Here is a 123,464-nt window from a genome sequence, read left to right on the forward strand (position 1 = left end):
AATTTATGTGCTATAAACTTGCTTGCTTTAAAAGAAATTTGAGTGATGATTAAATGAAAAAAAAAGTGTTTTTATTTACATTTTTTATGATTTGGAAGGACGAGTATGCTTTGCCTACGTACCCGTAAGGGATCAAAACCTCGTAGTTCGGGGTAGAAATTGACGTTTGATTGGTTTTGTGTTTTTTATTGGTTTTAAAAAAAAGGTTTTAAAATAAAAGCCAAGTGGCAAATAAGAATTTGTTTGTGTTTTTTAATTTAAATGAAAATAGAATCGAAGTAGAATTAAATTGATTGATGTTAGATTCAAGAAAATAAAATAAAAAGACGATCACTTGATTTAGGATCAAGGTTTGTTTATGAAAATATTTTTTGTTTTTTTGTTTTTTGCATGTTTTTTGTTGTTTTCAAATAATTGGAATAAAATTAAACTATCGGAGCAGAAAAAATAAAAGTGTATGGACCTTATGGTGGCGGTGGACCACCACAAGGACCATTTACCTAAACTATCAAGCATAAAAGTAAACATACACCCAGTCACGCACACATGCACCTAAGCAATTACAAAAAACAGATTAATACATTCTAGGGTTTGCGGTAAAAATAAATAAATTACATTAAGGCCTATTTTACATTCTAAATTATGTGCGAAAAATAAATATGCATGAATCATATATACATTCTAATATCTGCGAAAAATAAATATGCATGAATCATTTCCAACAAGCCTATATATACATCCTAAATTCCATATGATAAGAAATAAACGATACAAAATAAACATTCATGCAATAAATAAATGAATTTTAAATATGCAATGTAACCCCCTATTTCTATTAAAGCGATAAAACACACGAATAAAACGTGTATTCAAGAAATAGGCGCTACGTCTTCAACAAAATTCCAACAACATGCATATATTAAAATTCTCAACAGTCGCAGCGGATATAAATCATACATCACCAAAGTTTACATGTCATAAGATTAACATAAATTCACAAATAAAATCTCCAAGACCCGACATATGGGTAAAATCTCCACAACATAAGCAAATCCAGAAATCAAAAGACTGACACCTAACCAGAGCCTAGACCTAAGACTCAAAAGAACAGATAACGGAGAATAGCTCCCGCTATCCAAGCAATCACCAAGCAACTCACCGAAAGCAAACTACTCCTGCACTCCGTCTACCCATTCATACAAACAGGTAGGCGGTCAAAACCACTGGGGGTAAGCTTCACATCAATCATAATCAATATAAACAGTTTGACATAAATGAATCAAATCAAGTCTCAAATAATTTACATGAGCAATTACCTTCCATATACACATTCACACGACCATTCCAAATGTTACAAGTATGTACTCATCAAACACACTTATCACCAACAATCATCGTTCACATGCAACAATTAAGACATCATGCCAAAATGATATGCGCCTATACTTGACACGTATATGAATGTAGTACCATATCATCAACCATTAGATGCCAACAGAACATCTTATGTAAGAGTACACCTCCTCTTACAATCCAACTATGTAAAAGTACACCTCCTTTTACATTTCTCATATGACTCAATGTGATTATGATGCATGGACATACAACAACGGCCCAATAATGCAAAACTTTCAACATAAACATCCGCCAACGACAATGTAAAAGTACACCTCCATTTACATTAACTAGTTCATCAACAATTGCATTATCCAGTATTTACGTCCACACAATCAACAAATCACAATTCAAATAAGAGACCTCATCATGTTATCAACAAACATCAACACCAAATACCATATATACATTAATCAACATCAACTATACAATATAGCTCAACAATCTCATACACTTCCTCACAAACCAAGTAAAGTGGAAAAATAAAACACCTTATGATAAACATCATATTCAACACCTAACGATCATTCACATATCTTCATTTAATCATATAAAACTGTTCACTAAAGATTTAAAAGGTAATCGGCTTTGAAGAACCATTTTCGACAAATTTTGTCTCAAGTGGAAAAACGGCCAACATTGATATTTTTCCAAAGCAAAATAACTTGTTCAAGTTGGAAAACTTACAATTCAATCTTAATCAATCATGTAGTCATGAGCTTAAGCCACTTACAAACTATTAGACATTAGTTCAAAGAATAGCTTAAGTTCGTATGAGAAAACCCAAGTTCACATTTTCCACATTCCCACCCGAAATTCGAGTTTGACATGATTAAGACATTTAACCAACTTTACAAGTCTTGTCTAAGTCTATAGGAACTGTAGACTCAACTTGTAATCCTATTTAGTTCACGAAAGTTCATTTCGACAAAATCCAATAATTCCCTAAATTTCAAGTTTCAACCCAAAACGGAAAATCCCAAATTTGAATGAGTAAAACATGTTCCAGTAGGTTTAGGAGTTCAAACAGATGTTAAACAAGTTGAAAGAAGCATTTTACAAAGCTCGGATTGGCCCCCTAAGACCCGGAACAAAAATCAAAAGTTGCTGAAACTGGGCAGGTTCGCTTAAGCGACCACCTGGTTTGCTTAAGCGAACAAGTTCCAGTAGCTAACAGTAAGGTTCGCTTACAGTTCGCTCACCAGTTCGCTTAAGCGACCGAGTTCCAGAACCTACTATGATGGTTCGCTTACGCGTTCTCTTACCGTTCGTTTAAGCGAACAATCATAGTTCTGCAGAAAAAAATATTACGGGTTTCAACCTTTTTTCACCCAAAATTCCTAATTTTGATCTCCCAATGCCCAAATGTCTTTCCAGAGTTTGTTTACAGGTCAATACAACTAAAAGGGTTCACAAGAACACAACAAACATGAAAACAATTGCTATTTGAACATAATTCACCAATCAACCTATTTTTACGAAACCCACAACAACAACTCATTTCTCATCATAAAATCATGATTCATGAACACCCAAGTGTTTTATCTTGGTTTTTCGGGTGTCAAACATTGATTAAGTTTGAACCTTTTTAACCTTTGATATTTCATTTTTTCTTGGGAAGGGAAAAATAAGAAAAAACCCTTGAGAATCGAGGTTCGGGAGTTGTTTTCGTTATGGGAAGGTGTTAGCCACCCATAACGACTATAGTATCCTATAGGAACCGTCTTTACTTTCTACACCTAACGCTTTACTTTTATATGCTATTTATTGAAAATGTTATTCATACCTAAAGGTTTTGCTAGGTTTAGAATTGGAGGGAGAAGAATGTGTTTGGATTTTTGTTTTATTGGACTTGGAGAAGGTTTGACTTCTTGCCTACATACCCTTTGAAGGGATCAAACTCCATGTAGTTCTCTTCCAAAAAAGGTGTTTTTGTTTTTGTTGGTTGATTTTAAGTTTGAAAATGGAATTTTGAAGAATTGAGATGAGAGGCCTAAAGGGCATGAGATTTTAGAAAAACGTGAGGTTGAATTAGTGATTTTGAAAAAAATGTCTAAGTATAGTTAAGATTCATTGAGGTTTTTTCTTAAGAAAGTGAAAAGAAAATAGGGGAGTTTTGACTCCCATTTATTATGAAAAAGTTTTCAAGTGAAGTTATTCATGTTTATTTGGAAAATGGATTTTTCTAAGTTTCAAGATTCCTAAACATACATCTAAAGCATACAAACCCTAAACATACATCTAAAGCATGCATACCCTAAACATACATCTAAAGTATCCATGTGAGGTGTGTGCTTGTGTCGGTGAGTGTCGGTGTACATGTTTAGAGTCCATTGTCCATTTACATCATTGGCCTAAATACACACTACTACCCTTGTGAGAACTTAATCTCACAAAAATGAATTAAAGCAAAAATAAAGTGCAAGAAAATAAAGTGAAGAAAGAGAGGTTGAGGATGATGCTTATGATGTATGAAACATGAAACAAAAGGGTTAGTAGCACATGATAATATCAAGAAATAAAAGCAAGTAAAATTACCATAACAAAAGTAAGAAAGTTACCACAAAAACACATAGCAAAATAATGCAAAATATAGCTAAAATCACACCACAAAGTGCAAAGGTCACATGACCTATAATTCTCATGATTCAACACATTTCCAAGACATGAATTCAGATTTTAAAATGAGAATCAAAGTATCATGGTAAACTTTGCATTTTAAAGTGAACTTAGACATATTTACATCATTTATTCGCAAACAAAACTTGCAAAGCAAGCAACTAAGCATCGCACGCACACACATATAGTAACAACATGTTTAATCAGTAGCAAAATCTTCACAAACTCATATATCATGAACCACAAACATTTATCAAGAATTGGAATTGAAATCATGCAATTTTCATAGGTTTTTTAACATAAAATCAAGAAATAAAGAAAGAAAATATATCAATATTTTTTATCAAGTTTTTCAGTACAAAATCAACACAAAAACATCACAAACATATCAAGAAATATCTATAAATTTTTATAGAATTTTCTAAAACATATTAGGCATGGCAGGGGTGTAAAAAACAAGATACAGTGTAGAAAATAGCAAGAAATTCAAGTAAAAGCGTAAACTGCACCAAACAAAGGCCCAAGCCCAAAGTCCAGGTAATCCGGATCAAAGGTGAGGTTCAGGAGCCGTCAGATTGATCCATATGGATCAAAGCAAGATCTGACGGCTGAGATAGGAAGAGAACGGACCGGATCTGAACCGGACCGGTCTAAGCGTCTATAAAAGACTAGAGACGCCGGTCCAATTCATTTCCTTCCTCTCTTTCTCTCTCTAACCTCACTCTCTCTCACTCTAACTCGCCGGCTTCTCTCTTCTTCTCACCGGTTTCTGGAAGAAACTGGCCGGAGAAGATGAAGATCGGCCGGAATCTTCATGATTCCGTCGGAAACTTCATCCTAACCGTCGTGTTCTCCAGATTCCGGCGAGGTCCTAATCCTCGCCGATTCACTCAATTCAAACCCTAATCTAACCTATTTTTCATGCTGATTTCAAATATGAGTCCAGATTTCGCAAGTAAACGGTGAATCTTTGTAGATCTACATACCGAAGCTTCGGTTTCAAAGTTTTTCAAAGTTTTTTGAAGAAAAAGGTTTAAGAGAACAATCTACCTTGATTCACCGTTTAAACTCTCATATAAACCTTCGATGAAGTTTTGAAATGAAAACGAAGAAGTTTTGAGTGTTTTACCTGAGTTTAATCGGAGATTCAAGTGAAGATTTCTTCGAAAAACTTCACAATTGCTTCGTATTCTTCTGGTAAGTGTTGAACCGAAAATAAATCGGTGATTTCTCTTCTTCTTCACCGGTTCAATCCCACTTTGATTCCTCTTCTTCTCTCACTCGAACTCTGTGATCGTATGAATTCGTCACTTCGGTGACGAATTTGTGCTGGAATTGCAGTGATTTTGGTTCGATGATGAAGATTCAAGTTTGAATCTCTGAGAACTTCATGAAATTTGCTTCAATTTGATTCAATTTGTGGTTCTGGAAAAGTTAGGGTTTGAGATTGTTCTTCATGTTCTTGAGTTTTTCTGAGTTTTTGATCTAACTGAATGGAGCGAGAAAATTCTGATTCTGTTTGTGATGTGGCGTTTTTGGAATGGTGTGATTCTGAAAAAATCTGACACTGGTGATGAGTTGGCTTGTATTTATAGGCCAAGTGTGACATCTGAACCAATGAGCTTGTGACATGTGTCCTGGAACTTATTTGGCTCGGCCTTGCCGCATTTTTGGACTTAGGGACCTTTGTGCAATTTTCTGGAATTTTGGGATTGACCTGCAATTATTCTAATAACAAGACCAAACTGCAAAGACAATAAAGGACTAAAAGGCAAAATTAAAAACTTTAAAGGACTAAAATGTAAAATGACTAAAAAATAAAACTAAAATTAAAAATGAATTAAAATTGGTAATTGGAAAAAACTTAAAGTGAAACAAAATAAAAAACACAAAAAGGACTAAAATGAACCAACTACAAAATGAGGTACTTTAAAGTAACCTCTCTGCCAAAATTTTGAGTGAAATGACCAAAATGCCCCTAGGGACTAAATTGACCCAAAATGACTCAAATGCAATTTTTGAAAGGTTTTTTAACATGGAATTAAAGCAAGGATTTATACAAACTAATTGAAAAGACTCAGAGACAATTTTCAAAGATTAAAAGGATTTTTAACACAGGAAATGACTAAAATGCCCTTTTCAATGATTTTTGCAAATAAGGTTCAAATAAAATGCAGAGAAATATGCAATTGATCAGAGACAAATTCAAATGACTTGAGGTGCAAGAAAAACCTTTGTATGGTTTCAAATGCAGGGAAATACAGACAAAATCACAATTGAAAAGATTTTCAAACACACACAGTAGAAATATGCAAATACAGCAGAGTAGAATATTCAGAGTAAACAGTAACAAATATGCAATCTCCCAAAGGTCAAAGACACATATCAGAGATAGAAAACATTTTGAGAAAATATTTTTAGGTCCAAAATTAGGGTATAACAGCTGCCCCTATTTAAGTTTCTTTGTCCGGAGAGTCACAAGACGAAGTCTTTGTTTGACGAGACGAAGATACTTAAATATCAGACATGACGTTATTTTTGGACATAAAAATATGCTTTCACATTTTTAAACACTATGAATGCCATGCAGCATTTTGATTATGAATGCAAGACAATCAAACCGGAATCTACAGGCTGTGTCACACCACCAAGGGATTTATAGACATCAAGGTAGAAAGAACGGGCAACAAATAGACAGGTACAAGTTGTTCTTTGGATCGAACTTGCTACTTGACCGGGAATACAAACAAAAGACAGGTAGATACAAGCTGTTCTTTGGATCGAACTTGCTACTTGATCAAAAGCACAAACAGATGGACAGGTACAAGCTGTTCTTTGGATCGAACTTGCTACTCGACCAGAAACATAGGGAAAAAGGCAGATACAAGCTGTTCTTTGGATCGAACTTGCTACTTGATCAATAACATAACATGCAGGCAGGTGCAAATTGTTCTTTGGATCGAACTTGTTGTTTGACCGATAACAAAACATAAGCCGGGTACAAACTGCTCTTTGGATCCAACTTGTCGTTTGACCGGAAACATAGGCATATAAGCAGGTATAAGCTGTTCTTTGGATCGAACTAGCCACTTGACCAATAACAAAACATATAGCAAGATACATTGGAGGTTTGATTCAACAAGATACGAATTGAGGGTAAATCGACATCGACTTGATTTGAAGATAGACATGTCCATTATCGTTGGCCCAGAAGCAAACTGAGAGTGGATTAACATTGACGGAGACATTGAATGAAATTGGAAAGATGACGTTGAAAGAGAGATTGAAAATTGAGACCAATAGAGACACAAACATGGAATTGAATTGAAAGTTTTAACAGAGACATAGACACAGACATAGACATCAACATAGACATTGAATTGAGAATTGAGATTGAATTGTATTGGAAGTTGAGATGGAATTGAGTTGAATTGTGATTGGAAATGCAACATGTATGTATGGTATAACAATTTTACAAATGCATGAGCACATAGAATTCATGATTATGCATGTATGGATGCTTGAAATGCATGATTGGTTTACAATTTGGCCGGGTAATTTCACAGAGACAGACAAAACATTGGAAGATTGGGCACGCAGTGGCTCGTGCTACAACATATACACATAGAAATCCTCTTTGGAGAGACAGTTGTTGAGAGACGTATCGAAACCATGGCCGAGGGCAATATATCACATCACATATACAAAACTTGTAGAAGAGGGAACCTTGGAAGATTCTTTGATACAGATCGCCGTTGCTAGGCGTGTCAGTGCTGGGTAGACATTGGATGTTCGCATCTATGGTCAATGCTTTTATATCATTTTTCATTCTTTCATTTTTCAATCCCATTTTTGCCTGAACCGCCCTTTCGGGTTTTCGATCCACCGGGAATAAATTCTTTTCATTGCCCCATTTTTGCCTGAATTGCCTTCATAGGTTGTCAATCAGCGGGGTGCTCATTTTTGCCTAAGCCGCCCTTTCCAGTTTTCGACTTAGCGAGCTTTTCATTTTCATCTTTTCATTTTTCATTTTTCATTTTTCATTCTGTTTTCTCATTCTTGCCATTGACCACAGATCATCCTGGGGAACAACCTGCTCGTAACATGTATTGAAATAGACATTGATATACATTTATTCATGCATGTTTCACTGGAATGTACCCTATTGCTCAGGTTTGCTTTCAAAATAGACAGAAAAAGGTTTTTCAATTTTTAAAAATGTTTGTTTCAGACATTGGCATTATCAAATAGAAAGAAAGTATTTGGTATATAGCATTGAAAATAGAAGGAAAGTAGAATTTCAAACAAAAGCACAGGCTCAAATTGATGTAGAGGAGTGAAAGTCAGCCATAGCCATAACTCCACGGATCTACAAAGCTTGGAAAATGGTAATTCTATTGGTTGGTGATACATTGAGCACGGCGACCACTACATTTCATAGAAATTTTGAATTTACTGGTATAGAAGCTTCTGATGAAGACATTCGTTGACAGTTGCAGGTGCCCAAACGGGTGATGGTGATTTGCCGGATATAGTTACTTGTCTTTTCCTTTTCAATCTCATTTTTGCATGAACCGCCCTTTCGGGTTTTTGGTTCATCGAGACGCTCATTTTTGCCTAAGTTGCGTACAATCTCAGCGAGCTTTTTCATATTCATTTTTTTTTTGTCCCTAACTTTTGCCTGGATCGCCCTTTCGGGTTTTCGATCCATCGGGAAGCGCATTTTTGCCTAGGCCACCCTTTCGGGTTTTCGACCTACCACGCTGTTCTTTTCATTTTTTTTTAGACAAAGTATTTCTTGACTATATCGGCATTGACAGGATTCGGAAGTTCGACACCATCCATGTGTGTAAGAATGAAAGCACCACCAGAGAAAGCCTTCTTGACAACATAAGGACCTTCATAGTTAGGTGTCCACTTGCCCCTTGGGTCGGGTTGCTGACTTATCCTCCTTTTCAATACAAGTTCGCCTTCCTTGAATTCCCGAGGTCGGACCTTCTTGTCAAAAGCACTCTTCATTCGTACTTGATACAACTGTCCATGAGCCATAGCATCCATGCGTTTTTCTTCAATAAAATTCAGCTGATCATACCGACTTTGACACCATTCGGCCTCAGTTAATTTTGCTTCCATGATCACCTTTTGATCTTTATACACAATACCATATTCAGACAACAGCATCTGCCAGCGCGCAATCTTTCCCATAACAGCAGGCTTTTCAAAGATGTACTTAATTGGATCCATTCGGGATATCAACCAAGTTGTATGATTCACCATATAATGACGCTGGCGTTTGGCAGCCCAAACTAGAGCGCAACATGTCCTTTCTAGCATTGTATATCGAGTCTCACATTCGGTGAATTTCTTGCTCAGATAGTAGATAGCATGTTCTTTCTTTCCAGTCTCGCCTTGTTGACCGAGAACACATCCCATGGATTCATCTAATACTGACAAGTACATAATCAAAGGCCTTCCTTCCACTGGCGGGACAAGGATAGGAGGTTCTAACAGGTATTCTTTAATGCTATCAAAAGCTTCCTGGCATTCATCATTCCATACAACAGGCTGATTCTTTCTGATCAGTTTGAAAATTGGTCCACAAGTAGCAGTCATGTGAGATATGAATCAAGATATATAATTTACGCGTCCGAGGAAACCTCTGACCTGCTTTTCAGTTTGAGGAGCCGGCATCTCTCTGATGGCCCGAACTTTGTCAGGATCCACTTCGATGCCTCTTTGGCTGACAATGAAGCCTAACAGCTTTCCAGATCATACACCGAATGTACATTTGTTGGGATTCAACCGCAGTTTGTACTTTCTCAATCTTTCAATCATCTTTTTCAAGTATACAACATGCTGCTCTTCGTCACATGATTTCACAATCATATCATCTACATATACTTCAATCTCTTTGTGAATCATATCATGAAACAGAGTAGTCATACCCCTTTGATAGGTAGCACCTGCATTTATCAAGCCGAAAGGCATTACCTTATAACAGAATGTTCCCCATGGAGTGATGAAGGACGTCTTTTCTCTATCTTTAGGCGACATCCGTATCTGATTATAGCCCGAAAAACCATCCATAAAGGAGAACACTTTGGATTGAGCAGTACTGTCAACGAGTACATCAATATGAGGCAATGGGAAGTTATCTTTTGGACTGGCTTTATTCAAATCTCTGTAATCAACACACATCCGAACTTTCCCATCTTTCTTTGGCACTGGTACAATGTTGGCGATCCACTCAGGATATTCAGCTGTCACGAGGAAACCTGCGTCAATTTGCTTTTGCACCTCAGCCTTGATCTGAAGAGTCATGTCTGGATGAGACCTTCTCAATTTCTGCTTGACAGGAGGGCATTCAGGTCTTTTCGGTATCCGATGCTCCACATTCTTGGGATCTAGACCTGGCATGTCTTCATAGGACCATGCAAAAACATCTGGATAATCACGGAGAAGCTGAGTAATCTTCAAGCCCTGAAATGACGTCCCTTCAGTGGACCCTGCTTCAACACAAGAGAAAGATGACACTTGGCTAACCAGATACGCTTCTTCACCATGTACAGTGACAAGCTTACCATTTCTCACAAACTTGAGCTTTTGATGCAGCGTGGAAGTTACTGCCCCAGCGTCGTGAATCCACGGTCTTCCGAGGAGGCAACTGTAAGAGGCGTTGATGTCCATGATTTGGAAAGTGACTTGGAAAGTCTCCGGTCCAATGGTAATTGGCAGATCTACTTCTCCAAGAACATCCTTACAAGATTCGTCAAAAGCCTTAACCAAATAGCTGCTTCCCCTTAGAGAAATTCCATGATGACTCAACTGTCTCAGTGTAGACTCAGGCATTACATTTAAGGATGATCTGGTGTCCACCAACACATTGGATATCATGTCATACTTACAGTACACTGAGATGTGCACAGCTAAGTTGTGGTATTTCCCTGCTTCGGGGAGTTCATCGTCACCAAACCACAAGTTATTACAAGCAGTAATGTTACCCACTATTCCATCGAACTGATCCACGGAGACTTCATGATCAACATCGGCTTGTTCCAGCACTTTCATCAGCACTTTCCTGTGAGCTTTTGAGCTCAGAAGCAAAGTCAAGATGGATATTTTTGATGGAGTTTGCAGCAGCTGGTCTACAATCTTATAATCGCTCTTTTTAATGAGCCTCAAAATCTCGTCCAGATTGGACTCTTCAATAGACTGGCCCGATGGGCTGGCGTTCTTGTCAACAGGAGGAGCAACTGGTGGAGTTACTGTGGCAGCAGGTGTAACAACCTTCTTCTGGAACAAGGGTGGACGGACCCTTCCACTTCTCAGAGTTGTAGTTTCTTCAGCAATGTTACTAACTGCAACTATGGATACCAGAGGCACTTCTACCCCATTCTCAATCATAGTCGCATCATACTTGTAAGGGATTGCCTTAGTAGAGGCATAAGATACCGGGCCAGGTAGCCTGAACACCAAGGGTTCGACTTTCCTTGTCTGAGGTACACTTTTGGCAGGGAAATCATGAAACACTGGAACAATCACACAAACTTCACTGGCAACCAAGTCCTTGTTGTCCATTAGACTCTGTATATCACCCTGCACTGTATAATAGCCCATGGGATTCTGAAGACACCCTGAACAGGAAGCATGATCGTGATTAAACAAGGAAGCTTGGCAAAGCTTGACATGTAGTGGCACCAAAGGAGTAGCAACATTACGGACATCTAAAGCGGGGACTTCTCGAAGAACCCGAGATGTTTCAATCTTATCAAGAGTACAGACTCCCTCAAAAGCCTCGATTATGTTAACAGCTGCATGGTTTGGAAGTGGGTTGTCAAGAACGTGTGGGACACTATTTTCAAAAGTCAACTGTCCTCTGTCTATTAGATCCTTTACAACATACTTCAGAGCATAGCACCCTTCAACATCGTGGCTTTGGGCGCCTTGATGGAATTCACATTTGAGATCATATCGGAACTTGGGAGGCAATGGTGTAGGCGGAGCCTTGCCTGGTCTGGTGACGCAATGTCCTTTAGCAAGTAGAGTTGGGAGCAGATCAGCATACCGCATTGGTATTGGTGGAAAATAAAGGCTAGGCCGAGGGCCCTGTTGTGGCGGTTGTTGCTGTTGAGCAGGAGGCTGTTGTTGTACCTGCTGGGCAATGGCATTTACGGGCACTGGTGGTTGACCCGGTGGCAGAGGATATTGCTGGTAGAACGGTGGGAAGAAAGGATGTTGAGAGTACTGCATATATTGGTAGGGTAGAGGTAACTGAGCAGCATTAATAGGAGCGACAGCAGCTGTAGATTGGTTACCGGATACCATCCCTACTTCGGATTCCTTCTTCTTATGGTGGCCATTACCATACTTCTTTGGCGCACTAGCTGAGGACTCACCTTTTTCAAGAATAATGATGCCTTCTCTAACAGTATCCTCTAGACGAGTTCCCATAGTAACCATGTCGGAGAAATTATTTGGTGCAAAGACTATCATTCTTTCAACATATTCCTTCTTCAAAGTTTTCAGGAATGTCTGTGTCAGTTCTTCCTCATCAAACCGAGGAGAAATACGGGCAGCTGCCCCTCTCCATCTCTGAGCATATTCACGGAAAGTTTCGCCCGCCTTCTGAGATAAAGACTTAAGAGAATCCCTATTCGGCTTCAAACGGGTGTTAAACTCATAATGATTTTCAAAAGCAACAGCAAGTTCCTCAAAAGTATGGATATTGTCTTTACTCTAACAAGTGTACCAGTCTGCCGCATCTTCTGTCAGGATGTCCTGGAAGCAGTGCATCATTAGTGCATCATTATCTGCGTAGTTGGCCATCTTCCGGACGTACCGAATGACATGGCTATGTGGACAAGAAGATCCATTGTATTTGTCAAAATCTGGTACTTTGAACTTCTTAGGAACCTCAAACTGGGATACCAGGCATAGATCATGAGCCTTAGCAGAAACACCATTCCCACAACTAGCTTTGACCTCACGGAGCTCTCCAGCTAGCTCTCTCAACTGCTCTCTCATAGCCTCCACTACAGGGTCCTGTCCGCGTGGAGTTTCAACATCGATTACCTGAGGCACAGTGCGTACAACAGGATTGGTAACAACGGTAGTTACTTGAGGCATAAAGGTGTTTGCAGAAGCAAAAGTTGTTGCAGGAATCTGTCCTGGATTGGCAATACCAGAAATACCGGCTGCAGTACTAGGAGCATAGAATGCTGAGAGTCAATAAGGGCGCCCATTGGGCATAACAAACCGAGCATCAGAAGCTACTGTGGACAATGGGATGGGTGGGATCATTTCAGTAGTAGCTGGAACAGACGTGGCCGGTTGTTCTTGGGCATCCAGCAAGGTAGACATAGTGTCATGAGCCTTGGCCAAGTCTTCTTTCATAGCAGTCAATTCGGCGCGGAGCTGAGTATTCTCTTCTTCGAAATTAGCCATGTGTCTCCTTTTATATAATCTGGTTTGATGAGTTCTGGTTGGTTGGTAAACCTTACGAGCACGAGCCACCTTTCAGACTGCGGCAGAAGAACCAGGAGGTAATGAGCATAAGGGGAGTCTTGTTTTTTGGTGACCAATGTATGATGCATATGATGCATGATATGTACATATGCATATGAAAAAAGACTCTTTTTGTGTTATCGAAGGGTTTTTAGACAAATTAGGACTTTTGTAAACATTACTACACAACAATTAACATAAATGGGAAACAAACAACCAACATATAGTTTTACAGGACGATTCCCTTTGAAATGTCAAGCCAAGGGATAGACTTTAAAATGTAAAACACATAAACAACAACTGGAAACACCGACAAGAAAATAGGAATCCTCAAGCATATGAAGTAGAAGAATCATCCTCAGACTCAGACTCAGACTCGTAGCTGCAATATCGGGCATAGAAGTCACGGGCCCCCCTAGCCCTCTTGGAATTCCTCATAAGCAACTTATCTTTTTCTTCAATTTCTTTTCTAGCCTTAGCCAACTCCCTCTTCAACGTCAAAACCTCATGAGTCTTCTGCTCATCTTTTCCATCCAAAGTCATGATCAGATTCTCAGCCTCATAGTATCTAGTCTTCCACTGATGCTTCTCTCGGCTCTCCATAGCTAGATGCTCTTGATACATCTCCTGAGTAGGCAGAGGTAGAGGCAATGGCATGGTTGGAATAGATGCGGACACATATCTCATGGCGGGGTAAGGCATGCCAATCTTCTCAGCCTTGTTTATTGCCCATTGAGTATAGGCCTCATGAGCAATACCGGATCTCACACCCATATGCTTCACATCTTTCTTCGGAATCTTGGACCAAGCCTCTATGAAGTCTTCTCTTATTCCTGTAGGAGCATTAGAGTAATGGAAGAAATAAGGAGATGTAGCAAGATAGATGGGCTTCTCTTTCATCGGGAAACCAAATTGTCGCAAGGCGAGCTCCGGGTTATAGTTGATTCCACCACGGGTACCAAGAAGAGGTACATTAAGAAACTTTCCACCACCGAAGATAATTTCTTTGACCCTAGAGGCGGGAGTGAGCCAAACCACTTCGTTAGGGGTGAGAGCCATAATCCGCTGTGAAATAGTCCAATTCTCTGGATTATCATGGAAAGACTTCGGAAGGTGCGAAATAAACCACCTATATAGGAGAGGTACACAGCAAAGAATGTATCCACGACCCTTGCCAGATCGATCGTGGATAGCATGGTATGTGTCAGCCAGCAAAGTAGGAACCAGATTGTTGGAGCGGAAGATCATAATAGCATTCATATCCACGAAGTCATCAAGATTTGGAAAAAGGATAAGCCCATAGATGAGTAGTGCAAGAATAGCCTCAAGAGTGTCCTGACAAGTAGTTTTGAGATTGGCTTTCTCAAGTAGATATTTCGAAGTGAACCCTCAGATGTGAACCTTAGTGACAAGATTCTTGGAGACATCAGAGGTCTTGAGATAGAGATCACGGGCAATAACCAAAGGAATAGGAGGATGCTCAAGACCCGTGAAAGGTGTCCCTTCGGCTATGGGTAAACCTGTCAAGGAAGAATAAGCCTCAAGAGTAGGTACCAACTGAAAGTCAGGAAAAGTGAAGCACCGATACTCCCAATCATAGAATTGCACTAGAGTATGCACAAGCTTCTCCTCCACATTAGTCCGGAGAAGAGTAAGTAAGTCCCCGTAACGATGTCGGAAACCTGTCGGATCCTCGATCTTGAGTGCCAAGTCTCTCAAGCTAGCCAAATCAACCTTCATGAACTTGTAGGACTTAGTCTTCCTCATTCCTACAATGTTTACAAATTCAATTTGTCTAAGCCCTTCGATAAATGCATGAAAAAGGTTTATGCATGTATGCATGTATGCATGATCACATTCAAGTACGGAGAGAACATGGTGGGTTAAGATTTAAAGTCAAGGAGTCATGGGTGGACACGGTGTCCGGTGATACTAGGGCTTTGGGTAATAGTAACCGGGTTCTAAAAAGTTCCCAAGTCGCAACCTCTCCCATGTATACCATGGTGCCACGAGACAAACACTCGCTCCATGTTTATTCGCAAAAAGGTCTAACTTGAGTGTAGTATCGCGTGACGACTAAAGCTCGAGACAAACACTCGGTTTAGCCTCCGCACTACATACTAGAAAATGGCCATGGATGGGTTCAGTTATCTACGGTCCATAGCGTCATAGAACAATTGGAAGCAAAGTGCCTAAATGCGACAAACACGCGCCGACAACATCACCCCCAAAATGCCTCAGCTATGTGGGATTGATCGCATAACCCAATACACGAGGCAACCCTCGGATTGAATTGTCGATTATATCCCCCCTAATCCTAAGTTCACTCAGCCCGGGTGTAGGACTTTAATATTCTCACCCCCACACGTTTGCAAGAATTTAAACATTTATTCACATAAGAAAGCAAATAAAAGAAGCAAGTAAAAACAAAAGCGCAAGCGTGAAAATAAAGACTAGGCGTAACTCTCAAAGATCCCCAGTGAAGTCGCCAGCTGTTTTATCTTGGTTTTTCGGGTGTCAAACATTGATTAAGTTTGAACCTTTTTAACCTTTGATATCTCATTTTTTCTTGGGAAGGGAAAAATAAGAAAAAACCCTTGAGAATCGAGGTTCGGGTGTTGTTTTCGTTATGGGAAGGTGTTAGGCACCCATAACGACTATAGTATCCTATAGGAACCGTCTTTACTTTCTACACCTAACGCTTTACTTTTATATGCTATTTATTGAAAACGTTATTCATACCTAAAGGTTTTGCTAGGTTAAGAATTGGAGGGAGAAGAATGTGTTTGGATTTTTGTTTTATTGGACTTGGAGAAGTTTTGACTTCTTGCCTACATACCCTTTTAAGGGATCAAACTCCATGTAGTTCTCTTCCAAAAAAGGTGTTTTTGTTTTTGTTGGTTGATTTTAAGTTTGAAAATGGAATTTTGAAGAATTGAGATGAGAGGCCTCAAGGGCATGAGATTTTAGAAAAACGTGAGGTTGAATTAGTGATTTTGAAAAAAAATGTCTAAGTATAGTTAAGATTCATTGAGGTTTTTTCTTAAGAAAGTGAAAAGAAAATAGGGGAGTTTTGACTCCCATTTATTATGAAAAAGTTTTCAAGTGAAGTTATTCATGTTTATTTGGAAAATGGATTTTTCTAAGTTTCAAGATTCCTAAACATACATCTAAAGCATACAAACCCTAAACATACATCTAAAGCATGCATACCCTAAACATACATCTAAAGTATCCATGTGAGGTGTGTGCTTGTGTCGGTGAGTGTCGGTGTACATGTTTAGAGTCCATTGTCCGTTTACATCATTGGCCTAAATACACACTACTACCCTTGTGAGAACTTAATCTCACAAAAATGAATTAAAGCAAAAATAAAGTGCAAGAAAATAAAGTGAAGAAAGAGAGGTTGAGGATGATGCTTATGATGTATGAAACATGAAACAAAAGGGTTAGTAGCACATGATAATATCAAGAAATAAAAGCAAGTAAAATTACCATAACAAAAGTAAGAAAGTTACCACAAAAACACATAGCAAAATAATGCAAAATATAGCTAAAATCACACCACAAAGTGCAAAGGTCACATGACCTATAATTCTCATGATTCAACACATTTCCAAGACATGAATTCAGATTTTAAAATGAGAATCAAAGTATCATGGTAAACTTTGCATTTTAAAGTGAACTTAGACATATTTACATCATTTATTCGTAAACAAAACTTGCAAAGCAAGCAACTAAGCATCGCACACACACACATATAGTAACAACATGTTTAATCAGTAGCAAAATCTTCACAAACACATATATCATGAACCACAAACATTTATCAAGAATTGGAATTGAAATCATGCAATTTTCATAGGTTTTTTAACATTAAATCAAGAAATAAAGCAAGAAAATATATCAATATTTTTTATCAAGTTTTTCAGTACAAAATCAACACAAAAACATCACAAACATATCAAGAAATCTCTATAAATTTTTATAGAATTTTCTAAAACATATTAGGCATGGCAGGGGTGTAAAAAACAAGATACAGTGTAGAAAATAGCAAGAAAATCAAGTAAAAGGGTAAACTGCACCAAACAAAGGCCCAAGCCCAAAGTCCAGGTAATCCGGATCAAAGGTGAGGTTCAGGAGCCGTCAGATTGATCCATATGGATCAAAGCAAGATCTGACGGCTGAGATAGGAAGAGAATGGACCGGATCTGAACCGGACCGGTCTAAGCGTCTATAAAAGACTAGAGACGCCGGTCCAATTCATTTCCTTCCTTTCTTTCTCTCTCTAACCTCACTCTCTCTCACTCTAACTCACCGGCTTCTCTCTTCTTCTCACTGGTTTCTGGAAGAAACTGGCCGGAGAAGATGAAGATCGGCCGGAATCTTCATGATTCCGTCGGAAACTTCATCCTAACCGTCGCATTCTCCAGATTCCGGCGAGGTCCTAATCCTCGCCGATTCACTCAAACCAAACCCTAATCTAACCTATTTTTCATGCTGATTTCAAATATGAGTCCAGATTTCGCAAATAAACGGTGAATCTTCGTAGATCTACATACCGAAGCTTCGGTTTCAAAGTTTTTCAAAGTTTTTTGAAGAAAAAGGTTTAAGAGAACAATCTACCTTGATTCACCGTTTAAACTCTCATATAAACCTTCGATGAAGTTTTGAAATGAAAACGAAGAAGTTTTGAGTGTTTTACCTGAGTTTAATTGGAGATTCAAGTGAAGATTTCTTCGAAAAACTTCACAATTGCTTCGTATTCTTCTGGTAAGTGTTGAACCGAAAATAAATCGGTGATTTCTCTTCTTCTTCACCGGTTCAATTCCACTTTAATTCCTCTTCTTCTCTCACTCGAACTCTGTGATCGTATGAATTCGTCACTTCGGTGACGAATTTGTGCTGGAATTGCAGTGATTTTGGTTCGATGATGAAGATAAGTTTGAATCTCTGAGAACTTCATGAAATTTGCTTCAATTTGATTCAATTTGTGGTTCTGGAAAAGTTAGGGTTTGAGATTGTTCTTCATGTTCTTGAGTTTTTCTGAGTTTTTGATCTAACTGAATGAAGCGAGAAAATTCTGATTCTGTTTGTGATGTGGCGTTTTTGGAATGGTGTGATTCTGAAAAAATCTGACACTGGTGATGAGTTGGCTTGTATTTATAGGCCAAGTGTGACATCTGAACCAATGAGCTTGTGACATGTGTCCTGGAACTTATTTGGCTCGTCCTTGCTGCATTTTTGGACTTAGGGACCTTTGTGCAATTTTCTGGAATTTTGGGATTGACCTGCAATTATTCTAATAACAAGGACCAAACTGCAAAGACAATAAAGGACTAAAAGGCAAAATTAAAAACTTTAAAGGACTAAAATGCAAAATGACTAAAAAATAAAACTAAAATTAAAAATGAATTAAAATTGGTAATTGGGAAAAACTTAAAGTGAAACAAAATAAAAAACACAAAAAGGACTAAAATGAACCAACTACAAAATGAGGTACTTTAAAGTAACCTCTCTGCCAAAATTTTGAGTGAAATGACCAAAATGCCCATAGGGACTAAATTGACCCAAAATGACTCAAATGCAATTTTTGAAAGGTTTTTTAACATGGAATTAAAGCAAGGATTTATACAAACTAATTGAAAAGACTCAGAGACAATTTTCAAAGATTAAAAGGAGTTTTAACACAGGAAATGACTAAAATACCCTTTTCAATGATTTTTGCAAATAAGGTTCAAATAAAATGCAGAGAAATATGCAATTGATCAGAGACAAATTCAAATGACTTGAAGTGCAAGAAAAACCTTTGTATGGTTTCAAATGCAGGGAAATACAGACAAAATCACAATTGAAAAGATTTTCAAACACAGACAGTAGAAATATGCAAATACAGCAGAGTAGAATATTCAGAGTAAACAGTAACAAATATGCAATCTCCGAAAGGTCAAAGACACATATCGGAGATAGAAAAAATTTTGAGAAAATATTTTTAGGTCCAAAATTAGGGTATAACACCAAGCTATGAATCACCAACAACAATATCAACCAGCAACAACAGCATCAATTAAACATGATTCACATCTCAATTCAACAACAACATAGCACACAAACATATCATCATAGTTAGAACATGCAATTTCACCAACAACAATTCAATTATCACATGCATACAAACATATCATCATAGTTAGAGCACGAATCTTAACAATTATGAACAATTATTCACTTACTCAATTAAGCACTTATTCATACAACAATGAAAAATTACACTAAATGATTATGATTGAATTCTAACCGCCTTACCTTAAATCTTCACAAACCCAAGCTAAGACTTCACTTTAGCTCCAAATCCTTGAGATTCTACTCTCCTCTTGCTTCCCAAAGTCTTCTCTCTTCAAACCCTCTCTCAAGCTTCTTCTCTTTCCACCTCTCTAAATGTTTTTATGAAATGAGGAAAATGATATGATGTGACCTAATTCCTCAAAGGCTAAAGGTTAAATAGTTCTCTTCTAATTGGGCTCAACCTATAATGCCTTAATGAGCTTAACCCATTTGCTAAACCAATTCAAAATGTTTCCACTCACTTAACGGCAAAATATTAATAACGGTCACATACCGGTTATAAAATAAATTACTACAACCCCCCAGTAACTTAGTAAAATAATAATAATTCTCACTAAGCACTAAAAATAATCCTCATCAAAATTACTAAATTACCCCTACTCACAAAATGACCAAAATACCCCTGAGTCCAAAATGACTAAAATACCCTTATAACACCGAATTCTAATAATACCAACCAAAAATACACACAGAGGCAATTGATCACATATGAGCACATATAAAAACAATTAAATTAAATCTAGCGAAAATCGGGTTGTCACAACTCTCCCCCACTAAAAAGAATTTTCGCCCTCGAAAATTACCTGAAGGAAACAACTCCGGATATGGAACCTTCATCCTACTCTCCGATTCCCAAGTGGCACTCTCACCAGTCTGTCCAACCCAAATCACTTTACCCAAAATGATCTCCTTGCCACACAAACGCTTCACCTCCCGATCCTCAATTCTAACTGGCCAAGTCTCAACGGTCAAATTAGCTCTTACTTCCAAATCATCTACTTGAATCACATGAGACGCATCATACACATACTTCCGCAACTGAGACACATGAAACACATCATGAAGATTCGACAAAGACGGTGGTAACGCAATCCGATACGCTACAACCCCAACCTTCTCAACAATCTCAAACGGTCCAACAAAACGAGAAGTCAACTTCCGACACTTCAAAGCACGACCAACACCGGTTACAAGATTTACTCTTAAAAACACATGATCACCAACCTGAAACTCAATGTCCTTCCTCCTCTTATCATGATAACTCTTCTGCCTACTCTGAGACGCTTTCATCTTCTCTTGAATCATCTTAACCTTTTCTGTAGTCTCTTGTACAACTTCCAGTCCTAACAAAACAATTTCACCTGACTCATACCAACATAACAGAGTTCTACACCTTCGACCATACAAAGCCTCAAACGGCGCCATTCCGATACTAGAATGAAAATTGTTGTTGTAAGTAAACTCAATCAACGGTAGACATTTGACCCAACTGACACCTTGTTCCAAAACACAAGCCCTCAACAAATCTTCCAAACTCTGAATAGTCCTCTCCGTCTGTCCATCAGTCTGTGGATGATAAGCAGAACTCAACCTCAACTTAGTTCCCAAAGCATCTTGCAAGCTCTACCAAAACTTAGAAGTAAACCTCGGATCCCGATCCGACACAACACTAGAAGAAATACCATGCAATCTAACAATCTACTCAATGTAGATCTCAGCCAACTTCGCCATAGATATACCTGTCTTGATAGGAACAAAATGTGCCGACTTCGTCAACTAATCAATAATCACCCAGAACGAATCAAAACCCTTAACAGTCTTCGGCAACGCTCCAAAAAAATCCATAGAAATGCTATCCCACTTCCACTCTGGCACAAACAATGGTTGCATCAAACCAAATGATTTCTGGTGTTCAATCTTAGACTTCTGACAAACCAAACAAGCATAAACAAATTCTGCGATCTCCTTCTTCATTCCAGGCCACCAAACTAACCTCTCCAAATCATGATACATCTTAGTCGCTCCTGGATGAATACTCAGACTACTTCTGTGACCTTCTTCCAATGTTAAGAAATCAATGATTTGAGATGTTGAAGACATTGATGGTGGAACAATGATGCGAATGGAAGTGTTTCAAGATATATTTTGGATATGGAATTTCATGAGGAGCCCGAAAGTTGAAATGTATTAAGATTTAGATGGATTATTGAAAAGAGTCTAAGAGTTTACGTGAGGAAGAAAGACTTGTTTGGGACATCACATGGTTATTGAATGAAAGTATAAAGAGTTCCTGTGAGGATAAATTTGATCCGATGAAGAAAACATTTTTAGTTAAGGTATGTTGCTACAAGATAGGTGTTGATATCGAGATTTAAGGCGCTAAGGCATGATGTGAGTATTGGTAATCTTGGACGCATATTTGACGTACATATTGTTAAGCATTGAGTAAGACATTAGTTGTAACATTTTGATCCATTGAAGATGGTGTTTGTTTAAACTTGTCAACAAGTTTTGAATTTTTAATAGGATTCTTATGTGATGAGATTAAGATCAGTACAGTTGCATGACTGGAGTAAGTCAAAAAGGTATGAATATTATTAAGGGATAAAAAAACTCTCAATACAGGCGGCAACTTCGTTGTTCTTATATAAACTTTCTGCTCGGAGTAGCAGTGAACGTTCAGGGTTTTGTTTTGTCTTGGTGAATGTTATACAGTAGATAACCATTTGAGAGGTTTGTGTAGTTTTGAGGCCTCTATTGAGAGGAAATCGAATGGGTGAGGAAGCCTGAAGAAAATTCAAGAGAGAATTTTCGTTACGAGAGGTGATTAAAATGATAGATATGGAAGGTTAAGAGAGTATAGCGCTTGAAATGAGGATCTTCACCATTGTATGAGGGTTGATAATGCAATTTTGTGAATATTAGGAGGTTTTTCTTCGTCGGCAAGAAGCAAGATGACTTGAGAAAATGATGGAAATTGATGTTGATGTGGAGTGGTTAGATTCCTTGTGCCTCTGGATAGACCTGAGTGCAGGTTGCAAGGAACACTGTTACAGTTTGGTGAAGATGGTCTACGCCATTGTTATACCCTAATTTTGGACCTAAAAATACTTGCTCAAAATGTTTTTCATCTCTGATATGGTCTTTGACCTTTTAAAAGATTGCCATCTTGCTATTGTTTTACACTGATACTTTACCCTGCTTTATCTTCCAATTTTGCTTTAAAAATCTTTTCAACTGTGTATTTGTCTATGTTTTCTTGCATTTAAAGCCATCCAAAAGGTTTTTCTTGCATATCAAGTCATTTGAGATTGTCTCTGGTCAATTGCACATTTCTCTGCATTTTATTTCAATGTTATTTGCAAAAATCATGAAAAAGGGTATTTTAGTCATTTCCTGCACTCAAACTCATTTTAGTCCTTGAAAATTGTCTCTGAGTCTTTTCAATTTGCTTGTATAAACTCTTGCTTCAATTCCATGTTAAAATCCATTTCAAAAAATTGCATTTGAGACATTTTGAGTCAGTTTAGTCCCTAGGGGCATTTTGGTCATTTCACATGAAATTTTGACAGAGAGAGGTTACTTTAAAGTACCTCATTTGGTAATTGGTTCATTTTAGTCCTTTTTGTTGATTTTAATTGTTTCACTTTATGTTATTTTCAATTTACCAATTTTAACCAATTTAATTTTTAATTTGCATTTTAGTCCTTCAAAGTTTTAAAATTGCATTTTAGTCCAGTTTGTTAAATTGCAGTCCAGTCCTTGCATTTTTCCTTTTTGCAGAAAAGTCCCAAAAGTCAAAGCAGTTAGAGATCAGTCAAAGTTTGTTACACTTGCAGTCCACATGGCATCATTCTACTGGTTCAGGTCCATACACATCAGCTATAAATAGCCTAGTCATGGTCAAGGGTCAAGGATCCCAATCAATACGCGCCACATCACAACAAACACCTCTGGAATTTCTCTCTCTGATCTCAAGGATCAAAGCTCAAAAAATTCCAGAACTTCAAGAACATTCATCAAGAACTCGAACCCTAACCGTTTTCAAACCTTCAATTCCAAACCAAAACTTCACAAATTCGCACCAGTCTTTACCAATTCCACAGTAAACAAACTCAATTCATGATCCATCGCAACAAATTCGAAGCAATTCTCAGAGATTCTTCGCGGAATCTTCATCATCGAATCACTCACTTCGCAATTCAAGTGCAGATTTTTCACTGACAGTGATGAATCAAACACGATCACGAAGGGAAGCTTGAGAGAAGAAGAAGGATCGAATTGAAGCGGTATCGGTTCCACAAATTCACAGAGAAGCAGAATATGAAGGAGAAGAAGAAAACAAAACCGGTTTATTTCCGGATTTTACCTCGAAGATTCAGGTGAATTCAAGGTTTTCCCGTCAAGTTCGTTATCCTCCGATTAAAACCTAGGTAAGCATTTCTTCTTTCTTTCTCTTCTCTCTTTCGTTTTAGGTTTTTGTTCGAATCGAAAACTGTAGATCTACTCCGATCTAAGCCTCTCCTTCAAGAAATAGGTTCAAAATCGTAAAGAGGAGGAGAAGGCGAGTTCAAACATGTAAAAAAGCTTTGAAAAACCACTCTGGTACGGTGGCGCCACCGGCGAACCACCGTACCAGTGCCTTTGAACTCGCCGGATCTCACGAGGAAGAAGATCGGAGAAGACGAGGGAAGTTGCAGAGCTTCTATCTCTAGAGAAGCTTAGAGAGAGAGGGAGAGGTGTGAAATGAGGCTTGGACCGGTTCATGCGCTTTTATAGAACGTAAACCAGACCGGTTCTTGCGAACCAGTCCGGTTTAACTTCGGTTCATCCTCTCCCCTTCCTCTTGACCGTTAGATCTATCTCTTGCTTACGTGTACGCTTCAGATTCATTCTTTCTGTGCACCTGAACCTGTGTATTGTGTGTCTTGTGTTCCAAGCCATCAGATCTAGGGTTTTGGAGGAAGTGGATCAATCCAACGCCTCTGAGGCGTTTGGATGATCCGAATCCACTCAGAACTCTGGGCTTGGGCCTGTTTGTTGCAGATCTTGTCGGTTACTTGTTTTTTTTACTATTTCTCACACTGCCTTGTGATATTTGCACCCCTGCCATGCCTAAAAATTTGTGAAAATTCCAGTTATTTTCTTGCATGTTCCTTGTTAATTTTGTAATGTTTTTGTGCTATTCGTTTACTGAAAAATTGATAAAAAGATATTGTGACATTTTCTTGCATTGTTTCTTGAAATTTTATGTAAAAAAAATTTGTGAAAATTGCTTGATTCTAATTCCAATTCTTGAAAAATGGTTGTGATTCATGTTATATGATTTTGTGAAGCTTGTTGCTACTGTTTTGAATGTGTTTTGCTGCATGTGTATGAATAATGCTTAGTTGCTTGCTTTGCAAGTTTTGTTTGTGAATAAATGATGTAAATATGTCTAAATTCACTTTAAAAATGCAAAGTTTATCATGTTGCCTTGATTCTCATTCCAAAACCTGAGTTTATGCCTTTGAAAAATGTGTGGAATTAGGAGAATTACAAGCCCTATGATCCTTACATTTTCATGGTTGAATTTTAGCTATATTGGGCATTATTTTGGCTTTATTTTGTGTTAATTTCTTGGCTTTTGTTATAGTATTCTACTTGCTTTATTTTTTCTTGATATTATCCTATGCTACTAACCTCTCTTGTTTCATGTTTCATACATCATAAGCATCACTCTCCATTTCACTCTCTCATCTTATTTCTTGCACTTTTATTTTGCTTTTAATTCATTTATGTGAGATTAAGTTCTCACAAGGGAAGTAGCTTGTATTTAGGTAAATGATGTAATATGGACTATGGACTATGGACACTAAACACTCACACATGCACACACCTCACATGGATACTTTAGATATATGTTTAGGGTATGCATGCCTAGATATATGTTTAGGTGATTGAATGCTTAGATATATGCTTAGGATTTACACTTAGAAAAATTTCTACTTTCCAAAAAACTTGAACAACATCACTTGAAAATTTTTTCATAATAAAGGAGTCAAAACTCTATCTTTTCCCTTTATTTTCTTAAACAAAAAAAAATATATCAATGAATTGTTAAATACTTAGACATTTTTTCCAAAATCATTAATCAAACCGCACAATTTTCTTAATCTCATGCTCATGAAGCCTCTCATCTCTATTCTTCAAAATTCCAATTTTCAAACTTAAAATCAACCAACAAAAACAAAACTATTTTTTTGAAGAGAACTACATGGATTTTGATCCCTTAAAAGGGTATGTAGGCAAGAAGTCAAAACTTCTCCAATTCCAATAAAACAAAAATTCAAACACATTCTTCTCCCTCCAATTCTTAACCTAGCAAACCCTTAGGTGTAAATAACACTTTCAAATAGCATTTAAAAATAAAACGCGCGTAGAAAGTAAAGACGGTTCCTATAGGATACTATAGTCGTTATGGGTGCCTAACACCTTCCCGTAACGAAAACAACTCCCGGACCTCGATTCTCAAGGGTTTTTCTTATTTTTCCCTTCCCAAGAAAAAATGAGATATCAAAGGTTAAAAAGGTTCAAACTTAATCAATGTTTGACACCCGAAAAACCAAGATAAAACAGCCATCATCATGACTGCTAGCTATCTATTGGCAAATTGGGGAACTGATCATCCTTAATGTGTTGTTGATAGAAAGTGCACACCGTGTTGAATGGAACAAGTCGATCTTACCCAGTGTTGTAGTGTGAAATTTTTGGAGGGTAGACGCGGAGACATTGAGAATTTTGAATTGTGGACCTAGGCTCCTGAGGGACCTAGTGACGTGTTTGTGTTTTCTTTGAGATGAACCTGAGTGGAGGACTCAAGATGTGATGTCTAGCTTGTGGTTTAGATTTTGAAGTTTGTGCGACTTTGTAAAGGGTAAAGTAGGTGTAATATTCATGTTGGTGTTGGTATTAGTAATGACTAGATAAGTTGTTACTCTTATCTTAGTTTCGAGGACGAAACTTCTTTTTTGAGGGTAGTAATGTAAGACCCGTAATTTAGATACAACTAAATTTAGGGCTTTGTATTTTTTTATGCTTTCTTTGTTAATAAATGAATTTATGAAATGTCTTGACATTGTCAAAATTTCAAAAATTATGTTTTCTATCCATTTTGACAAAACGTGTTGGATGTACTTGTCTAAATTTTCAACGGATCAAGAGCGTCATGAAAATTTAAACAATAGCTTTATACATTGTTAGAATGGAAAAATGATCCCATTATACTTCTCCAAATTTTGGAAATGAGAGTTTTGTCGAAAATTTATTTTGATTTCGAAGCTATTATTTTGTATGAAAAACTGGTTGAGCAATTTAACTATGTGAGATCTAGAATTGATTCACATGTGTTGTTTTCTACTTTGTGTGATTGAGTATGACTTTCATAATAGTTGCTAAGCATGAAATGTGAATATGTCTTTATGACATAAGTTGTTTAAATTGATTTTCTAGGCGAAAATAATTTAAAGTGATGTTTGGTGACCACAGACAAAAATTCATCTGTTGTTCAAATTTTATCAGACTCATTTTGTCACAAAAATATAAATCAAGGATCTACATATCGAGTATAATGATGATTTGATATCATTTTAATTTTTTAAGTTGTTGAACAAAAAATTTATCGGATAATAATTTGTTCGCAGAACGACGAAAAAAATATTATTGGTAATTTATTGTATGACCTATATTTACTGTGGAGTTCATATGTGACCGAGATTAGACGCTTTAAATTAGAAACTTGAGGACCAAACCAACGATGTGGCATAGAGGACAAAATATCTAAGATATTTTGATTTGATATTAGTTTAATATGTTTGTGAGTAGTAAAAATGAATGGCTAAGATTGAACCCACATGTCTTACTATTTGATCAAATGGCTAGGATTATTTTGTGTGGCATATTTAAGACAAGTTCCATGATTAAATTTTCTCTTCCTGCATCTTGAAATAAAACGTGAACCCCTTCCTCTTGGAACTCCAGTTCCGTCGTTTCTCTTATTCCTCTCGCCTGGTGATTAATCTTAGTTAAGGTGAAAGGTTATTTAGCTCAAGAGTTAGAAGATTAGCTTGCTTGGGAATAAACTTGAAGTAAGGATTTTCTTCTCTCTTTTCTTTTCCATTTCAGCCGTGTATGTGGGTTTGTTGGGAGAGGATATTTATTTTGATCATTTGCTTATTTTGACGAGTTAATCATGTTTCTATTACCATTAATTTTAGTTGTGTTGAAAGAAAGAAAAGCAAACAAACTTTCCTTGTCAAAACCGTGTGATACATATAAAGAGATAATGATTTTGGATTATAATTTTCATGCTCATTTCTTTTATTAATGTTGGAGAGTGAGTCTATGTGATAGTAGATCTAAAAGAAAATTTACGATCCGTTCATTTTAAAATTTTAGTGTTCTTGGAAAAATGTTGAGATGTAAATTTTATTTGATATATATGCTTTAGACGAGGAAAAGAGTTGATTCAACCGATTACTTTTTGAAAAATGTTGTCCGGACGAAAGGGCTGAACCGTGCAAGGGTATTTTCGTCATTTTAAAACTAATAAAATGTGAAAATGAGTTGATCAATGGATTCACGTCGTCGTGACGGTCGAAATGGACCTATGGTTTGCAACGTTCGGACGACGAATGAATTTATTGCGAATTTCTGAAAATAAATTGTGCTTGAGCAAACGTTGGAAGTGATTGCCTGGACTTTCAGAGTTCAAATTTAAATGTTTGAACTGTTGAGTTGTTGTGTTAGGTTGACTGAGCCAAAGGCTATGGTATGCGATGTAAACACAAAGGGGACTCTGTCGAAAATTCGTCAGATTCATTTTATCTTATTTTTGAGTGGTTTTGAAAAGAGATTTCAAAACGGATAATATTTTGGGATTCACCTGAACATGAAAAGTATTTGTCAAATTGTTTGGAAATCTTTAAGGTCTCTCAGAAGACTTAGAGTATTTGAGAAAAATATTTCCTTGGGTGATTTCATGGAAAAATACTATTTAAATTAGTCTCATCGAAGTATTTGGAAGTGTTTTAGAAACACCGTTATTTTGAGATTTTGTCTTGAGAACAAAATGTTTTGTATAATTGAGTATTTGAAATAAAAGTTTTTGATGGGAAAGAGTTTCCTAGACTCACTTTTGGCAAGTTTATGGTCATTGAGTGTTTTGAAGAATTTCGAGACAAAAGTTATTTTGGAAAATATTTTATTGAACTTTTTGGAAATATTAAATTGATCGTATTTCGGAGCGTGTTTAAATTTTACCTAGAATGGGTAGAAAGATTTAGAGCCGATGTTTACCTGAGTTATTGTATCTGTTAGGATACTTGAGGGTTAGTGACGTTCCTGTTGTATGCTTACGAGTTGTAGAGCAATACGTTGTAAGGAATGCTTTGCTTAGGTAAGGGCACTTTCTTGAAACATCATAGTTACCTAAATGCCTGGATGGTTTATGTGCTATTGTGTGTATTGTGAATGTGTTTGCCCAGTGTGGGATTTGTTTCCAATCAATGTGACTATGATATGTCGATGTGTGTTGCTTTCATATGATTTGTGAATAAATATATGAAATGTCTGTTGATTTATGAAATGTTGTTTGATATGAATTAAAAGATAACATGTGAACTGCCGGTTGAGGCATGTTTTTATACTACATATGTTGAATGATGTGTAAGAGTTGCATTTTCACATATTGAGTGGACAATATATGCTCATGAATTTCATGGTACGTGTTAGTAAGTTGAGACGCACTGATTTTATAGTACGCGTTAGTAAGTGGAGACGCGCAGGGTGTGGACTGCCATGAAGGAACCCACCTTAAATCTATGAGATTTATTGAGTCTTGGTTGCTCGACCATTGTGGGGGGTTTACCTCAGATGTGTCAAAATGAGGACCACATGATTGCTCGACCATTGTGGGGGGTTTACCTCAGATGTTTCAGTATGAGAATCATGAATTTCTTACCCTCTGCGGAGTGAATTATTTCGGAATCATTTCCATGTGATAGGCCAGTGGAGGTTGTATAACACATGTAGAGTCTGCATTTGCTAGGCTAATTGTGCATCATTATATCTTGTGTGAAGAATGTTTATGTTGATGCCATTTACCATGCTAGTATGTTATGCCTGCAGTATTTTCGTAATTATGTTGTTTTTAGATCGTGACCCTTTACATTAATCCGTGGATCGGGCTTTGCCCCATATCCATATTGGGAGTGTGCTTTGTGGGAATAGCAAAGGCTTTGGAGGTGTAGCAGTTTGGCAGTCAGGCTTGATGCCGTGGGATCTTGTACCATGTCATCTTAGTTCAGAGTTAAGGATCAGCGTCAATCGAATACGAGTTGAGCCATCAGTGAGGGAGAATGTTTATCAAATGATATCAGTTAAGCATGAGTTTATGTATCAGTGTCAGGCTAAACACGATTAAGGCGAAGGGCGAAGTGGTAAAAAGCCGCAAGGGGCTATTTAAGGCCATAAGGGCCATTTTCCTTCATTTTTCATTTCACTTTCTCTCTCTAGGTTTGAGAGATAGAATTTTCTCCTCCTTCTCTCTAGGATGGCGCCACCCTTCCTTCTCCAAATCCACCAAACTCTTTGAAGATCAATAAGGGGTAGCCAAGCATGGATTATGGTGTCTTAAATTGCAAGAAACAACAAGATTGGAATGGTAAAATCATGGGAGCATGAGGATTAAGAGACTCAAGAAGCTAGGGTTTGATCTTGGGGAGCTTTAAGCTTGTAGAATGCTGCAAAACATCATGAGTTCTTAGATAGAACCCACCTTTGGGATTATGTGATTAATTTTGCAAGGAAAACATGAATTGTGATAAGTTTAGGTAATTATTATTTTTGTACCCTTGCCTTTGATCTTGTTGTGTTCATGTTAAAATTTCCATGAAATATGTTCTATAATCACTACTACAAAATACACCCTTTAATAGCACTCATTGTGATCATAGTGCATTGCAGGATCGAATTGGACGAGTTTTGGGTTAAAATTGCAAAATCTGCACCACAGACCCGAAGAAACTCGCTATTAGCAAAATAATTTCGCTAATAGCGAAATTCACAGAATGTTACCCAGAGAATGTCGCCATTAGCGAAACTGTCTGGAATGGCCAGTATGCTTTTGGCTTGTTGGCTCGTTCTGGAATGGCCAGCATGCTTATGCCCACTAATCCTGACTCTTGATCAGCTTAGGACACCCGACTCACATCCCTTGAAGTAAATCTACAACCAAGTTCTGATACCACAATGTAACACTCCGATTTTCAAAACAAGTGTGCATTTATTTTTTTTACAACTCAATGTCACGCACTAAAGGATTCAGGTCGTCTTTAAGTTAAAATCAGAGTAAGTAAAACATTTTGAAAGCATTACCAACAATACAATCTGAATCAAATGTTACGTTTTATAAAAAAAAATTAGGCAATGAGCTTTTAATATCAAATCATGCACTACGAAAGCATGAAATAATGTTCGAGTATTCATTTCTCATGGTAGTATCATTTACAGCGGTGCCCAAACAAAAGAAGTAAAAATACATAAACATAAGACACCACAAGTGAAACATCATAGTAATATCTTTCGTCGTACTTAACATTCTTCATCACTTAACCTCTGATACATCCGATGGGTAAAATTCTTATTGCTGAGGAGCGGGATGTTACAGATTCCTTGTACCCACATGCATTATTCCTTGTTTTTCATGGTTGAACATAGGTGTTTGGACTAAAATTGCCATTTCTGTGCGTTTCTGGAGTTGAAAATAGGGGGTAGGACTAAAACTGCAAAAAAATGATAGTTTAAGGACGATTTTGTTCGATTAGAAAAAGACAGGACCATTTTCGTGAACAGATCAAAATGCGAGGACCAAAAGTGTAATTAAGCCTATAATTTATATTTTCATTATCTCTTTCTTCTTTCCATCTTATTAGATTAGCGTTGGCAATGCAAACATAAGATCTATTTTTCTGATTTGAAAGTACATAGAGATCGGATATTTATTAAATCATTACATGAAGAAAGGAACCAAACAACAACACACACCTTGTACATTGATTTGTTGAAAGCAAACATTAAAATCACAATAAAGTAAATAGAGATCGGATATTTATTAAATCATCACATGAAGAAAGGAACCAAAAGGTGGAAAGAACGTAATGGTCGAATTTTAGAGCAAAAGGTGGATTGTATGCAAACTTTACTTGAAAGAATTAAACTTCAAACTTATTGGTGGCTGAAATAAAAACTCGCTACTTATGATTTTGATTATCGGTTTTGGAGGTTTAAACCTCGTCATTGTTTGATGTATGTAACTTAGCTTTTGTTCTGGCACTTGGCGCTTTATTATGTTGTCTGAAAAGATTATGGTTTCTTTTAATTCCATTTTGTCTCGTCATTACATGAAGAAAGGAACCAAACAACAACACACACCTTGTACATTGATTTGTTGAAAGCAAATATTAAAATCACAATAAAGTAAATAGAGATCGGATATTTATTAAATCATCACATGAAGAAAGGAACCAAACAACGACACACACATCTTACATTAATTTGTTGAAAGCAAACATTAAAATTAAAATAACAATACAACAAAGACATGATCGTCTAAAAAAACACAGGATATATGGGGCAAACAACCAAGTGTCAGCCTACGACATATATTGAACAACAATAACATGAGTTTCGGCATATATTGAACCATATTGAGACCATATATGCACAACTAGAAAAAACTGATTTAATGAAGAAGATCTAGAAAGAAATATGAAATTTGTTTCTCTAATTAATCACAATTTTGTGAGATTTATAGAGAGATTTCTTATTTTTCCTGTCACCGATCTTTGTCACTATTTCATTTGTTCTAGAAGTGATACATGATCATATATAGTATTATATTATATTATGCCACGAAGAGTCGGCCATTCATCATGGATTCGTTTGATACCACCAATAAATTGAAGGGAAAGATTAACACGTGCACAATGTTCTCCTTTGAAAATGAAAATTTCATTCCCACCATAAGCAGTAAAAGCTGCATCAATACCCTCTTGAAAGACCGTATTGACAAATGCCGGAAAAAGATTGGTAATGTGTAGAACATTATAAACATAATTGGAGTTATAGTTTAAAAAACCGCACATATTTCCTTTGAATAAAACAGCCTCGCTGGAACCATCGAGCCTAAATGCCGCATCTATTCCATATGCAAACGGTGTTGTCTCGAGAGAAGGAAACATGGAAACAATTTCAACAGGACCTAAAACTATTCTGGCAGCTGCAGGACCAGAACATGGAGCATAATCTGTTTTGACGCATTGACTTTTAGAGAAAAAGTATGCAACATTGCCTTCGGTTTCAAATGAAGAATCTATTCCCCTTTTAAATATCGTTTTGGAAAACATTGGAAACCCTGCATCAATATCAACCGGACAACTGATAAAATCTTTATTATGATAATCCAAAATCACATACCTTTCTTTCACGAAAAGGTAACATTCATTAGGCCTGGATGAACGGAATGCAGCACCTATGAGACTAGCTTGCATTTTTCTTGAATGATTGTTTTTTATTCCTGTATTCTATTTAACAACAAAAAGGATATGAGATGTTTTTCTTTCAGTTTGTAAAGGTCTATGCTTATATAGATGCTATGGTAATGTGAACACAAAATGTCAAATTTGAAATTGAAGTCGAAAACACGTTTAGACACTTGACCTCTTTAAAGCCGCAATGAATATGGGAGATATTGCACATGTTTGCATGTTTCCAACTAACAAAGACTGGTTTGGTGTATTTAAACAATTATTAAGTCACCGGTTTAATTATTTAGTTAAATCCAACTTTCTCGATATATAGTTTATAATGACCAAGAAAATTAACAAAGTCTTGTCTTGGAGTTGGACTACTTAACGAGGGCTACAAAAATCATGAAATGCATGAAATAAGACACGAGGAATGTTAGTTATACTCACGTTTGAACATTCTCTCTTGCATTCACTCTTTTATTGGATGTAATCCATGTAGTATATCTCACCACTTTGTGTGGGTTCTATTTCCAAAGTGTAGACTTACAATGATTTAAACCAACAAAAAAATGACTATTAAAGAAAGTGTTGTTAGCACTACTCGATGAGACATTGCACACGTTTGCATGTTTCCAAGCAACAAAGTCAAGTTTGGTGTCTTTAAACAATTATTACGTCACAGGTATAATTAGTAGTTAAATCCAACTTTCTCAATATATAGTTGATAAATGACCAAGAAAATTAACAAAGTATTCTCTTGGAGTTGGGCTTCCTTACGAGGGCTATACAAATCATGAATTAAATGAAGTTTTGTTAAGAATCATGAAATTGGAGTCCAGGAAATCATCCATATTTGGCACAGAGCAACCACATAAGTGAGTTGGATATCATACTTTAACCTTAATGTCATCGGTTTATTGGTCCTTGTTTACACTGATTTTTGGTAAACAACCGCTGGTTTAAAAAATAGTTACTTGCAAGATCAACCAGTAAATCTTAGGATCATATTTGTGCTTTTGTGTTTTTTCAAGAAATGTAAAGTTCTTAAAAGGTTAAGTAAAACAAAAAGAATAAAAGCAATCGAACTAAACCCAGTTGAATTCAATCGAATGTTGTTAAGCAAAAAACAAAGAAATTGTTCAAAATGAACAAGTAAAATGCAAAGACATTTAAGAAAAAGAACTTAAATTGCATTGATCGAATGTAAATTGGTACACAGATTCATACATTGCAACTTGTGACTCGTTTCTCGCATCCATACGGATAATTTGAGTGTAAGTTTTGTATGATTGAATTGCGACCTCTTTTCCTTAGGAAAAACTACTATTTATACAAATAGGAATAACTAACTAACTTCAAATTCAAACCTATAACTATAGAAAACTAACAAATCTTATCCATCCAATTTAAATTTCGAACGCGCCTTTAGAAATGGCTGTTGCTTGTCCTTATCCGAAACGATAATCGTTCCTCGATAGGCTTCGTCTGTCGAACTGGAACACGCGCTCCCAACAAGTCCAACTTCGATAAACACTTGAGAACAATTCTTCATTTCTTCGATGACAAGGTCAACTCTCTTTGACTGCATTTAATACTGTACTTAATGATAGCCTTTAAAAATATGGGCTAACAAATTGGCCCCACCATAGTTTGTGGGCCACGTTCCAGTCATTGGGAACTACCACTTTGTAAAAAACTGTCAATGCAAGATGTTGACACATGTCCAGATCAAAAGGCTATAAACATAAAGCTTTTACCTTTACCTTCTCACTTTCCAACTTTTCCCTTTTCACTGTTCATTCTTCTCCTTCGCAAAGAAGCTCTACTAAAGAAACCCCTTTCAAAATTTCATCTTTTCCCAGAAAAATCATACCGTTCTGTTTGTCGTTTCATTTACTAATCTGTTTGCCATGACGAATGCGGAAAAGGATTTTTTTTTGTCAATTTTTATTATTTGAAATGTTTTTGTTTTTTTATTTAATATTTATAACCTAAAAATTATTAAAGCGTGACTAGGAAATAAAGCGCGGGGGGATTTTCATAAAGACGTTGGATCAAAACGAAACCCATTTCCCTTGGATATAAACTAAAGCTAAATTTTTTGCATTTTTTTGATATATGAGAAATAAATAAATAATAAACAAGACATTACATAGTTTTTGTGATTTTTGACACTGCTAACCCTAAGACACAATATGAGCATCAAACAATAAACTGAATAGGGACTATGTTCTTAAGTTCATTCTTAATTTTGAAGGGACATTATAAATTGAAGGGACTATGGCCTTAAGAACAACCTTTTAAACCGAAGGGACAGAAAAAGAGGGAGAAGAAAAAAATAGCTTGTCAACACAAGCTAAATGAGGGAGAATAGAGAAAAGTTCTTTGACAACTTAAGATAAGTTTTGATGTGTGTTTTTGTTAGGGATGAGAGCTCTATTTATAGGTGAGGAGGTTGATGAAAATGGAAAACTGGTTTAATGGATTTTGATGGTGATTTGATTGGTGTTTAATGGTGAATTTTGAAAGAGGAATGTGAAAGTTGACACTTGGCTTGGAAAATTTTGGACCTTGGACATTTTATTTTTGGACCTATTCTAAGTAATAAATAAAAAGAAAATAACCTAAAACAAACAAAATAAAAATAATAAAATAAAATAAAAGATGGAAATAAAATAAAATAAAATAAAATAAAATAAAAAAAGACTAATAATAAAATAAAAAAAGCTGACCCGAAAACGAACCAAAAATGAGGTATTTTAAAACATGTCTCTGCAGAAATTTTCTTTGAAAAGCCAATGAATATTCTGGGTCAGAGAACATATGAAAGTGGGCCAATGAATTTTCTTCGTCCGGAGATTTGAAGATGAATTCTTTGATTTGACGGGCCGAAGAGACTTAAATACAGAGTACACCTTTTTTTACCCTAAGATACTATGAAATGCTCGTGATGCAAGTATGAATGCAGGACATCAAAGATAATTTGACTGAGGATAGAAACAACAACAGGATACCCAAGTTCGTTCGAAGAAAGGGATCCGACTCCGCTAGGGGTAATGTGGTTTCACTGGAGTAAATGGTTGTCTACTATCGTATTGATAGTTGTATGAACAAAATAAAATGATCACTCAAATAATATATTTAGCCAAAAAATAATTATATTTCTTAAAATATTTAGAACAATTGAATAAAGTTTAATGAAAGGTTGTAAGTTACAAATTAAAATAATTATATTGATAAACTCATTAGTTACATTTTTATTAATTACTAATGTCTTATTATATTTTTATAAAGACTTTGCCACACAAACCTTTGAACTAATATTTTTCATATTACCTAGCTATGATAAATAAGACTTCTATTTATGAAGTAAGTACAATATATTGCGAAAATGAAAACTATAATATATTTACGTAGTCTAAACCTAGAGTCTTTACATAAATATCAATAATATACAACATGCAGTAAAAGTTCAATTCATTTTTATTTAAATATTTTCAATTGAATATGGAAGATTGTATCTTACATAAAAACAATATTTTAGTTTATAAACATGAAGACTACGAGTGTCTCTCGTTTTTGTTTTTATTAAAACAATAACAAAGATATTATAATATAATTAAGACATGTATAAAGAGAAGGCTAAAGGATATGATCCAAGTTGCATATTGGTGCTTATGAAAAACACTAAATTAATTTATACAGTAAAATTTTAATTTATTGCACATAAAGTTAAAACAATTCATTGAGAAAAAGGATTCAACAAAAATAAATTTTGTTGGAGTAAACCCTAATAGCCAATCTATATTGATTGGGTTTGGCTTTGTGTCATAATATTGATATAAATATATATTGTGAATATATAAATAATAAGGCATTTCTTTATTGGTTTTGTTTTGTTTCAAAATAATAAAGTCCCTAGAATAGTTAGTCTGTTTAATGTAACATTAAGTATAACTTAATTGTGAGACCCCATTAAACATAAGGAAACTATTCTTAAAGTATCCGTAGTCGAGCTTTATTGAGACGTGAGATATCATTAAAGCATAGAGACTATTATGTGGATAGACTGATGACCAAATCTCATAGATCATGGATAAGAGTTATCAAGTCTACACATAGATATAAATATTAGGAGTAATATTTATATTGGATTGACCCACCATGAGAATACTATGTAATATCCCGCCTGTCAGTATCAGAATATTACCCGCCGAACGCGTTAGATGACATGTATTTAAGGGAAATAAGTATGATGGAAATGTTTATTATGAAATGTCAGTCAACACGAGCTAAGTATCAGTGGCGTATAAACACGTGCAAGGCAAGGGCATTTTAGTAATTGCTCGAGAAGGGGGTATTTAAGTAAATTGGACCCAAAAATATCTCATTTTCTATAATCTTTCTCGCTCTAGGTTTTTGGAATTGGGAATTGCTCTCCCTTCTCTCTTCTTTCACGCCATTCCCTCTTCTCTCCTTCATTAATCCTTTCAAAAATTTCTTCCTCTCCCATGACAAGTTTATGCCAAGTTCCATCATGATCTCTTAAGCAAGGAAGCATGGTTCAAGTATGGTTTTCACCCTTTTCTTCACAAGGGGGAAGATTGGAGACTTAGGGTTTGTTCATGACAAGAGAAGGTGATGCTTGGAGCTTAAAAATTATTTATGAAATGGTTATTTCATGGTAAAGAATCCAAGAGGAAATGATTGGAATCAAGAGATAGGGTTTGGAAATCTCTTGAGCTTGGAGCTTGGAACAATCACAAGACATTTGTTAGGTGAGTTCCTTAGTTAGCTTCCTACCCTTTGGGATTGTGTGTTTATGCTTGCAAGAAAACATATATGTGTAGGGTTTATACTTAAAAATTGTTACCCCTTTTTATGTCATGTTTCCAATACAAGTGAATACTTGTTCCAAGACTACCTTGCAAGTTCTTTATGGTCCATAGAGTCAATATATGCCTTGGGAAGCTTTGTTTTGAGGATTTTGGAACAAAAACATGTTTTATGCAAGGCTGAGCTGCATCAACTCGCCACGACGAGTGAAGAGCTCACCATTGCGAGCAAGAAGGCCGGAAGGGGGTGGCTGCTCGCCACCAGCTCGCCACGGCGAGTTAAAGGCGAGCAAACAGTGGCTGCTGCCTTGTTTTCTCGTCTCACCTTTTTGTCGTGCTCCGGTTCGGCTTTCATTCACGTAATCTTTTATAAATGTAAACCCCTCAAAACAAGACTCCAGGGCATAGAATTCTAAATGTTTTATTGAAAGCAAAGCAAGTATTTATTTATATTGGAAAGCATGACATATGAGAGAAATATTCGTTTCACGATCGGGGAGCAAGTTATACTTCAAGTAAGGGAATGAACAAGAGCCTCGACTAGTTGTCGAGAATTAGAATGCTAATCATGAATGCATGTATAAGTTAGATTGCGAAGAATATTTTTACGCCCATGAACAAGAATGATCAAGTATGAGTTTACCTTAATCGGATCGATCAAGGTTCCGAGGTAACTCGCATGTATGTTTAGGTTTAATCTTTCACGACATTAAGACTAAGATTATAACCGCATGGCGGTGTTCGTGTCTCTTGATATCCACGTCAGGGGGATACAAGAGGTTCTCGGCCTAAGGGGAACGATTCAAGCCGCAAGGGACCTGCACGACACCGAGGGAGTCCGATGTACGTACATCGGTCATGTATGGGATTGTACTCGGGGTTACTCCACCCGGGACTTTCCGTAAAATGAACCAAGATAATAATGTTTGTTCAACGCTAACATAATAAATGAACTTATGTACGACATGTATGATATGAGTAGGTTTCTATGCACGAATATGTTTATGCTCACGAACGAGCCCATGTATGATTATGTTAAGAACAAGAAAAGAGCATGAGATGCTATTAGGCAAGAGCAAAATATGTGTAGAACAAGTAGAGAAAGCTATGTCCGTGACGATCTTAGGTTTCCCCTAATCGTCCAGTTTAAAATCATGTCATGAATATGCTATGTTATTTTAAGTTTAGGCCTTGTTACGTAAAGCATATACTTGACAATGCGGTCCTAGATTTCCCCTCGGCCGCCATGACATGTATAGATGAGAAGCCTATTGTTATACCCTAATTTTGGACCTAAAAATACTAACTCAATTCTTCTTTTCTTGCATTTCAAGTCATTTGAACTGTCTCTGATCAATTACATCTTTCTCTGCATTTTATTTCAATATTACTTGCAAAATTCACATAAAAGGGTATTTTAGTCATTTCCTATGTTAAAATTTCTTTCAGTCTTTTAAAGTTTGTTTGAGTCCTTTCAAATAGTTTGAATAAGTCTTTATTTCAACTCTATGTCAAAATCCATCTCAAAAATTGCATTTGAAGTCATTTTGAGTCAGTTTAGCCCCTAGGGGCATTTTAGTCTTTTCAAGTGTTAAAGCTCTGTCTAATCTCTTAAAAATGTCTCTGAGTCTCTTAATTTTGCTTGTATAAGTTCTTGCTTTAATTCCCTGTTAAAAATCCATTTTGAAATTTGCATCTGAGTCATTTTTAGCCGTTTTAGTCCCTGGGGGCATTTTGGCCATTTCACATAAAATTTCTGATTCATTTTAATCTGCTTTGTTGCTTTTAATCGTCTCGTTTTACGTTAATTTTTCAATTTACTTTTTCAAATTCAATTTTAGTTTTAATTTTCATTTTGGTCCTTGTACTCTTGTTATTTGCATTTTAATCCCTTTTTAAGTTTGTTAGAGTCAAAGTCAAGGTTTGTTACAAATCAAGTGCCACATGGCATCACATCATTGGTCCAAGCATTCCCACATCACCTATAAATAGGTCAAAGTCATGGTCAAATTACACAATTAATCATTTTCACAAAAACTCCACAAAAATCATAAACTTCATAATTATTTTCTCTCAATTTTTTCCCTCTCTTCTAACAAACTTTCCACCACCCTAACTAACTTTCCACCACCACTTCCTCCACCATAACAAACTTTCTCATCATCCACCACCACCATAACTAACTTTTTCTTTCACTTTCTCTCTCTAACAACCACCACAACTTCATCTTCAACCTCTCTCCAACAACCTTCAACCACCACAAATTCCTCCATAACCAAAAAGCTTCAACAACCTTCTCACAACCAAAAACCTCAATCCGCCGCAAATCCTCACGAAAATCTCTCGAATTCATCATTATTTCTTGATCTCTATCCAAAAAAATTAACAAGTAGTAGCTTTCTCACGTGTTCATCACCACAACACAAAAGTTCGTACCATTGAAGCAAACGAATTCAAGCTCGAAACCGTGAAGCACGTGAACCAAATCAGAATAAGAAACTAAACCGGCCTGGACTCACAGTGAGCAAACCGAATCCAAAGAGAGGATCTACAAACGGTAGAAACAGAATCGGACTCAACTGAATTCAAGCAGCACCGGAACGGATCGAAGCGGAAGCGTGAAGAATGCCGAGCTAGTTCGTGACAGAGAGCGGAACCGTATCAAGCAAGACAAGTAAGCAGAGTCGAATTGGAACCAGAGGAAAAAGAAGCAGATTCCGAGAGCAAAATGATTTGAAGTTTTCCGTCGATTCACCTTTTCCTCCGATTCAAACGCCGGTAACGTGTTTCAAGTTTTTAATCTAATTCACATGTTTGCGGTAATGGTTGATGATGTTAGTTGTAAAGTTTTGTGAAAATTTTGCTGTAATTTGCGGATTTAGGCTTTGTGTGTTGCGATTTAACTGATTTGAGCCTGGATCCGGAAAGAAGAAGAGGATTTGATTTAATTAAAAAGTTTTAAAAGAAAAGGAAGTTAAAACCTCCGGCGCGGCGGCGCCGCCTCCCTCGGCCGGCCATCACCACGCCGGAGTTAAGCTTCAAGATGAGTATTCATCTTCCTTTTCATTGTTCCAGATCGCAACATACAGGGAGAGAAAGGAGCAATTGTTTTGATTGTGTTGTTACCTTGCATATTCATATTTTTATACTAACCCATGGCTGACCCATAACCCATAACCCATGCCCATTTTCAAGACTGGTTCAGGCTTGTTCAAGCCCAAATGCCTTCTTTTTTTTCAGTATGCTGTTCACACCCCCCATTCCCAGTATGCTTTTGATAATTTTGATGTCTGCACCTCTCTGTTTGCCATAAATGTTTGATAAAAAGCTCAAAAAATTTGTGCAATTATTTTCTTGTTTTCTTGATGAATTTTGATATATTTTGCATGTTAATCCTGATGAAATTGTGTGAGAAATATTTTGTGTTTTTTGATAATTCAATACGAGTCATTTGTGTGCAAATTTTGTTGAAAACTTCTAAGTTTTTTGTAAACTTTTCTTGTGGTGATTTTGACACTTAAGGCACGTATTTTGGAATGTGATGCCATGCTAAAATCCATTTCAAGATTATGTGTGGCCTTGTTCTTACTTTTAGCTCACTTTTAGTCAAAACTTTTGTGAAGATTTTGATGTGATCTTGAACTTGAATTTTGATGCATAAATGTGGCCTTGAGTATGAAATGTTTGGAGTGAATTTGATTCTTAGATATGATGTATACCTACTGTTTTTTGAACTAGTCTATGCGAATTTTGTGTTTGTTAAATAATGTGAAGCATACTTGTGAATTGAAGGGGATAAAGAAAAACTTGCAATTTTTTATATTCTTTGGTATAGTTAATGATCTTAGTTCTCATGTTTTTTTCCTTGAACCAAGTCACTTAAAACTTCTCCAATATCATGAGGATTTAGGCCTTTAACTATACCTTAGAATGATTTTAAAGGAATGTCAAGTCTCTTTCATCACTTTTAGTTAATTTCTCTTGTTACTTCATTTTCAAGTTACATTTACTTTACTATGCCTTTAGTGTGTTGTTACTATTTCATTTGTGCTACTAACTCCTTTTGTTTCATGTCTCATATTCCATAGCATCTTGCATGTTCACCTTGCATATTTCTCTCTTTTCTTTTTATATTTCACTTGTAAGCAAATAGAATGTAAAGTTAGGACTTTGTAATTCTTTTTTTTTATTTTCATATTTTTAATTCTTGCAAGACCATAGCATGTATCTAGGGCATGATGTAATAAGGACAATGGACTCTAATAATGTACACCGACACAAGCACCGACACATGCACACACATCACTTTAGGTGTATGCTTAGAATATGCATGTTTAGGTGTATGTTTAGGATTGTATGTTTAGATGAATGCTTAGGATTTACACTTAGAAAAATCTCTTTTCCAAAAAATATGAACAACATCACTCAAATATTTTTCTTAATAAACCTTGGGATCAAAATCCCATTGAATTTTCCTTTAGTTTTCTTAATCAAAATTTCAATGAACTTTAATCATACCTTGACTTTTCTTTCCAAAATGACTAATCAAACCTCACTTTTTTTCTTAAAATCTCATGCCTTTAAGGCCTCTCAATCTCATTCTTCAAACTCCAATTTTCAAACTTAAAATCAACCAACAAAAACAAAAACATTTTTGGAAGAGAACTACGGTGGATTTGATCCCTTAAACGGGTACGTAGGCAAGGAACAAAATTCCTTCAATTCAAATAAAATAAAAATTCAAACACATTCTTCTCCCTCCAATTCTTCACTTAGAAACTCTTAGGTGTAAATATCATTTTTTAAATAGCATTTAAAAATAAAGCGCGCGCGTAGAAATTAAAGACGGTTCCTATAGGTTACTATAGTCGTTATGGGTGTCTAACACCTTCCCGTAGCGAAAACAACTCCCGGACCTCGATTCTCAAGGGTTTTGCTTACTTTTTCCCTTCCCAAGAAAAAATAAGATATCACCGGTTAAAAAGGTTCAAACGTAATCAATGTTTGACACCCAAAAACCAAGATAAAACACCTATAACAAGTTAAGATACGATTATGACGGCTCTAGTATGCACTACAGTCTAAGTATGCAATGTCCCCACACACGTATAATCAACCGTCAGGTTGTAATGTAGACATGTGGTGACCGTAGGTCTCCCCTTGAGGTTGCCTATAGCCTAGGATTTAGGGGAACTCACTGAGACATTATGTCTCATCCCAATCCTTATTTGTTTCAGATAAACAGGTTGGCTTAGCAAGCTAGTAGCCGAATGGATGATGCGACAAGTGTTCGTTTGTACCGCTGCAGGATGTATGGATAATCAAGGTTGCTTATAGTATATTCATGATAAGCTGAGTTGTATTTTGTTGTACAAACGCATTTGTTGTATAAGATTATTCATTCGAAGATTTAATGTTGTAAATTTTAATGTATCCAGTACTCAATTTAACGCACGTGCTAGACTTTCTAGATACGTCTAGTATGGGTGTTACATACTACATAGTAAAATTTATGAAAAATGTCATAAGATATTCTCATAGTGATAGTGGTGTATTCCACCCTTTGACCTGAAACCACTATGTACCCTAGATGTTGGAGTCAAGTGCTTTGTCACCATTCAAACGTTGTCTGTAACAAGATGACTATAAAGTTGGTTGATGAGTACTCCACGAGTCATGCTGAAGGACATGAGTGACCTAGATGGAATTTGCCCCTCCTACATAACAGGAGAAATGTCTACGGGCCCAATATTGAACTGGACAAGGATGACATACTATGCCTTGTGTTCAATATAGACATGAGGGCAAAAGGGTAATTATACACACAAACATTATCATGGAAAATGTTTCGTCAGATCACATGACATTCTCGTCACTTGGGTAGTAGTGATGTGTTGCTAGATATCGCTCACTGTTTATAATATTAAATATGTGATTTAATATTATTGCCAACGTTACGGGAACCTATAGGGTCACACACAAAGGACAGATAGATGAGAGAAATAAATAAGTAAGACTTATTTATAAAATAATAAGTGAGACTTATTTATAAAATAATAAGTAGGACTTATTAGTAATTAAATAATTAAATATGATTTATTATTTAATTTACGAAAAATAGAGAAACGCGATCCACCGTAAGGTACGGTGTGTTTCAGTGAAATTTGGTGTACCGTAAGGTACGGTGTACTTAAGTGCTTGACTTTCTGAGCACACAAGTGGTTCTATAAATAGAACCCTTGTGCTAAAACTTTTGGTTGCTTAAAAAAGAATTAACCTAATTCTAAAAGTTAGAAACCTAGCCGCCGCTCTCTAAACTTATTCTCTTTGAATTTCCGATGGAATTGGCTAGCACCGGTCATCGGAGAAGTTCTGTTTGTGTGGACTGAATAGAGGCATGGCTACGTTGCTTTGCTCGTGATCAGAAATAATTCTGCTACAAAGGTTCAGCGCTTCAAGAGGTAAACACATAATCCTTAAAGTGTTTAAGCATGTGTTCTTGTTGATTTGTGATTAATGATTTAATCAAGATCCGTTTTCATTGGGATTTGTTCCGCTAAGAGGATTAAATTTCTAAAAAAAAAAAAAACCTCTCTTAACATCTCTTCAGTGGTATCAGAGCATTTGGTTTTGATTAATTCATTAAATTCAAATATGTTTGTTCCGCAACAAGATTTGATGCTTTATCGGTTTTAATATGATTGAAATTGATTAGCATACAGTTCTTGTTTTGGAATCGATACGTGAATTTGCAGTTGATTGTTTTGTAATCGCTGCTATGTGGATTCATGATTAGCAATTAAATTGTACTGATGTTGTCGTTGATTAAATTCTCACTAAAATGGGTCTACTATGTCAAGTAATTATGAGGCCTTTTGTGACTGTCACAACATGTTATCTAGAAAACATGTACATCTTATGAAGAGTCATTGATTTTAATTAAAATGTTTGAATCTGCAAATTATTTATTTTTTGAAAGGAAACATGATGTTGGATATCACAAAATCCAGCGCATGAGTCATTTATATGATCGCCTTCATGTTCTGTTCATAGAGTACCTGTGTGTTGAATTTCGGAAGTCAAATACGATTTGAATCGAAACCGTGTAAAAGTTATAAAATGATTATTTTGGTCATGCGGTTTCAGAGGTTATAACCATACTACCTAATTTATTTTATATGTGATGCATAAAATGTATGTTTAGTTAGCGCATGTATGAGATGTATGCTTAACATGTTTTAGATATATGTTAGCATGTATGATTTAAATGTTTTATATACTTGTTTTCTATGAGCATGAATGTCATGCATCTTTAAAGACGCGTGTATGAGATACACATGTCAATGAGATTAAACTAAATATAAATCCTTCAAATAGAATATGAAGTAAATTGTTTTCAAAACTATAACACACTTCAAGACTAATATCGAAATGTGTAGGTTTAGCCTCCGCGAAGTGCACTTTCTATACTAGTAAGTTGTGGTGCGGTAATTCTATTTATCGATTGTTATTTTTGGATCTTACTTAACTAGATTATTTTAATAAGATTAAAATGTATATATTTACTTCAAATGAAATATTAAGTTTAATGCTTTCCAAAAGTTTAACACCCTTCAAGACTAATATCGAATATGTGGGTTTTGCCTCCGTGAAGCGCATATTCTATACTAGTAAGTTGCGGTAATCCAATTTACCCAAGTGTTATTCTTTTGGGTTTAACTTAACTAAATTAATTTTAATAAGATTAGAATAAATTTAGAAGCTATAATTGGGAAATGTCTATATGATAGACTTGAGTAAGAGTCATTCACCCAATTGATTTGAAAGTTGTATAGGATACAATTGGAAATGTTCCTACCTAAATAACTGAGTTTTGAATACAGTCCCCGTTGACTTAAAACAAGGTGAAATAAGGATTTCAATCCACTAGAAAATCTTCCAACGGGATTTTCCGAATCAAATGTTTGAAGGTCATTTGATTTGAGTAAAATAATGGGAGCATATTTAATTAAAGACCTAATTAATTATGATACATTTATTTATTTATTTTCTGTATTTAGAATTTCTTCGGCATATACATTTTTATTATACTGTTAAATGTTCTTTTGAAGAACAAAATCTTTAGAAAGGAGTTTCTGAATTGGTACAAAATTAAGAATTATTCTTAAGAATATGAAAAACTGTATAATCTCGAGCAACCATTTCCAAGCAACTTTCTAGATCTAAATTCGAAAAGAATGCTTGTCAGAAGCATCAGATCGATTGAGTTCTAGATCTAAATTTGAAAAGAATGCTTGTCAAAAGCATCAAGTCGATTGAGTGGATATAAGATATCTCATAGTGGTAACGACAATGGATTGACGTCGTGCATGAGTGATCTTTTAGCTTGCTTGGTGAGTTGCCTAAGGATCGCGGGAGCTTCCTCTATTTACCTATTTTGAGTCGTAGTGTAGGCTCTGATGTAGGATTGTCGGTCTATACTTTATTTCGGATTGGTTTATGTTGTTGAGATTTTACCCATATGTCGGTATTTGCAGATTTTATGTATCAATGTATTTGGACTTTATGACATGTATACTTGGAGATGTATATTATATATCCGTTGCGTAGTTGTTTTGAATTTTTATGCATGTTATATTTTGGAGAACTTTTGGGGACGTAGCGTCTATTTCTTGAATAATTCTATTATTCGTGTCGTTTTTCGCTTTAATAGAAATAAGGCGTTATACTTAGAACTCCCCCAATCGTCCCGTTCTGGATCATACTATGAATAGGTTATGAATAGATCTTGATACGTTTATCGTATCTTGACGTAGCGGTCTTAGGTTCCCTTGACCGCCATGACATGTAGAGTATATGACAAGACTTATAGGCTATGATATGTAGAACCTTATAACGATCCTAGTTATGCACGATCGTTAGGTAAGCATGTTTCACACTCGTATAATCAACCAAATGGTTGTGTTGTAGACACGTGGTGACCACAGGTTTCCCCGAGGTCGCCTATAGCCTAGGATTAGGTAGAACTCACTGAGACATTATGTTTCATCCCAATCCTCTTTGTTTTCAGATCAACAGGTTGGTTTAGCAGGATGTAGTGCACATGTGACAGAATGGATAATCTGCAAGTGTCTGTTCGTACCAGTTGCAGGCTAATTATATGGATTCAAGTGTATATATGACCATGTATCGGATAGATGATATTGTATTATCAGACGTACGAACGTGTATTGTTGTATATATTTATTCATTCGAAGTCTTTATGTTTTAAATTTTAATGTATCTAGTACTAAGATAATGCACATGCTAAACTTTCTAGATACGTTTAGTGTGGGAGTTACAATGTACCATATTGGTGATGACCGGATATTTATATCCATATTGACGATGACGAATACTTTGTATTCATATTGGCGACGACCAAATTCTTTGCATTCATAATGGCGACGATTAATGATACAAATGTATCTTGAGGTGATGACCTTGGTGATGACTGGTGCCATGTGCATCTAGAGTCGTGTCTAGGCGCATTGCATACATTCGAGTCTATGTGAATATGTGCATTGGTGAATTATGTGAATCATTTAAATATGTGCTTGGTGATTATGTGCTTGGTGAACCTTGGTGATTTATATGCATTGGTGAACTTGGTGAAATGTGTACTTGGTGATGTCTCATTATTTTTGGGGATACTTGTACACTTGGTGATTTTAATCGATAAAGTGTGAATCATATGTATGTGATTGATGATCTCTTTAGTGACAATGAATTTGCTTGCTTATAATTTTGAAATGATGAATTGTATTTGTTGAGTTGATTGTGCTAAATAAGGAATAAGGTGAGTAATCCTTATATTGATTGATGTTATAAATGATGAGTTTTGATGGTGATTAAAGAGTGTATATGTTTGATGTGTTATGATAGATGTATGATAGCATGTGTTGTATTGAACTGGGGATAATATTCATGTGGAGTTAATATTCTAGGAATGTTGAGTATGTATAGGTGTTATGCATGAAATCCTTGAATGCTTATGTTTGATTATGTTTAATTGTGAATTGTGAACTAACCCCAGTGGTCGTTTGGTTGACCACCTACCTTAGTCGTATGGATGGGGAGGCAACATGTACGACTAGTTGCTTTGCTTTTTTGAGTTTCTTGAGGATAGCTTGGATGCTACCTCATTTATCGTTTTTAATGTCTTAGACTTTAGGGCTCTGATTAGGGGTCGGTCTTTGTTGTTATCTTTATTATGTCTGTTGGAGATTTTTGAGACTATGTATTGGTGATGACGTGAGTTGTATGATGACGTAGCTACTTGGTGACTTATTTTATTTTGGTTGACTGTTGAGCAAAATGTGGATTGTATGCAAACTTTACTTGAAAGAATTAAACTTCAAACTTATTGGTGGATGAAATCAAAACTCGCTACTTTTGATTTTGATTATCGGTTTTGGAGGTTGACACCTCATCATTTTGTCTGAAAAGATTATGGTTTCTTTTAATTCCATTTTGCCTTGTTAAAAAATATTGCATTGGATAAGTTAACATTTCATACCTCTTCATTTCTTTATCGCTTTACATATACACTAGATCTCCGACCCGTGCAATGCACGCGTCCTACCAACTAAAACAGACGCTAATAAGTTATACATTTATAAAAAAATGTAGTGAAATAATTTATATGATAAAAAATGTATTATATTAGTCATATCATGATGACATGGATTATTTATGAGACCATTAAGTTGTATTATTTATGTCGCATCATTTTTCGGAGATCAAGGATATTTGATTAGTTTTTGACTCACTTGATTATTTCACGACCGAACACTTTATTTTTTAAGAAAATGGGAAAAAGTTCAAACCACCCCATATTGAAAAGATTTAGGGTTCGGGGGTTAGTTACATAAAGGGAATGTATTAGCACCCTTTATGTCCGTAGTACTCTACGGGAACCTCTTGGTTTTTATTTAATTTATGTGCTATAAACTTGCTTGCTTTAAAAGAAATTTGAGTGATGATTAAATGAAAAAAAAGTGTTTTTATTTACATTTTTTATGATTTGGAAGGACGAGTTTCCTTTGCCTACGTACCCGTAAGGGATCAAAACCTCGTAGTTCGGGGTAGAAGTTGACGTTTGATTGGTTTTGTGTGTTTTTATTGGTTTTAAAAAAAGGTTTTAAAATAAAAGCCAAGTGGCAAATAAGAATTTGTTTGTGTTTTTTAATTTAAATGAAAATAGAATCGAAGTAGAATTAAATTGATTGATGTTTGATTCAAGAAAATAAAATAAAAAGACGATCACTTGATTTAGGATCAAGGTTTGTTTATGAAAATATTTTTTGTTTTTTTTTATTTGCATGTTTTTTGTTGTTTTCAAATAATTGGAATAAAATTAAACTATCGGAGCAGAAAAAATAAAAGTGTATGGACCTTATGGTGGCGGTGGACCACCACAAGGACCTTTTACCTAAACTACCAAGCATAAAAGTAAACATACACCCACTCACGCACACATGCACCTAAGCAATTACAAAAAACCGATTAATACATTCTAGGGTTTGCGGTAAAAATAAATAAATTACATTAAGACCTATTTTACATTCTAAATTATGTGCGAAAAATAATATGCATGAATCATATATACATTCTAATATCTGCGAAAAATAAATATGCATGAATCATTTCCAACAAGCCTATATATACATCCTAAATTCCATATGATAAGAAATAAACGATACAAAATAAACATGCATGCAATAAATAAATGAATTTTAAATATGTAATGTAACCACCTATTTCTATTAAAGCGATAAAACACACGAATAAAACGTGTATTCAAGAAATAGGCACTACGTCTTCCACAAAATTCCAACAACATGCATATATTAATATTCTCAGCAGTCGTAGCGGATATAAATCATACATCACCAAAGTTTACATGTCATAAGATTAACATAAATTCACAAATAAAATCTCCAAGACCCGACATATGGGTAAAATCTCCACAACATAAGCAAATCCAAAAATCAAAAGACTGACACCTAACCAGAGCCTAGACCTAAGACTCAAAAGAACAGATAACGGAGATTAGCTCCCGCTATCCAAGCAATCACCAAGCAACTCACCGAAAGCAAACTACTCCTGCACTCCATCTACCCATTCATACAAACAGGTAGGCGGTCAAAACCACTGAGGGTAAGCTTTACATCAATCATAATCAATATAAATAGTTTGACATAAATGAATCAAATCAAGTCTCAAATAATTTACATGAGCAATTAACTTCCATATACACATTCACACGACCATTCCAAATGTTACAAGTATGTACTCATCAAACACACTTATCACCAACAATCATCGTTCACATGCAACAATTAAGACATCATGCCAAAATGATATGCGTCTATACTTGACACGTATATGAATGTTGTACCATATCATCAACCATTAGATGCCAACAGAACATCTTATGTAAGAGTACACCTCCTCTTACAATCCAACTATGTAAAAGTACACCTCCTTTTACATTTCTCATATGACTCAATGTGATTATGATGCATGGACATACAACAACAGCCCAATAATGCAAAACTTTCAACATAAACATCCGCCAACGACAATGTAAAAGTACACCTCCATTTACATTAACTAGTTCATCAACAATTGCATTATCCAGTATTTACGTCCACATAATCAACAAATCACAATTCAAATAAGAGACCTCATCATGTTATCAACAAACATCAACACCAAATACCATATATACATTAATCAACATCAACTATACAATATAGCTCAACAATCTCATACACTTCCTCACAAACCAAGTAAAGTGGAAAAATAAAACACCTTATGATAAACGTCATATTCAACACCTAACGATCATTCACATATCTTCATTTAATCATATAAAACTGTTCACGAAAGATTTAAAAGGTAATCGGCTTTGAAGAACCATTTTCGACAAATTTCGTCTCAAGTGGCAAAACGGCCAACATTGATATTTTTCCAAAGCAAAATAACTTGTTCAAGTTTGAAAACTTACAATTCAATCTTAATCAATCATGTAGTCATGAGCTTAAGCCACAAACAAACTATTAGACATTAGTTCAAAGAATAGCTTAAGTTCGTATGAGAAAACCCAAGTTCACATTTTCCACATTCCCACCCGAAATTCGACTTTGACATGATTAAGACATTTAACCAACTTTACAAGTCTTGTCTAAGTCTATAGGAACTGTAGACTCAACTTGTAATCCTATTTAGTTCACAAAAGTTCATTTCGACAAAATCCAATAATTCCCTAAATTTCAAGTTTCAACCCAAAACGGAAAATCCCAAATTTGAATGAGTAAAACATGTTCGAGTAGGTTTAGGAGTTCAAACAGATGTTGAACAAGTTGAAAGAAGCATTTTACAAAGCTCGGATTGGATCTCTAAGACCCGGAACAAAAATCAAAAGTTGCTGAAACTGGGCAGGTTCGCTTAAGCGACCACCTGGTTCGCTTAAGCGAACAAGTTCCAGTAGCTGACAGTAAGGTTCGCTTACAGTTCGCTCACCGGTTCGCTTAAGCGTCCGAGTTCCAGAACCTACTATGATGGTTCGCTTACACGTTCGCTTACCGTTCGCTTAAGCGAACAATCATAGTTCTGCAGAAAAAATACTACGGGTTTCAACCTTTTTTCACCCAAAATTCCTAACTTTGATCTCCCAATGCCCAAATGTCTTTCCAGAGTTTGTTTACAGGTCAATACAACTAAAAGGGTTCACAAGAACACAACAAACATGAAAACAATTGCTATTTGAACATAATTCACCAATCAACCCATTTTTACGAAACCCACAACAACAACTCATTTCTCATCATAAAATCATGATTCATGAACACCCAAGCTATGAATCACCAACAACAATATCAACCAGCGACAACAACATCAATTAAACATGATTCACATCTCAATTCAACAACAACATAGCACACAAACATATCATCATAGTTAGAACATGCAATTTCACCAACAACAATTCAATTATCACCAATTTCATGCATACAAACATATCATCATAGTTAGAGCACGAATCTTAACAATTATGAACAATTATTCACTTACTCAATTAAGCACTTATTCATACAACAATGAAAAATCACACTAAATGATTATGATTGAATTCTAACCCCCTTACCTGAAATCTTCACAAACCCAAGCTAAGACTTCACTTTAGCTCCAAATCCTTGAGATTCTACTCTCCTCTTGCTTCCCAACGTCTTCTCTCTTCAAACCCTCTCTCAAGCTTCTTCTCTCTCTACCTCTCCAAATGTTTTTATGAAATGAGGAAAATGACATTATGTGACCTAATTCCTCAAAGGCTAAAGGTTAAATAGTTCTCTTCTAATTGGGCTCAACCTATAATTCCTTAATGAGCTTAACCCATTTACTAAACCAATTCAAAATGTTTCCACTCACTTAACGGCAAAATATTAATAACGGTCACATACCGGTTATAAAATAAATTACTACAACCCCCTAGTAACTTAGTAAAATAATATAAGTTCTCACTAAGCACTAAAAATAATCCTCATCAAAATTACTAAATTACCCCTACTCACAAAATGACCAAAATACCCCTGAGTCCAAAATGACTAAAATACCCTTCTAACACCGAATTCTAATAATACCAACCAAAAATACACACAGAGGCAATTAATCACTTATGAGCACATATAAAAACAATGAAATTAAATCTAGCGAATATTGGGCTGTTACAACTCTCCCCCACTAAAAAGAATTTTCGCCCTCGAAAATTACCTGAAGGAAACAACTCCGGATATGAAACCTTCATCCTACTCTCCGATTCCCAAGTGGCACTCTAACCAGTCTGTCCAACCCAAATCACTTTAACCAAAACGATCTCCTTGCCACACAAACGCTTCACCTCCCGATCCTCAATTCTAACTGGCCAAGTCTCAACGGTCAAATTAGCTCTTACTTCCAAATCATCTACTTGAATCACATGAGACGCATCATACACATACTTCCGCAACTAAGACACATGAAACACATCATGAAGATTCGACAAAGACGGTGGTAACGCAATCCGATACGCTACAACCCCAACCTTCTCAACAATCTCAAACGGTCCAACAAAACAAGGAGTTAACTTCCGACACTTGAAAGCACGACCAACACCGGTTACAGGATTTACTCTTAAAAACACATGATCACCAGCCTGAAACTCAATGTCCTTCCTCCTCTTATCATGATAACTCTTCTTCCTACTCTGAGACGCTTTCATCTTCTCTTGAATCATCTTAACCTTTTCCGTAGTCTCTTGTACAACTTCCAGTCATAACAAAGCAATTTCACCTGACTCATACCAACATAATAGAGTTCTACACCTTCGACCATACAAAGCCTCAAACGGCGCCATTCCGATACTAGAATGAAAATTGTTGTTGTAAGTAAACTCAATCAACGGTAGACATTCGACCCAACTGACACCTTGTTCCAAAACACAAGCCCTCAACAAATCTTCCAAACTCTGAATAGTCCTCTCCGTCTGTCCATCAGTCTGGGGATGATAAGCAGAACTCAACCTCAACTTATTTCCCAAAGCATCTTGCAAGCTCTACCAAAACTTAGAAGTAAACCTCGGATCCCGATCCGACACAATACTAGAAGAAATACCATGCAATCTAACAATCTACTCAATGTAGATCTCAGCCAACTTCGCCACAGACATACCTGTCTTGATAGGAACAAAATGTGCCAACTTCGTCAACTGATCAATAATCACCCAGAACGAATCAAAACCCTTAACAGTCTTCGTCAACGCTCCGACAAAATCCATAGAAATGATATCCCACTTCCACTCTGGCACAAACAACGGTTGCATCAAACCAAACAATTTTTGGTGTTCAATCTTAGACTTCTGACAAACCAAACAAGCATAAACAAATTCCGCGATCTCCTTCTTCATTCCAGGCCACCAAACCAACCTCTCTAAATCATGATACATCTTAGTCGCTCCTGGATGAATACTCAGACTACTTCTGTGACCTTCTTCCAATGTTAAGAAATCAATGATTTGAGATGTTGACAACATTGATGGTGGAACAATGATGCGAATGTAAGTGTTTCAAGATATATTTTGGATATGGAATTTCATGAGGAGCCCGAAAGTTGAAATGTATTAAGATTTAGATGGATTATTGAAAAGAGTCTAGGAGTTTACGTGAGAAAGAAAGACTTGTCTGGGACATCACATGGTTATTGAAGGAAAGTATAAAGAGTTCCTGTGAGGATAAATGTTGATCCGATGAAGAAAACATTTTTAGTTAAGGTATGTTGCTACAAGTTAGGTGTTGATATGGAGATTTAAGGCGCTAAGGCATGATGTGAGTATTGGTAATCTTGGACGCATATTTGATGTACATATTGTTAAGCATTGAGTAAGACATTAGTTGTAACATTTTGATCCATTGAAGATGGTGTTTGTTTAAACTTGTCAACAAGTTTTGAATTTTTAATAGGATTCTTATGTGATGAGATTCAGATCAGTACAGTTGCATGACTGGAGTAAGTCAAAAAGGTATGAATATTATTAAGGGATAAAAAAAAACTCTCTATACAGGCGGCAACTTCGTGGTTCTTATATAAACTTTCTGCTCGGAGTAGCAGTGAACGTTCGGGGTTTTGTTTTGTCGTGGTGAATGTTATACAGTAGATAACCATTTGAGAGGTTTGTGTAGTTTTGAGGCCTCTATCGAGAGGAAATCGAATGGGTGATGAAGCCTGACGAAAATTCAAGAGAGAATTTTCGTTACGAGAGGTGATTAAAATGATAGATATGGAAGGTTAGTATAGCGCTTGAAATGAGGATCTTCACCATTGTATGAGGGTTGATAATGCAATTTTGTGAATATTAGGAGGTTTTTCTTCGTCGGCAAGAAGCAAGATGACTAGAGAAAATGATGGAAATTGATGTTGATGTGGAGTGGTTAGATTCCTTGCGCCTCTGGATAGACCTGAGTGCAGGTTGCAAGGAACACTATTACAGTTTGGTTAAGATGGTCTACGCCATCATCAAGACTGCTAGCTATCTATTGGCAAATTGGAGAACTGATCGTCCTTAATGTGTTGTTGATAGAAAGTGAACACCGTGTTGAATGGAACAAGTCGATCTTACCCCGTGTTGTAGTGTGAAATTTTTGGAGGGTAGACGCGGAGACATTGAGAATTTTGAATTGTGGACCTAGGCTCCTGAGGGACCTAGTGACGTGTTTGTGTTTTCTTTGAGATGAACCTGAGTGGAGGACTCAAGATGTGATGTCTAGCTAGTGGTTTAGATTTTGAAGTTTGTGCGACTTTGTAAAGGGTAAAGTAGGTGTAATATTCATGTTGGTGTTGGTATTAGTATTGACTAGATAAGTTGTTACTCTTATCTTAGTTTCGAGGACGAAACTTCTTTTTTGAGGGTAGTAATGTACGACCCATAATTTAGATGCAACTAAATTTAGGGCTTTGTATTTTTTTATGCTTTCTTTGTTAATAAATGAATTTATGAAATGTCTTGACATTGTCGAAATTTAAAAAATTATGTTTTCTATCCATTTTGAGAAAACGTGTTGGATGTACTTGTCTAAATTTTCAACGGATCAAGAGCGTCATGAAAATTTAAACAATAGCTTTATACATTGTTAGAATGGAAAAATGATCCCATTATACTTCTCCAAATTTTGGAAATGAGATTTTTGTCGAAAAGTTATTTTGATTTCGAAGCTATTATTTTGAATGAAAAACTGGTTGAGCAATTTAACTATGTGAGATCTAGAATTGATTCACATGTGTTGTTTTCTACTTTGTGTGATTGAGTATGACTTTCATAATAGTTGCTAAGCATGAAATGTGAATATGTCTTTATGACATAAGTTGTTTAAATTGATTTTCTAGGCGAAAATAATTTAAAGTGATGTTTGGTGACCACAGACAAAGATTCATCTGTTGTTCAAATTTTATCAGACTCATTTTGTCACAAAAATATAAATCAAGGATCTATATATCGAGTATAATGATGATTTAATATCATTATAATTTTTTAAATTGTTGAACAAAAATTTTATCGGATAATAATTTGTTCGCAGAACGACTAAAAAAATATTATTGGTAATTTATTGTATGACCTATATTTACTGTGGAGTTCATCCGTGACCGAGATTAGACGCTTTAAATTAGAAACTTGAGGACCAAACCAACGATGTGGCATAGAGGACAAAATATCTAAGATATTTTGATTTGATATTAGTTTAATATGTTTGTGAGTAGTAAAAATGAATGGCTAAGATTGAACCCACATGTCTTACTATTTGATCAAATGGCTAGGATTATTTTATGTGGCCTATTTAAGACAAGTTCCATGATTAAATTTTCTCTTCCTGCATCTTGAAATAAAACGTGAACCCCTTCCTCTTGGAGCCCCAGTTCCGTCGTTTCTCTTCTTCCTCTCGCCTGGTGATTAATCTTAGTTAAGGTGAAAGGTTATTTAGCTCAAGAGCTAAAAGATTAGCTTGCTTGGGAATAAACTTGAAGTAAGGATTTTCTTCTCTCTTTTCTTTTCCATTTCAGCCGTGTATGTGGGTTTGTTGGGAGAGGATATTTATTTTGATCATTTGCTTATTTTGAGGAGTTAATCATGTTTCTATTACCATTAATTTTAGTTGTGTTGAAAGAAAGAAAAGCAAACAAACTTTCCTTGTCAAAACCGTGTGATACATATAAAGAGATAATGATTTTGGATTATAATTTTTCATGCTCATTTCTTTTATTAATGTTGGAGAGTGAGTCTATGTGATAGTAGATCTAAAAGAAAATTTACGATCCGTTCATTTTAAAATTTTAGTGTTCTTGGAAAAATGTTGAGATGTAAATTTTATTTGATATATATGCTTTAGATGAGGAAAAGAGTTGATTCAACCGATTACTTTTTGAAAAATGTTGTCCAGACGAAAGGGCTGAACCGTGCAAGGGTATTTTCGTCATTTTAAAACTGTTAAAATGTGAAAATGAGTTGATCAATGGATTCGCGTCGTCGTGAAGGTCGAAATGGACCTATGGTTCGCAACGTTCGGACGACAAATGAATTTATTGTGAATTTCTGAAAATAAATTGTGCCTGAGCAAACGTTGGAAGTGATTGCCTGGACTTTCAGAGTTCAAATTTAAATGTTTGAACTGTTGAGTTGTTGTGTTAGGTTGACTGAGCCAGGGGCTCTGGTATGCGATGTAAACACAAAGGAGACTCTGTCGAAAATTCGTCAGATTCATTTTATCTTATTTTTGAGTGGTTTTGAAAAGAGGTTTCAAAACGGATAATATTTTGGGATTCACCTGAACATGAAAAGTATTTGTCAAATTGTTTGGAAATCTTTAAGGTCTCTCAGAAGACTTAGAGTATTTGAGAAAAATATTTCCTTGGGTGATTTCAAGGAAAAATACTATTTAAATTAGTCTCATCAAAGTATTTGGAAGTGTTTTAGAAACACTGTTATTTTGAGATTTTGTCTTGAGAACAAAATGTTTTGTATAATTGAGTATTTGAAATAAAAGTTTTTGACGGGAAAGAGTTTCCTAGACTCACTTTTGGCAAGTTTATGGTCATTGAGTGTTTTGAAGAATTTCGAGACAAAAGTTATTTTGGAAAATATTTTATTGAACTTTTTGGAAATATTAAATTGATCGTATTTCGGAGCATGTTTAAATTTTACCTAGAATGGGTAGAAAGATTTAGAGCCGATGTTTAACTGAGTTATTGTATCTGTTAGGATACTTGAGGGTTAGTGATGTTCCTGTTGTAGATGCTTACGAGTTGTAGAGCAATACGTTGTAAGGAATGCTTTGCTCAGGTAAGGGCACTTTCTTGAAACATCATAGTTACCTAAATGCCTGGATGGTTTATGTGCTATTGTGTATATTGTGAATGTGTTTGCCCAGTGTGGGATTTGTTTCCAATCAATGTGACTATGATATGTTGATGTGCGTTGCTTTCATATGATTTTTGTTGATTTATGAAATGTTGTTTGATATGAATTAAAAGATAACATGTGAAATGCCGGTTGAGGCATGTTTTTATACTACATATGTTGAATGATGTGTAAGCGTTGCATTTGCACATATTGAGTGGACAATATATGCTCATGAATTTCATGGTATGTGTTAGTAAGTTGAGACGCACTGATTTTATAGTACGCGTTAGTAAGTGGAGACGCGCGGGGTGTGGACTGCCGTGAAGGAACCCACCTTAAATCTATGAGATTTATTGAGTCTTGGTTGCTCGACCATTGTGGGGGGTTTACCTCAGATGTGTCAGAATGAGGACCACGTGATTGCTCGACCATTGTGGGGGGTTTACCTCAGATGTGTCAGTATGAGAATCATGAATTTCTTACCTCTGTGGAGTGGATTATTCCGGAATCATTTGCATGTGATAGGCCAGTGGAGGTTGTATCACACATGTAGAGTCTGCATTTGCTAGGCTAATTGTGCATCATTATATCTTGTGTGTAGAATGTTTGTGTTAAACTACCTTAAAAAAATGTATTCAACTGATTGTTTGAAATATATATGTGTGTTCAGCTTCCTTCTAAAATTAAAGGGAGCTTGTAAATCGAAGTCATTTTTGGTACATATTTTAACTTTTTTTATGTTCTGAATTTGAATTGTTTAGTTTGAAGCATGAATTTGAATTTATATCAAATGTTGAGAGGCAAGTTCCTCAAACCACAGTTACTAATTTATCAACAAAGGAGAGAAAGGGTGAGATACTCTGAAGCATGGGTACTCCAAACATGGAGAAGTACCGGTATCGGGTACGCACCCGTACTGGGTACGCATATGGTACTCGTAACTTAGTGCCGAACCATACCTATTTTTACTTAGTTATTTTGTCGTAATTGGTGCAGCAAAATTGTACAGGCGTTGACAAAATAACCAAAATTATCTTTCTTTTGATGAAAATAGTATAGGGGATGCATTAAAAAAATAAAACTCAAGCAATATGATGATAGAAGTGTAGTAATTAACATAAAAAAACATTTTTTGATGTTTTATAACAACGTACCCGTACCTTCATTTTTTAAAATTTGCCGTATTACGTACCGGTACCAGTACCCGTACCGGGTACCGTACCCGTACCTATGCATCATAGGTGAGATAAGAGTTACAAAGAGAGAAGAAGAAAAAATGAGAAGAGAAAGGAGGAGTTGAGAAAGAGGAGAGAGAATTGCTGGAAACATACATGAGTTACACAAGATCTGAACCATTAGTTTTAATCTAATGGTTAATAATTATTAATGCTCTCATTTTTCACATTAAAACTCCTCTCACTTCATACATTTTATATATATATAGTTTCACACCCATACTACAATTCAACAACACTCTAGAAAAAGACTAATGGCTTGTTTACATGAATCAAATTTTAGTTTCAACCTTAGGCAGATGGAGCCAACAACCAATTAACCATTCTTGTTGCTAACTTCTATTAGATGATAGTTCAATTAGTCATTTATGTTATTTATTTGGGAATATTTTATATGACATATCCATAATCAACCCACCACCACCTCTGTCTAAGATTATATCTTAAGTTAGACTTATGCCAAATACCCCAACCTGAATTTGTTTGATTGGTGGACTTCATTCAACTTTAAATGTGTACTCTTTAAAGAAGAAGTTGTAAGTTTTCACCAAAGGTTTTGACAGTCACAGATTATTAATTATGGTCTCTTAACATGCATGTGAATGCTATACACCCTACAAAACAATATAATTATAAGTAGTGCCAATAAAACTCATACTTATCCTGAGCAAAGAGAATTATTAACGGTAACACTTTAGAAATTACTAGAATCATGTGAACACAATAGATGTATTGTGTACTAATATGCCTCTTTAATCATGTAGAAGCTGACAGAACTAGAGAAGTATTAATGGTATCATTTCCAAATAGAGAATCAATGAGTGAATTGAGTAACAAATATATTTCATGTTTCATTCTAGTCTCCTGCAAATAATCCTAGACATCCATATAAAACTGAACGAGCATAATGACATCAAAGTATCTGCAAATTCCCTAGAATTAATTCTTAAGTGCAGAAGCTGTATCGAATGAAAAATTTCCAGCAAACCAAGCATAATTCCTTCTTCCATTTCAATGACACATGTTGCAAGCCAAGACACTAAATGTGTTCTGCATATATCTAGTTTGCTAGTGCTCATAGTCACCAAGTTCGTAGTTCGCTTCGGTACGTGGCACGGGTTCGGGTACACGGTACGCAACTTTTAAAGAATTGGGTTCGAAGGGGGTATACAGAGTCGGTACGTTATTTGGGTTCGCGGTACGTTCTAATATATTATTCGTTACGTTGTGAATAAAATAAATTATTTAGTTAAAATATATGAGTAGAAATATTGATATCATCACTTTTTTTGTGAAAGAAATAATATTAATATCACCACATTCATTCAAAATCCGAGCCTTGCATAATTACCCTAGTTTTTTTTTCTTTGACAAATGTATCTTTTAATAAAAAAATGTATTTTTCTAGAATAAAATGTATTCCTACTTGAAGGAATGTACTCCTACTATTGTTAACAGCTATTTCCAAAGTAATTTAATTACTGTTTGTTTCAGTTACCTATGCATGGTTTATCAAAAAGTGTAATTACTAATGGTCGAATTTTTATACAAACCAAACTTATTTTTCCGATTACCAAGAAAGAATAATAGATAGAAAAAGCTCTAAAAAAAAATCAACGGGTCTGTCTCTCTCTCTAACCTTCAATGTCTCCATCTTCTTCTTCTCCCCTGTTTTCATTATCTCCTTTCTTCTTCTCCCCTAAACTATTCATACAACAAATTGCTTCGTTTATACCTTTTTTATGTCACAATTTTGAAATTCGTAACTGGAAAAGGGCAAATCGCAACATTTTTTCACGGTTCATCTTCTATTTCACCGGTTCGTTGTCTTCTACGAATGCTACACGAATTTAGACGAACCCGGGTCGCAAAAGTACCGCGAACCGGTTCGCGCGAACCAATTCGCGGTTCTCTAATGGGGTGACGAATTATGTGACTATGCTAGTGCTAGTGGAGTTTCTATCATGATAGGCATTTGTCTCTTTACTTAGTACACGCATTGCAAAATTTGGTTCATATTCCTTTCAGAGAAGCTAAAATGGCATGTGTGAATTCGATAAAAGATTTAGTACCTGAAGGGACATCTTGACTGCCGGATCCTTATTCTCTGATGTTCATTTATAAAACAATCAATGAGCTGCCTAGTTATAACAGTAAGGTTAAAATTAAGTTATGCACTCGCATACTTTTAATGAGAAAAGATAAGCCAAGCTAAATCAGAATAGTGTAAACTGTATTCAGATAATGAGGCTAAAGTATACAAGTTTCCCGCATAACTATAAAATATTTCCGCATAACTATAAAATATTTTTTTCAACACGGGAAAGAACACATGCTTTTAGCAATTTCAAAAAAATAACCTGAAATATTTTCTTCCACCAAGACTTGAATCAGATTGCCTTAATTCCCAACGGAAGACAAATAATGAAAATGCAAATCTAGAGTTCAGATTCGGAATTGACTCTGATGAAAGTAACGGGTCTTTGATTGCTTCAGCAAAAAGATTAACCAGAGTTGATCCCTTGGCTCCATATTCTGTTTCTTTAGAATTAACTTCAATTAGAGGCATGTTACCAATATCATACGCAAATTCTTCCTTGGGCAACTCTTTGAGTCAGCATTCTCAAAACTGCTGATGAGTAATTGTTGGAATATAGAGCATGAGGGAGCTAGTGGTAGGGACACACATTAGTGATGAGCATATTGAAGGAGGAGACACATTAGTGATATGGTGAAGCCTTCAATACTATTGACATTGCATCTCAAAGGCTTAAAGGCTTGAATACAATTGCACCCATATATGTCTATTTACAGGTGCTTATAGATGTTTCTAGAACTAGAATAATCTAGGTCTTTATTTACCTTTTCTACATTAGAATATTATGGATGTTTCTAGGCTACAACTTAACCTAGACATTAATGGAACAATCTAGAAATATATAATAACTTTAAGCTTATTCTAGTTTTCTCTAATGTATTCTAGAAATATCTAGAAATGTGCATCATATTTCAACACTCCTCCTTGATGCATATTTCGAAAACTTCAAATGTAGTACGTAGTTGCTCAAACATAGATTTGTGCTATCATCTCCTCCTGCATTGATACTCTTCATAGTTGATCAATTTGACATGATAGAAAATTTGTGCCACCTCTTGCCATAATATTTGTTATTGGCTCCTTGCTGGTCAAGACTTCTGCATGGACCATTCTTCCTCCTTAGGTACTCTAGTAATTTTCCCTGTTGGTCTTGTTAAAGACATCTAACAAGGACCATTTTTGCTTCTTAGTTGCATGTGAATCTCCTTGTCGACATTGTTGAAGATTTCTGATAGGGAGAATTTCTTGTTCATAGTTGCTTGTGAGTCTCCTTGTCACTCATGTAGTATATTCTTGACAGGGACTCATTCTTGCTCTAGTAGTTACCTATGCTTGTACTCAAGTTAAGCATCAGAGGTCACAGGTCTCCATTTATATTTATTGCCTGGACTTGTGCTCTATTTGAACTTGAGTGTCTTATTCGCCATAGGTCTTCGACATTAGTCGGACTTGAACTTTAGAGGATCGGGCTGTTAGGCTACCTGAACTCCTTTATAGCCTTCTTAGTTTTTTTTTGTTTGAACTCAAACAGAGTAGAGCCTTGTGGCTACATGTACTCCTTTTGTGTTTGAGTCATAGACTGAGAATTTCTACTTTTGAAGAATTCATGTTATAGAAGAACATATAGTTGGTGACACGAGGTCATATTATGCTACGCCCTCTTAATGACCGAACGCAGCTCTGATACCACTGTTGGAATATAGAGCATGAGGGAGCTAGTGGTAGGGACACACATTAGTGATGAGCATATTGAAGGATAGGGACACACATTAGTGATGAGCATATTGTAGGAGGAGACACATTAGTGATATGGTGAAGCCTTCAATATTTTTGACATTGCATCTCAAAGGCTTAAAGGCTTGAATACAATTGCACCCATATATGTCTATTTACAGGTGCTTATAGATGTTTCTAGAACTAGAATAATCTAGGCCTTTATTTGCCTTTTCTACATTAGAATATTATGGATGTTTCTAGGCTACAACTTAACCTAGACATTAATGGAACAATCTAGAAATATATACTACCTCCGTCCCTAATTATAAGACCCTTTTGAGAATTTTTTTTGTCCCTTATTATAAGACCCTTTTGTTATTTCCAACTACATTAATTATTTCTATACATACATGCCCCTATTTATTATACATCTTTTTCTTCAATCAACAATAAATAACATGTTGAAAGCATAAACCAACTATCTCTCTTAAAGGATAAAATTGTAAAACTAATAGTAATTACAAACATATTTAATACAAATATCCACTATCTTAATTTTCGTTATTTTTTCAAAAGGGTCCTATAATTAGGGACGGAGGTAGTAATAACTTTAAGCTTATTCTAGTTTTCTCTAATGTATTCTAGAAATATCTAGAAATGTGCATCATATTTCAACAGTAATAAAGACCTGTTGGTAATAATAAGACAAGAATAGAAGTTGTATCAAACTATCTTACTATAAATCTATTATGTAGATTGCTGCTACATTGACTTCTAACTCACCTTTGAATGATTGATGTTAATCCTTTTTGTGCATTAAGCAAGTAACTTTAGTGCTTAGAGATGCATACTTTTTGTGAGAGATACTAGCACGAAATTGACCTTTCCACTGACATTCATGATGTAACTTGTCCTTCAAAGGTGATGTGACATGTAACATGGGCCTATTTTAACTAAAATCATTAAGTACACATAAACCACAAAATGATCAAACTTAATGACTATGTGCTTTGAGATGCAAGTGACTCCTGTCGATCATACTTTGGACGTCCATGTTATGTCAAAGGAAAATTGAGAGTCTATTTTGAATAATAAAATTCAGAGTCTCTTTTGTACTGCATCGTATTTTGAAGCACACATAAACCACAATATGATCGAAAATGATCAGATATTTCAACACATATGATGCCTACGTCAAGCAAACGAAAATCAAGAGTCTCTTTTGTACTGCACCGTATTTTGCAGCGTATGGTAGGAATTCCTCCTTTTTTCTGGTGAGCCTCATACCGGTAGTGACAGCCAGAGAAAGCCTACAACAAGCAAATATATATATATTGAGAATCCACCGTAAGCATGGATCTTGGAAATAAACTAGCTTATATATGGAAGGAAAAAAAAATTACGATAAGATTAAGGTGCTATACATAATTTCAAAATAGCACATACCAAACAGTTTCCATCAAACTAGAGCACATCAATTTGCATCACTTAAAGGAGGAATTGTAAGTTTTACTAACACAAAATGCAATCACATCATACAATACAGAATATTAAATTCAGCAACACATAAAGTATATCTCTTAACAAACAAGCTAGGTCACTAATAAAGGATGCAACCTTTCTATTTGTGTCCCACAAAATGAATCCGTGCTTAATATGGTTGTCTAAAGCCTAAGAAGATCAATAATACCAAACATACTATCTTTGAGATGGTATTTTATTTTCTTATAAACCCCATAATTTGGTAAAAGTCTTCTGTAGTAGATACATTATAATATTGAACCCAAGGTATCAAATCATCAACATAAAAGACCAATTCATCAAAGAAAATGTAAGAATCGGATAGCTTAAATCATCAACATTGTCTTATTTTGGTGATATCAAATCATGCTAGCTTAAATTAAACTGGACAGTTTTTCTGCAAATTGCATCTAGTTTCTGCACAGTCATATTGTTCATATTACATAAAGCGGTAAAATTAATCAAACCTTCCTAATTTCAGTTTTGCAGCAAGTCAGTCCCAAAAAATGATAAGAAAAAACAACATGGTATGCATTTATTATGCAAAACTGATGAGAAGTCTAACTGATATTCAAAAACATATCAGTCGCATCCTGCTGTTTCAACTGACACATTGTAAGACTCCCACTTTTCTTAAATAATCTCTAGCAATCATTTCACGTACAAGTTTCTCTGCTTTATCATTCTCATCCTTTTCAAATAGAGCGTGAATAATGGTTCGATAACTTACAACATCAAGTATGCATCCGTTGTCTTCCATTTTTGACAGCAAGGTCTCAGCTTCATCAAGCAAGCCCTCTAAACAAAGACCATTGATCATAATATTATATGTCCGGGTTGGTACATTGTAGCCTTTAATCAAAAGATCTTGAAAAATCAGTTGTGCGTCCTTAAGTCTTCCTTGTTTGCATAGTCCATCAGCAAGTGTTTTACATGTGTGCATATCTTGTTGAATGCCTTGGTCTTTAAAATTGTTGACCAATGCAATTGCCTTGTCAGCTTGATGATTTTTACATAAAGCATGTAAGAAGGAGTTGTGAGTGATTACATCGGCAGGTTGGCCTCTATCATGCATTTGATCAAGAAGCTCCCATGCATGAGAAACTCTCCCAGATTTGCACAAACCATCAATAAGAGAATTGTAAGTTACCATATTAGGTTCACAATGCATTTCTTTAAAGGGATTCAAGGCTTCATCATCCATTTTAATCCTACATAAACCATTAATAATGATAGTGTAGCTGCGAACATTAGGTGTCACTCTCCTTTTTCCTATGATGTTGAATACATGCTTTGCCTTATTCACTTCATTAACTAGGCAGTAACCATCCATTAATGAATTGTATGTAACAACATCAGGTTCCACGCCTTCTTTCATCATCACAGCTATCACCTTTTTAGGTTTTTTCACTCTTCCTTCTTTACAAAGAGCATCAACCAATATATTAAAAGTATAAACATTTGGGTTGATGTTTGTCAATACCATTTCATGGAACAAATCAAATGCTTCTTCCAGTTGACCAACAATGCAAAATCCATAAATTAGAGTACTGAAAGTGACAACAGTAGGAGAAATTTTCTTTGCAATCATTTCAGAATATAACGTATAGGCATCAATTACCAATTTATCTTTACACAAACTATGAATGATTGTGTTGTGCATTACCACATCAGTCATGATCAATTTCCCATCAATCTTTCTCAACATTTGCAAGGCAGCTCTTGTTTCCCCCAATTTACACAACCCATTGATCAAGGTCCCATAACTAACATGATTTAACTGAAACCCAAGTGCAAGTACAGTACATGGTCATGAAAGTGCAAAGCTTCCATGACCTTACCATTAAGACACAAGCCTTTTATAGGAGTAGTTAAGGTAATGGTATTCGGTTCATAACCCATCTTAAGAATCTTGGCCAACATAGAAAAAGCAAAATCCATTTCCCGTAGATGGCAGTAACAATTAATGAGAGTGTTGAAAGTAACAATATCAGGTATAATTCTGTTGAGTTCTAATTGGTGATAAAGGGAAATAGCAGTGGGGTAATGGTTGTTGTTAGACTTAACAAGGGAACCTAAAATCTTGTTAAATTCAATGATGGATGGGGTCGGATTCATACGAAGCATGCGATTGAATGAAAAAATAGCATTACCAACAACATCAACATGATTGGAATTGGAATTGGAATGGAATCTAGGGTGAGAGTTGTATAGTGTTCTTTCTAGTAAAGGAATAAGAAAATTGGGATTAGTAGAAGAAGAAGAAGAATTACGAAACCTGAAGCACGATGAAAAGAACGAAGACATTTGAGCCATTGTGAGAGAAGCTGTGATGTGGAAGAAGGAAAAGGCAACTTGACGTCTGAAACAAACAGAGCTACACAGCAGCACAGGGGTTTTCAACACTTTCTAAATCTCTTTATATATTTTTTTGCCCTTTTCTATCTTTTCTATACAAATAATCTCTCTGGTCACATTTATAAGCAAAAAAACACTTTTTAGATTCATTCAATACTTAATGTATTTGGTCAATAATATAGACCAAATACATTAAGTATTCAATGAACCTAAAAAGTGCTTTTTTGCTTATAAATGTGACCGGAGGGAGTATATAAAAAGAACATTACACCATTTTGATTGATTTTTTTTTCTTTCATTTTTTACCCTTAATTTAGATTATTTAATTATTTTTATAACATTATTAAAATTATCAATTAAAAAATAGTTACCCCAGTCCCCCCGTGAGCATAGCTGGACATGCATTGTTATATGTAGGGGGTGGGGTTCGAACCTCGGACACCCCATTTATTTACCTTGAAAACGGTGAATTCCAACCACTAGGCAACCAGATAAAAAAAATAGTTACCCCTCAAAATTAAAAAAAATAGTTAAATCTTATTAAAATAAGAACAGTAGAAACAATTTAAAAAAATATATTGTATTTTGGTATACGTTTTTTTTTTTTCAATTTTATCATTATTTAAATATTTTTTACCATTTTATCCTTGCTTCACAACAAAAGAGAAATGGTGGGCAACATAGTTTTAGATAAGAATCATTTTATCTTTAATTAATTTTGCTGAATTGAAAATATCTTCTTAAGATATGTTCATGGAGGTCCTACAAGCACAATGTTTTACTTTCTCTAGTCTCTAATATAAGATGAAAAAATTAAATAAAATTGATGTATTTGATTCAACTTTGAACCATATACATCAACTTTATTTGACTTTTATGCTTATATGTTTGATCAAAATGTTTATTAATTACATTTCATTTTTTGTGTTCATAAACGATAGTCAAAATTGATTTTATTGAAATGATTTTAGTTAAAAGTGAATTTAAACTAAAATTATTTGAACAAATGAGTTGAATAATAAATTTTATAGTAACAATTACATTTAGATACAAAGACTACAAAATTTTGTTCAAGTTAGAATTTTTTTTTTTGGTTACACAAGTTAGAATTAATTTCAATAATCAATAAGTACTTAGTATTATTACTATAAAAGACAATATTAATCTTTTGGCTTAATTGCAATTTTAGTCCTCCCATTTAATCAATTTTTGGATTTTGATCCCCCCAATTTTTAAATCCACAATTTTGGTCCCTTGATTTTTCCAATTTTTAAAATTAAATCTAACATTTCAATTGAATCATGCTTATCACTACTAGAAACTCTCTTTTTTCCTGCGGAATTACCTGCGGATTTGGGTGAAATTTCCGCAGGAAACAGGTTCCCAGGTATAACCTTCGTGGGTAATTGTTTCCTTAGGATTTTGGAAACCGCAGGAAACTTTCCTACGGATATTTTCCAAGGAAATTCCGCAGGAAAATTCGTGCAGTTATTCTAGAGATAACCTGCCCGTTTGTATGTTTTCTGGAACATATCGGCAGGTATTTCCGCAGCAAACGGCACAGGAAAATCCGCAGGAACCAGTGTTGGCCAGGTAAATCCGCAGGAAATGGATTTATATTTTAAAAAAAGTTGAGCATTTCATTGCATTGCAGAACAATGAAAATATAATATAAATTATTTATTAAAAACCTTTTAATTGACTTACAATAGGATTTTATCAACTAGGACAAATCAAAGTCTATGGGAGCAAACACATAACAAACTACTTGTACTATACAACCTTGTCATAATCATAGGCACAACCTTCAAAAACACTGAAATTTCAATAGAATGTTTACACTAACACCACCTTAGTGGCTTACAGATTCAAAGTTGCTATCACAAAATATTCCAGTGATTTGTTTGGTAACTTGAAACAGCTACACAACACTAAGTTATACATACATGTAGATCATTTTGAAGAGGTGTCCCTGTAAGCATCAAGTGTTGGTTCGCATTTCGAGCAACAAACATCAGATTTTTCCACCTAAAGCTATTTTTGATAAGAAAACTCTCTTCTCCTCCATGAAACTCTCTCTTCCCCTCCACGAAACTCTCTTCCCTATAAGGAGTATACACTCACTCGAAGAGTGCTTACAATCTGTCATTCTTTAGCAGCAGGTTGTAATAGATTGCCTAAAAGCAAAAACATATGACATATCTTACTCTAAAATGTCAAATCTTACAAACAAAATTAGAGAAATGAACAGAAGAAAAAAAAAATAACACACCTGAACTGTTTTGCCAAGGCCCATTTCATCTGGCAACATGGCTGTGTGACACATGAAATCAAAAGTCAATCACAAGATTCATGACAACCATAGTAAACACTAAAGCACAAATACTGTAACATTATCAAAACCACAAAGCTTCAAAAAAATCGCAGTAGCAATATACCAAAAAGATGATTGTGTTACCGCTTCAAGCTCTTTCCCACCACCGTGAGTCAGTCGCCAACGTTCAGAAGCCCTTTACCTCAACCGTTTCTTGAACTTCAATATTACACGTCATAGCAGCCCTAATATTGATATATTCCAGTCATAACCGCTTCTCACTTTTTGTTCTACATACACTTGTAATGTACGATATTTGTTAAAAGGATACAATTTCAAAATGATGGGTGCATACACATCATAGCAGCCCTAATATTGATATATTCATTCTTATGATTGCACTGTATTTTAACATTAGATTTATTAACAGTCCATGGCACAAAAGGTTTAACAAATATCATTAACAAAGTCAAAGTATCAAAACTAGTAACAACTTAAAAACAAAACAAAATCAAAACAAATTAATGGAGTTTAAGAGCAAATTGAACCTGAGATTTGGCGAAATAGAAGACCAAGTATACAAATTCCTCACAATCATTTCATCAAACCTGAGAGTCAGGCACGGTCACAACAATAGCAGTCGTAAAGTTTATGCAAGTTAAAGGAACTCACGGTGGGGTCAGGCACTTCATAGTGGTAGACTTGATAATGTGGCCCAGAAACCCACAACTTCTATTATAGATCATGAATCTAAACTTCTATTGGTCGATCGGTGTACATTTTCTTATTGATGAGAATTTAGATAAAAAGAGATTGACTTGCCTGTAATTGTAGCTGTAGTTGTACGTATATCATATGGTTTTTTGATTGTTGGGAACACCAACCCCAAATCCAGAGGGGACAACTTCATCTCCCCACAGGTGAAGAAACCTTCATTAAATTCAGGGCTATTAACATCAAATATAGGGTCACACTTCAATAACTTGAACACATGCAAGTACCTCAAATTGAAATTATGAAAATAAATAGAACAAAGTGTAAAATATTAGTATAAGATTCATATATGTTATCAGTTTCCAAATTTCTGAATTGCAAAAGTCAGCATCTGTCACTAGATACATCCAAATTTCATATTAAACAAATAGACGACTACGGTCTCTAATCAATATAATGTCATTGAAGGAATGCAAAACCTAAAAACAAAAAATAGCACCTATTGGCTTTGAATATAATGATATAGGAACAAAAAACAGAACCTGAAAACATATAGCATTGCAGATCACACTCTCACCTTCATAGTATATCTTGCCACTTCCAGCAGCCCCATCAGCATGTTTCACCGCATCCAAACCTTCCCTTCAATGACAGAGTTTTGTATGACCAGAATTGGATTCCACAATCGGAAAGTTAAACAAACAAAAATAGGGAAGGAATAAGGAAAACTTTTTAACTTCAAACCAAAACTAAAATTCACTTAGCATTGCTCAAGAGGATCTTGTAACGCCCTCCTTTTTATTTAATTATTTTTATTAAGTTAGAATCTATTTTTGTGATTTATTTATATATATGAGGTGTTAGTATTTTATTATGTGGCATTATATTCTATTATTTATTAGAATATGAGAATTATTAGTGTAGATAGAATTGGAGGTTAGAATAGAAACAAGAATAAGTTATTGGGCCTAAATAGATTTAGGAAGAGTGATTAGTATTATAAATAAGGAAGCTTAGGTTAGAAAGAGTTTTTACGTTAAACTGCTTTTTGGAAAAAGAGAAGAAGGAGGAGAACTCAGAGAGAGAGAGAGCCCTAGGAACGAAGAACGCTGCTTTGATTTCAGAAAAACAATCTAAGGTAAGGGTGAGACTATCTTTCACTAATATTAGGTCTGTGAATCATTAGATTGCATCTAACATGCTTTAGGATGAGTTTGTATGGGGGAGTTTCTATTCATCATAAGGGTTGTGTATTCATGTGGGCAGTGAAGGATTGTTAATTTTTGTTGTTTTCTCATTCTTTTGATGAATCTATGATTAAATTTGTGTTCTCTTTTGTTGCTGAAATTATATGTTTGATTTTTCATAAACTTGTGATGTTTTCATGATTAAAATATAATTTTGTTTATTGTTATAACCTTGAGAACTTCTATTTTATTATTAAAGTCAATTCCAATTGTTATTATTTTTAATTGCCTCATTGTTTTCTATTTTCGTATTCCAATTTTTTTTCAATTCCAATACATATTATTTTCGTTTGCTTGCTGATGCTGTATTACTATTGCCGTTCATGCCAATTTGCTGCTACACTGTTCAATTCGAATTCCAATTAAGATATACGTATGGCTTGTTTTGTTTTCTCAATTTTAATTGCCATGAAATTAACACTATTAGTATTAATTTGGCACATAATTTAAACGCCAGTCATGATTCACTACTACAAAATACCCCCTTTAATAGCATTCATTTGGGCTGTTAATAGCGCTTGTGAAGCGCTAAGAAAGCCCCCGCTATAATAGGTCTGAACCCCTATAATAGCGTTTCTAAAACGCTATTAAATTGCAACGTTTCAATAGCGCTTTCAGAAAAGCGCTAATATAGCCTTATTTCTGTGCTAAATTAAACAGATGTTTCTTAGCGTTTTCCAGAAAGCGCTATCTTAACTATCCCCCCTTTATTAGCGCTTTCGGAAAAGCGCTAATAAAAGTCCAATTTATTTTTTTTAAATCAATTCTACAACCAAAAGCACCATAATAAGATACTAACCAGACAAAAAATATATATACAGATCAGAAACACTAGTCATCCATTAATAGAAATAAACAATAATATGTTGATCATAAACTTAATTACAAATGAGATCTAATGACAGTTGCATAAAAATGCAAAGTCTATGCACAATAAAATGAAATAATAAATTCATACCCATGGTATTATACTATTTTACTTTACTGCCTATACTAATAATAATACAAAGATAAAACAAACAGCTACCACTAGTTCAAAGTAAAACAAAATTATTTACATTGCAGGCATAAGAGAATCTTTGTTTCTTGAGGGGGACACATAAGGGAAAATTAATTAAAATCTCCTCCTGCAAGTGGGATACAATGCAAGTGAGAAATCAAATCCAAATGAAACAATAATCAAATCATTATCATAAAAACTAGTAAGCCATAGATGAAAATCATAAAAATGAATAGACAATAACAATGGCAAATCTTAATAAATCCAGATCAGTCGTATAAATTATAATTGTTGCTCAGATTTTCAACTGTAATAAGCGACAAAAAATTTGAGAATGTATTAACATATAGAAACAAATAGATTTATATGCCAAATACTATGTCCAGTCCCTGTAGTTTCCTAAACTAACTAACCATAACCACTAGTGAGTTCATACTTCTCAATAGGATTAAGGTATGGTCTAGATATAAAATTTTAACAATGACACAACTACCATTCAGAGAAAGCACGTAGCAATTTAAAATGACACAAGAAACTAAGGGCAATATTCCTGAAGGTAAAAAATATGAAGATAATGTCTACATAAACATCTACATAATGTCCAAATATTGGGAATTTCATAGTTTAACCACTTATAACTTTGGCATTAACCATGATTACTTTTACTAATGTTAGTACCTGTGTTCATTGTAATGAATTTACAATACCATCATTTGCTATAAAATGATATGTTCATCAAAATTATTAGGATGTACATGTAATTATTTCTCAGTTCATTTTTACTGATATTACCTATAGGCCAAATAAGTTCAAGTAACTCATTCCATTAGATTGAGATTATTAACTTATAAACTACAACGACATTTTAATGTTCCCTCTAATCATTTCGTCTAATTCAACTATTAGATCTTATGTCTGACTCATGAAGTTTTTATCTCTTTAATATCCACTCATCATTCCTACAAGTTTGAAGGATAGTGATGGTAAGTATTGGAAATGTTTTGAATCCATTGGAACTATGACGGGTCGCTCAACGGTTCAAAATGATCCAAAAGCCAAAACTTCATTTAAGACACATAACTAATCCCAATTGCAGCTGCATTTTATGCATAAAAACATGTAAAAACACATTCGAAACAAACAAAAAACAGGTCCACTTGCAGCTGCATAATTTTCTGCATAAAACATGTAAAACTCATTTGAAACAAACACAAACAATTCCACTTGCAGCTGCAGATTTTCTGCATAATTTTAGTCTCAACTACAGCTGCAAGTTTTTGTTAAATTTTCTGCATAAAAAGGTTCAAAAACTCGTATAACTACATATTCAACTCTAACTAATTGAATTCAAGCCTATGAAAGGAAAACATACCTTCAACTCGATGAACCTTGATGATTTTCCAAGTGTTAAGTGTTTCTAACTCTCCGACCTTTGGTTCCTTGGCTCATCTCCATTTTCCACTTGAATTTGATGTTCCCACAACTCCAACATTATGATTGATACCAAATTCATATTTGGAATCACACCACAACAAAAAGGAAATAATTAGTGTACTTCCAATGAAATACCTCACAATTCCAGTCCTTATTACTCAAATTAAAGCTTAGTTTAGGGAACCTACTTGAACTCTAATTTCCAGCAAGCATTCAGAAGGTCTAGTACTGCCTTTTTTTCCCAAGTTCATTATTCCTTCCAATTTCTTGAATTTCAGCTCCTTATCGAATTTCCAGCATCATACTAAGTCAATTTCCACATACAACAACAATTTTTCAAGCAAATATGAGAATTGCGAAAATAAGGGTAATGGTTTGTGTTGTTCTTACCCGCTCAAGGAGGAAAAGAGGAAATCAACTAAGTCATCTCCGGCACGGTGGTCCACGATGGCAGAGAACTCCGACACGATGGTTTGTCCAAAATCACTAGTGATACCACCAAATGAAGGTGAAAGAAGAAATTAGCTACACATATGACTCAAATATAAAAGAAGAAGAAGACAGACAAAATATGGTGGCTAGAAAAGCTCCTTTCTGCGGCGGAGGGAAAAAAAGGGTTGACGGAAAAGTTGCTCCTTTCATGGAATTAACTGTGCCAATGGAAAGATCTCGTCGAGAGGATAAAGAAAATGGTCTTATTTTTTCCGATCCGTGCACGTGGCGGCCGAAACCGCACCGAGAATGGGATGGCTGGTGGTGGGTTACGAGAGAGAAGGAGGAAGAAACGGTTCTGAGTGAGAGAAGAGAAGTTATGCATATTAACCTTTTTTTTTCTTATCTTTTTGTTCCCTCATTAGTCCACATAGGTCATATTTACTAATATGCCATTAATGTCTTAACTCTAGTGTATTTGAAAAGTGTGTTTTTTTATTTTTCTTAAAGCCCAAACAATAGCGTTTGTGTAAAACGCTATTTTTAACCCCCCTCCAACAATAGCATTTCTTGAAAAGCGCTATTAGTGCAAACCAAAATAATAGCGTTTATAGAAAAGCGCTATCTAACCCAATTTTTATAATGTTTTTCTTAGCGCTTTCTGAAAAGTGCTATAACATATCTATGAGTTACATTTTTAATAGCATTTATCCATAAACGCTATTAAAATTGTGCTATTAAAAGCCAAAATTGTGGTAGTGATTTGTTTTTGTTTTCAATTGAGACACGATTGTCACTATAACAGTACATGGTCAAATATTTTTCAGCATACTACATTAATATTTGATTTAGATATAAACACTAAAAAAAAAGGTAACTATTATTACTAGTACTAGTATCATGTACATATCTTTTTTTAAGTCATATAACTGAATTTTAACTTAATAACAATGATGAGTTATTCAATGAAGTTTAATTGATAAATTATTTGATCAAGTGTAAATTGATAATGAGAAATTGATGTGTTATTTAATGAAGTATAACTGATGAATTATTTGACTAAGTGTAATTTGTCAATAATTTGATGATGTGAAATTGATGTGTTATTTAACGATGTGTAATTTATGTGCTACTTAACGATGTTGTGTTTGATGATGATATTATATAAAGATGTGATCTTGTTATTTATGCACTATATGTGTTAATTATGATGCTTATGATGATGCGATGTTTAAGATGTTGTCTATAATTGATGAATTATGATATTATCATGATAAGATGTTGTTGTTGTCGTCGTTGCTGTTGTCGTCAATGTCATAAAGTTGTAAGTGTCGGTCTAAGTTGTAAAGTCGTAAGAAGTTATCCAAATTATTGGAATCATATAAGTTGTTCAAGAAGTTCAAGTTGTAAGATGTTAAGATGTCGAGTCGAAGATGGTAAGATGTTGAGTCCATTGCATACTCATTCAAAGTTGGTTGGGGGCTTGATGCCCTGGAATGCTTAGCCATTCACACGATTGGTGAGGGCTTGATGCCCTGGAGCTTTTGCTCATTTTGTTGGGGTCTTGATGCCCTGAAGAGCCAATTTACGCTCATATAAGTTGGTTGGGGGCTTGATGCCCTGGAGCCTATTTACGCTCATATAAGTTGGGAGCTTGATGCTCTATATTGGTACCACATGCATATTATCAAGATGTTTAAGATGATATGAGATGTTAAGAGTTGCATAGTCGAGTTGAGTCGCATTGTCGAGTCAAGTGAAGTTTGATTATGAAGTTTGATTGTGATTCGATGAATATGACTTAATGATGATGTTTGTTTATGAAGTTGATTATGAATTTGATTATGATGTTTATGATGATTGACTATGAAATTGTTATGATAAGATGCTATGTGAATTATGATATGATGATATGTGATGATATTTATATGATGATATAATACGAAGTATATGACTAATGTAGGAAGCATAATGACACTAGTTAAGGAAGTTTTAAGTTGTTGGATATGATTAATGAATTATAAGATGTTTAAGTTGTTGAATGTACTTTATATGATTTATATGCTTAATATTATTGTTTGAGAAATCTCACCCCTCTGCTTGGAAATGTTGCTCTTCGTATGGGTAACTTGCAGGTAATCAAGATTAGCTGCAGACGTGGGTGGCTATCTCTCACAGTGTCTTTAGGTGCTCTGGCACGTAACGGGATGAGATTTATGAACTGTTTTCTATTCCTTTGCGTATTATTTTATGAAGCTTTGATGAACACTGATGAATATGATATATGAGACTTTTATAATAAGGCCTGCGTGCCAAAGACTTTTATTATGTTGAACTAATTTCCGCTGCGAAGTTTTGAATTACTTATGTTAAATGATTTTGAAGAATAAATTGTTATTTACTCAGTTTACGTATTTTTAAGAAGTGTAGTATTCCGTTTAAAGTTGATGTACTCTGATTTTTAATAATGAAATTTTTACGTTGGGAAAACGGGGTGTTACAATTGGTATCAGAGCAGGTCGGTCCGTCCGGCCAAGTAGATGAGTCGTTGTGTCGCGTCGTCATGTTTTCTAGTTAATTAGTAGTTATGTTTTATTATGTGATCATGTCTAACTGACTAACTTTGATGTGATTTTTGTGTATTGTTTGAAGTTCTATTTTGACATATATGGTTTAAGATGTTGAAGCCAAATTAAATTCATTTTCTCTTATGCTCTGAATTTCGAGGACGAAATTCTTTTAAGTTGGGGAGAGTTGTAGCGCCCACTTTGATATTTAATTATTTTTGTTAAGTTAGAATCTATTTATGTGATTTATTTATATATATGAGGTGTTAGTATTTTATTATGTGACATTATTCTACTATTTATTAAAATATGATAATTATTAGTGTAAATAGAATTGGAGGTTAGAATAGAAAGAAGAATAAGTTATTGGGCCTAAATAGATTTAGGAAGAGTGATTAGTATTATAAATAAGGAAACTTAGGTTTGAAAGAGTTTTTACGTTAAACCGCTTTTTGGAGAAAGAGGAGAAAGAGGAGAACTCAGAGAGAGAACCCTAGGAACGAAGAATGCTGCTTTTGATTTCAGAAAAACAATATAAGGTGAGGGTGTGACTATCTTGCATTAATATTAAGTTGTTAAATCATTAGATTACATCTAACAAGTTGGGGAGAGTTTGTGAGAATTTGAGAATTAGGGTTTTGAGAGAGATTTGATGATTAGATGATGAAAACTTGTTGAATTGATGTAGAAATTGTGTACAGACCTTAGATAATCCATAGGATAATTATTGGAAGTAGTTTTGAGGTTAGCACCATGAGATTAGGTGAAACTTGAAGAAAATCTGCATTCTCCCCAAATTTTGATATTAAAACTGGTATTGATCGGTGCAGAATTGGTCTTAGGTGTAAACACGAAAGTTGTAGGTATGGATGTTAGCTTTCTAATTCCGTTGGTCTCACGTCAATAGGATTTATAGAACTTGAGTTATGGTCAAATTACTGCACGTAGGTCACAGTGAATTTTTATGGACTTTCAGCACAACTTTTCCGAATTTAAAATGAAAACTGGTATTGATCGGTACAGACTTGCTCTTAGGTGTAAACATGAAAGTTTTAGATAATTTTGTTATCTTTCTAGTGGCTTTCGTTTGACGTGAAAATGATGTTTGGTCTTTGAGTTATGATGAAAATACTACAGGGAGGTCTTAGCAAAATTGTACGGTGACAACATTCTCTGTTTCATGTTCTTGCGTTTTGTTCATATGTTTATGTTTTGAATTGATCTATGTTGTAAACATGAAAGTTGTTGATATTTGTGATACCTTTCTAGTAGCTTTGGTTTGACATGAAAATATGTTGTGGATAATTTATTATGTTTTTACAAAGATACATAGTGATTTGTTGTCGATGTTTAAATACGATGTTATATGATGTTTATGATTGATGAATATGATGTTTTAAGATGTTTATTATCTTTTGATATTGTTATATTATGATATGACATGAATTATTTATGTGATCCATATGTTGTCAAGATGCTAAGATGTTAAGATGTTAAGACGTTAAGATGATAAGAGTTGTATAAGTCAGTCTAAGTTGTAAAGATTTGAGAAGTTGTCCCTAATAATGGAATTATAAGAGATGTTCATAAAGTTGTCGAAATTGTAGAAAATTGAGTCCATTGCATACTCATATAAGTTGGTTGGGAGCTTGATGCTCTGTAGAGCTTTTGCTCATATAAGTTGGTTGGGAGCTTGATGCTCTGAAGATTCTATTTACGCTCGTATAAGTTGGTTGGGAGCTTGATGCTCTGTATTGGTACCAAATGCATTTGTATATTAAGAGGTTTTAAGATGATTTAGGATGTGAAGTTGTCGAGTTGTCAAGTTGTTAGGTTGTTAAGATGCTAAGATGATGTTAAGAGTTGTATAGTTGAGTTGAGTCGCATTGTCGAGTTAAGTGAGGTTTGATTATGAAGTTTGATTGGGATTGTGATTTAATGATGATGTTGTTTATGAAGTTGATTATGAACCTGGTTATGAAGTTGTCCCAATAAATGCTATGTTTTGATAATGATACTATGTGAATTACATGATTATGCTTATGACTATATTTGATGTTAGTTGTTGATGCTTATAAATAATGTTTGATGCTATGTGATGATTGTTGGTGATTATTATTTGATGTTATATGATGATGTTTAAGATTAGTAATTGATGATATATGAAGATGTTTATGATTAGCGTTATGATAGTTTATGACTAATGTAGGAAGATTAATGATACTAGTTAAAGAAGTTAAGTTGTTAGATATAATTAATAAATTATATGATGTATATGTTGTTAAATGTAGTTTATGAGTTACCTGCTTAATATTATTGTTTGAGAAATCTCACCCCTTCTGCTGGAAATGTTGCCCTTCGTATGGGTAACTGCGGGTATTGATGGCTTGTAGGTTGGTTGGCTCAAGTGTCTAGGTACTCTGATACGTAACGGGATGGGATTTATGAACTGCTTTCAATTCCTTTGCGTATTATTTTATGAAGCTTTGATGAACACTGATGACTATGATATATGAGACTTTTATAATAAGGCCTGCGTGCCAAAGACTTTTATTATGTTGAACTAATTTCCGCTGCGAAGTTTTGAATTACTTATGTTAAATGATTTTGAAGAATAAATTGTTATTTACTCAGTTTACGAATTTTTAAGAAGTGTAGCATTCCGTTTAAAGTTGATTTACTCTGATTTTTAATAATGAAATTTTTACGTTGGGAAAACGGGGTGTTACAATTGGTATCAGAGCAAGTCGGTCCGTCCAGCCAAGTAGACGAGTCGTTGTGTCGCGTCGTCATGTTTTCTAGTTAGTAGTTATGTTTTATTATGTGATCATGTCTAACTGACTAACTTTGAAGTGATTTTTGTGTATTGTTTGAAGTTCTATTTTGACATATATGGTTTAAGATGCTGAAGCCAAATTAAATTCATTTTCTCTTATGCTCTGAATTTCGAGGACAAAATTCTTTTAAGTTGGGGAGAGTTGTAACGCCCACTTTGATATTTAATTATTTTCGTTAAGTTAGAATATATTTATGTGATTTATTTGTATATATGAGGTGTTAGTATTTTATTATGTGACATTATTATACTATTTATTAGAATATGAGAATTATTAGTGTAAGTAGAATTGGAGGTTAGAATAGAAAGAAGAATAAGTTATTGGGCCTAAATAGATTTAGGAAGAGTGATTAGTATTATAAATAAGGAAGCTTAGGTTTGAAAGAGTTTTTACGTTAAACCGCTTTTTGGAGAAAGAGGAGAAAAAGGAGAACTCAGAGAGAGAACCCTAGGAACGAAGAATGCTGCTTTTGATTTCAGAAAAACAATCTAAGGTGAGGGTGAGACTATCTTGCATTAATATTAAGTTGTTAAATCATTAGATTACATCTAACAAGTTGGGGAGAGTTTGTGAGAATCTGAGAATTAGGGTTTTGAGAGAGATTTGATGATTAGATGATGAAAACTTGTTGAATTGATGTAGAAATTGTGTACAGACCTTAGATAATACATAGGATGATTATTGGAAGTAGTTTTGAGGTTAGCACCATGAGATTAGGTGAAACTTGAAGAAAATCTGCATTCTGCCCGAATTTTGATATTAAAATTGGTATTGATCAATGCAGAATTGGTCTTAGGTGTAAACACGAAAGTTGTAGGTATGAATGTTATATTTCTAATGTCGTTGGTCTCACGTCAATAGGATTTATAGAACTTGAGTTATGGTCAAATTACTGCACGTAGGTCACAGTGAATTTTTATGGACTTTCAGCACAACTTTTTCGAATTTAAAATGAAAACTGGTATTGATCGGTACAGAATTGGTGTTAGGCGTAAACATGAAAGTTTTAGATAATTTTGTTATCTTTCTAGTGACTTTGGTTTGACGTGAACATGATGTTTGGTATTTGAGTTATGAGGAAAATACTACAGGGAGGTCTTAGCAAAATTGTACGGTGACAACATTCTCTGTTTAATGTTCTTGCATTTTGTTCATATGTTTCTGTTTTGAATTGATCTATGTTGTAAACATGAAAGTTGTTGATATTTGTGATACCTTTCTAGTAGCTTTGGTTTGACATGAAAATATGTTGTGGATAATTTATTATGTTTTTACAAAGATACATAGTGATTTATTGTTGATGTTTAGATACGATGTTATATGATGTTTATGATTGATGAATATGATGTTTTAAGATGTTGTTTATTATCTTTTGATATTGTTATATTATGATATGACATGAATTATTTATGTGATCCATATGTTGTCAAGATGCTAAGATGTTAAGACGTTAAGATGATAATAGTTGTATAAGTCAGTCTAAGTTGTAAAGATTTGAGAAGTTGTCCCTAATAATGGAATTATAAGAGATGTTCATAAAGTTGTCTAAATTGTAGAAAATTGAGTCCATTGCGTACTCATATAAGTTGGTTGGGAGCTTGATGCTCTGTAGAGCTTTTGCTCATATAAGTTGGTTGGGAGCTTGATGCTCTGAAGAGCCTATTTACGCTCGTATAAGTTGGTTGGGAGCTTGATGCTCTGTATTGGTACCAAATGCATTTGTATATTAAGAGGTTTTAAGATGATTTAGGATGTGAAGTTGTCGAGTTGTCAAGTTGTTAGGTTGTTAAGATGCTAAGATGATGTTAAGAGTTGTATAGTTGAGTTGAGTCGCATTGTCGAGTTAAGTGAGGTTTGATTATGAAGTTTGATTGTGATTATGATTTAATGATGATGTTGTTTATGAAGTTGATTATGAACCTGGTTATGAAGTTGTCCCAATAAATGCTATGTTTTGATAATGATACTATGTGAATTACATGATGATGCTTATGACTATATTTGATGTTAGATGTTGATGCTTATAAATAATGTTTGATGCTATGTGATGATTGTTGGTGATTATTATTTGATGTTATATGATGATGTTTAAGATTAGTAATTGATGATATATGAAGATGTTTATGATTGGCGTTATGATAGTTTATGACTAATGTAGAAAGATTAATGATACTAGTTAAAGAAGTTAAGTTGTTAGATATAATTAATAAATTATATGATGTATATGTTGTTAAATGTAGTTTATGAGTTACCTGCTTAATATTATTGTTTGAGAGATCTCACCCCTTCTGCTGGAAATGTTGCCCTTCGTATGGGTAACTGCAGGTACTGATGGCTTTGTAGGTTGGTTGGCTCAAGTGTCTAGGTGCTCTGATACGTAACGGGATGGGATTTATGAACTGTTTTCTATTCCTTTGCGTATTATTTTATGAAGCTTTGATGAACACTGATGACTATGATATATGAGACTTTTATAATAAGGCCTGCGTGCCAAAGACTTTTATTATGTTGAACTAATTTCCGTTGCGAAGTTTTGAATTACTTATGTTAAATGATTTTGAAGAATAAATTGTTATTTACCCAGTTTACGAATTTTTAAGAAGTGTAGCATTCCGTTTAAAGTTGATTTACTCTGAATTTTAATAATGAAATTTTTACGTTGGGAAAACGGGGAGTTACAAACAATATCAACAACACACGTCTCTAACGGAATGCAGCAACGTTTACACATCAATTTCAAAATCAAAATGAATAGGAACACATCAAAAGAGTAGTTCTGATTCAACACATAAGAAAATGACAAACCGAAAAAGAAAAAAAATGTATCATCACAGTAAATCAATTCGATTCACAAGAGTAAGAACACAATATAACAAAATTGAATATTATCACAAAAAATCAATTCAATTCATAATACTGTAGCATTCAAATACCTCAAGATCAACTTGAATCTCTTCATGTTCATGACTGGTAGCAATTGTAACTACATCCTCAACACTCTTTTCACTGAACCGGCTACAATCACAACCAAATCAAAATTCATCAAAATCGAAATTAATATACATATACATATACAACCAAATCGAAATTAGCTACCTTGCATCAGCAATTGCTTTGATCGAGATTGTTATACCCTAATTTTGGACCTAAAAATACTAATCAATTTTTCTTTTCTTGCATTTTAAGTCATTTGATATGTCTCTGATCAATGGCATCTTTCTCTGCATTTTATTTCAATGTTATTTGCAAAATTTACATGCAAGGGTATTTTAGTCGTTTCCTATGACAAGTGTCTCTCAGTCTTTCAAAATTTTGTTTGAAGTCCTTTTAAATAGTTTGAATAAGTCTTCATTTCATTCTATGTCAAAATCCATTTTAAAAAATTGCCTTTGAGGTCATTTTGAGTCAGTTTTGCCCCTAGGGGCATTTTAGTCCTTTCAAGTGTCAAAACTCTGTTTAAACTCTTAAAATTGTCTCTGAGTCTTTCAAGTTGGTTTAAATAAGCTGTTGTTTCATTCCTCTGTTGAAAATCCATTTTAAAGTTTGCATCTGAGTCATTTTCAGTCGTTTTAGCCCTAGGGGCATTTTAGTCATTTCACACGAAATTTCGGCAGAGAGGTACTTTAAAGTACCTCATTTAGGCCATTTGTTCGTTTTAGTCCGTTTTTTGTTTTTTATCGGTTTCACTTTACGTTTAGTCAAAATTACCAATTTTATGCCAATTTTATTATTCTTTTTTCTTTTGTTTCATTTTTGGTCCTTTTATTTTTTTAATATTGCATTTTAGTCCTTTTTGTCCAAGTCATCAGGTCTGTACACATGTCAGTTTCTCATTTGTCCATTTGTCCAAGAGTTTGTTACAAAGTTGTGCCACATGTCATTTTTTTATTCGTCCAGATTGCACAAGTCATCACTTATAAAAAGCCAACTCATCACAGAGACCCACACACACAGTGCCACATCACAACAGCATCAAAAACAGAAATTCCATTCCTCTCTCCACCACAGAAAGATCAAAACGCAGAATAGCTCAAGAACATGATGAACAAACTCATCATCTTCAAACCCTAACCGTTTCTCAACAACACAATCCACACAAATTCGCTTAGAATTCCTCATCCACTACACCATTCAACAACAAATTTCACCAAAAAACGAATCAAACAGTCTCAAATTCGCAATCAATTGCAACAGAATCCAACGATTTCAACAAGTTTGAAGCAGGTTCTCAGAGATTTCTTACGAAATCGTCATCATCGAATCCATAAGCTCTGCAATTCAAGCGCAATTTCGCCATTAGATTAACGAATTACACGATCACAGAGCAGTTTGGGAGAGAAGGAGAAGGAACAAAGAAGATTCGAATCAGAGAAAGAGAGGAGGAAGTTCATTGATTCAGTTCAACAAATCATTCACCAGAAGCTCAAAGGAAGTATTCACGAAGATCCTCGTCACATCATCGCTTGAATCTCCAGGTAAATTCTCAAAAACCTTCTCGTTTTGGTTTCGAATCATCATCGAAGGTTCATAAGCATGTATAAACGGTGAATCAAAGCGGAATTTCCAAAAGATTCGAAAAGATTTGAAACCGAAACCCTAGAAATGCAGTCTGTGAAGATCCACCGTTTATTTCGCAAATTCAAGTGCATAATCGTAATCAGTGAGGAAAATAGTATAGATTAGGGTTTCAGTTCAAAGTGTTTCGAAAATCTTTAAAAATCTGAAGAACCGTAGGATTCGAACCTAGATCTACTCCGATCTAAACCTTCCCTGCGAAAAATAGTTTCGAAACCGTAAAGAGGAGGAGAAGACGAGTTCAAGGATGTAAAAAGCTTTGAAAAACTCCACCGGTACGGCGGCGCCACCGGCGGACCACCGTACCGGCATGTTTGAACTCACCGGAAGAAGATCGGAGAAGAAGGCTCATTGTTGCAGAGCTTCTCTCTCTAACTTATGTTAGAGAGAGAAATGTATGTGTATTGTGTCTCTCTCTTTCTGCAAACCGCTTATATACCCTGCCTTTGATCCCACGCGCGCGCGTGTTGTGTTCGTTCTGTGCTCCTTCATGTTTAGACCGTTAGATCCGTCTTGTTATGAGTTGTATGGTCCTGATGCGTGCCTGATTTGATCCCCTTTGTCTTGTGCGTCTTCAGCCCTTGGATCTTGGTCAAGATTGGACCTGGATCAATCTAAAGGCTGTAGAGCCAATGGATGATCCAGGATCCATCAAGGACCATGGGCCTGGGTCTCTGTTGCTGAATTTCGCTTTCTTGCTAATTTATTGCTATTTTACACACTGTTTCCACTTTTTACACCTCCTGCATGATAAAAATTTCTTCAAGAAATTCCAAATAATTTTCCACATTTTTTTTGATAATTTTCTTGGTGCTTCATAACCTTGTTTCACAATAAAACTTGATAAAAAAATATGTGTGACTTTTTCACCATTCTTGATTAAAACTAGCAATTTCCTTATATTTTTTAGCTTAAAAAACCTTTAAAAAATTCCAAAAAAATTCATGTAGGCTTCTTGATATTTTTGTAGCATTTTGTGATGATTTTCATATGTTAAAATTGGTTAAAAAATAAGGTGTTAATTTTCTTGCTATTTTTGTCATATTTTGTGCTAAAAATGAATGAAACTTTGCTTGATTTCAATCCTATTGCTTGATGAACACTTGTGACCTATGCCACTTGATTTGAGGGAGTTTTAACTACTGTTTGTGTTGATATTAATGCATGAGTATGAATCTTGATTAGTTACTTAGCTTACAAGTTAATTGTGTAGTTAAATAATGTAGATATGCTTAAAATTTGTTCTAAAATGCCAAGTAACTCATGTTGCCTTAATTTCCATTCCAAGACTTGTTTCTAAACCTTTAAAAATGCATTGGAATGTGAGAATTATAGGTCATATGGTTCTTGCATTCTATGAACAAATTTTAGCCATGTTTGCACTCATTTTCTATCCTTTATGTTCTAGTGTTTCTCTTGCTTTATTTCCTTTGATATTGTCATGTGCTACTAACTCTTTTCATTTCATGTTTCATCATTTCATAAGCATCTCCATTTCATCCCATATTCATCTCTATTTCTTTCTTGCAATTGAATTTGTATCAAAATTAGAATGTAAACACTTAGGAGTTTTGTAATATTTTTCCTTTGTGCACTTTTAATTTTCTTGGCAAAGAGGCCATAGAATGTATCTAGGGTATGATGTAAAGGACAATGGACTCTAATGATGTACACCGACACAAGCACCGACACATGCACACACATCACTTTAGGTATATAGCTAGAATATGCATGTTTAGATGTATGTCTAGGATTGTATGCTTAGATGTATGCCTAGGATTTATACTTAGAAAAAATCATTTTCCAAAAAATATGAACAAACTTCACCCAAATCTTTTTCACAATAAACTTTGGGGTCAAAACCCCATTGATTTTTCTTTTCATTTTCTTAATCAAATTTCAACAAACTTTAATCATACTTTGACTTGTTTTTGCAAATGACTAATTCAACCTCACAATTTCCCAATCTCATGCCCTTGAGGCCTCTTTCTATTCTTCAAACTCCAATTTTCAAACTTAAAATCAACCAACAAAAACAAAAAACATTTTTTGAGAGAGAACTACGGTGGATTTGATCCCTTAAACGGGTACGTAGGCAAGGAACAAAATTCCTTCAATTCAATTAAAATAAAAATCCAAAAACATTCTTCTCCCTCCAATTCTTCACTTAGAATACCTTTAGGTTTAATAAACACTTTCAAATAGCATTTAAAAATAAAGCGCGCGCGTAGAAATTAAAGACGGTTCCTATAGGATACTATAGTCGTTATGGGTGCCTAACACCTTCCCGTAGCGGAAACAACTCCCGGACCTCGATTCTCAAGGGTTTTGCTTACTTTTTCCCTTCCCAAGAAAAAATAAGACATCACCGGTTAAAAGGGTTCAAACGTAATCAATGTTTGACACCCGAAAACCAAGATAAAACAGCTGGCGACTTCACTGGGGAGATTCGAGAGTTACGCCTAGTCTTTATTTCCACGCTTGCGCTCTTTTTACTTGTTTCTTTTACTCGCTTTCCTATGTGAATAAATGTTTAAATTCTTGCAAACGTGTGGGGTGAGAATATCAAAAGTCCTGCACCCGGGCTGAGTGAACTTAGGATTTAGGAGGGATATAATCGATAATTCATTCCGGGGGTTGCCTCGTGTTTTGGATTATGCGATCAATCCCACATAGCTGAGGCATTTTGGGGGTGATGTTGTCGGCGCGTGTTGTTGCGTTTAGGCACTTTACTTCTAATTGTTCTATGACGCTATGAACCGTAGATAACCAAACCCATCCATGGCCATTTTCTAGGACGTAGTGCGGAGGCTAAACCGAGTGTTGTCTCGAGTTTTAGTCGTCACGCGATACTACACTCAAGTTAGACCTTCCGCGGATAATCATGGAGCGAGTGTTGTCTCGTGACACCATGATATACGTCGGAGAGGTTGCAACTTGGGAACCTTTTTAGAACCCGGTTACTATTATCCTAAAGCCCTAGATTCACCGGACACCGTGTCCACCCAGGACTCCTCGACTTTGAACTTCAAACCCACCATGTTTTCTCCGAACTTGAACATAATCATGCATTCATGCATACATGCATACATGCATAAACTTTTTCCATGCATTGTTATCGAAGGGCTTAGACAAGTTGAATTTGTAAACATTGTAGGGATGAAGATGACTAAGTCCTACAAGTTCAAGGAAGTGGATTTGGCTAGTTTGAGAGATTTGGCACTCAAGATTGAGGATCCGACTGGTTTCCGACGTCGTTATGGGGCTTTACTTCCTATTCTCCATACTAATGTGGATGAGAAGCTTGTGCACACTCTAGTGCAATTCTATGATCGGGACTATCGGTGCTTTACTTTTCCGGACTTTCAGCTGGTGCCTACTCTAGAGGCTTATTCTTCCTTGATGGATCTGTCTATTGCTAAGGGGATACCTTTCTCAGGACTTGAGCCTCCTCTTACTCCATTGGTTATTGCTAAGGATCTCTATCTCAAGATCACCGATGTCTCCAAGAATCTCATCACTAAGGCACGCATCCGAGGGTTCACTTCAGAGTATCTTCTTGGGAAAGCCAACCTCAAGACCACTTGTCAGGACACTCTCGAGGCTATTCTTGCACTTCTCATCTATGGGCTTATTCTCTTTCCGAATCTTGATGGCTTCGTGGACATGAATGCTATTATGATCTTCCACTCCAAGAATCCGATTCCTACTTTGCTAGCTGACACTTACCATGCTATTCATGATCATTCTGGCAAGGGTCGTGGATACATTCTTTGTTGTGTGCCTCTCCTCTATAGGTGGTTTATTTCGCACCTTCCGGAGTCTTTCCATGACAATCCGGAGAATTGGTCTATTTCACAGAGGATTATGGCTCTCACTCCTAATGAAGTGGTTTGGCTCACTCCCGCTTCTAGGGTTAAGGAAATTATCTTTGGTGGTGGTAAGTTTCTTAATGTACCTCTTCTTGGTACCCGGGGTGGAATTAACTATAACCCGGAGCTTGCTTTGCGACAATTTGGTTTCCCGATGAAAGATAAGCCCATCAATCTTGCTACAGCTCCTTACTTCTTTCACTACTCCAATGCTCCCACAGGCATAAGAGAGGATTTCATAGGAGCTTGGTCCAAGCTTCGGAAGAAAGAGGTAAAGCATATGGGTGTGAGGTCAGGTATCGCTCATGAGGCCTATACACAGTGGGTGATAAACCAAGCTGAGGAGATTGGTATGCCTTACCCCTCCATGAGATATGTGTCTGCAACTGTCCCTACCATGCCTTTGCCTCTACTCCCACCTACCCAGGAGATGTACCAGGAGCATCTAGCTATGGAGAGTCGGGAGAAGCATCAGTGGAGGGCTAGATACTATGAGGCTGAGAACTTGATCATGACTTTGGATGGAAAGGATGAGCAACAGACTCATGAGGTCTTGACACTGAAGAAAGAGTTAGCTAAGGCTAAGAGAGAGATTGAGGAGAAAGATAGATTGCTCATGAGAGACTCCAAGAGGGCTAGGGGTGCCCGTGACTTCTACGCACGATACTGCAGCTATGAGTCCGACTCTGAGGACGACGCTTCCACTTCCTATGCTTGAGGATTTCCATTTCCTGTTGTTATTTCCATTTGTTTATGTTGAAATTGCCTTGTAAAACTATATGTTGGTTGTTTGTTTCCCGTTTATGTTAATTGTTGTTTAGTAATGTTTACGAGTTTATAATTTGTCTAAAACCCTTCGATAACACAAAAAGAGTCTTTTTTGCATATGCATTAACACATTTCATGCATCATATGCATTCATTGGTCACAAAAAACTTCTTTCGTGCTCATTGCCTCCTGGTTTTGTCCGCCGCAGTCTGAAAAGTGGCTCGTGTTCGCAAAGTCTACCAACCAGATAGAATTCATCAGACAAGATTTCACAAGAGAAGGATGATGGCTAATTTTGAAGAGGAAAATGCTCAGCTCCGTGCCGAATTGGCTGCTATGAAAGAAGACTTGGCTAAGGCTCATGACGCTATGTCCGCTATGATGGCCTCACAAGAACAGCCAGCCACTTCTATTCCAGTCACTGCTGAGGTGATTCCCTCTATCCCACTATCTACTGTGGCTACTGATACTCGTTTTGTTATGCCCAACGGCCGTCCCTATGGCCTCTCAGCTTACTATTCTCCTAATACTGCTGCTGGTGTCTCTGGTTTTGCTGGTCAAGGACAGATTCCTGTGTCTACTGCTATGCCTCAAGTAACCACTGTTGTTACCGACCCTATTGTGCACACTGTGCAACAGGTGATTGATGTTGACACTCCACGTGGACAAGATCCCGCAATGGAAGCTATGAAGAGACAGTTAAGGGAGTTGGCTGGAGAACTCCGTGAGGTCAAGGCTAGCCGAGGAAACAATGGTGCTCCTGCTAAAGCTCGTGATCTATGTTTGGTATCCCGATTTGAGGTTCCTAAGAAATTCAAAGAGCCAGAATTTGACAAGTACAATGGGACTTCTTGCCCACACAACCATGCTATCCGGTATGTCCGAAAGATGGCTAATTACGCAGACAATGATGCACTAATGATCCATTGCTTCCAGAGTAGTCTGACAGATGATGCAGCAGATTGGTACACTAGTCTGAGCAAAGATAACATCCATACTTTTGAGGAACTCGCTGCTGCTTTTGAAGGTCAATATGAGTTCAACACCCGTCTGAGGCCAAACAGGGATTCTCTTAAAGCCCTATCTCAGAAATCAGATGAAACCTTTCGAGAATATGCTCAGAGATGGAGAGGAGCAGCTGCCCGTGTGTCCCCTCGACTTGATGAGGAGGAGTTAACACAGACATTCCTGAAGACTCTGAGGAAGGAATATAAGGAAAGAATGATAATCTCTGCTCCAAACAACTTCTCTGATATGGTTACAATGGGAACCCGTCTAGAGGAGGCTGTCCGAGATGGTATTATTGTCCTTGAGAAGGGAGAATCTTCAAACAGTGCACCAAAGAAGTACGGTAACGGTCATCACAAGAGGAAAGAATCTGACGTAGGAATGGTGTCTGGTAACCCATCTGCAGCTGCTACACAATTACCTCTGCCTTATCACTACATGCAATACTCTCAACACCCTTTCTTCCCACCATTTTATCAGCAATATCCTCTACCACCGGGTCAACCACCAATGCCCGTCAATGCTATCCCTCAGCAAACACAACAACAGCCTCCTGCTCAACAGCAACGGCAGCAACAACAGGGTCCCCGACCCAAACCTTCTTTTCCAACAATACCAATGCGGTATGATGAGCTGCTCCCAACTCTATTGGCTAAGGGACACTGTGTTACTAGACCAGGCAAGCCTCCGCCTAATCCATTGCCTCCCAGGTTCCGTCAGGACCTAACATGTGAATTCCATCAGGGTGCTCAAGGCCATGATGTTGAAGGTTGCTTTGCTCTGAAATATATTGTGAAAGACCTGATAGAAAAAGGACGGTTAACTTTTGAGAATAGTGTTCCGCATGTCCTTGACAATCCACTTCCTAACCATGCTGCGGTTAACATGATCGAGGCCTTCGAAGGAATCCCTGTTCCTCAGGAAGAGCCCATATTGGATGTCCGCAATGTCGTCACTCCCTTGGTGCCATTACATGTCAAGCTCTGCCAAGCTTCATTGTTCAATCACGATCATGCTTCCTGTTCAGAATGTCTAAAAAATCCTATGGGCTGTCGTGTGGTGCAAAATGATATCCAGAGCCTGATGGATGACAAACACTTGATTGCCAGTGATGTGTGTATGATTGTGCCAGGCTTGACTGTTAAGGGTGCAGAACCCCGGAGGGCTGGTACTAGCATGGCTTCACTAAAGGACGCCCAGAAGGCTGTTCAAGCAGGGCAAGCTGCTGGCTGGGGCAAAGTGATTCAGATTCTGGAAAACAAGCGCAAAGAAGGCATTGGGTTCTCCCCAACATCGGGTGTTTCAACAGGAACTTTCTACAGTGCTGGGTTCATCAATGCTATTGCTGAAGATGCTACTGAGAGTAGTCACGTGCCTACATTTGTTGTACCAGGAGGCACCGTGAGAAATTGGGAGGCCATTGATGTTCCTTTAGTCATGCATGCTTCCATGTAATGTGTCTTGTTGCTCATGTTTTTTGTTTTCAAAATAACAATCCTTTCGCTCTGCCCAAGGCGAAAGTGATATCATTGTAAGGGCATGTTTGTTTCGGCATTGCCGTTATCAATAAAAGTTGTCGTCTTTCTCACGACTCTTTGTTTTTTTACTTTTTAGTGCCTTTTTCTTGGAAATAATGGTAATGCCAGAAAAAACCAAAACATCTGTATTTTCTTATTAATTTCAAAAATCTGCATAAAAACATTTTTTCTAAAATCATCCCAATCATATTATGCAGATTGAACCACAATAAACCCGTTGAACACAATGACCCTATGGTTCCTCCAAATTTTGAATTCCCTGTATATGAAGCTGAAGAGGAGGATGATGATTATGAAGAGATACCGTATGAGATCACTCGACTGCTTGAGCAAGAAAGAAGAGCCATTCAGCCTCACCAGGAAGAAATTGAGTTCATCAACCTGGGTACTGAAGAGAACAAGCGAGAGATCAAGATCGGTGCTGCACTTGAGCCAGAAGTGAAAAAGAAGATCACTCAGCTTCTCCATGATTATCCAGATATCTTTGCATGGTCCTATGAAGATATGCCGGGTCTAGATCCCGAGATCGTGGAACATCGGATACCGACAAGACCTGAATGTCCTCCTGTCAAACAGAAATTGAGAAGGTCTCGTCCAGACATGGCCCTTAAGATCAAGGCTGAGGTGCAGAAGCAGATTGACGCGGGTTTCCTCATGACAGCTGAATATCCTGAGTGGATTGCCAACATTGTACCAGTACCAAAGAAAGATGGGAAAGTTCGAATGTGTGTCGATTACAGAGATCTGAACAAAGCCAGTCCAAAAGATAACTTCCCATTACCTCATATTGATGTGCTTGTTGACAGTACTGCTCAATCCAAAGTGTTCTCCTTTATGGATGGTTTCTCTGGTTATAATCAGATACGAATGTCTCCTGAAGATAGAGAAAAGACGTCCTTCATCACTCCGTGGGGAACGTTCTGCTATAAAGTGATGCCGTTCGGCTTGATAAATGCTGGTGCTACCTATCAAAGAGGTATGACCACTCTGTTTCATGATATGATTCACAAAGAGATTGAAGTATATGTTGATGACATGATTGTGAAATCAAGTGATGAAGAGCAGCATGTTGTGTATTTGAAAAAGATGTTCGAAAGACTGAGAAAGTACAAGCTGCGGTTGAATCCTAACAAGTGCACATTCGGTGTACGATCTGCAAAGTTGCTAGGCTTCATTGTCAGTCAGAGAGGCATTGAAGTTGATCCTGACAAAGTCCGAGCCATCAGAGAGATGCCGGCCCCTCAAACTGAAAAACAAGTCAGAGGTTTCCTCGGACGTCTGAACTATATTTCAAGATTCATATCCCACGTGACTACCACCTGTGGTCCGATTTTCAAATTGCTCAGAAAGAACCAGCCTGTTGTATGGAATGATGAATGTCAGGAAGCTTTTGATAGCATTAAAGAATACCTGTTAGAGCCACCTATCCTTGTCCCGCCAGTGGAAGGAAGGCCTTTGATTATGTATCTGTCAGTGTTAGATGATTCAGTGGGTTGTGTTCTCGGTCAACAAGATGAGACTGGTAAGAAAGAGCATGCTATCTACTATCTGAGCAAGAAGTTCACCGACTGTGAGACTCGGTATACGATGCTTGAAAAGACTTGTTGTGCTTTAGCCTGGGCTGCCAAACGCCTGCGTCATTATATGGTGAATCATACAACTTGGTTGATATCCCGAATGGATCCAATCAAGTATATCTTTGAAAAGCCTGCTGTTACTGGAAAGATCGCATGTTGGCAAATGTTGTTGTCTGAATATGACATTGTGTACAAAGCTCAGAAAGCAATCAAAGGAAGTGTCCTTGCTGAGCATCTTGCTTGTCAACCTATTGATGATTACCAGCCAATTAAGTTTGATTTCCCTGATGAAGAGATTATGTATCTGAAAGCAAAAGACTGTGAAGAACCCCTGATCAATGAAGGGCCGGATCCCAATAGCAAATGGGGATTGGTGTTTGACGGTGCTGTTAATGCTTACGGTAAAGGAATTGGAGCCATCATTGTAACTCCGCAGGGGCACCACATTCCTTTCACTGCTCGAATAACTTTTGAATGCACAAACAACATAGCTGAATATGAAGCATGCATCTTGGGCATTGAAGAAGCCCTTGACCTGAGAATCAAACACCTTGACATCTATGGAGATTCTGCACTTGTTATCAATCAGATAAAGGGTGAATGGGAGACTCATCATGAGAAGCTGATCCCTTACCGTGACTATGCAAGACGTCTGTTGACGTACTTTACCAAGGTTGAATTGCATCATATCCCTCGGGATGAAAATCAGATGGCTGACGCTCTTGCTACTTTGTCTTCCATGTTTCGTGTTAATCATTGGAATGATGTGCCCGTAATTAAGGTACAACGTCTCGATAGACCAGCTCATGTGTTTACCATTGAAAATATACCAGATCAAGCTGATAAAAATGTGAATGATAAGAAGTCTTGGTATTACAACATCAAGCAATTCTTGCAGAATCGTGAATATCCACCTGGTGCTTCCAACAGGGATAAAAAGACTTTGAGACGATGGGCTAGCAAATTCCTTCTGGACGGAGAAATCCTATACAAGAGGAATTATGACATGGTCTTGTTGAGATGTGTTGACAAGCAAGAAGCTGAGAAATTGATGCATGATGTACATGACGGTACCTTCGGGACCCATGCTTCGGGTCACGCTATGTCAAGGAAACTGTTAAGAGCCGGCTATTACTGGATAACCATGGAGCGTGACTGTCACAAACATGCTAAGAGATGTCACAAATGTCAAATTTATGCTGACAAGATTCATGTGCCTCCACACGCTCTCAATGTTATCTCTTCCCCATGGCCTTTCTCTATGTGGGGCATTGACATGATCGGAAGAATTGAACCAAAAGCTTCCAATGGACATCGTTTCATTCTAGTGGCAATTGACTATTTCACCAAGTGGGTTGAAGCTGCTTCCCATGCAAATGTGACCAAGCAAGTGGTTGTCAAGTTTATCAAGAATAACATCATCTGTCGATATGGTGTTCCCAACAAAATCATCACTGACAATGGCTCCAATCTGAACAATAGCATGATGCAAGCTTTATGTGAAGAATTCAAGATTGCACATCACAACTCTTCTCCTTATAGACCTCAGATGAATGGTGCAGTTGAGGCCGCTAACAAGAACATCAAGAAGATTGTTCAGAAGATGGTCACTACCTATAAGGACTGGCATGAAATGCTACCTTTTGCCTTGCATGGTTACCGTACTACAGTGCGCAGTTCAACCGGGGCAACTCCTTTCTCTCTTGTGTATGGCATGGAAGCAGTTCTCCCCCTGGAAGTGGAGATTCCATCTCTTCGAGTGATCATGGAAGCAAAATTAACTGAGGCTGAATGGTGTCAAAGTCGGTATGATCAATTGAATCTGATTGAAGAGAAACGTATGGATGCTATGGCTCATGGACAGTTGTACCAAGTGCGAATGAAGAATGCTTTTGACAAGAAAGTTCGACCTCGAGAATTCAAGGAAGGCGAACTTGTATTGAAAAGAAGAATAAACCAGCAACCCGACCCAAGGGGCAAGTGGACACCTAACTATGAAGGTCCTTATGTTGTCAAGAAGGCTTTCTCTGGTGGTGCTTTGATTCTTACACACATGGATGGTGTTGAACTCCCAAATCCTGTTAATGCCGATATAGTCAAGAAATACTTTGTCTAAAAAGAAAAGAACAGCGTGGTAGGTCGAAAACCCGAAAGGGCGGCCTAGGCAAGAATGCGCTTCCCGGTGGATCGAAAACCCGAAAGGGCGATCCAGGCAAAAGTTAGGGACAAAAAAAATGAATATGAAAAAGCTCGCTGAGATTGTACGCAACTCAGGCAAAAATGAGCGCCTCGATGAGCCGAAAACCCGAAAGGGCGGTTCATGCAAAAATGAGGTTGATAAAAGAGAAGTAACTATATCTGGCAAATCACCATCACCCCTTGGGGCATTTGCAACTGTCAATGATCGTCTTCATCAGAGGCTTCTGTACTTGTGAATTCAAAATTTCTATGAAATGTAGCGGTCATCGTGTTCAATGTATCACCCACCAATAAAATTACCATTTTCCAAGCTTTGTAAATCCGTGAAGTCATGCCCTTGGCTGATTTTCACTCTCCTACATCAAATTGAGCCTTTCTATTGTTTGAAACTCTATTTTTCTTTCCACTTTCAATGTTATATACAAAACATTTTCTTTCTATTTTGATAATATTAATGTCTGAAACAAACATTTTTTGAAAATTAAAAAAAACCTTTTCCTGTCTATTTTGAAAAAGTAAACCTGAGCAACAGGGTACATTTCAATGAAACATGCATGAATGAATGAGTGTTAATGTCTATTTCAATACATGTTACAAGCAGGTTACTCCCCAGGATGATCTGTGGTCAATGGCAAGAATGAAAAAACAGAATGAAAATGAAAAATTGAAAAAAATGAAAATGAAAAGCACGCTAAGCTGAAAACCCGAAAGGGCGGCTTAGGCAAAAATGAGCACCCCGCTGATTGACAACCTATGAAGGCAATTCAGGCAAAAATGGGGCAATGAAAAGAATCTATTCCCCGGTGAATCGAAAACCCGAAAGGGCGGTTCAGGCAAAAGTGGGGTTTGAAAATGAAAAAATGAAAGAATAAAATATTGAAAAGCATTGACCACAGATGCGAACACCCAATGTTTACCCAGCACTGACACGCCTAGCAACGGCGACCTGTATCCAAGAGCCTTCCAAGGCTATCCCCTCTACAAGTTTTATTGCCCTCAGCCATGGTTTTGATACGTCTCTCAACGACGGTCTCTCCAAAGAGGTTTTCCCCCTATGAATATGTTTCTGCACGAGCCACTACGTGCCCAATCTTCCAATGTTTTGTCTATCTCTGTGAAACTTCCTTGTCAAACTGCCAATCAATCATGCATTTCAAGCATTCATACATGCATAATCATGCATTTTATGTGCTCATACATCCAATAATCTTGCTATACCATACATACATGTTGCATATCCACATCTCCACTGTCAAATTCAATTTCAATCTCCAATTTCAAACCAATCACATTTCCAATTCCAATGTCAAATTCAATCCAATTTCAACTGTCAAATTCGATGCAATCTCAACTTTCCAATCTCAATTCCAAACCATGTCAACTGTCAAATTCGATGCAATCTCAACTCTCAATTTCCAATCATGTCAACTGTCAAATTCGAAGCAATTTCCAATCTCCGATTTCAATTCCAATTTCAATGTCAATCTCCAATGACAACCTCTAATGTCAATCTCCAATTTCAATTCCAATTTCAATGTCAATCTCCAATGACAATCTCTAATGTCAATCTCCAATTTCAATTTCAATATCAATGTCAATGTCAATGTCAATTTCAATTTCCAAGCCAATTTCAATGTCAATGTCAATGTCAATATCCAATGTCAATGTTAATGTCAATTGTCAATTTTTCCAACATCCAATGTCAATGTCAATTTCAACTTTCAATTCAATTCCAATCCAATCTCGATGTCAATTGCAATTCTCCAATCCAATGTCTATGTCTCTGTTCAATCTCAATTTTCAATCTCTCTCTCAATGTCAACTTTCAATTCAAATCAATGTCAATTTACTCTCAATTTGCTTTTGGGCCAACAAAAATGGTCATGCCTATTCTCAAATCAAGTCAACGACAACTTACCCTCAATTGGTATCTTGCTAAACTAGACTCTCAATTTGTATCTTGTTACGGGTCAAGTGCCAGGTTCAATCCAAAAAGAACCACTTGTACCTGCTTATACCCATGCTTCCGGACAAACGACAAGTTCGATCTAAAAAGAACAGTTTGTACCCAGCTCATGCCTTGTTACCAGTCAGACGGCAAGTTCAATCTGAAGAACAGTTTGTACCCAGCTTACGCTTTGTTATTGGTCAAACGACAAGTTCGATCTAAGAGAACAGTCTGCACCTTCCCACATGACGTGGTAATAATCCAACAAGCAAGTTCGATCCAAAGAAACAGCTTGTATCAACCCTTTTTATCTATGTCTCCAGCCAAACGGCCAGTTCAATCCAAAGAACAGTTTGTGTCTGCCTATCTGTTTGTATCTTCAGCTAAGTGTCAAGTTCGATCCAAAGAACAGCTCGTATCTACCTATATGTCTATGTTTCCGGTCAAGTGCCAAGTTCAACCCCAAGAACAGCTTGCACCTGTCTCTTGTTTTGTATTCCTTGGTCAAGTGGCTAGTTCGACCCAAAGAACAACTTGTACCCTATTTTCTACTCCCTGGTTTGTCTACCCTGTCAATGTCCACCGGAATCCCCAGTGACATGGCAGGTTCCATAGACTCCAGTCGTTTGTCTTGCATTCATAATCAAGTATTGCATGGCATTCATAACTTTGAAAATCTGAAAGCGTATTTTTACGTCCAAAAATAGTGCAAATGTTAATATTTAAGTATCTTCGTCCCGTCAACTCTAAGACTTCGTCTCTTGACTCTCCGGACAAAGAAACTTAAATAGGGGCAGCTGTTATACCCTAATTTTGGACCTAAAAATACTAATCAATTTTTCTTTTCTTGCATTTTAAGTCATTTGATATGTCTCTGATCAATGGCATCTTTCTCTGCATTTTATTTCAATGTTATTTGCAAAATTTACATGCAAGGGTATTTTAGTCGTTTCCTATGACAAGTGTCTCTCAGTCTTTCAAAATTTTGTTTGAAGTCCTTTTAAATAGTTTGAATAAGTCTTCATTTCATTCTATGTCAAAATCCATTTTAAAAAATTGCCTTTGAGGTCATTTTGAGTCAGTTTTGCCCCTAGGGGCATTTTAGTCCTTTCAAGTGTCAAAACTCTGTTTAAACTCTTAAAATTGTCTCTGAGTCTTTCAAGTTGGTTTAAATAAGCTGTTGTTTCATTCCTCTGTTGAAAATCCATTTTAAAGTTTGCATCTGAGTCATTTTCAGTCGTTTTAGCCCTAGGGGCATTTTAGTCATTTCACACGAAATTTCGGCAGAGAGGTACTTTAAAGTACCTCATTTAGGCCATTTGTTCGTTTTAGTCCGTTTTTTTGTTTTTTATCGGTTTCACTTTACGTTTAGTCAAAATTACCAATTTTATGCCAATTTTATTATTCTTTTTTCTTTTGTTTCATTTTTGGTCCTTTTATTTTTTTAATATTGCATTTTAGTCCTTTTTGTCCAAGTCATCAGGTCTGTACACATGTCAGTTTCTCATTTGTCCATTTGTCCAAGAGTTTGTTACAAAGTTGTGCCACATGTCATTTTTTTATTCGTCCAGATTGCACAAGTCATCACTTATAAAAAGCCAACTCATCACAGAGACCCACACACACAGTGCCACATCACAACAGCATCAAAAACAGAAATTCCATTCCTCTCTCCACCACAGAAAGATCAAAACGCAGAATAGCTCAAGAACATGATGAACAAACTCATCATCTTCAAACCCTAACCGTTTCTCAACAACACAATCCACACAAATTCGCTTAGAATTCCTCATCCACTACACCATTCAACAACAAATTTCACCAAAAAACGAATCAAACAGTCTCAAATTCGCAATCAATTGCAACAGAATCCAACGATTTCAACAAGTTTGAAGCAGGTTCTCAGAGATTTCTTACGAAATCGTCATCATCGAATCCATAAGCTCTGCAATTCAAGCGCAATTTCGCCATTAGATTAACGAATTACACGATCACAGAGCAGTTTGGGAGAGAAGGAGAAGGAACAAAGAAGATTCGAATCAGAGAAAGAGAGGAGGAAGTTCATTGATTCAGTTCAACAAATCATTCACCAGAAGCTCAAAGGAAGTATTCACGAAGATCCTCGTCACATCATCGCTTGAATCTCCAGGTAAATTCTCAAAAACCTTCTCGTTTTGGTTTCGAATCATCATCGAAGGTTCATAAGCATGTATAAACGGTGAATCAAAGCGGAATTTCCAAAAGATTCGAAAAGATTTGAAACCGAAACCCTAGAAATGCAGTCTGTGAAGATCCACCGTTTATTTCGCAAATTCAAGTGCATAATCGTAATCAGTGAGGAAAATAGTATAGATTAGGGTTTCAGTTCAAAGTGTTTCGAAAATCTTTAAAAATCTGAAGAACCGTAGGATTCGAACCTAGATCTACTCCGATCTAAACCTTCCCTGCGAAAAATAGTTTCGAAACCGTAAAGAGGAGGAGAAGACGAGTTCAAGGATGTAAAAAGCTTTGAAAAACTCCACCGGTACGGCGGCGCCACCGGCGGACCACCGTACCGGCATGTTTGAACTCGCCGGAAGAAGATCGGAGAAGAAGGCTCATTGTTGCAGAGCTTCTCTCTCTAACTTATGTTAGAGAGAGAAATGTATGTGTATTGTGTCTCTCTCTTTCTGCAAACCGCTTATATACCCTGCCTTTGATCCCACGCGCGCGCGTGTTGTGTTCGTTCTGTGCTCCTTCATGTTTAGACCGTTAGATCCGTCTTGTTATGAGTTGTATGGTCCTGATGCATGCCTGATTTGATCCCCTTTGTCTTGTGCGTCTTCAGCCCTTGGATCTTGGTCAAGATTGGACCTGGATCAATCTAAAGGCTGTAGAGCCAATGGATGATCCAGGATCCATCAAGGACCATGGGCCTGGGTCTCTGTTGCTGAATTTCGCTTTCTTGCTAATTTATTGCTATTTTACACACTGTTTCCACTTTTTACACCTCCTGCATGATAAAAATTTCTTCAAGAAATTCCAAATAATTTTCCACATTTTTTTTGATAATTTTCTTGGTGCTTCATAACCTTGTTTCACAATAAAACTTGATAAAAAAATATGTGTGACTTTTTCACCATTCTTGATTAAAACTAGCAATTTCCTTATATTTTTTAGCTTAAAAAACCTTTAAAAAATTCCAAAAAAATTCATGTAGGCTTCTTGATATTTTTGTAGCATTTTGTGATGATTTTCATATGTTAAAATTGGTTAAAAAATAAGGTGTTAATTTTCTTGCTATTTTTGTCATATTTTGTGCTAAAAATGAATGAAACTTTGCTTGATTTCAATCCTATTGCTTGATGAACACTTGTGACCTATGCCACTTGATTTGAGGGAGTTTTAACTACTGTTTGTGTTGATATTAATGCATGAGTATGAATCTTGATTAGTTACTTAGCTTACAAGTTAATTGTGTAGTTAAATAATGTAGATATGCTTAAAATTTGTTCTAAAATGCCAAGTAACTCATGTTGCCTTAATTTCCATTCCAAGACTTGTTTCTAAACCTTTAAAAATGCATTGGAATGTGAGAATTATAGGTCATATGGTTCTTGCATTCTATGAACAAATTTTAGCCATGTTTGCACTCATTTTCTATCCTTTATGTTCTAGTGTTTCTCTTGCTTTATTTCCTTTGATATTGTCATGTGCTACTAACTCTTTTCATTTCATGTTTCATCATTTCATAAGCATCTCCATTTCATCCCATATTCATCTCTATTTCTTTCTTGCAATTGAATTTGTATCAAAATTAGAATGTAAACACTTAGGAGTTTTGTAATATTTTTCCTTTGTGCACTTTTAATTTTCTTGGCAAAGAGGCCATAGAATGTATCTAGGGTATGATGTAAAGGACAATGGACTCTAATGATGTACACCGACACAAGCACCGACACATGCACACACATCACTTTAGGTATATAGCTAGAATATGCATGTTTAGATGTATGTCTAGGATTGTATGCTTAGATGTATGCCTAGGATTTATACTTAGAAAAAATCATTTTCCAAAAAATATGAACAAACTTCACCCAAATCTTTTTCACAATAAACTTTGGGGTCAAAACCCCATTGATTTTTCTTTTCATTTTCTTAATCAAATTTCAACAAACTTTAATCATACTTTGACTTGTTTTTGCAAATGACTAATTCAACCTCACAATTTCCCAATCTCATGCCCTTGAGGCCTCTTTCTATTCTTCAAACTCCAATTTTCAAACTTAAAATCAACCAACAAAAACAAAAAACATTTTTTGAGAGAGAACTACGGTGGATTTGATCCCTTAAACGGGTACGTAGGCAAGGAACAAAATTCCTTCAATTCAATTAAAATAAAAATCCAAAAACATTCTTCTCCCTCCAATTCTTCAGTTAGAATACCTTTAGGTTTAATAAACACTTTCAAATAGCATTTAAAAATAAAGCGCGCGCGTAGAAATTAAAGACGGTTCCTATAGGATACTATAGTCGTTATGGGTGCCTAACACCTTCCCGTAGCGGAAACAACTCCCGGACCTCGATTCTCAAGGGTTTTGCTTACTTTTTCCCTTCCCAAGAAAAAATAAGACATCACCGGTTAAAAGGGTTCAAACGTAATCAATGTTTGACACCCGAAAACCAAGATAAAACAGCTGGCGACTTCACTGGGGAGATTCGAGAGTTACGCCTAGTCTTTATTTCCACGCTTGCGCTCTTTTTACTTGTTTCTTTTACTCGCTTTCCTATGTGAATAAATGTTTAAATTCTTGCAAACGTGTGGGGTGAGAATATCAAAAGTCCTGCACCCGGGCTGAGTGAACTTAGGATTTAGGAGGGATATAATCGATAATTCATTCCGGGGGTTGCCTCGTGTTTTGGATTATGCGATCAATCCCACATAGCTGAGGCATTTTGGGGGTGATGTTGTCGGCGCTTGTTGTTGCGTTTAGGCACTTTACTTCTAATTGTTCTATGACGCTATGAACCGTAGATAACCAAACCCATCCATGGCCATTTTCTAGGACGTAGTGCGGAGGCTAAACCGAGTGTTGTCTCGAGTTTTAGTCGTCACGCGATACTACACTCAAGTTAGACCTTCCGCGGATAATCATGGAGCGAGTGTTGTCTCGTGACACCATGATATACGTCGGAGAGGTTGCAACTTGGGAACCTTTTTAGAACCCGGTTACTATTATCCTAAAGCCCTAGATTCACCGGACACCGTGTCCACCCAGGACTCCTTGACTTTGAACTTCAAACCCACCATGTTTTCTCCGAACTTGAACATAATCATGCATTCATGCATACATGCATACATGCATAAACTTTTTCCATGCATTGTTATCGAAGGGCTTAGACAAGTTGAATTTGTAAACATTGTAGGGATGAAGATGACTAAGTCCTACAAGTTCAAGGAAGTGGATTTGGCTAGTTTGAGAGATTTGGCACTCAAGATTGAGGATCCGACTGGTTTCCGACGTCGTTATGGGGCTTTACTTCCTATTCTCCATACTAATGTGGATGAGAAGCTTGTGCACACTCTAGTGCAATTCTATGATCGGGACTATCGGTGCTTTACTTTTCCGGACTTTCAGCTGGTGCCTACTCTAGAGGCTTATTCTTCCTTGATGGATCTGTCTATTGCTAAGGGGATACCTTTCTCAGGACTTGAGCCTCCTCTTACTCCATTGGTTATTGCTAAGGATCTCTATCTCAAGATCACCGATGTCTCCAAGAATCTCATCACTAAGGCACGCATCCGAGGGTTCACTTCAGAGTATCTTCTTGGGAAAGCCAACCTCAAGACCACTTGTCAGGACACTCTCGAGGCTATTCTTGCACTTCTCATCTATGGGCTTATTCTCTTTCCGAATCTTGATGGCTTCGTGGACATGAATGCTATTATGATCTTCCACTCCAAGAATCCGGTTCCTACTTTGCTAGCTGACACTTACCATGCTATTCATGATCGTTCTGGCAAGGGTCGTGGATACATTCTTTGTTGTGTGCCTCTCCTCTATAGGTGGTTTATTTCGCACCTTCCGGAGTCTTTCCATGACAATCCGGAGAATTGGTCTATTTCACAGAGGATTATGGCTCTCACTCCTAATGAAGTGGTTTGGCTCACTCCCGCTTCTAGGGTTAAGGAAATTATCTTTGGTGGTGGTAAGTTTCTTAATGTACCTCTTCTTGGTACCCGGGGTGGAATTAACTATAACCCGGAGCATGCTTTGCGACAATTTTGTTTCCCGATGAAAGATAAGCCCATCAATCTTGCTACAGCTCCTTACTTCTTTCACTACTCCAATGCTCCCACAGGCATAAGAGAGGATTTCATAGGAGCTTGGTCCAAGCTTCGGAAGAAAGAGGTAAAGCATATGGGTGTGAGGTCAGGTATCGCTCATGAGGCCTATACACAGTGGGTGATAAACCAAGCTGAGGAGATTGGTATGCCTTACCCCTCCATGAGATATGTGTCTGCAACTGTCCCTACCATGCCTTTGCCTCTACTCCCACCTACCCAGGAGATGTACCAGGAGCATCTAGCTATGGAGAGTCGGGAGAAGCATCAGTGGAGGGCTAGATACTATGAGGCTGAGAACTTGATCATGACTTTGGATGGAAAGGATGAGCAACAGACTCATGAGGTCTTGACACTGAAGAAAGAGTTAGCTAAGGCTAAGAGAGAGATTGAGGAGAAAGATAGATTGCTCATGAGAGACTCCAAGAGGGCTAGGGGTGCCCGTGACTTCTACGCACGATACTGCAGCTATGAGTCCGACTCTGAGGACGACGCTTCCACTTCCTATGCTTGAGGATTTCCATTTCCTGTTGTTATTTCCATTTGTTTATGTTGAAATTGCCTTGTAAAACTATATGTTGGTTGTTTGTTTCCCGTTTATGTTAATTGTTGTTTAGTAATGTTTACGAGTTTATAATTTGTCTAAAACCCTTCGATAACACAAAAAGAGTCTTTTTTGCATATGCATTAACACATTTCATGCATCATATGCATTCATTGGTCACAAAAAACTTCTTTCGTGCTCATTGCCTCCTGGTTTTGTCCGCCGCAGTCTGAAAAGTGGCTCGTGTTCGCAAAGTCTACCAACCAGATAGAATTCATCAGACAAGATTTCACAAGAGAAGGATGATGGCTAATTTTGAAGAGGAAAATGCTCAGCTCCGTGCCGAATTGGCTGCTATGAAAGAAGACTTGGCTAAGGCTCATGACGCTATGTCCGCTATGATGGCTTCACAAGAACAGCCAGCCACTTCTATTCTAGTCACTGCTGAGGTGATTCCCTCTATCCCACTATCTACTGTGGCTACTGATACTCGTTTTGTTATGCCCAACGGCCGTCCCTATGGCCTCTCAGCTTACTATTCTCCTAATACTGCTGCTGGTGTCTCTGGTTTTGCTGGTCAAGGACAGATTCCTGTGTCTACTGCTATGCCTCAAGTAACCACTGTTGTTACCGACCCTATTGTGCACACTGTGCAACAGGTGATTGATGTTGACACTCCACGTGGACAAGATCCCGCAATGGAAGCTATGAAGAGACAGTTAAGGGAGTTGGCTGGAGAACTCCGTGAGGTCAAGGCTAGCCGAGGAAACAATGGTGCTCCTGCTAAAGCTCGTGATCTATGTTTGGTATCCCGATTTGAGGTTCCTAAGAAATTCAAAGAGCCAGAATTTGACAAGTACAATGGGACTTCTTGCCCACACAACCATGTTATCCGGTATGTCCGAAAGATGGCTAATTACGCAGACAATGATGCACTAATGATCCATTGCTTCCAGAGTAGTCTGACAGATGATGCAGCAGATTGGTACACTAGTCTGAGCAAAGATAACATCCATACTTTTGAGGAACTCGCTGCTGCTTTTGAAGGTCAATATGAGTTCAACACCCGTCTGAGGCCAAACAGGGATTCTCTTAAAGCCCTATCTCAGAAATCAGATGAAACCTTTCGAGAATATGCTCAGAGATGGAGAGGAGCAGCTGCCCGTGTGTCCCCTCGACTTGATGAGGAGGAGTTAACACAGACATTACTGAAGACTCTGAGGAAGGAATATAAGGAAAGAATGATAATCTCTGCTCCAAACAACTTCTCTGATATGGTTACAATGGGAACCCGTCTAGAGGAGGCTGTCCGAGATGGTATTATTGTCCTTGAGAAGGGAGAATCTTCAAACAGTGCACCAAAGAAGTACGGTAACGGTCATCACAAGAGGAAAGAATCTGACGTAGGAATGGTGTCTGGTAACCCATCTGCAGCTGCTACACAATTACCTCTGCCTTATCACTACATGCAATACTCTCAACACCCTTTCTTCCCACCATTTTATCAGCAATATCCTCTACCACCGGGTCAACCACCAATGCCCGTCAATGCTATCCCTCAGCAAACACAACAACAGCCTCCTGCTCAACAGCAACGGCAGCAACAACAGGGTCCCCGACCCAAACCTTCTTTTCCAACAATACCAATGCGGTATGATGAGCTGCTCCCAACTCTATTGGCTAAGGGACACTGTGTTACTAGACCAGGCAAGCCTCCGCCTAATCCATTGCCTCCCAGGTTCCGTTAGGACCTAACATGTGAATTCCATCAGGGTGCTCAAGGCCATGATGTTGAAGGTTGCTTTGCTCTAAAATATATTGTGAAAGACCTGATAGAAAAAGGACGGTTAACTTTTGAGAATAGTGTTCCGCATGTCCTTGACAATCCACTTCCTAACCATGCTGCGGTTAACATGATCGAGGCCTTCGAAGGAATCCCTGTTCCTCAGGAAGAGCCCATATTGGATGTCCGCAATGTCGTCACTCCCTTGGTGCCATTACATGTCAAGCTCTGCCAAGCTTCATTGTTCAATCACGATCATGCTTCCTGTTCAGAATGTCTAAAAAATCCTATGGGCTGTCGTGTGGTGCAAAATGATATCCAGAGCCTGATGGATGACAAACACTTGATTGCCAGTGATGTGTGTATGATTGTGCCAGGCTTGACTGTTAAGGGTGCAGAACCCCGGAGGGCTGGTACTAGCATGGCTTCACTAAAGGACGCCCAGAAGGCTGTTCAAGCAGGGCAAGCTGCTGGCTGGGGCAAAGTGATTCAGATTCTGGAAAACAAGCGCAAAGAAGGCATTGGGTTCTCCCCAACATCGGGTGTTTCAACAGGAACTTTCTACAGTGCTGGGTTCATCAATGCTATTGCTGAAGATGCTACTGACAGTAGTCACGTGCCTACATTTGTTGTACCAGGAGGCACCGTGAGAAATTGGGAGGCCATTGATGTTCCTTTAGTCATGCATGCTTCCATGTAATGTGTCTTGTTGCTCATGTTTTTTGTTTTCAAAATAACAATCCTTTCGCTCTGCCCAAGGCGAAAGTGATATCATTGTAAGGGCATGTTTGTTTCGGCATTGCCGTTATCAATAAAAATTGTCGTCTTTCTCACGACTCTTTGTTTTTTTACTTTTTAGTGCCTTTTTCTTGGAAATAATGGTAATGCCAGAAAAAACCAAAACATCTGTATTTTCTTATTAATTTCAAAAATCTGCATAAAAACATTTTTTCTAAAATCATCCCAATCATATTATGCAGATTGAACCACAATAAACCCGTTGAACACAATGACCCTATGGTTCCTCCAAATTTTGAATTCCCTGTATATGAAGCTGAAGAGGAGGATGATGATTATGAAGAGATACCGTATGAGATCACTCGACTGCTTGAGCAAGAAAGAAGAGCCATTCAGCCTCACCAGGAAGAAATTGAGTTCATCAACCTGGGTACTGAAGAGAACAAGCGAGAGATCAAGATCGGTGCTGCACTTGAGCCAGAAGTGAAAAAGAAGATCACTCAGCTTCTCCATGATTATCCAGATATCTTTGCATGGTCCTATGAAGATATGCCGGGTCTAGATCCCGAGATCGTGGAACATCGGATACCGACAAGACCTGAATGTCCTCCTGTCAAACAGAAATTGAGAAGGTCTCGTCCAGACATGGCCCTTAAGATCAAGGCTGAGGTGAAGAAGCAGATTGACGCGGGTTTCCTCATGACAGCTGAATATCCTGAGTGGATTGCCAACATTGTACCAGTACCAAAGAAAGATGGGAAAGTTCGAATGTGTGTCGATTACAGAGATCTGAACAAAGCCAGTCCAAAAGATAACTTCCCATTACCTCATATTGATGTGCTTGTTGACAGTACTGCTCAATCCAAAGTGTTCTCCTTTATGGATGGTTTCTCTGGTTATAATCAGATACGAATGTCTCCTGAAGATAGAGAAAAGACGTCCTTCATCACTCCGTGGGGAACGTTCTGCTATAAAGTGATGCCGTTCGGCTTGATAAATGCTGGTGCTACCTATCAAAGAGGTATGACCACTCTGTTTCATGATATGATTCACAAAGAGATTGAAGTATATGTTGATGACATGATTGTGAAATCAAGTGATGAAGAGCAGCATGTTGTGTATTTGAAAAAGATGTTCGAAAGACTGAGAAAGTACAAGCTGCGGTTGAATCCTAACAAGTGCACATTCGGTGTACGATCTGGAAAGTTGCTAGGCTTCATTGTCAGTCAGAGAGGCATTGAAGTTGATCCTGACAAAGTCCGAGCCATCAGAGAGATGCCGGCCCCTCAAACTGAAAAACAAGTCAGAGGTTTCCTCGGACGTCTGAACTATATTTCAAGATTCATATCCCACATGACTACCACCTGTGGTCCGATTTTCAAATTGCTCAGAAAGAACCAGCCTGTTGTATGGAATGATGAATGTCAGGAAGCTTTTGATAGCATTAAAGAATACCTGTTAGAGCCACCTATCCTTGTCCCGCCAGTGGAAGGAAGGCCTTTGATTATGTATCTGTCAGTGTTAGATGATTCAGTGGGTTGTGTTCTCGGTCAACAAGATGAGACTGGTAAGAAAGAGCATGCTATCTACTATCTGAGCAAGAAGTTCACCGACTGTGAGACTCGGTATACGATGCTTGAAAAGACTTGTTGTGCTTTAGCCTGGGCTGCCAAACGCCTGCGTCATTATATGGTGAATCATACAACTTGGTTGATATCCCGAATGGATCCAATCAAGTATATCTTTGAAAAGCCTGCTGTTACTGGAAAGATCGCATGTTGGCAAATGTTGTTGTCTGAATATGACATTGTGTACAAAGCTCAGAAAGCAATCAAAGGAAGTGTCCTTGCTGAGCATCTTGCTTGTCAACCTCTTGATGATTACCAGCCAATTAAGTTTGATTTCCCTGATGAAGAGATTATGTATCTGAAAGCAAAAGACTGTGAAGAACCCCTGATCAATGAAGGGCCGGATCCCAATAGCAAATGGGGATTGGTGTTTGACGGTGCTGTTAATGCTTACGGTAAAGGAATTGGAGCCATCATTGTAACTCCGCAGGGGCACCACATTCCTTTCACTGCTCGAATAACTTTTGAATGCACAAACAACATAGCTGAATATGAAGCATGCATCTTGGGCATTGAAGAAGCCCTTGACCTGAGAATCAAACACCTTGACATCTATGGAGATTCTGCACTTGTTATCAATCAGATAAAGGGTGAATGGGAGACTCATCATGAGAAGCTGATCCCTTACCGTGACTATGCAAGACGTCTGTTGACGTACTTTACCAAGGTTGAATTGCATCATATCCCTCGGGATGAAAATCAGATGGCTGACGCTCTTGCTACTTTGTCTTCCATGTTTCGTGTTAATCATTGGAATGATGTGCCCGTAATTAAGGTACAACGTCTCGATAGACCAGCTCATGTGTTTACCATTGAAAATATACCAGATCAAGCTGATAAAAATGTGAATGATAAGAAGTCTTGGTTTTACAACATCAAGCAATTCTTGCAGAATCGTGAATATCCACCTGGTGCTTCCAACAGGGATAAAAAGACTTTGAGACGATGGGCTAGCAAATTCCTTCTGGACGGAGAAATCCTATACAAGAGGAATTATGACATGGTCTTGTTGAGATGTGTTGACAAGCAAGAAGCTGAGAAATTGATGCATGATGTACATGACGGTACCTTCGGGACCCATGCTTCGGGTCACGCTATGTCAAGGAAACTGTTAAGAGCCGGCTATTACTGGATAACCATGGAGCGTGACTGTCACAAACATGCTAAGAGATGTCACAATTGTCAAATTTATGCTGACAAGATTCATGTGCCTCCACACGCTCTCAATGTTATCTCTTCCCCATGGCCTTTCTCTATGTGGGGCATTGACATGATCGGAAGAATTGAACCAAAAGCTTCCAATGGACATCGTTTCATTCTAGTGGCAATTGACTATTTCACCAAGTGGGTTGAAGCTGCTTCCCATGCAAATGTGACCAAGCAAGTGGTTGTCAAGTTTATCAAGAATAACATCATCTGTCGATATGGTGTTCCCAACAAAATCATCACTGACAATGGCTCCAATCTGAACAATAGCATGATGCAAGCTTTATGTGAAGAATTCAAGATTGCACATCACAACTCTTCTCCTTATAGACCTCAGATGAATGGTGCAGTTGAGGCCGCTAACAAGAACATCAAGAAGATTGTTCAGAAGATGGTCACTACCTATAAGGACTGGCATGAAATGCTACCTTTTGCCTTGCATGGTTACCGTACTACAGTGCGCAGTTCAACCGGGGCAACTCCTTTCTCTCTTGTGTATGGCATGGAAGCAGTTCTCCCCCTGGAAGTGGAGATTCCATCTCTTCGAGTGATCATGGAAGCAAAATTAACTGAGGCTGAATGGTGTCAAAGTCGGTATGATCAATTGAATCTGATTGAAGAGAAACGTATGGATGCTATGGCTCATGGACAGTTGTACCAAGTGCGAATGAAGAATGCTTTTGACAAGAAAGTCCGACCTCGAGAATTCAAGGAAGGCGAACTTGTATTGAAAAGAAGAATAAACCAGCAACCCGACCCAAGGGGCAAGTGGACACCTAACTATGAAGGTCCTTATGTTGTCAAGAAGGCTTTCTCTGGTGGTGCTTTGATTCTTACACACATGGATGGTGTTGAACTCCCAAATCCTGTTAATGCCGATATAGTCAAGAAATACTTTGTCTAAAAAGAAAAGAACAGCGTGGTAGGTCGAAAACCCGAAAGGGCGGCCTAGGCAAGAATGCGCTTCCCGGTGGATCGAAAACCCGAAAGGGCGATCCAGGCAAAAGTTAGGGACAAAAAAAATGAATATGAAAAAGCTCGCTGAGATTGTACGCAACTCAGGCAAAAATGAGCGCCTCGATGAGCCGAAAACCCGAAAGGGCGGTTCATGCAAAAATGAGGTTGATAAAAGACAAGTAACTATATCTGGCAAATCACCATCACCCCTTGGGGCATCTGCAACTGTCAATGATCGTCTTCATCAGAGGCTTCTGTACTTGTGAATTCAAAATTTCTATGAAATGTAGCGGTCATCGTGTTCAATGTATCACCCACCAATAAAATTACCATTTTCCAAGCTTTGTAAATCCGTGAAGTCATGCCCTTGGCTGATTTTCACTCTCCTACATCAAATTGAGCCTTTCTATTGTTTGAAACTCTATTTTTCTTTCCACTTTCAATGCTATATACAAAACATTTTCTTTCTATTTTGATAATGTTAATGTCTGAAACAAACATTTTTTGAAAATTAAAAAAAACCTTTTCCTGTCTATTTTGAAAAAGTAAACCTGAGCAACAGGGTACATTTCAATGAAACATGCATGAATGAATGAGTGTCAATGTCTATTTCAATACATGTTACAAGCAGGTTACTCCCCATGATGATCTGTGGTCAATGGCAAGAATGAAAAAACAGAATGAAAATGAAAAATTGAAAAAAATGAAAATGAAAAGCTCGCTAAGCTGAAAACCCGAAAGGGCGGCTTAGGCAAAAATGAGCACCCCGCTGATTGACAACCTATGAAGGCAATTCAGGCAAAAATGGGGCAATGAAAAGAATCTATTCCCCGGTGAATCGAAAACCCGAAAGGGCGGTTCAGGCAAAAGTGGGGTTTGAAAATGAAAAAATGAAAGAATAAAATATTGAAAAGCATTGACCACAGATGCGAACACCCAATGTTTACCCAGCACTGACACGCCTAGCAACGGCGACCTGTATCCAAGAGCCTTCCAAGGCTATCCCCTCTACAAGTTTTATTGCCCTCAGCCATGGTTTTGATACGTCTCTCAACGACGGTCTCTCCAAAGAGGTTTTCCCCCTATGAATATGTTTCTGCACGAGCCACTACGTGCCCAATCTTCCAATGTTTTGTCTATCTCTATGAAACTTCCTTGTCAAACTGCCAATCAATCATGCATTTCAAGCATTCATACATGCATAATCATGCATTTTATGTGCTCATACATCCAATAATCTTGCTATACCATACATACATGTTGCATATCCACATCTCCACTGTCAAATTCAATTTCAATCTCCAATTTCAAACCAATCACATTTCCAATTCCAATGTCAAATTCAATCCAATTTCAACTGTCAAATTCGATGCAATCTCAACTTTCCAATCTCAATTCCAAACCATGTCAACTGTCAAATTCGATGCAATCTCAACTCTCAATTTCCAATCATGTCAACTGTCAAATTCGAAGCAATTTCCAATCTCCGATTTCAATTCCAATTTCAATGTCAATCTCCAATGACAACCTCTAATGTCAATCTCCAATTTCAATTCCAATTTCAATGTCAATCTCCAATGACAATCTCTAATGTCAATCTCCAATTTCAATTTCAATATCAATGTCAATGTCAATGTCAATTTCAATTTCCAAGCCAATTTCAATGTCAATGTCAATGTCAATATCCAATGTCGATGTTAATGTCAATTGTCAATTTTTCCAACATCCAATGTCAATGTCAATTTCAACTTTCAATTCAATTCCAATCCAATCTCGATGTCAATTGCAATTCTCCAATCCAATGTCTATGTCTCTGTTCAATCTCAATTTTCAATCTCTCTCTCAATGTCAACTTTCAATTCAAATCAATGTCAATTTACTCTCAATTTGCTTTTGGGCCAACAAAAATGGTCATGCCTATTCTCAAATCAAGTCAACGACAACTTACCCTCAATTGGTATCTTGCTAAACTAGACTCTCAATTTGTATCTTGTTACGGGTCAAGTGCCAGGTTCAATCCAAAAAGAACCACTTGTACCTGCTTATACCCATGCTTCCGGACAAACGACAAGTTCGATCTAAAAAGAACAGTTTGTACCCAGCTCATGCCTTGTTACCAGTCAGACGGCAAGTTCAATCTGAAGAACAGTTTGTACCCAGCTTACGCTTTGTTATTGGTCAAACGACAAGTTCGATCTAAGAGAACAGTCTGCACCTTCCCACATGACGTGGTAATAATCCAACAAGCAAGTTCGATCTAAAGAAACAGCTTGTATCAACCCTTTTTATCTATGTCTCCAGCCAAACGGCCAGTTCAATCCAAAGAACAGTTTGTGTCTGCCTATCTGTTTGTATCTTCAGCTAAGTGTCAAGTTCGATCCAAAGAACAGCTCGTATCTACCTATATGTCTATGTTTCCGGTCAAGTGCCAAGTTCAACCCCAAGAACAGCTTGCACCTGTCTCTTGTTTTGTATTCCTTGGTCAAGTGGCTAGTTCGACCCAAAGAACAACTTGTACCCTATTTTCTACTCCCTGGTTTGTCTACCCTGTCAATGTCCACCGGAATCCCCAGTGACATGGCAGGTTCCATAGACTCCAGTCGTTTGTCTTGCATTCATAATCAAGTATTGCATGGCATTCATAACTTTGAAAATCTGAAAGCGTATTTTTACGTCCAAAAACAGTGCAAATGTTAATATTTAAGTATCTTCGTCCCGTCAACTCTAAGACTTCGTCTCTTGACTCTCCGGACAAAGAAACTTAAATAGGGGCAGCTGTTATACCCTAATTTTGGACCTAAAAATACTAATCAATTTTTCTTTTCTTGCATTTTAAGTCATTTGATATGTCTCTGATCAATGGCATCTTTCTCTGCATTTTATTTCAATGTTATTTGCAAAATTTACATGCAAGGGTATTTTAGTCGTTTCCTATGACAAGTGTCTCTCAGTCTTTCAAAATTTTGTTTGAAGTCCTTTTAAATAGTTTGAATAAGTCTTCATTTCATTCTATGTCAAAATCCATTTTAAAAAATTGCCTTTGAGGTCATTTTGAGTCAGTTTTGCCCCTAGGGGCATTTTAGTCCTTTCAAGTGTCAAAACTCTGTTTAAACTCTTAAAATTGTCTCTGAGTCTTTCAAGTTGGTTTAAATAAGCTGTTGTTTCATTCCTCTGTTGAAAATCCATTTTAAAGTTTGCATCTGAGTCATTTTCAATCGTTTTAGCCCTAGGGGCATTTTAGTCATTTCACACGAAATTTCGGCAGAGAGGTACTTTAAAGTACCTCATTTAGGCCATTTGTTCGTTTTAGTCCGTTTTTTTGTTTTTTATCGGTTTCACTTTACGTTTAGTCAAAATTACCAATTTTATGCCAATTTTATTATTCTTTTTTCTTTTGTTTCATTTTTGGTCCTTTTATTTTTTTAATATTGCATTTTAGTCCTTTTTGTCCAAGTCATCAGGTCTGTACACATGTCAGTTTCTCATTTGTCCATTTGTCCAAGAGTTTGTTACAAAGTTGTGCCACATGTCATTTTTTTATTCGTCCAGATTGCACAAGTCATCACTTATAAAAAGCCAACTCATCACAGAGACCCACACACACTGTGCCACATCACAACAGCATCAAAAACAGAAATTCCATTCCTCTCTCCACCACAGAAAGATCAAAACGCAGAATAGCTCAAGAACATGATGAACAAACTCATCATCTTCAAACCCTAACCGTTTCTCAACAACACAATCCACACAAATTCGCTTAGAATTCCTCATCCACTACACCATTCAACAACAAATTTCACCAAAAAACGAATCAAACAGTCTCAAATTCGCAATCAATTGCAACAAAATCCAACGATTTCAACAAGTTTGAAGCAGGTTCTCAGAGATTTCTTACGAAATCGTCATCATCGAATCCATAAGCTCTGCAATTCAAGCGCAATTTCGCCATTAGATTAACGAATTACACGATCACAGAGCAGTTTGGGAGAGAAGGAGAAGGAACAAAGAAGATTCGAATCAGAGAAAGAGAGGAGGAAGTTCATTGATTCAGTTCAACAAATCATTCACCAGAAGCTCAAAGGAAGTATTCACGAAGATCCTCGTCACATCATCGCTTGAATCTCCAGGTAAATTCTCAAAAACCTTCTCGTTTTGGTTTCGAATCATCATCGAAGGTTCATAAGCATGTATAAACGGTGAATCAAAGCGGAATTTCCAAAAGATTCGAAAAGATTTGAAACCGAAACCCTAGAAATGCAGTCTGTGAAGATCCACCGTTTATTTCGCAAATTCAAGTGCATAATCGTAATCAGTGAGGAAAATAGTATAGATTAGGGTTTCAGTTCAAAGTGTTTCGAAAATCTTTAAAAATCTGAAGAACCGTAGGATTCGAACCTAGATCTACTCCAATCTAAACCTTCCCTGCGAAAAATAGTTTCGAAACCGTAAAGAGGAGGAGAAGACGAGTTCAAGGATGTAAAAAGCTTTGAAAAACTCCACCGGTACGGCGGCGCCACCGGCGGACCACCGTACCGGCATGTTTGAACTCGTCGGAAGAAGATCGGAGAAGAAGGCTCATTGTTGCAGAGCTTCTCTCTCTAACTTATGTTAGAGAGAGAAATGTATGTGTATTGTGTCTCTCTCTTTCTGCAAACCGCTTATATACCCTGCCTTTGATCCCACGCGCGCGCGTGTTGTGTTCTTTCTGTGCTCCTTCATGTTTAGACCGTTAGATCCGTCTTGTTATGAGTTGTATGGTCTTGATGCGTGCCTGATTTGACCCCCTTTGTCTTGTGCGTCTTCAGCCCTTGGATCTTGGTCAAGATTGGACCTGGATCAATCTAAAGGCTGTAGAGCCAATGGATGATCCAGGATCCATCAAGGACCATGGGCCTGGGTCTCTGTTGCTGAATTTCGCTTTCTTGCTAATTTATTGCTATTTTACACACTGTTTCCACTTTTTACACCTCCTGCATGATAAAAATTTCTTCAAGAAATTCCAAATAATTTTCCACATTTTTTTTTGATAATTTTCTTGGTGCTTCATAACCTTGTTTCACAATAAAACTTGATAAAAAAATATGTGTGACTTTTTCACCATTCTTGATTAAAACTAGCAATTTCCTTATATTTTTTAGCTTAAAAAACCTTTAAAAAATTCCAAAAAAATTCATGTAGGCTTCTTGATATTTTTGTAGCATTTTGTGATGATTTTCATATGTTAAAATTGGTTAAAAAATAAGGTGTTAATTTTCTTGCTATTTTTGTCATATTTTGTGCTAAAAATGAATGAAACTTTGCTTGATTTCAATCCTATTGCTTGATGAACACTTGTGACCTATGCCACTTGATTTGAGGGAGTTTTAACTACTGTTTGTGTTGATATTAATGCATGAGTATGAATCTTGATTAGTTACTTAGCTTACAAGTTAATTGTGTAGTTAAATAATGTAGATATGCTTAAAATTTGTTCTAAAATGCCAAGTAACTCATGTTGCCTTAATTTCCATTCCAAGACTTGTTTCTAAACCTTTAAAAATGCATTGGAATGTGAGAATTATAGGTCATATGGTTCTTGCATTCTATGAACAAATTTTAGCCATGTTTGCACTCATTTTCTATCCTTTATGTTCTAGTGTTTCTCTTGCTTTATTTCCTTTGATATTGTCATGTGCTACTAACTCTTTTCATTTCATGTTTCATCATTTCATAAGCATCTCCATTTCATCCCATATTCATCTCTATTTCTTTCTTGCAATTGAATTTGTATCAAAATTAGAATGTAAACACTTAGGAGTTTTGTAATATTTTTCCTTTGTGCACTTTTAATTTTCTTGGCAAAGAGGCCATAGAATGTATCTAGGGTATGATGTAAAGGACAATGGACTCTAATGATGTACACCGACACAAGCACCGACACATGCACACACATCACTTTAGGTATATAGCTAGAATATGCATGTTTAGATGTATGTCTAGGATTGTATGCTTAGATGTATGCCTAGGATTTATACTTAGAAAAAATCATTTTCCAAAAAATATGAACAAACTTCACCCAAATCTTTTTCACAATAAACTTTGGGGTCAAAACCCCATTGATTTTTCTTTTCATTTTCTTAATCAAATTTCAACAAACTTTAATCATACTTTGACTTGTTTTTGCAAATGACTAATTCAACCTCACAATTTCCCAATCTCATGCCCTTGAGGCCTCTTTCTATTCTTCAAACTCCAATTTTCAAACTTAAAATCAACCAACAAAAACAAAAAACATTTTTTGAGAGAGAACTCCGGTGGATTTGATCCCTTAAACGGGTACGTAGGCAAGGAACAAAATTCCTTCAATTCAATTAAAATAAAAATCCAAAAACATTCTTCTCCCTCCAATTCTTCACTTAGAATACCTTTAGGTTTAATAAACACTTTCAAATAGCATTTAAAAATAAAGCGCGCGCGTAGAAATTAAAGACGGTTCCTATAGGATACTATAGTCGTTATGGGTGCCTAACACCTTCCCGTAGCGGAAACAACTCCCGGACCTCGATTCTCAAGGGTTTTGCTTACTTTTTCCCTTCCCAAGAAAAAATAAGACATCACCGGTTAAAAGGGTTCAAACGTAATCAATGTTTGACACCCGAAAACCAAGATAAAACAGAGATTAATATACATATACATATACACTGATTTCAACCTACAATAGAACAAACACATTTTCACAAACACTTGGCATGCATACTTTGAACAAAAATTGGAGGAAATTCACTTTGCAGCTAAAAACTCAAGAGAATCGTAGGTTGTAGATAAAAACACATCAATTTCAAAATTAGTTTCAATTTCAACGATAAAACACATCAATTCAAAATTAGGAACAAAAATCAACAATCTATACATTATTATGGCACAAATGATATACAAAATCAATTCAACTAAAAATCAATTCAGTAAGCGATAATAACCTGAGCAAGATGTGAGTACGAAGTCGATGATGGAAACACAATGCGGAGAACGGATTCAGCAAACAACGTTGAAGGAATTGACGAGAACGATGAAGGAATTAGATGCGACGAATTGATCTAATCAGATGCGATGAACAATAAAGGAAATTGTAGCTTCAAGGAGTGGCGAGAAACGAGCTTCAACAAGTTGAGAAGGTTTGGATCTAATCGCCGATCAAAGTTTGGTCACACTTCAAAAATAGTTTGACGTTGAATTTGGACTTAAATCATGTTCACTATATAAGGAGAGAAAAAAAAAATAAGATACCCAAAATATTTCATGAAAAACTAAAAAAATTAAAAATTTACTAAATCCTTAGGTAAATCCGCAGGAAGAGTGGTCTGAAATCTTCCGCAGGTAAAGCCGCATCAAAAGTTATAGTTACCTGCGGATATTATTGCGGTTACCAAATCCGCAGGAAACGTTGTCAGTGTAACGAAATTCTCAGGTAAATCCTCAGGTATTCCTGCGGATTATTTAGCGCAGGAAAATCCGTAGGAAATTCGACAGTTTCTAGTAGTGTATGGAATTTAGAGTTATCATGCAGATACTAACAAGATGCAAAATGTAAACTAAGTATTGATGATTCCATCAAACGCCAGTTTGTAGTAGGTTACATTTTGCCAAGTAATCTCATACTCCAAACATCTTGTAAAAATTTTGAAAAGCAAACTACTTATTTAAAATAAGAAATATTATGTTGAAGGAGAAGGCATAAAATATTTGTTAAAAAAAATCATCAAGATCCTTATTGGAATTCCTTTTCGTAAACTCTTGCTCAACGTCTGTTTCTTACCCTTTGTTCTTCAATTCTTAAGTATTCTACAATGGTTTTATGACCTTTTTTGCTTAATCTTAACAAATAGAGAATTTATTTAGTGTTAATTAGAACATCAATTTGGTGCAAAGATAAAAAGATACGAAAGAAAAGCGAACACAAAATACACGATATGTGATCACAGAGTTCAACCAATGCAGCTTGATATTGTACTATTAATCAAGTTTAAGATTTACAGTGTACAACTTGTTTTTAGATAGTACAAACTAAATGATGTAATTGCATGATTTGAAGGATAGGAGTCATGTGTGTCATGGATTAGAGTTTTATATGGAAAACCAAAATTGACGTGTTTGGTGGATAAATAGGAGACAGTTTTCGTTTTCTACAATGATATTTGATCACACATCATATATTGAGTCTAGTTTAAATAGTTTTAGTTATTTTGGGAAAGCACTTCAGTACCATAATGAAATGGTGCCATTGTGCCATAGGACCAATCAGATTTTGACACATGTCAAAACTCATTAAAACCAGTTCTTACAAAAACCGACTTAAAAAGTCTAACATAAAATAATGGAATGGATTAAAAGTCCAACAGGAAAAATTGTTCCTCTACCTTTTATTCTATGTCCTAATTATCAAGACATTACGCTAGTAAGAGCACAGATTAGATGGTGTGAGGAGACAGCTGATTATTTCCTACAAGAATATTATTCTCTACAAGGAAATTCTAATTATTCTGTAGTTAGATAGAGGGCTACGATTTTATCGGAACTCTCCATCACATTAAAATTGTACGACCTAAAGATAACATAGATAGGTTGCTACTTACAAGTGCTTTGCAAAACTACTGCTATATGATATACTTGAACTGGATTCTATGAATATTTCAATATGATACCACGAGAAATAACAAACCAACAACTTGCATCTCCATTCCCTAAAACTAAAAACCTATGTAACTATATACAATACATACACCAGGTATTAAAAAAAAATATTGTTTTCAGTTAGAAGTGAATATAAAATAGATAAATCCATCTACTTCCCCAATTTGAGTGATGATTAAAATTCCATCTCCAAACCTATGTGCTTTTTCACAAGTCTCTTCATTTGTGTCATTCAAACAAATACTACATTAATATGTGCATTGAAACTCCAACCTCTTATTCTGCCAAAAACAAAAATGTAAACTATGTTTTAAGCACCGCAATTTGGATTTGAATGTGATGAATAATGAATCTACAAATCAGTAAAAGTTGATGCAACATGGCCATAAAAAAATCAACCACTCAACATCAATATCCATTACAACATTCTTGTAACCAACCTAAATTTTTGCAAAATCAACCACTTTGTGGTTCTCCTTCACTATATGCACTACACAAAACTCCACTTCCAAACTAAGCTGTAGCATATGAAAAAACTTAATCCACATATGCAAATATCCACCTCTATTGAAGATGTAGAGACAAACACATGAAAACAAGGTTTACAATAGTGACGGAACTAATGATTTTGAAAGGTAGAAAACACAACCAATACCAAATAACAGCCTTCTAAAAAACGGATTACAAAATAAAAAATAAAATAACAATATACAAGAATATATCATAAAAGATCAATTTCACACAAACAATGAAGACAAATTTTAAAATATCTTAGCAGACTTAAATGCATGGATATGTTAAATCAACATGTTCTATTTCAAGGCCTTAGTGAATAGGAAAATACAAAGGCACAATTAGATCTCTAGCCAACATAATAGTAGTAGGTACAACAAATATCATTGAGAAGGAGAGAGCACTTCCCAAATTGACTTCCAAATACATTATTAAATAATAAATCAACAATTAATCATATAAATTCAAGGTGCTACGTCATCATTAATCCAAAACATGCAAAGATCATCAAATACATAAACAGTCTGTTGTTATTTTGTAAAGCTGCAGAGGAAAAGATTAAAGGTAGTTGCTAGAACAAGTGGAAGAAGAGTACAATTTTTATTCAATTCAAACGTACAAATAGAAAAGTGCAGAATAGAAAATAACTGCCCACTGATATCATGTTCCTATAAGTTAGGCCACGATGGAATACTAGAAAAAAACTGATTGCTGAAAAACAGGAGGAAAAGAAACTGAACTAGAAACTAGGAAACATATTTAAAATATTCAAAACAGAATTAAAATAAACTCTGCAGACGTGGCAGCAGTTCTAAACACAATAGCTAACACTCCTCCTTGCTTTAGATACTGCAGACACCAAGTTTAGTTCTCAGGTCTTCAAACTTGCTAGCTGGTAAAGGTTTAGTAAAAATGTCTGCTATCTGCTCTTCAGTTTTGCAGTAAACAAGAGCTACAACATTATCCTTCTGCACCTCCCTCACAAAAAACAGCTTGATGTTGAAATGTTTAGTTTTTCCATGAAAAACTGGATTATGGGAAATAGCTATTGCAGCTTGATTATCAACAAAGATCTTAGTGTCTTCTTTCTGCTCAAGATGAAGATCACTCAATATCTTCCTCAACCATGGAGCTTGATTTACAGCAGAAGTAGCAGCAACAAATTCCGCTTCAACAGTTGATTGAGCCACTGTTTCTTGTTTTTTTGAACTCCATGAAAAAACTCCCGATCCAAAGCAAAAACAATACCCTGAGGTACTTTTCATATCATCAATGGATCCTGCCCAGTCACTGTCAGAGAACCCAAACAGCTTAAATTCCTTGCTTTTCTTGAACTTGATGCCAAATTTGATTGTGCCTTTGATGTATCTAACCACCCTCTTAGCAGCCTTCAAGTGAATTTCGCTTGCACAGTGCATGAACCGAGATAAGATACTCACAGCATTCAAGATGTCTGGTCTTGTTGCTGTAAGATACATAAGGCACCCAATCAAACCTCTAAAGTATGCCTCGTCCACTTTTTCAGTTTCATCTTCTTTACTCAACTTCTCCTTTTGATTCATAGGAGTGCTTACTGACTTGCAATCCTCCATATGAAATTTTTTCAGAATTTCCTTTGCATATTTCTTTTGACAAATGAAAACTTCATCTTGACTTTGCTTAATCTCCATTCCGAGAAAAAAAGTCATCAGCCCAAGATCTGTCATCTCAAATACTTTTGTCATTTCCATCTTGAATTCATCAATCAAGGTTGCATTATTTCCAGTGACAAAAAGATCATCAACATAAAGAGATATAACAAGAATATCAACCTCACATTGCTTAATGTAAAGAGTAGATTCTGATAAACTTTTAACAAAGCCCAAACTCAACAGATGGTTATCTACTCTGCTGTACCAGACTCTTGGAGCTTGCTTCAGTCCATAGAGAGCTTTCTTGAGGAGATAAACCTTGTCTTCTTCTCCTTTCTTTACAAAGCCTTCGGGTTGTTCAACATAGATTTCTTCTTGCAAGAAACCATTTAGAAATGCTGATTTAACATCTAATTGGTACACTTTCCAACCCATTTCTACTGCAACAGCAAGCAACAACCTGATAGTATCTAGCCTGGCAACTGGTGCAAATGTGTCTGAGTAGTCTACTCTAAAAATTTGAGCATAGCCTTTAACCACCAGCCTCGCCTTGTGCTTGTTGATGGAGCCATCAACATTTAGCTTGGTTCGAAACACCCACTTAACACCAATGATTTTTCTGTCTTAAGGTCTATCAACAAGTTGCCATGTATTATTTTTCTCTATCATGTGTAGCTCCTCCTTCATTGCAACCATCCATTTTTGATCAAGTTTTGCTTCATTAAAATTAGCAGGCTCACAAACAGCAATGTTGCATCTTTGATAGACATCAGAAAGTAATCTAGTTCCTCTGATTGGAATGTCATCCACCATCTCATTTTTCCAATCTTCTTCACTAGTCTGCCTCTCAACATTTATAATCTGATTTGAAGCTTGATTTGACACTTTTAAATTATTCCAGACCCATTCTTCATTTTCCACAAAGTGCACGTCTCTGCTTATGACAATATTTCCTGTTTCTGGTTGATAAACTTTGTAAGCTTTAGATATTGTGCTATAACCGATGAAGATGCCTTGTACTGCCTTCTTGTCAAGCTTATCACGCTTAACTTGAGGAACATAAGTGAAGCACAAACAACCAAATACTTTAAGAAAGTTTAAAGAAGGTTTGTATCCATACCAAACTTCAAATGGTGTCTGATTCTTCACTGTTGTTGTAGGAAGCCTGTTTTGAAGAAAAACTGATGTATTTGCCGCTTCAGCCCAGAACTTTTTTGGTAAGTTCTTCTCATGCAACATGCATCTTGTCATCTCCATTATGTATCTATTTCTTCTTTCACTAACTCCATTTTGTTGTGGAGTGTAGGGAGCGGTAAGTTGGTGTTTTATACCTGCTTCTTCGCAAAATGAATTAAATTCTCCAGATGTATATTCTTTTCCATTATCAGACCTTAGAACTTGAATGTTGCAGCCACTTTCGTTTTCCACCAGTTTCTTGAACTTCAAAAACACTTCAGCAACTTCTGACTTGAATTTTAAGAAATAAATCCAGCAAAATCTTGTAAAATCATCAATGAAGACAATATAGTAAAGGCTACCGTTGAGAGACGGTGTTCTTTGTGGTCCACATAAATCAGTATGAATTAACTGAAGCTTTCGTGTTGCTCTCCAAGCTGATTTTGGAAATGATTTTCTGTGTTGCTTTCCATATTGACATGCTTGGCAGTGAGGAAGAGTATCTTCTAACATAGGTAAATCCTTCACTAATTTCTTTGTTTGAAGCAGCAGTAATCCTTGATGGTGATAATGACCAAGCCTCTTGTGCCATATCTCTGTGACACTTTCTTTGACAGTAAATGCAGTTTGCTTCTCCTCTAATGGATTAAGTGTGAAGCTCTTTCCCCTCATCTTGACCTTGAACATCTCTTGGCCAGAAGCATCTTTTATCAGGCAGTGTTTGTCTTCAAAGTGTACCTTGAAACCTTTCTCTATCAATTGACCAACACTTAACAAATTTTGGTCAATTTCTGGAACATAGAGAACATCAGAGATAAGTTTTGTACCCGAACAACTTACAATTGCAATGGTGCCTTTTCCCTTTACAGCTATATTTTGTCCATTGCCAATTCTGACTTTTGAGGTCTCTGAACTCCTTAATTCCTTGAAAAGCCCCCTTATCATATGTCATATGGTTAGTGCAACCACTATCAATTAACCAACTGTCACTTGAATCACTGCCTGAAAAGCAAGTAGCAACAAATAATCGTTCCTCCTCATCCTCCTCCTCTTGATCAGCAACTTGAGCATCTGCTTCTTGCTCCTTAAATTCAGTTCTGCAAATTACAGCTTCATGACCAATTTGGTTACACTTGCTGCATTTTGCATCAGGTCGCCTCCAACATCTAAAAGGAGGATGGCCCATTTTGTTACAGTGTTGGCATGGAGGATAATTACCCTTTGAACTTACGATCTTGTTCTTATTGTTGCTTGTTGTAGCATCACCGCTTGCACTAAAATTCTTCTTGCTCTTTTTCTTCCACATTTTCTCTCTGTCTTGA

At 36.4% G+C, this 123,464-nt stretch overlaps 2 protein-coding genes and 2 long non-coding RNA genes across 6 annotated transcripts; all 4 read right to left on the bottom strand.

Moving 5' to 3' along the window:
• Positions 1-32,161: 32,161 nt before the first annotated feature.
• Positions 32,162-33,288, bottom strand: LOC146916291 (albumin-2-like). Its single transcript, XM_085718423.1, has one exon. It carries the CDS (start codon positions 33,231-33,233, stop codon positions 32,583-32,585), a length of 651 nt encoding a protein of 216 aa, XP_085574549.1. The 5' UTR covers positions 33,234-33,288; the 3' UTR covers positions 32,162-32,582.
• Positions 33,289-65,009: 31,721 nt separating this feature from the next.
• Positions 65,010-66,902, bottom strand: LOC146916292 (uncharacterized). The gene has a single exon (XM_085716953.1). The coding sequence runs from the start codon at positions 66,292-66,294 to the stop codon at positions 65,188-65,190; it is 1,107 nt and encodes a 368-aa protein (XP_085573079.1). The 5' UTR covers positions 66,295-66,902; the 3' UTR covers positions 65,010-65,187.
• Positions 66,903-68,715: 1,813 nt separating this feature from the next.
• LOC146916293 (uncharacterized) lies at positions 68,716-117,388 on the bottom strand. Of its 2 annotated transcripts, none has more exons than XR_015014970.1 (4): positions 117,112-117,388; positions 82,423-82,504; positions 69,217-70,614; positions 68,716-69,121 (listed from the first exon to the last, which is right to left on the bottom strand). It is a non-coding gene; the product is annotated as an uncharacterized LOC146916293 (long non-coding RNA). The 2 variants fall into 2 exon arrangements; XR_015014971.1 differs by lacking the exon at positions 117,112-117,388 and adding an exon at positions 82,586-82,623.
• LOC146916294 (uncharacterized) lies at positions 72,034-74,496 on the bottom strand. Of its 2 annotated transcripts, none has more exons than XR_015014969.1 (3): positions 74,044-74,496; positions 73,592-73,957; positions 72,034-72,346 (listed from the first exon to the last, which is right to left on the bottom strand). It is a non-coding gene; the product is annotated as an uncharacterized LOC146916294 (long non-coding RNA). The 2 variants fall into 2 exon arrangements; XR_015014968.1 differs by having other exon boundaries at positions 73,592-73,934; positions 74,044-74,494.
• Positions 117,389-123,464: the final 6,076 nt, after the last annotated feature.

Source organism: Medicago sativa, chromosome 6, assembly GCF_051527215.1.
Source record: "Medicago sativa cultivar Bolivia chromosome 6, Bolivia_mono, whole genome shotgun sequence".
Taxonomy (NCBI): Eukaryota; Viridiplantae; Streptophyta; class Magnoliopsida; order Fabales; family Fabaceae; genus Medicago; species Medicago sativa.

Bases quoted from the DNA above. Each gene is read 5' to 3' on its own strand.
- LOC146916291 (XM_085718423.1), bottom strand. From the start codon at position 33,233: ATGCAAGCTAGTCTCATAGGTGCTGCATTCCGTTCATCCAGGCCTAAT.
- LOC146916292 (XM_085716953.1), bottom strand. From the start codon at position 66,294: ATGTTGAGAAAGATTGATGGGAAATTGATCATGACTGATGTGGTAATG.